Source organism: Giraffa tippelskirchi, chromosome 2 (assembly GCF_054371585.1).
Source record: "Giraffa tippelskirchi isolate mGirTip1 chromosome 2, T2T-mGirTip1v1.2.pri, whole genome shotgun sequence".
NCBI lineage: Eukaryota > Metazoa > Chordata > Mammalia > Artiodactyla > Giraffidae > Giraffa > Giraffa tippelskirchi.
In genome coordinates this window covers 232,432,011-232,576,189 of record NC_137276.1, presented here as the reverse complement: position 1 = coordinate 232,576,189, position 144,179 = coordinate 232,432,011, and the positions used below count along the sequence as shown (strand labels likewise).

The following is a 144,179-nucleotide window of genomic DNA, read 5'->3' as shown; positions in this document are numbered from 1 at the left end:
ATACACAATGTCTGGCATCAAATCAAAACAACCTGTGTACAAGGAGACCAAACAATGGTACTAAAAAAAAAAAACAAAAAACCGGCAAGAAAGAAAATTGAGAAGTAAAGGAAACATACCTACGGGAACTCCAAAATAGTGGGCCTGAAAAAAGCTATGCTTGATATCTTCAAGGAAATGAATACGAAATGAGAATTTTGGTGGAGAAATAGAAACTATAAGGGAGAATCGAAAGAAAATCTTGCAAACGGATAATCCAAATTTTCTTTCTTTCTTTTTTAAACTTTTTGGCCGCACCAGGAGGCATGCGTAATCTCAGTTCCCCAACCAGTGACCAAACCCTGCAGCGGAAGCGCGGAGCCTGACCACTAGACCACCAGGGAAGTTTCAAGATCCTAAGTTTTCATTCACAGGTTTGATACAGTGGAGGAGATAATTAATGAACTGGAACAAGAGAAAAACAGGTAGAAGGAAGCACAAAGGGAAGAAAGCAGAAAAGAGTCACAGACATAAGGATGCAGAACAAGGTCAAACATGCATGGATCTGAAGTCCCAGCAGGAGAGAAGGGAGAAAATGAGGCAAAAGTACATCTGAAGAGATAACGGCAGAAAAAAGTTCCAAAATAGCTATCAGATCACATGTTGCAGAAGGACTCTGAGCCCTAAGCAAGACAAAGATGAAGAAAACCACATCTAAGGGCATCATAGTAAACGTGTTGGCCACCAAAGACAAAGGGAAACCCCAGAAGAATCAAACCCACGTTTCCTACAATGGCCAACAAATGTTCTATGACCTGGTCCATCTGTTCAGTTTCGGCTCTTAACATCTGCACCTTGTTTACACCACAGAAGAGAAGCTTTCAGACTGCGGGGCTGGAGAAGGCTCCTGAGAGTCCCTTGGACCACAAGGAGGTCAAACCAGTCAGTCCTAAGCGAAACCAACCCTGAATATTCACTGAAAGGACTGATGCTGATGCTGAAGCTCCAGTCCTTTGGCCACCTGATGCGAAGAGCTGACTCACTGGAAAAGACCCTGATGCTGGGAAAGATTGAGGGCAGGAGAAGGGGGCGGCAGAGGATGAAAAGGTTGGATGGCATCACTGACTCAATGGACGTGAGTTTGACCAAGTTCTGGGAGATGGTGAAGGACAGGGAAGCCTGGCGTGCTGCAGGCCATGGGATCGCAAAGAGTCGGACACAACTCACTGACTAAACAACAACAAGCCTTTTTTGGTGTGTGTTTCACATTTGATTATCATGACACCAGTTTATAACAATAAAAATAGGTAAATCAAGGTAAGTTACTTCTTCATGTGCATCTGACTATACATGTTGCAACTCACTGGTTCCTTCATTTTTTTTTTTTAATTGAAGGAAAATTGCTTTATAGTGTTGCACGGAAGCAAAGGAGACACAGATGTAGAGAACAGACTTGTGGACACAGTGGGGGAAGGAGAAATGGGATAAATGGAGAGAGTGGCATTGACATGTATACACTATTAGGTGTAAAACAGACGGCTGGTGGGAAGCTGCTGTATAATGTAGGGAGCCCAGCCTGGCACTCTGTGCGGATCTGTGAGCGGTGGGAGGGGAGGGTGGCTCAAGAGGGAGGGGAAATATGTATAATTATGGCCAATTTGTTTTGTTGTACAGCAGAAACCAACAGTCTAGCCTTTTGTCCCCCAGTTTCATTGAGTTATAGTTGACGTGCAGCATTGTATTAGTCCAAGGCATACAGCATAATAATGTGATGGATGTATATATTGCTAAATAATCACCACAATAAGATCAGTTAGCATTCACCACCTCGTATGGTTACAGATTTCTTCCTCTTGTGATGATAACTTTTAAGTGTTACTCTCTTAGAAACTTTCAAATATGTAATATAGTGTTGGTAACTACAGCCACCGTGCTGTACGTTACATCCCACAACTTATTTATCTTATAACTGGAAATGTGTACCTTTTGACCCTCTTCACCCATTTCACCCACCCTGTACCTCTGGCCACCAGAGACCTGTGTGCTGTATCTATGAGATTTTTTTTTTTTTAAGATTCTGCATATAAGTGAATTCATACGGTAGTTGTCTCTCTGATTTATTTCATTTAGCATAACGTCCTCAAGGCCCACCCATCCGTGATGCTACAAAGGGCAAGATTTCCTTCTTTTTTATGGCTGAATAATATTCTAGGGGGTGGGTGTGTGTGTGTATCTCACATATTCTTTTTTTAAAAAACTCTGTATTTAGTTTGGGGATATAGCTGATTAACAATGAATGTTGTGGTAGTTTCAGGTGAAGAGCAAAGGGACTCGGTCACACACATACATGTGCCCGCTCTCCCCAAACTCCCCTCCCAACCAGCTACCACATAACATTGAGCAGAATTCCATGTATTCATTCATCCACCAAGGGATGCTCAGGTTGTTTCCATCTCTTGGCTAGTATAAACGATGCTGCTCTGAACACAGGATGCTAATATCTTTTTGAGACAGTGATTTGGTTTCCTCCAGATAAATTCCCAGAAGTGGGATAGCCCGATCATATGATTATTGTATTTTTAATTTTTTGAGAAACTGCCGGGTTGTTTTCCACTGTGGTCACACCAATTCGTAGTCCTGCCAACAGCCACAAGGGTCCCCTCTTCTCCACATCCTCACCAGGACCTGTCTTCCCTTGCCTCATTGATGACTGCCATCCTAGCAGGCGTGAGGTCACTCCAGCCTTCTGGACTGGCTGGTCCTGAAGACAACAAGCTTGTTTCCAAGTCAGGACTTCTGTTCCCTCTGCCTAGCAAGTTCTTGGATATTTGTTTTGGCTTCTTCCCCCTCATCACTCAGGTCTTGGGTCAAACATCACCCCCTAAAAATCCCTTGGCTCCTGGCCCATAGTTCTCTGTCTACTCCTGTAGCGTTATTTTTCTTCACTATCTGAGGCATTATGATGTGTATATTTATGTATTATTTGGTCCCTGTCACTAGAATGACAACCCATGGAAGCAGGGCCTTGCCTTGTTCTCTCCTGTATTGAATATACTTAGCATTTAGTATAGTTCCTGGCCCAGAATCAGCCCCAATATATATTGCTAGATGCAAGGGAAAAGAATGAATGAGGGAAGACTTGGAGGATGCTGGATGCAAGAATGAATGAAAAAATGAAGACCTGGCGGATGCTGTAGGCATGTGGAAGAATTCTAAGTCTTCTGGGAAACGAGCGTTTCGTCCTGATGAATCCTTCAGAGGATGCTTCTTGCAGGGTTGGATGACCTCTTCATCAGGTGTGTGCTAAGTCCCTTCAGTCGTGTCCAAATCTTTGTGACCCTACAGAATGTAGTTCGCCAGGCTCCTCTGTCCGTGGGATTCTCCAGACGAGAATACTGGAGTCGGTTGTCATGCCCTTCTCCAGGAGATCTTCCCTGACCCAGGGATGGAACTGGGGTCTCTCACCTCTCCTGCACAGGCAGGCAGACTCTTTACCACTAGTGCCACCTGGGAAGCCCCTCTTCATCAGGTGCGGACAGTCTTAAATTTACCAAGGAAAAGAGCTCTTTACAGGCAGTAGAAGGCTCTTGCTCTCCCCTCTGTGAAATGAAACAATGTAACACAAATTCTCAGAGGCTTCTGCCGACCTCAGGCTCGTTTTCAGAAAGGCTTCATTTGCTCTGGCTGGGATTAGTGTTTTGTGATTTTTGAGTGTCACTTAGAAACTTTATGACAACCAATTAATGTTTTGTAAAAGACCTGGTTAATGCAACTGAGACTTTTTTTTCCCCTGAGATAATTGAGATGAAGCCTGAAAGAGATTGAAAGGATTTAAGAGAGATTTAAAAGAAAAATTTTAAAGCAGGCTTTTTCTTCATTGAACAGCTAAAGGCAAAACCATCTGTTGCCATAGTGAGTGTCTTTGGAGGGGGTAGAGAAGCCAACAGTGAGTAAAAATGGCCTTAAATGCCCACCGAGATCCTGCATCATGTTCCTTGGCACTCTCTGTCTTCTGGGGCTGCCTTTAGACGACCGAGGAGTAAATGACTCCAAGTGTTTGCTGGTGTTGCTGAGTGAGTTCAGAGCTTGCGTCTCTCTCAGGGTTCACTGCACGAATATCTGATTTGTTTGATGTCAGTTTCCTGGAGACAGGGATGGGAGGCCTCGGGTGCGGGGGCCGAATTTCCTCTCGGGATGACTTTTGACCTGTCCTTTTCCTCGGGGTCCCTGACACACAATATCTCCCTGTGTCATGCCGGGTCAGCTCACACCAGGAATAATTAAGCAGGGCTTTGCTGCCGGAAAACCCAAGGCCAATTTGGGGCTGTGATGGGCCATGACGGCCTCTAGTCAATGACTCCGGTGCTCCCACGCACGGGGATTTTCCTGATTTCTGAGACCTACCTTGGGAACAGCCATGTGGCCATATGATTGTGCAGCTCTAGAATGTGACTTTCGAGAATCTGCACACCCAACGGTGGGTTATAAGTTAGAACCCACGCTCCGCTCTGTGCCACCCTCCTGGTCCCCGTCCCCACGAGGCTCTCTCTTCATAAGTATGATTGAGTGAAACCCCAGTCTGCCATCCGTGTCTTTCAAATTCCCTGGCAGGTTTCAGACAGAGCCCGGTTTTTCAGACAGAGCCCGGTTTTGTACCAAGGATCGTGTTCACTCTTCAAATCGATGTGCGGGAGATTCAACGGCAGCTTAATGTCAGAGACAAATTCCCCAGCCCTGGCTTAGGTGTGTGGAGAAAGTCTCCAGATGGTTCTCTATGAGGCTTTTCAACCCCAGTTACGTGGGGGGTGGGGGGCGTCCCCTGAGCGGTCAGCCACGGACACTGCCATCACAGGCAGAGATGGCTGGGTGTCACTGACAGCCCTGCCCCCAGGCGTAATGACCGGCGGGCCCCAGTGCGAGAGAGCTGGCACTTCTGCTACTGATGGAAACCAGATGCGAAGGGGGCCCGTGTAATTACAGGAAAGCTGGTTAATGGTGGTGGGGGGAGGGGAGGCCCTGCGCGGAGCACAGGCTGGGGGCAGGGCGGGCTCTGTCTTCGTCCTGTCTTTGAATGAAGTCTCTTTCATCAGCACTTTGAAATGCTGACACTGGCCTGCAGCCGCTTGTTCAAGGAATCACTCCAGCGATTTTTGCATGTTTGACACTCTCTTCCTCGGAGGAAGGGGACAGGTTGGCAGAATCAGAGGATGCTTTTGCTTTTGGAATGAGGGTTTCGGGATTTGTGACACAGGTCCTGTGTTGACCTGGATGCCATCGGGGACATATCTTTGCAGACCAGAGGGTGTCCAGCCCCCAGGCAGGCAGGCCCAGGCCCCTTGGGCAAGAAGGGAAAACTGCACACTCATGTTTCTGGCTTCAGTTGGAGCCTGGTAAGTCTTGTTCGTGTCCCCGCAAAGTTCACTTCCACTTCTGGCCCGACTGTTTTTCTCACTTCCCCAATATCTTGTTAAAACCGCAGGGAAAAGAACACATTGCTTCTTGCCTAAGGTCATCTTTGGAAGAAGCACATTTGACTTTTAGGGGAATCAGACTTCCTGGCCTGGATGGAGAAATACACTTACTGGGTGAACTTTTGAGCTGAATGATCCAGGCAGAAGGACAGGTACACAGGGGCCTAAAGAGGCAGGAAGGCCATGAGGAGGGAGCGGGGGGTGAGGCTAATCGCCCTGATGTTTGCCGAGACGGAGGCAGGTTAGGGAGCCAGGTCCCCCCTCGTCTTACTGCTGCAGACACGGGACCGACTGACCCACGATGGCGGGTCTTCTTTCTTTGGGGGGCAGGGTCGTGTCAGGGGCCAAGTTTTGACCTGACTTTTAAGAACCTCCCTTTCACAGCCCAAGGCCTCTACAGGCAGCGTGGGAGCAGCCCCATGGTGCCTAAGCGTGTTCCAAAATTCAGCGGGACCCCACTGTTCGTCTTAGGCAGCCCCTGTGATCCGCCTCAGTGTTTGGGCCTCCGCCGTGTCAGCACCCCCCCCTCATGCTCCACCTGTCGGGGCGCCTGGTGGGTTCTGGACACCTCTGGTCTCTACAGCCGGCTTTCACCGTGTCTGGACGCCCTCGTGACCCTCCACACCCAGCAGTGCCATCCACCCACATCCGAACAGTCCAAAGGGCAGTTCTGTGACTCCCTTCATCCCTAGCCGCCAGAGTGAGCATGGTCCACCCTTCTCCGAGAGAGCACTTTCAAGCCAGCCTTGATCTGGTGTCCAGGTGCTACCCAGTCGTCCAGAGACCAGCTCGGTTTTCATCTCAGTTTAACCATTGGTACTCGGTCCAAGCAAGTACAAACAACAGGTGTTTAATACATGTCATCTGGAGGAACACACGGCTTGTGTGTGGGATCATCTTCCAGATTTTCTAGGAACCAAGAGAGAGTTCACCATCAAAAAAGAGCATGTGGAGGCTGTGCCCCAAAGAAATATCCAGGAAGTCTGGCTATCGTATCAGAAATAGCAAGTGACCCATGGCCTTCAGAAGAGATGATGATTTGAGAATTCTGAGTCGAAAGAAGCCTAAGAGTAAAGCTTTCTGCCCATCCATCCATCCATCCAACCATCCATTCATCCATCCATCCATCCATTTACCCATTCATCCATTTATCTACCCATCCAACCATCCACCCATCCTTTTATTCATGTATTTATCTTCTTTAATTTCCCCCAGTACTGATGAGAATATGAAAACAGGGAGCAGTCTCTCAGAGCTATCTGAGATGCTGTCTCCTGCCCCAAATAAAACTTAGCCTTGCAAGTCTTGAAAAAAAAAAAAGAATATGAAAACAAATCAGGCAAGCCTCTAGGCTTGAGAAGCATCTAGATTTTTTTCCTCAGAGATCTTTATACCTATGTGAGTATTATTAGGAGAATATTCAAAATAACGCTTGAAAGTAGGGGAATGGATACATGTCTACTAGATACATCCCTTGATGAAATGTTATGCAGCCTTGAAAATGATGCCTGCTGAGGGCTGGCAATAATATGGAATATGGTGTGATAGAAGGTTAGGTGAAAAAGTGTATACAGCATTTGAAATAGATATATTCAATGGAGAAGAGTCTGGAAGGACACGGATGCATGTGAACAGCAACTCGAGTGGTGGGGGAGGGGGGATTCGACCCCTTCACTCCACCTCTGTGCATTTCCTGTCTTGCCTAATGAGCTCATTCTCCTTGAGCAGAATGGTGTTCCAGAAATTTCCACCACGTTCTCCTTTCTTCCTTTGGTTCACTTGAATCATTTCAGTAGAGCTTGCTCCCTATAGCAGGAAAAGAGGTACTGTCTTTAAAATGTATGTATTTATTATCTATTTGGATGCATCGGATCTTCGCTGCGTCACGTGGGATCCTTTGTTGCGATGAACAGACTCTAGTTGTGGCTTGTGTGGCATGTAGGATCTTAGCTCCCCAACCAGGGATCGAACCCGTGTCTCCTAAATGGCAAGGTGGATTCTTAACCATTGGACCACCACGGAAGTCCCCTTTCTTTCTTTTTTTTTTAAAAGAAAGAATTTGAGCCAAATTTGAGGGTTATAACACCAGAAGAGCATCTTGGAAAGCTCTGAAAACTGTTCTGATGTACTGTCTTTCTGTGATTAAAAGAAGAATGTGTGCGTATATAAAATAAATACATAAAATGAAACATAATACACAGACATGTACATATAAACACATATGTGTGTGTATGCGTGCTCAGTCACTTCAGTTGTGTCCCACTCTTTGCGACCCCATGGACTGTAGCCCGCCAGGCTCCTCTGTCCGTGGGATTCTCCAGGCAAGAGTACTGGAGTGGGTTGCCATGCCCTCCGCCAGGATTGTCCTGACCCAGGGATCAAACCCATAGCTCCTGGGTCCATGGGGTCGGTAAGAGTTGGAGACGCCTAAGGGACTGAGCTGAACTGAACTGATACACATATTCTTTTAATTTTTTTCGCCCATGCTTCTATTTCCAACCAAATTAAACGTGGGTGGGCTTTGCTGCTGGGCCCCTCTGGACCCCCTGCTGGGAGCCTGGCGAGGAGCCCAGAGACTTCAAGTCAGTGACTTGAAGGAGCATCCTCTCACCTGTGGCTGCGCTGAAGAACCCGCTCTCGAGGTTCTTCCTCTGGGAGACGTTACCAAGAGGCCCATTGGCAAGCATTAGTGTGAGCACGCCTGTTTCCACCACGCAAACCACACTTTTCTTGGCTGATGTTAGCCCATGGTGCTTATCCGAGCTTCGAATTCTTTGCAATCTAATATCCGATGTCATAGTATCCCCACGGGTGCTTTTCACTGCATGTCTCTGAACCTCTCATTTTTCTGCTGCCGTTCCCTCACTGGTGGTCCTGTGCATAAAATTAGCCTCCCTCCCACCCCCCATTCCCCCGCTTCACTTCTGAAATTCATACTGTAATGCGACGGGAAGCGTTTTTGTTGGCAGCCTCTGCGCAGAGAGGTTCTGAAGGATCAAGAAACACATTCCCTCCGAGGGCGTTTGTATGTGGCTTCACTTCTTGGAAAAGGCAGCAACTTTTCTGGCACCGGCTCAAAACCCAGGACTGTACCCTCCGACATGCGAATGAGAGCTCTGGGGGTGGCTCTGCCAGGACAGCAGGACCCCCCCACCCCCCAGCCCCAGCCCCAGCCCCTGCAATCGCAGTCTTGCCCTGGTGATGCTCTGGGGTCTCTCGTGCTGACCAGGCCTAAGGAGGACCCTGCCCCTTGACGGGGCTCCCCTGCAGCCTTTCCTGGGCTGGTGGGCTTCCCAGGTGGCGCAAATGGTAAAGAACCCGCCTGCCAGTGCAGGAGACATAAGAGACCCAGGTTCGATCACTGGGTTGGGAAGATTCCTCTGGAGGAGGGCGTGGCAACCCACTCCAGTATTCTTGCCTAGAGAAGCCCATGGACAGAGGAGCCTGGTGGCTACAGAGTCGAACATGACTCAGTGACTTAGCACAGCACATGCTTAATCTTACTACACAGTGCTGGGCACACCTCAGTGTTACTGAGTCCTGACTCAGGCTGGGAAGAGTTACCTCCCTTCCTCAGAGAAAACAGAGGAATTGCCCACGGTCACACAGGAAGGTGAGAGCCGGCCCCGCCGTGTCTGTCTGTTGTCTCCCGAATCTTCACACTCCACCTCTGCGCTTGTGCGTTCCTGGACCTCACTCGGCCACAGAGCACAAGGGGCTCCTGAGTCCTGAGCTCCTATCTACCAGCTTTGCCTGACTTTCTTAGGTGGGCTTTCCAGGTGGCGCTGTGTTAAAGCATCAGCCTGCCATTGCCGGAGATGCAAGAGATGGGGGTTCGATCCCTGGGTCGGGAAGATCCCCTGGAGGAGGGCATGGCACCCCACTCCAGTATTCTTGCCTGGAGAATCCCATGGACAGAGGAGCCTGGCAGGCTACAGTCCACGGGGTCGCAAAGCCTCAGACACAACTGAGCACGTAGCACAAACACCAAGAGAGCAAGTAGAAGAAAATCGTCCGTCGAAGCAGCTCTGGGGCTCACATGGAAGCTCCAAGTCCCTGGACGTGGGCAGCAGGCAGGGGTCAACATGAAACAGCTTCTTCCTGGGAAGGGGCAGGGGGGTTTGGGAAAGTGTTCGAAGGGGACTGATTTTTAAAAATGCAGTTATTGATATTTTAAGCTCATGTGGGGGATTCCCTGGAGGCTCAAATGGTAAAGAGTCTGCCTGCAATGCAGGAGGAGACCCAGGTTTGATCCCTGAGTCGGGAAGATCCCTTGGAGAAGGAAATGGCAACCCACTCCAGTATCCTTGCCTGTAAAATCCCATGGACGGAGGAGCCTGGTAGGTTACAGTCCACGGGGTCGCAAAGAGTTGGACCCGAGTGAGCGACTAACACTTTTTTAAGCTTATGAGGACTTGGTGAAGGAGGTTTAGAATGTGGCCTCATTCTTCAAAAAGAAGGTCACTGATGCCCACGAGGACTCTGTCAGGCTCAATGTAAAGTGATGCTGGAGTTTATGGATCTCATCTGCTGAACCTCCCTGTGACATTATGTTCCATCTGCCCTCACCCTGGGCCTGTGCGCCCAGCCCTTTCAGCTCTTGTGTTTCTCTGTCCTGGGCTAGGGAAGAAATCCATGGTGCCTTTCACATTGGATGATGTGGAATTTTGGGGTGAAATGTTTCAGCTGCTCTGTTTTTTTTAATATTTATTTATCTGGCTGTGTTGAGTCTTAGTTGCGGCATGTGGGGTCTTTCCTTGTGGCCTGGGGCCGTCTCTCTAGCTGTGGTGCTAGGGCTTAGTTGCCCAGGGCATGTGTGATGTTAGTTCCTTGACCAGGGATCAAACCCAAGTCCCCTGCTTCGGCAGGTGGATTGCTAACCACTGGACCACCAGGGAAGGCCCGCTGTTCATTTTGCAATTGTGCAGAGATGTTAGAAACGAATAGATCAGGATCCTTCCTCTTCGTGCGCACAATTCATTTGTCGCAGCAAAGCTTTCAGAGCATTCAAGGTCTCAAAGGGGCAGAGAAATCTCGGAGGCTGATGGCTGAGCTGAGCTCTCTCAGAGTCTGCTGTTCGGTACAACTTTGCCATAGCGAATCTGGCGGCGGGCGGGGGCAGGACTTGGCGGGCAGACAGGCCCTGGGACCCCCATCCCGCCACCGAAGCCACGCATCACCAGGTGCAGATATTCCGGCAGAGACCCACTCACAGTCCGAGGGCCCTTTGGGAAGCAGGAAAACAAAAGAAAACAGTGACAAACCGCAAGTTTTGAAACCTCACAGCGGATGCGTTTTGTCGGACAATGCAGCCACCCTCTTATTCTCCACTGTTCATTTAGTCAGACTAGAGCTGACGTACTTTGAATACCAGGAAAAGGGGAACTCATGTTCCCTGGTACCCCCAAAGAGGAAGTGAAACAAACAAGCAAAAGAATTCCATTCAAGAATAAAAAAACCCAAACTGCTTATAGAAATATGACCTGAGCCTTCAGCTAACCGGGCGTCTAAAATAAGAATGGTGCTCAGCACAGATTCTGGGAAGGCTTTTTAAGAATGGGAGGAGGAAATGAGTCTTCAGCCGGGGCTCCGTGGGTGCAGGGCTCGCCTTGGCCGTGGTGTCTGAAGATGACCTCCTGCCAAACCAAGAGCCAGGGTCCACAGTTGGAAACCTGCCCACGGGCCACTGGTGTTAAAAAGAAGCTGAGGAAAGTCTACTTCAGCACCCTGGGCCTTGTGTGTGCCTTTGAATGATGTGTGACTTTTCTTATTCAATTTAATTGAACACTCCCAACCTGCCATTTCTTTTCCTTCTTTTTCTTTCTTGCACGCACAAGCTTAGCTCTCCGACTAGGGGTTGAACACACACCCTCTGCAGTGGAAGCCCAGAGTCTTAACCACCGGACTGTCAAGGAAGTCCCGGCAACCTGCCACTTCTGTTGTTCTCAGCTCCTTCCAGAATGGGTCGCCCTTTCCCTGGGGCTCCTCACCTGGACAGGCCCTGCCTCACCTGGGGAGACAGGTGTTCCTAAGGGTACATAGGCTGGTTTCTGCACACGGGCTCCGATGTATGGGGAGTAAGAAGGGAACAAGGAGACGTGTCTCTAAGGTGCTTTCCCCCTCCCTTGACAACTCCCGGGTCTTTGCTTGGGGTTACTACTCAGGTGGGCACTTCATCCGTTGTCACAGCCACAGGTCAGTTGGGTAGAAGCTGTACCTGTTAGCCATCCCATCTTGCTGACGGCTGGAGTTGGTTGTGTGGGCACAGACCGTGGAAAACTTTGTGAAAGATGTTACCCGCCCAGGGCCACTGCTTGGTCATCGCCAGGGTCTCACGGTTGCAGGCAGGGCCTAGCGGAGGCCCATGGGTGTGGGAGAGTCTGGCCAGGCTGGTAGAGGAGACTCAGGCATTAAGGGTGGACGCTGGGGAGGCAGAAGAGGGGCCACAGAGTCCACAGGGGCCCCTTGCCCTCCTTCCAGTTGAACTCTTCCCTTTTTTTTTTTTTTAATTAATTTTTATTGGAGTAGAGTTGCTTTACAAGGTTCTGTTAGTTTCTGCTGTAAAGCAAAGCTGATCAACTCTACAAATACATACATCCCCTCTTTTTGGATTTCCTCCCCATTTAGGTCACCGCAGAGTGTTGAGTGGAGTTCCCTGGGCTACACAGCCGATTCTCATTAGTTGCCTGCTTTATACATAGTAGTGTGTATATGTCAATCCCAATCTCGCTATCCATCCTGCTCTCCCCTTCGGTATCCACACATTTGTTCTCTATGTCTGTGCCTCTATTTCTGCTTGGCAAATAAGTGCCCCTGTACCATTTTTTCTAGATTCCACGTATCATCCTTGATATATGATACTTGTTTTTCTCTTTCTCATCTGCTTCACTCTGTATGATGGTCTCCAGGCCTGTCCACATCTCTGTAAATGGCACTATTTCATTTTTTATGGCTGAGTAATATTCCATTGTATGTATGTACCACACCTTCTTTATCCATCCATCTGTTGATGGACATTTAGGTTGCTTCCTCGTCCTGGCTGTTGTAAATAGTGCTTCAGTGAACACTGGGGTGCGTGGATCTTTTTGAATTATGGCTTTCTCCAAGTATATGTCCTTTCTAACCACAGATCCAGTCCAGTTGTCCCCACGGGAACCTCAGGGGACTTCCTGTGGCCATACAGTTACTACAGAGATGGAGAAATTGGATTCACTCTTCATTCCTTCAAAATGTACGGGGGGCATGTTAGACTTGAGTTGAAGGGACACATCTGGTTTTCTACCAGAGATGTAAGAACGGTTTTGACCAGATTGTGTGTTTCAGAATCACTGGCTTCTGCTGTAACCATTTGTGATTTATTTTACATGTTTGAGAACCTCTGACAGCTCCCCCCTCCCTGCCCCATGGCTGCCATGGTGGGAGCCTTGGATACAGAGGGCTTCTCCTCCCTCTGGCCTCAGCACCCAATGCTCCGCACTTCTCCTGGGAACCCATGCTGCTTCAGCTGAAACTTCAACTGATGCTTCACAGGGAATCGACATCAAGTTGGGGGGTGTGGTGCCTTCCAGGCCATGATGGCGGGGCCCCTCCAGCGGGAAGGGTCAGAGGCTCAGGCACCCGGGGGGCAGATGGAAGTCCAATCTTGGACCATGGTTTTTCTCTGGTGTCCTCTCAAAGGCTGCACGTGGAACTCAGACCCCTCCGATTGGCTGGCCCTGTGACTGCTGTTGGGTTTCTAAACCCCCTCCTCCATGGAGAGGTCCCTAGAGGACCAAGGTGGTCAGTGAGATGAATGGAAGCTTTTTTTTCCCCCTTTAACTTTGTTTAAAAAGAGCTATGTTGGTATGAAAGTATCAGTGTTTGCTTACTGTAGAAAATAGATCGCATAAAAGGAAAAACATCCACACTGCTTTCTGCCACCGCGATAGGCTGTCAAGGATGTAGGGTCGATCTTTCCATCCCAGCACGCAGCCTGGTATCCACACTGCTTGTCACCCACTTTTCCTCTTGCTTAGTGATGTATTGTGAATATCTTCCCACGGTAAAATGTTTTGCTATGTTACAATTCCTTCCATACGACTTACTTCGTCAATGTATGAAATTAATTGTTATCCTCAGTGTATTTGTTCAACTTCCTGGTGTTAGCACACTGATTTTTTTTTTTACTATTATAAGTGATGCCCATCTTGTGTCCATGAATCAGTATTTGTTTAGCTCAAGAGAAGCTTTGTTTTTCTGGGGTCACAATCTACAAAGGAGGCTTTTCTTTCTTTCTGGCAAAACTATGAGACATAGAAATTAAAATCAAAATTGAACCCTTCAAGTAACCAGCTGGAGTTAGCTGGTTGCTCATTCATGAACAATTTCAGCCGAAACCCCACGGACTCTCTGGTGGCCCAGGAACCAGCCAGGGGAGCTGTCCTCTGCTGGCCCCACCGCTCCCCAAGTCGTCCCCCACCTGTCCCCCAACTCCATGCAGGGTAGAAGTGGAGATGGGGGTACAGCAGGGTGGGAGGTGGTCAGCACCCAGGGGCTGGGTCTGTGAGGGAGGAAAGGAAGGAAGAGTGTGTTGTCCAGGCCATGAATTGACTCCCTAAAAAGGTGGGACACAGTGTGTGGTGTGCTGAGTACAGAAAGTTCTAGAACCCAGAGGACAGAGGCCTGGCTTTGTCTCCAATTGGCACCAGACTTTGAGCTTAACACTACCATTTGTGGCCTTTAGCTGAGCACCTACTTTTTATTTATTTTTCTTGTGTCTGGCCTATTTTAAGGATCAAAACGGATACTTTTGGTTAGGGTGCTTAAGAACAGCTTATTTCATTAAAAGAGCCAAAATCTAGTCTCTGTTGTAGGTGAATGTACCTTTTGTAAAAAAAAAAAATCGTTTTGAGCAATAAAGTAATTTGTTTATTGTATCCGTTGTGCATGGGATTTTAGTTCCCTGACTAGGCATTGAACCCATGTCCCCTGCATGGGAAGCTTGGAGTCTTAACCACTGGACTGCCAGGGCAGTCCCAGTAAATTAATTTTAGGTTAATGTATAACGTACCTTTTCTTAATAAACACAAAACATCACCCTCCCAGTTGCCACAGGAAGAAGCCCCTTTTGGGGGTGTCCTTGACCCCGAACACCTGCTGAGGAGCCGAGTCACCTCCATTCTGACCTCAGGGTACCCCCTCTTTCACTCACCCTTAGCCTGGGACCAAAGACCCCAGAGACAAAGCCAGGAGTTGGGGGTCCCAGGTGACCAGCCTGAGCAAATCCGTTCATTCCCGCAGCTCAGGAGCCAGCCAGAGCCTGGAGGCCTTCAGGCCTCACGGAAGTCCTTCTGGGCCCTGGTCTCCTCCACCCTGCAAGAACCAGTGCCAGGCTCTGGGGTCTGGGCGTGAGTGTGAGTTTGGGGCCATTAGGGGGTGCCTGTGTCTCCCAACTGTTGGAATCCTAACCCCAGTTCCTCAAAAGTGACTTGATGTGGAGACAGAGTTTTTACAAAGGTGTTCCAGTTAAATGAGGTCTTTAAGGTGGCCCCAGTCCAATAGGAGGGCTTCTTTGGTGGCTCAGTGGTAAAGAATCCACCTGCAATGCAGGAGATGAGGGTTTGATCCCTGGGTCGGGAAGATCCCCTGGAGGAGGGGATGGCAACCCGCTCCAGTATTCTTGCCTGGAGAATCCCATGGACAGAGGGGCCTGGTGGGGTCACAAAGAGTCGGACACAATGGAGCAACAGAACAAGGACACATCCAGCAGGACCGTGTCCTTATTCAGAGGAAATCTGGACACAGACAAGCACAGGGAGGAGAGGAAGCCACGTGGAGAGGAAGGCAGAGATCAGGGTGATGCTGCCCAAGCCAAGACGGTCAGCAAAACATCAGAAATGGGGCAGAGGCCTGGAACACATTCCCCTTCACAGCCCTCAGGGGCTCCTCTGTCCATGGGATTCTCCAGGCAAGAACACTGGAGTGGGTAGCCATCTCCTTCTCCAGGGGATCTTCCCAACCCAGGGATCAAACCCCCGTCTTTCATGTTTCCTGCATTGGTAGGCAGACTTATTACCACTGCCTCGGGCTCTGGGACTTTCAGCCTCCAGAGCCCGAGGCAGTGATCTTCCATTAACCCCTTAGCCGGTGGGACTTTGGCAGCCGAGCATCTGGCTGCCTTGACCTCCTGGGAAATCGGATTGGCTTTGCTCTCTTGGCCTTTCTGATTTGCTTTCAGGCTCTGCTTCTCTGGAGCATCTCAAAGACCAAAGGAAAAAACCCACAGCAACCACCCGACCAAACAACAGCAAAAAGGGAAGAAGTGACAACTGGACACCTTCTGGGGTCAGCTTCCACCAGGGGAGGTGGCTGGGGGGAGGCTTTTCTTCCAGGTGCAAAGGCTGCTCAACTCAGCAAAAACTGGGGAATTCAGCAAAGAAAGGCTGGGAACTGGCTCTGTGACTGTTGTGCTGACTGAAGGCCTGATTCCTGCTGTCCACCACATGGACACAGCCAAGCTTTGCTGTCAAAGCTTTGCTTCAAGCTTTGCTTTCCAAAACTCCAGCCTTGAGTTTTTGGCAGCTGCTCCTGACCCTGGCTGGAAATTAGCATCACCCCTGGGCCTTTAAAAGATGTGTCTCTAACAGAGCCCGACACAGACCACAATGTCTTCAGAATCTCCAGGGAGGGTCGGACAGCAGGGGTTTACAAAGCGGATTCTGGCACGCAGCACGCCTTGAGGGCCACCGGTCCAAGGGGTGTGGGTGGAGTGTTCTGGATCAGCCAATGACCTGGCCGCCCTCCCACCCCGCCCAGTCTCTCCAGGCTTCACCTTCAGTTCTGACCCACCAGCCAAACTCTGCTGCACCTAACAGTCACCACAGAGTCCTGTCCTGGGGCTAATGCGAGTAACAAAAGCACCATAGACTGGTAGTAAAAAAGAAGAAATGTGTCTTCTCACAGTTCAGGAGGCCAAAATCAAGGTGCTGGCAGGGCCAGTTCCTTCTGGTTCCCTGAGGCTCCCCCAGCTCCTGGTGTTCCCCACAGTCCTAGCATCCCTTGGCTTGTGGACGCATCACTCGGATCTCCGCCTCCGTCTTCATATAAACTTGGTCCCGTGTCTCTGGGTGTCTTCCTTTCTGTCTCTCATAAGGACGCTTTGTGTGCTCAGATGCTCAGTTGTGTCTGACTCTTTGTGACCCCATGGACTATAGCCTGCCAAGCTCCTCTGTCCATGGGATTTCCCAGGCAAGAGTGGGTTCAGTTCAGTTCAGTTCAGTCACTCAGTCATGCCCGACTCTTTGCAACCCCATGGACTGCAGCACGCCAGGCCTCCCTGTCCATCATTGACTCCTGGAGTTTACTCAAACTCATGTCCATCGAGTCGGTGATGGAGTGGGTAGCTACTTCCTTCTCCAGGGGATCTTTCCGACCCAGGGATCAAACCCACAGCTCTTATGTTTCCTGCATTGGCAGGCAGATTCTTTACCACTAGTGCCACCTGGGAAGCCCCAAAAGGACACTAGTCATTGGGTTTAACGTCCACCCTAATCCAGGATCACTGCATCTAGAGAGCTTTACCTTAAAGACATCTGCAAAGGCCCTTATTCTTAATCAGGTCATGCTCTGAGGTTCCAGGGGATGAATGTTCCAGGGAGCAACACCGCTCAGCCCACGACCCCTGGAGGTTTTATATGTCCTGCTGTCCAGGCTCACCACAAGTCAGTTACACCAGACCTGGGGCCTGGGCACAGACCTGGGAGTCTTCAAAGCTCTTGGTGATTCCAACCTGCAGCCTTGGTTGCAAAACCCAAGGGAGATGTGTGTTCTCAGTTGCCTTTTATATTGAAAAATCTGAACTGAGACCAGCTCAGTGGGGATGCATCTGATTGAGGGGGTCCATGCAATGTCTAGTCTTCCCAAGTCCGTAGTTGTGGGCTGTGTCTGTGTGTGTATCTTTTTTCAGTAAATGAAACATCATAAAGGGCGTGTGGGCGCCGGAGCTCCGGCATCAGCGGTCATGTGTTATTTCTGGCTTTCTGCACCTGGGCAGCCTTGGCTTTGCGAGGCAATGTTTGTTGTCACTGGGCAGCACTGGCCACTTTGTAATCCGAATCTCTGGTGGTCACACGAAGGCTTGAACAAAGGTTTGCTTCACTCCTCGACGATGTCTTAACGGTTTTCTCGTAAGAGACCATGAAGCCGGTTTTCTTGGGTCTGTCAGCTGGATCTCCAGCCAAGGGCTTTTGATCCACAAAAGGGCCATTCAGGGCTTGCCTCGGCCTTAATTAATCGCAGGCCCTTGGCCGGCAGGCCCTGCGGGCCTGAGAGCCCCATCTGGTTTCCATCCCACCCTGGGGCTGCACCCGCTCCACCAGACCCCCGGGGGCTCTGCGCCCATGGCCTCAGCTCGGACCCCAGCTGGCTCCTCGTGTGACAGGATCAGAGCAAATAGGAGCCGTGGATGCCAGCTCGGGGACCAGCTTCCACACGGGGCAGCCATAGGCTTTCGATCCTGGACCTCGCTCCCTTCTAGGGAAAGGGGATGAGCACCTGGGGAAGGCCCCGTGTGCAGAGGGCTGGCTCGTGGGATCCACGTCTCTTCCGGCCTGGGGTACAGCCCTTGGGACCCCTGTGGGTTCACAGCCTGCTTCACTGTGCCACACTGCGGGACCTGGAGCAACTTCTTAACCTCTCTGTGCTTCCTGGATGCCCTGGAACGTGGTTATGACCGCAGGTGATTGAGTGTGGCCCTTGGCTCCCGTTGCGTGATAAATGCTCGTGGTCATCGCTGGGGCCTTATTGGAGCCGTGACTCTGCCTGAGGCTCATCGTGCTGGAGGGCACAGCTTGGTCATCAAAGATCACGTAAGGAAATACCATTCTTTATCTGTGGCCTGCAAAGACATGAAAGGGCTCCAGTCAATCATGGCCAGCAGCCCAGCTCACTTCCCCTTCTTCTGGGCACTGCAACTTTCTTCCTCGGATGCCTTTCCACTCCTGAGGCTCTCCTTTGGAATTCCTTCCCAATTTCTTTTCTTTTTTATTTATTTATATTTATTTGGCCACACTGCATCTTTGTTGTGGCTTGCAAGATCCAGTTCCCTGACCGGGGATCAAACCTGGGCCCCCTACGTTGGGAGCATGGAGTCTTAGCCACTGAACCACCAGGAAAGTCCGGTTCCCAGTTTCTTGATTCTCAAACTCAAATGCCTCCCAAAGCAGAACACCCACCTGGGCAGGTGTAGGAAGGGGTGGGGACACTGGGTCTATGAAGCCAGATTCTTCCAGAGAGAAGCAGCTCTTGCCAGGTTAATTGTGCTCAGTCGCTCAGTCATGTCCAACTCTTTGTGAGCCCATGGAGGGTAGCCCAGGAGGCTCCTCTGTCCATGGGGATTCTCCAGGCAAGAGTACTGGAGTGGGTTGCCATGCCCTCCTCCAGGGGATCTTCCCAACCCAGGGATCGAACCCAGGGCTCCTGCATTGCAGGTGCATTCTTTACTGTCTGAGCTGCCAGAGAAGCCCAAGAATCCTGGAGAGGGTAGCTTATCCCTTCTCCAGGGAAACTTTCCGACCCACGTTGATAGTTATGCTAATATTATTAATAAGAAATAAGACTGGAACTTGAAGCCAGGTCTGTTGATGCCCCAGCCCTTGCCATTTCATCAACAGAAGCAGGTGCAGAGGGCTTGGGTGAAGTCCCTTGGGGCCAGGTGGACCATGAGGCAGAGTTTTAAGGGGTTGGTGCTGCCTTCCTGTCTTTGTAAAGGACCCAAAGCTCACCCCCAGCCCTCAGGACAAATGCCCAGTTGATCTGACTCACTCCGAAGGCTGTGCCTATAAATCCAGTAATTGTTCGTGAAGCAAGAGTGACATAAGATTTCTTGCTTCTTGTGACAAGGCTTTTACTGTCATCAACAGATCTTTGCTGAGCACCCTCACGATGACTTTCTTGGGTGCTGAGCAGTTCAAGGGAAGCTGCTCTCCAAGACCAGTATTTTCAGTTGTAAAATCAACAGAAATTCAAGAGCCCCAGAAGTGCCAAATGCTGAGGGCAACCTGTCTCCATGAGTGGAGAGTGGGAAGGTCAGTGAGGGCTGGAAAGGGCCAGAGAAGATTGGTTCCTGGGTGAGAGGAGCTTGAGCTTCAAAGGGTGAGAGGTGGGTGAGCGCGGGGTTGGAAGGGTGGCGGCAGAGGCTGGAAGGCTCAGCATGTCGCGTGATCCCCAGGAGATGAGCAGAATTGCAGCAGGAATGTGAAGTCCAAGTCAACTCGGGGGACTTCGAAGGGCTCCCTATTTCATCCAGAGCTGTCACTAGCACCAGCCCTGTAGGTGCATTTGTGAGTCTGGGGGTATTTGATCTGTGCTTTAAGCTAGTAGAGAAAGCACACTCCACACTGGGCTTTGCAGTCCTGGGACTCTGAATTGAAACGCCTAAGGATCTGGTCAGGTTTGGGGGACTATTTTGGCACAAGATAGACCAAGCCAGAACCTTGGAGAGGTTGGCACAGCGGCGGGCAGGTGGCTCTCTCTGCTCCCAGCAGCCTTCCCTGCGGACACCAAGATAGACCAAGCCAGAACCTTGGAGAGGTTGGCACAGCGGTGGGCAGGTGGCTCTCTCTGCTCCCAGCAGCCTTCCCTGTGGACACCTGTCCTGGGAGCCGTGCTCTGTCCCTGGTGAGCAGGGAGGCGTAGACCGCTTCCTCTGGAGACCTGGACATGTCCATGCCCCTGGGAAGCTCAGTCTCCTATGAGATTTGCCCACTTCAGCTGCATCAGAATCACCTGAGGACAAGACTCCACTCCTGGTGTTTCTGATTCCGCAGGTCTGGGCGGGGCCTGAGAATCTGCATGAATCTGACAAACTCCCAGGTGGTGCTGATGCTGCTTGTCTGGGGACCACATTCCACATTTTGAGAACCATTCATCTAAGGGGTTCCCTTCTGGTTCAGATGGTAAAGAGCCTGCCCTCAACATGGGAGGCGTGAGTTCGATCCCTGGGTCTGGAAGATCCCCTGGAGAAGGAAATGGCAACTCACTCCAGTATTCTTGCCTGGAGAATCCTATGGACAGAGGAGCCTGGCGGTTACACACAGTTGATGGGATCACAAAGAGTCAGACACAACTGAGCAACTACACTTTTTCATCTAAGATAGGGGTCGCAAATTTTAGATGCCTGAGAATCATCTGGGTCTAATTTCCGGAAATTTTTAAAATTTTTTTTATTTATTTCTTATTTTTGGCTGTGCTGGGTCTTTGTTGCTATGCATGGGCTTTCTCTAGTTGGGGTGAGCAGGGGCTACACTCTAGTCGTGGTGTGGGGGCTTCTCATTGTGGTGGCCTCTTTTGTTGCAGAGCACGGGCTCTAGGGTGAGTGGGCTTCAGTAGTTGCAGCTCATGGGCTTAGTTGTCCCACAGTGTGTGGAATCTTCCTGAACCAGGAATCGAACCTGTGTCCCCTGCAGCGGCAGGGGACTCCCAACCACTGAACCATCAGGGAAGTCCCTATGGAGATATTGATAAGTCTGCCATATATGAGGTGAAAGTGAAAGTTGCTCAGTTGTGTCCGACTCTTTGCGACCCCATGGACAATACAGCCCATGGAATTCTGCAGGCCAGAACACTGGGGTGAGTAGCCTTTCCCTCCTCCAGGGGATCTTCCCAACCTAGAGGTCAAACTCAGGTCTCCCGCATTGCAGGTGGATTCTTTACCAGCTGAGCCACAAGGGAAGCTCAAGAATCCTGGAGTGGGTAGCCTATCTCTTCTCCAGCAGATCTTCCTGATCCAGGAATCGAACCGGGGTCTCCTGCATTGCAGGTGGATTCTTTACCAACTGAGCTTTGAGGGAAGCCCGAGTTACCAGGGAAGCCCTGTACTGGGCAGATGCATGCATTTTGATGATGTCGCTGGGGACTCTGGGATTTGTGAATTTCTGGTGTACAGAGGTGGGTGCTTGTTGTTGCAGCTCCCCAGGTTCCTCCCCCTAGAGAGCTGGATTCCCGAGCTCTGGGGCAGGGTTCCCAACCTGCATCTTTCACAAGCGGCCCTCTGACTCTTACAATGGGCCAGACGATACTGGTGGGGGAGAGAGAGCGGGAGTCGGGGCTCCTGCTTCACAAGGGGGGAAGCATCTGTTGTCCTTTGTCAAGCCCTGGGTGTCTCCCACCTCCCTCCGCCAGCTTCCCCCTTCCACGGCAGCAGTGCAGCCACTGGCATGGGTTCTTCAGGAAGTGCCCATTGTCCACTATGTTTTGCTTGCCCACACCCTTCGGTATTCTCAACAGTGGAAATGCCCAGCAGTGTGAGGAAAATTTTGACCTTTGTCAAGTTCACCAGGGCTGGGTCCTGCACCTCCCAGTGTTCCCTGCCACCCCTCCCCCCACTTCCCCCACTCTAGCCTCAGCTGCTGTCGACTGTTTCGTAGGAATGACTGCTTGCAGCACTTTTAGTCCTTACCTCCAACCGCAAGAAAGCAGAGATGCTATCCAATATGGCGAATGATATGCCGATGGTCATGCAAACACGTGCTCTGGGATTCTTGCTCATCTTTCCTGTGCAAGGCTTAGATGCAACCTCCCCAACACCCTCCCCCACCCCAGCACTTAGGAGGTTGGAGGCTGCTGAATATGAGCACTTGCAAAGCTGTGCCATTTAAACAGGATCTGGTTTCCTAAGCAAAATGTTCCAACTCCACCCCATGCAATTCTGTGACCACTACTTTGGGGAGATTCCTTCAAGGAAGTCCTGGAGACTGAAGGGAATTCTCAGAGGTCAGAGGGTAAGGGAGAAGAGGGCAAAGGGCAGTTTTCTTTACTGCTGTGAGGCTCTGTTTTGGAGCAGTCATGACTGTAGAACATAGAGGAAGGGAAATCCAGACTTGGCGGCTTAGATGGTAAAAAACCCGCCTGCAGTGCTGGAGACCTGGGTTCAGTCCCTGGGTTGGGAAGAACCCCTGGAGGAGGGAATGGCAACCCACTCCAGTATTCTTGCCTGGGAAATCCTACGGACAGAGGAGCCTGGCAGGCTACCGTCCATGGGGTCACAAAGAGTCAGACACGACTGAGCGAGTAACACTTTCACTTTCAACCCAGACCCACCCAGAAAGTGGAAGCCTTTGCTCTCTCCCCCTACTAGGCAGAAGCAAGCAGTGTGACTGAGATGAGAGCTCAGGATAGGGAGCGAGCCCCAACCTGGCTTCCCCCACCCCCACACGAGTGGAATCCCTCAGTTTCTGCATCTGTGAGATGGGAGGGAAGTGTCTCTCCGACTCTCCGTAGAGGGAGATCTGGGAGGATGCAATGTTTGAAGCTGGTTTCCCAGGAGGTTTGCCATCACCAGGCTGCCAGCAGGGCCCTCCCTGGTAGCAGTAGCTGGGAGGAGGCACCCTCTCCCACCCCCAACCCCCTTGGGTGTCAGATATTAGTGGGGAATCCTTCTGGAGAGGCCCGAGGACTCTAAGGGCAGCCGTGCGTCAAGAAATGAAAATGCTTTCTGACCTTTCATGCGTATTTTTAAGACTATCCTGGAGGAAGCGGGTGGTGGGCGGGGCTCCTCCCTGTTTGTTATTTTCACTGATGCTGTTCCTCCTTTCCTGGCTGACCTGGCATCCTCAAGGTCACCCGAAGAGAAGATGGGGAGATAGCGCCATACTTTGAGAAACCAAGGGGACCCCCCCGGCCAATAAACAGGCGCGCATTTGTCCTAATGACCCTTGTCACGTGGTGTCCCACCCCTCCTAAGTTCAGACAGAGGGGGACACAGAGACAGGTGAGCTCGGAGGCGGCCGCACAGAGCATGTGCACAGCGCAGGCTGGTGGGAAGGAGGCTCGGGCAGAGGGCAGAGGTCGCCAGGGTCGGTCTTCGGTCTGCAGGACGCGTGGGCTGAGCAATGCTGGGCAGGAACACATGTATTTCTTTGTTTTGGTTTCTTTATTTTAAAAATAGCAAGATTTCCAATGTGTTAGCCTTGCAGTTACAGGGTTCTGGGGCTGTGGCTCACACAGCATCTGTAAAACTGTTAGGTGAGAATGAAACATTTATATAACCAGCTCTCTCTGCCCTGCAGAAAATCTCCCAGTCGGTTTAGTCCCTGTAAAGTGTGAAGGTGGCGAAATGCTGATGGAAGCCCAAGGAGCATCCCTGGAGTCTAAGCTGCTCATTTGCTCACGGGTTGTGGGGGCAGCCTCCGTCCCAGGCCCCTGGGTGTGTCCCCGGCCCTGTGAGCCTGACTCTTGACTAGGGCAAGGGTTCTGCCTTCTCCTTGTGCTGTGACACCTTTGAGGAAGCCTGTTGGCTCCTTATTCAGTTCAGTTCAGTCGCTCAGTCGTATCTGACTCTTTGCAACCCCATGAATCGCAGCATGCCAGGCCTCCCTGTCCATCACCAACTCCCGGAGTTTACCCAAACCCATGTCCATCGAGTCGGTGATGCCATCCAGCCATCTCATCCTCTGTCATCCCGTTCTCCTCCTGCCCCCAATCCTTTCCAGCATTAGGGTCTTTTCCAATGAGTCAACTCTTCGGCTCCTTATTAGGATAATGTTTTTAAATGTATAAAATAAAACACTCTGGATTGCAAAGGAAATCAATTAGTTTATCTTCTCTGGTGGCTCAGATGGTAAAGAATCTGCCTTCAATGCAGGAGATCCGGGTTCGATCCCTGGGTTGGGAAGATCCCCTGGAGAAGGGAAAGGCTACCCACTCCAGTATTCTGGCCTGGAGGATCCCATGGACAGGAGAACCTGGCAGGCTATGGTCCATGGAGTCGTGAAGGGTCAGACGCGACTAACAAGGAGGAAGGATACAGTCATCAAGTTAAAAAATGTGCTCTTATTTAAATGTGTTTTGTAATAAGACCTACCAGCGGTTCTGATAACCACTCTAATTTAAGAGTGGTGGGCGACTATTCTGAGATTTGCACACCAGATGTAATGTTAGATCAAAGTATCTGCTGTTTCTAATCCATGACCAGGTCCCAGGATCTGTCCGTGCTGCGTATTGCATCCATTCATGATGGAAGGAAATGCTAATTTTCAGTCGGAGATTAGTGAAAATATAAATGTCATTATTTTCCTATGCAGTTTCAAAGACTCCCTAAATTCCGTCCACAGACGCTCCTGACTAGGACCCCCCTGAATTAGAGCTCATTTACCAGGAATGTCTACCTGGCTTCCTGCAACCATGCTATGCATTTCTTTACCTCCCTCCACCCCTCCCTCTCTCCCTTCCATCTCCACTATTTTCCCAGCCTGATACAAGAAAGCCCTTAAAAAATATTTCTGGGAGGAGTGAATTCCTTCTGCATGCGTGAGGGGAGGTTGTGTTATGAGCCCAGGGCTGTGTAAGGTGATGCTTTAAAGAAAGGGCTCCACCAAGGTCCTTGCTGTCCATGTGGAGCTCCGCAGTTGGGGTGTGGTCTCAGCTGGCCAGGATTGGAGGCAGCCGTGTGGGAAACCTGCAGCAGAGCTCGGGGTATGAATCCAAGTTCCAGGCTCACCACCTGTGTGACCTAGACACTTAAAAAAAATTTTTTTTTTAATTTTTTTAAGTGAAGTAAGTCAGAGAGTAACAAATATCATATATTGATGCATGTATAGGGGATCTAGAAAAAATGGTACTGATGAACCTATTTCCAGGGCAGGCATGAAGACAGAGAGATAGATAATGGACTTATGAGCACAGCGGGGGAAGGAAAAATGGGACCAATTGAGAGAGTAACATTGACACATATACACTGTCATGTGAAAATAGACGGCTAGTGGGAAGTCGCTGTGTAACACAGGGAGCTCAGCTTGGTGCTCTGTGACAACCTAGACGGGTGGGATGGGGAAGGTGGGAGGGAAGCTCAAAAGGGAGGGGATATATGTATACATATAGCTGATTCAAGATGTTGTATGGCAGAAACTAAGGCAACATTGTACAGCAAATATCCTTCAATTAAAAAATAAAAAAATTGAGATATGTCAATCATTGACATATTGTGCAAGCTTAAGGTGTACAACATATAGCTTTGATACATTTATGGTACATTGTGATTGCCACTGTAGCATTAGCTAAAAGTTCTAGCACATCCCATAATTATCATGTCTTCTAGTCCCTCCTGACCTGTCAATTCCATACCTGTTGAGAGGTGAGGAGAGCAGGAGCTGCCCCATGGGTGGTCCAGGTCAAATGAACTGATACATTGGGCGTTCTTAGAACAGTTGGCACATGGTCAGGGTGATCAGTTGTCTCATTTTCCTGGCACTTCCTGAAGGCACTGAGGTTCACTGAATACTGGTGGCTTTCAGTATTAAACACCTCAATAGACCCAGGCAAATGGGAATGAGTTGGTCACCCAGTGGGTGCTCAGCAAACAGTTACCATCACCCTCTTGGGTGGCGTTGCCATGGTGCAGGAAGAAAGGAAAGGGAAGTGATGTGAAAGGTGGGGTATGCTAGCCGGACCCTTAAGGAGAGGCAGCCCTGTAGGATTTTGATCTTCTTTGCAATTAACTTAAAAGGATGCCCACTCTTTGTGACCCGATTTAAAATTGAACGCCTCCAAAAACAGAAGGCATAAAGTCCAAGCCTCAGAAGCCCAGCATGACGAACAGACAGCTTGAGAGGGAGACCCAGGCACCACTCACAAGGACCCCAATTCACCAGGGACCTCCGAAGGTGGCAGCATCTGCCTGGGGTTCTGGAGCTTCGATATTTTGCTGGAACAACAGGCTGACTGGTGATTGAGACTGCTTTTTTTTTTTTTTACAAACCCACAGTTTGGGGGTCTCCTTGAGGATGTAAGTGTTGTAACAGCAGGATTCTATTCTGCAGGGTGATATTTCAGTGGATTTGTTGCAGTTTCTACCCCCACCTGCCAGGTGCTGTTAGCTGGTGCTGAAAGCTAGAAAAGTCAACATTCTAATCTTTGCTTCCTGAGCGTATGAACACTGAGCTCATGGAAATGCAGATCTCTTGGCTTATACCTTGTGTGTAAGGAACTGGGAAAGACGCAAGCAACACTGGCTGGTAACTGTTAGAGGCCTTTTCCGTATTTTTCAGTTGATGGTGGAATTTCATCGTGACCTTTAGAATTAATTTCGTGCACCTGTCTCTTTGAGACATAAATGAATATCTCACTCTCGCTGTACATAAAGTATTTTTTAAAAAAACAGTGTAAGCTTTATCTCTTTTTCAGTATTTATATTTAGCTATTTGTTTGGCTGTGCCAGGTCTTAGCTGTGGCATGCAGGCTCTAGTTCCCTGACCGGGGGTCGAACCTGGGCCCCCCGCATTAAGAGTGCGGAATCTTAGCGCCTGGACCCCTGGGGAAGTCTCCAGGAAACACTTGTGGACTGGCTCTACCGTCTGCTTCTGCCGCCCTGTTCACCTCCCCAGACAGCACAAGGTGGGTCATGAAATTGAACCACAGGTGTGTTTCCTCATTGGCTCCAAGAAGTCCTGAAGGATGCTTTAGCCAGAGGCTTCCAGTTCTTCCTGACTGTAACCAAGAAAAGTTTAGCAAGATATATGCACACATATACGTGTATGTGTGTGTGTGTGTGTGTGTGTGTGTGTATAATTAGAGAGGTTTCTGTGAACAGTTGGGGAGGCTTCCTTGGTAGCTCAGATAGTAAAGAATCTGCCTGCAATGCAGGAGACCCGGGTTCGATCCCTGGGTCAGGAAGATCCCCTGGAGGAGGAAATGGTTACCCACTCCAGCATTCTCGTTTGGAGGATTCCACGGACAGAGGAGCCTTGTGGGCTACCGTCCATGGGGTCACAAAGAGTCGGACACGCCTGAGCCACTCACACTTTCACTTTCCTGTGAGCAATGCTTACCCTGAACATACACTCCCATGCCAACACTTTCAGTTCTAGGCTATGCGAGTATGCCCGTACCCATATGTTTTTACAGCATACACATGTACGCACATGTACGTGTGGCTGAAACAGTGTAACATGACACACTCACCCTACATAGGCTATGCCTTCTAATCTAGTGTATTCCATTCCATTCTCATTTTGTTTTTATCGGTTGCTGGCTGTGACGTCTCAGTTGATTTCAGCACTTACTGGTGGTTGAGATCCTGGACAGATTGCTGCTGGAGAACAGATCCTACAGGTGTGGGTAGGGTGCCCTGAGGCCTATGAACCAGCCAAGGAATTCCTGGGGTAGGGTGGGGTGGGCCGCTTCTAGTGGCTTCTGCATTTGGGCACCTCCCCTTTTCTCCTGGCCTTGACCTCTGCCTCCCTTTGTTTGCATCAGACTCATTTTTTCCTTTAAACCTCAGTGTATGCATGCTCAGTCGTATCCAAATCTTTGCAGCCCCGTGGACTGTAGCCCTTCAGGCTCCTCTGTGCATGGGATTCTCCAGGCAAGAGTACTGGAGTGGGTCGCCATGCCCGCCTCCAGGGGGTCTTCCTGACGCAGGGATTGAAACTGTGTCTCCTACATCTCCTGCGTTGGCAAGAGGACTCTTCACCACTGAGCCACCTAAGATGCATGAGAGAGAGTAAGAAAATATAATCTAAATTCGGAGAAATTACTCTCAAAACTAGTATTGGCAAAAGCAAAATTTTTCAAGAAAACACGAACAAACAAAACATACAAGCACGAACATCCACTTGGAAGATCAGACAGGACATCTACGTCTCAAAGACACAGAGAAAGGCAAGCTTCCCCCAGAAGGCCTTTATTTAAAGTCCGAAAAGATATTTTTACTAGGTCAGCTTATAACGTTAGTTAATGTAACTTAACTGCATACGCAATGAAAGAGTTAGCTCGATTTTTAGGGTGAGATTTTCTTTAATCAAAGCTCAGGCTATCATCTTAACCCTTCACCCCCAAGGCTGCTTGGTCTCTGTGGGGTGCCCTCCACCCAGGTCTGCACTAGCTGGTTGTGAGAGACCAGTGGGCAAGACCTCATTGGCCATCAGCGCTTAGCTTCGGGGTCAAGGTCACGGCAGACAGGGTGGCTCATCGAGGCATCTCTGTGAAGCTGCTCGATCATCACCCAGGTTTTCAGAGCAGGAGACCCCGCCCCCTCCAGCTGTCTGACTCGCCTCATCTCCAGGTCCTGCTGCAAGTGGGGTAAAGGGTTTCTCTCCAGCCCAGACCTGCCCGGCTCCCAGGCCTGCTGTTTTCATCTCTGTTCCCTCCAGACTCTTCCTTGCCTTTTTTGGAAACCGCGGTTTAAGGGAAGAGCTCTGACAATGTCCTTGGAGTGAGGATGCCCTCTGCTTCATGGGAATCGACTCCTTAGAACTCGACTGTCAACTCTGCCTGAGTTCAGGAGCTTTCCGGTAAGTCATAGAATGTGGAAGTGATTTTGCCTTGAAACACACCATTAGTGATAAAGGCTGTCATCAGTCGGTGATCCTTTGTTCGCCGGCTTTCGCCGGCTGTTTCCTGGGTTCCTTGCCTGTTCTCTTTGTATCTGTGTGTGGTGGGGGTGCCTGTTGGTATTTGACTGGTGTGAGGATGCTTTTGAACTGTGGTGCTGGAGAAGACTCTTGAGAGTCCCTTGGACTGCAAGGAGATCCAACCAGGCCATCCTAAAGGAGATCAGTCCTGGGTGTTCATTGGAAGGACTGATGCTGAAGCTGAAGCTCCAATACTTTGGCCACCTGATCCGAAGAACTGATTCATTTGAAAAGACTCTGATGCTGGGAAAGATTGAAGGCGGGAGGAGAAGGGGATGACAGAGGATGAGATGGTTGGATGGCATCAATGACTCAATGGACATGAGTTTAAGCAAACTCTGGGAGATGGTGAAGGACAGGGAGGCCTGGCGTGCTGCAGTCCATGGGGCTGCAAGGAGTCGGACATGACTGAGCGACTGAATAACAACAACGAGGCAGGTGTGGAGTCATACTGGGGAGGTTTAGGTATTTCTGAGGAGGCAAAGCACTTTCCAGCCACAGGGAGGATGTCCTGTGTGGGTCGTGAGCTCCCCACTACCAGAAGTGTCCAGATTTCCCAGAAGACCTCCTGGAACGCGTGATTTGGAATACCCAAGAGGTAGCGTGGTGCCTGTATACATTAAGTGCTCAATAAATGCTTGTTGGATGAGTGAGTTTCTGAACTTGGGTGCCCCCTTTCTGCCCTGATGAATCTCACAACGGGGTGAATGTTAGAAAAGACACTGAGGGATTTGTCAGTGAATTCGTCAGCCCTTCATCTTCAAAACCAGCCCAGCCAGAGGGTGGCCACCTTTCCTCAAATGCAACTCAGCTGCTCCTGTTGGGGACTTCAGATGCTTCATAATCAGGAAGTTCTTAAGGCACTGTCTCGAGTCCCTTCTCTTTTTTTGACTGCACCATGGAGCATGCAGGATCTTAGTTCCCCCACCAGGGATAGAACCCACGGCCCCTGCAGAGTCTCAGCCCCTGGACCACCAGGGAAGTTCCTCAAGTCCCTCCTGCCATGAGTGAAGTCCACCTCCCTTGGCATCCTCACCAGCACTGAAGATGTGATTGTGCCCATGCCCATATATGTGTGGAAAGTATGTTCCGACCTGTCCTGTCCTGTCCTGGCAGGAGGAGGTCCATCCTCCACGGAATAGAGCACTTGAATGAGGCTACATCCTTCTGCGTTCGTCCTAGAGCCGAGGTTGGCACACTCTAGTCTGAGGGCCACATCTGGCCTGCTGCCTGGGGCTTGTTTTTTGTGAATGAAATTTTATTACAGTGCTGTAAATGTCATACATATTGTCTGTGGTTGCTTCATGCTGCAAAGGCAGAGCTGACCACAAGGCCCATGAAAACTAAACTATTTACTTACCTGGCCCTTAGAGAAAAGGTTTGCTGGCCTTTGATCTACAGCAAAAATATTCATCATAAAGGTTGAAAATATGAGCAGATATTGCATAGAATACCCTGAAATGTACGGTCTCACTAAGATGGGCTGTGTGATCAAAATGGTGAGGATGCAGAATGATTCCAGCCCTAGGTATGAGCCCTAGAGCATTGAAGTCAAGGACCCAACAAGTACTTGTACGTGAACGATCATGGCAGCTTTATTCACAATAGCCAAAACCTGGGGGTTCCCCAATGCCCACTAGCGGACAAAACGTGACATTGCCACACAATACACTACTATTCAGCGATGGCAAAAGGTGAAGTCCTGACACATGCTTCGATGTGGATGACCCTCAAAAACATCATGCTAATTCAAAGAAGTCAGGTGCGAAAGGTCATATATTGGAATTTCATACAATTCCATTTGTATGAACTGTCCAGAATAGGTAAATCCAAAGAGACAGAAACAATTAGTGTTTTCCAGGAGCGGTGGGGGGGGGGGCACGGGAAGAGGGGGTAACTGCCTAATAGTTGCAGGGTTTCATTTTGGGCTGATGAAAAAGTCCTGGAATTAGAGAGAAGTGATGGTTGTATAACACTGTGAATACGTGCCTCCGAATTATTCACTTTCAAATGGTTAATTTTCTATTGTGTGAGTTTCAACTCAATTGGAAAAACTGATAGGGATGCTAAGCAGTACAATACATCCCAGAGCAGCAATTGCAGCCTCAGAGTCCTGAGTGTGAGAGCCTCCCTTTGTCTGCGATGCGTTTGTGCTCGTGCATCTGTGACGTTCCTGAGTCCCTTTCAAAGCAACACCATGACCATGGTTTTCTCAGGGCAGAGTCCTTTAAGGTAGGCAACAAGAATCTCATTATCCCTCTTCAGAATTTTTCCGTCATGTACATCCCATCAATTGCTAATTAAATTCCCTATTCCAACCTTCATGGTCCTTAAAGTTTCCTACACAAGCAACAGTTGTTTAGATAGAAGCCACAATGCATCCATGTTACATGTACACACACTTCTGAGAGTTGTAGGCAGGGAGAGAAGGCAGAGAATGGGGTAGAAATGCATTAACACGAAGGGTCTTGTTGCAAGGTTCTGTAAGGGACAGGATGGGGATAGCCCTGGGAATAGGAGAGGCTGAGAACTGTGGTCAGAGAGCAGGTCCCTGTGAACAGTTAGCTTGAAGACAAGGGAGGGGTAATTTGTGAAGAGATGCTTGCTGTGTTATGCAGTTTCACAGGCACCATAACCTGATGGCTATATGTTGCATAGTGCACAACCTGAGCAACTGTACATGGTGGTCTTGGGTGAAAATCAGTTCACCAGACTGAATAACTTTAACTTTGATGTTCAAGTTGTAGACTTATCTGAGATCATTATCTCATCTAACACTCAAATATTGCATGGGACATACTTATACTGAATAATTACTGTTTATATTATAAATAAATATATTATATATCTATGTGAAATTCAAGTTTAACTGGGTATCCTGCAGTTTTATTTATAAAATTGACAGTTCCGTATCTAATGCATCCTTCAGATACTGGAACTATACGTGTGAGATGCCAAGTCACTGATGTGGGTCTGAAACCCAAGCTGGGCTGACGTGTCTGAGTAATGGAAAATAAACCAGTTACAGGAGCTGTTGGAATTCTGGTCTGTGTTAGTTTCCTAGGGCCTTTGTAACTTTGTTTACAAAACAAAGTCTCCCTGGTGGCTCAGACTATAAAGAATCTGCTTGCAACAGGGAGACCTGGGTTCATTCTCTGGGTCAGGAAGATCCCCTGGAGAACGAAATGGCAACCCACTCCAGCATTCTTGCCTGAAAAATCCCATGGACAGGGGAGCCTGGTGAGCTACAGTCCATGGGGTCCCAAAGAGTCGGACACAACTGAGCGACTAACACTTCCACTTCTTTGTAACAAAGGGCCATAACCTTGGTGGCTTAGAACAACAGACATTTCTTCTTTCACGGTTCTGGAGGGTTGAAGTCTGAGCTGCAGCTGTCGGTGGGGCAGTGCTTGCTCTGAAGGTGCTGGGGAAGGATCTACCCAGGTTTCTCCTTCAGTTTCTGGGGCCCCAGATGGTCCTTGGCTTGTCACAGCATAGCATCAGCCTTCACATGGCGTTCTCCTCCATCTCTTCACAGCTTTCCCTCTGTGTGTGTCCAAATTTCCTGATGCCGGTCACACTGGATCAGGGCCCACCCTCATGAGCTAATTTTAACGTGGTTACCCTAGTGAAGACCTGATCTCCTCATAAGGTCACCTTCTGAGGTCCTGGGATGTCTCAGTCTGATCTGTTGCTGTTGTTTAGTTGCTGAGGCGTGTCTGACTCTTTGCAACCTCGTGGGCTCTAGCCCCACCAGGTTCCTCTGTCTGTGGGACTTTCCGGGCAAGAATACTGGAGTGGGTTGCCATTTCCTTCTCCAGAGGATCTTCACGGCCCAGGGATCAAACCTGGGTCTCCTGCATTGACAGTCAAATTCTTTACCACTGAGCCACCAGGGAAGCCCCCTTAGTATCACTGGGGGGCTATAATGGAGTCCTATAAACTAGGTGGCTTGTAAACAACACAGGTTGTTGTTTCTCACTGTCTGAAGGCTGAGAAGTTAAAAATCAAGGTGCCCGATGAGGGTTTGGTTCCTGGTTCACAGACAGTGCCTTCTTGCTATGTCCTCAGGTGGTAGAAGAGGTGACAGAGCTCTCTGGGGTCCCTTTATAAGGGCACTAATCCGATCCATGAGGGCTCCACCCCCATGACGTCATCACCTCCCAAAGGCCCCACCTGCTAATACCATTCCACTGGAGGTGAGTGTTTCAACATGAATTTTGGATGGACACAAGCGCTCAGTCTAGAGCTCCAGTGTTAGGATTTCAGCACATCTCTTTTAGGGAACACTATTCAATTCATAACACGGCCCTAGGTCTGTCCAGGGCCTTTCTTTTCTGAAGCTGAGTTGGATGGCTTCCATGTGGAGAGCTGAATAGCCCATATGTATCTGGCCTGTGAACAATTGGTCTTAACTAATGACAGTTCAAAGTGTGGCTGAGAGTCATGGCCTGTTCAGAGGGGTCAGGTCTCGGAAAGGCAGATAATCAGAGGATGGCACAGAGGCGGCCAGCCCAACCATGACAGAGGGGTGTGTGTCTGCTTTGGTTGTGGGGATGTGTGGAAGTTTTCAAGGGAAAGGGCAAACATGCACGCTCACTTCTGCAAAGTAAACATTTCTGGAAACCCTTGCTTCATGGAAAGGGCCCACGAGTTTTGCACAAAATGTTACACAACCTTTGGAAGTCGTGGGTGGAAACTGTTTGGAAAATCCTTCGAGCCTCATAACAAATGTTTGCTTCAATCTTAAAGCCTGAAACAAACAACCCTTCTGTTTAGAAAATGTGGCCTATATATAAATAGGTAAGCAACAAGGATATTCTGTATCACAGAGAAAATTATACCCGTCATCTTATAATAACCTGTCATGAAGTATAATCTGCAAAAATACTGAATCAGTGTGCTGTACACATGAAACTGATGCCATGTTGTAAATCAACTGTCAGTCAGTTCAGTTCAGTTCAGTCGCTCAGTCGTGTCTGACTCTTTGTGACCTCATGGACTGCAGCACGCCAGGCCTCCTTGTCCATCACCAGCTCCCAGAGTTTACTCAAACTCATGTCCATCGAGTCAGTGACGCCATCCCACCATCTCATCCTCTGTCATCCCCTTCTCCTTCTGCCCTCAATCTTTCCTAGCATCAGGGTCTTTTCCAATGAGTCAGCTCTTTGCATCAGGCGGCCAAAGGATTGGAGTTTCAGCTTCAGCATCAGTCCTTCCAATGAATATTCAGGACTGATCTCTTTTAGGATGGGCTGGTTGGATCTCCTTGCAGTCCAAGGGACTCTCAAGTCTTCTCCAACACCACAGTTCCAAAGCATCAATTCTTCAGTGCTCAGCTTTCTTTATAGTCCAACTCTCACATCCATACATGACCACTGGAAAAACCATAGCCTTGACTAGATGGACCTTTTTTGGCAAAGTAATGTCTTTGCTTTTTAATATGCTGTCTAGGTTGGTCATGACTTTTTTTCCAAAGAGTAAGTGTCTTTTAATTTCATGGCTGCAGTCACCATATGCAGTGATTTTGGAGCCCCCCAAAATAAAGTCAGCCACTGTTTCCCTGTCTATTTGCCATGAAGTGATGGGACCAGATGCCATGATCTTAGCTTTCTGAATGTTGAGCTTTAAGCCAACTTTTTCACTCTCTTCTTTCACTTTCATCAAGAGGCTCTTTAGTTCTTCTTCAAATCAACTATACTTCAATTAAAAAAAAAATCAGCTAATGAGACATTTTGTTCTTTTTCAACTGTACTAGAAACTTCGTATTCTATTGCAAATTAACCACTAAAGGGATATTGTCCATAAGCTTAAATTATACATCATGGCCCGTCTCTGGGAACCCTGCCTCCCAGGTGATGAGCATTATTCTAAAATACCTTTGGTTACCTTATAGGAAACATCCTGACCAGACCCACCTCTGAATGGCTGCAGGGAGGAAAACATTAGCATACCCCTCTGGAGTCTGGTTGAAAATGGGGAATGTTGGGCTTTACTCACTCCCCTTTTAGTATGAATGAGTTTGAGTAAACTCCGGGAGTTGGTGATGGACAGGGAGGCCAGGCGTGCTGCAGTCCGTGGGGCCGCAAAGAGTTGGAGACGATTGAGCGACTGAACTGAACTGAGTCTAAACTCTAACTCAGGCAAGATGGTTCTTTTGGGCATGAACCCACTGTCTTCTTGGTTGTCTGCCTTTCTGTCAATGTTTCTCACTCCAGAGACTCATCTCTTGATTTTTCGGCCTGTGTGTGACAAGCAATACGAGGTTGGACTTGGTAACAAAGCCGAAGGTATCATTAGGAAAAAAGTACTGAATGGATCATGTTGCTCAAGTAAAGAATCAGCTGAGGACTCCAGTCATACTTGTTGCTTTGATCAGAAATGAGGCTGATATCAGGTTAGATAAGTATTTTGTTGGACAGGCTTAAAGGTCAATTTAAAGGACAAGCCTCTGATACCTGGAACTAGGTATGTTCAGTCAAGGGTCAGCAAGATCATCTTCAAAGGAAGACCTGGCTAGGCTGAGGGAAAACTTGTGGCAGATAAATATGTGGTCCTTTTAGCCCCTTCCTTCCACTTTCTAGAGAGAAGAGATGGGATGACAAGACTATTTCAACAAGCTGATAAGTTGTATGAATTTTCAAAAAAAGAGACAATCAGATATGAAATGGTCTTTAAGAATACTTCCAAGAATCATAGCTTTGGATTTCAGGGAGTCCTTTAGATCAGGGCTGTCCAAGAGAAACATAATCTAAGCCTTTTTTAGTTGGATCTAAAATTTTCTAGTGGCCACATTCAAAAAAAGAAGAAAGAAAGAGCAGTCCGTTTTAATCATATAGCTTATTTATATCCAAATATGTCCAAAATATTACCATTGCATCATGTGTGTGTTAGTCGCTCAGTCGTGTCCAACTCTTTGTGACCCCATGGACTGTAACCCACCAGGCTCCTCTGTCCACAGAATTCTCCAGGCAAGAATACTGGAGTGGGTTGCCATTTTCTTCTCCAGGGGATCTTCCAAACCCAGGATCGAACCCAAGTCTCCTCCTGCATTGCATGAGGTTCTTTACCATTGGATCTACCAGGGAAGCTGGCCTGACTTCTTGGCCCAAATCGCTTAGCTTCTTGGCATCTCTATTTTCCCATCGATGACATGGAATTTACGTTCCTGGAGGGTCTCTCCTGAGATTGGAGGAGGCATTTTGGAGCCACTAGGGGAGAGAAGGGATGAAGTGCATGCTCTGTGAGGGACACGCTTCCAGATGCGACACGGAGATGCTGGAGTGATAATCTCCAAGCCGGGAATTCCAAGAAACCCCCACATTCAGATTTCACCAGAAGGTCAAACCATCCTCAGGCAGTACTGAGAAAAAAAGAGGAAAACAAAATTAGACAAAACCACAAAGAAATCCAAGAGGTGATGGAGAAAAAAATCCAGCCAGACTCTCTCAGGGTATAAATGACCCGTAAGAGTGGACAAGCCTGCTTATGGCTGTAGACATGTTTCCAGCCTGTCTGGAACTTTTGAGGCTGGTGGGTAACATGAGCCTCGATCAGATCTCTGTCAGTAATCCTTTCATATGATTTTCTTTCGTTAAAACTTTATTTAAAAATGCTTTACAGTATTGTATTGGTTTCTGCCATACATCAACACGAATCGGCCGTAGGTATACATATGTCCCCTCCTGAACCTCCTTCCCACCTCCCACCCCATCCCATCTCTTTAGATTGTCTCAGGGTACCACAGTAGTCCTTTCATAAGATTTTAAAGAAAGATTTCTAAGAAGTCATTGGCCTACAAACTTGTTTTATGCAAACACTCCATGGAAAATGAGTTCCCTGCTGAGGGACAGCAGAAATATCATCAGCAGGTTCCACCTGTGGTTCAGGGACCAAAAGCCTGATTTCTTGTGGAGAAAGGCATGCGAAGAACATGTCGAACTCTCTGCATCAAACCTTTCTTCAAAGCTAAAAAGGTGAAATGCCCAAGTCATCTCTGGCCAGAAGTTTCTAGAACAGTGATTGCGCTGAGTGTGCTTACTCGCTCAGTCCTGTCTGACTCTCTGAGCCCCACAGACTGCAGCCCGCCAAGCTCCTCTGTCCATGGGATGTCCAGGCAAGAATACTGGAGGGGGTGCAGTTTCCACCTCCAGGGCATCTCCTCAATCCAGGGATGGAACCTGCGTCTCCCGTGTCTCCTGCACCGGCAGGGCGATTCTCTACCAGTGCGTCACTGGAGAATGGTGATCACCTCATAATAATGAACCAGACTCTGTTCCTTTGGGGACATCCAGGTGGCCGCAACTGTGAAATGGCTGTGAAATGACGTTGATAATGAAGACTTCTGAAAGCACAAATAAATCTTTCATTCCATCACATGCTTGCTGCCTTATTTTAAAAACCAAGTGAATATATTCACCGTTTCATGCCAGGTGTAAATTTTAAGTGCTAAGATGCATTATGGGATGGGATTAGCCCTTCTGGAGAGAATGTTTCCCAGACACGTGGAGGAAGAGTCAAGAGCATTACTTAAAATGGCTCATCACTCTCTACTCTTAAAAATTAAAATATAAATGTTTCCCCTAATTATCCGTTTTACATGCCCATGGTGAAATTTTCAGCCGTGTCCGACTCTTTGCGACCCCAGGGAATGTAGCATACAAGGTTCCTCCATCCATGGAATTTTCCAGGCAAGAGGACTGGAGTGGGTTGCCATTTCCTTCTCCAGGGGATCTTCCTGACCCAGGGATTGAACCTGAGTCTCCTGCATTGCAAACAGGTGCTTTTACCGTCTGAGCCACCAGGGAAGCCTATGGTAGAAAGCCAGAAATTAGTGTAGACTAAGGAATGAAATTTACTGTAATAATCCCACCAGCCAAGATAATACCTACGGGGAACGTTTTGGTCTAGAATATGTTGATTTGAATAGCTTAGCTGTTATTGTGTTTACTTTTTTCCTTTTCCAGTTAGTATAGTGAAAGTGTTAGTTGCTCAATTGAGTAGATAATCGTATTTTCCCATGTCACTGAAAATTATTTGTAAGCAAGATTTCAAAACCGTTCATTATAAATATTTTAAAATGTACCAAATTCAATAGCAGTTTATCATCAACTGGAAACACTGACAATTATCAGGATGTGGCCAGTCTTGTTTCTTTTAATCCCACAAATCATATCACCCACAGAATTTACTGGAAGCAGTTTCAAGGAATCATATAATTTTATCTCTAAATATTTCAGTATGTAACTGAAAGACGATGAAAAGACGGAGAACTTATATCATACCAATGAAACCACAATATCATTATCTCGTTTAAAAACAAGGACAAATTTTTGGTTAAATTAAAGTAAAAATTTTTATCATCCAATCAATGTTTACATTTCCCTGAATGTCTTGAGAGTTTTATTTTGGTTTTGACATTTTATTTGAATTGGGATCCAAAACCTTTGGTTTGTTTGGATTGGTCCATACATCTCTCTTATTATTCAATTATTCTTGTAACTTATGTATTAAAGGAACTAGCACCTTTGCTCCGTCGTTTCCTGGAGTCCCATGTTGGTGACTGCATCCCTGCGATTTTGTCAGTTTTGTCCTATTCCTTCTTTTTCTTACCTGTTCGTAGTTACTGGTGTCTTCCAGTGAGTCTGCAGGCTGTAACATGCTCTGAGGCAGATGCAGTGTCCTGAGAGGAGGCGTCAGTCGGCCGAAGCTGACCGCCTGTCAACAGGAAATTCCATCCTGCCCCTGACTCCTCCCCTGAGGAAACAGGCAACCCTGAGCCCTGTGGTTCCGTCAGGAGGGACTGAAAACGTGGGTGCACAAAGGGAAGACCAGAGGCTTCTGGTTCTAGAAAATTTACCAGGTCAGGGTGAGGGGCGTGTGTGTGTGTGTGTGTGTGTGTGTGTGCGCGCGCGCGCGCGCAGAGTACGCTATGTGTGTGTACTCTGCCCTACCTCTAGACTGGATTTTGTTGGTCGAGATATAATCAGATCAGTGCTCAAACTTGGAATATTTTCTATTATTGATAGGATGTACCTTGGTGTTGTTGAGTCACTAAGTTGTGTCCAACTCTTTGCGACACATGAACTGCAGCAAGTCAGGCTTCCCTATATATATATATATATATATATATATATATATATATATACACACACACATATATACATATATACTATATACGTATATATATTGCATGGTATCATTCTGTTTGCTTACTTGCATTCCATTTTCGCATAACTGTAACTCATTTTTTTATTGTGGTAAAATATACCTAACATAAAAGTTATCATTTCTGCCATTTTTCAGTGTACACCTCAGTGGCATTAAGTATATTCACTTTATTGTACAACCATCACCACCAACCATGTCCACAACCTTCACATGTTCCCCAATTAAAGCACATTAAATGCTAATTCCTCTCTGTCCCCCTCCCCCAGGCCGTAACAACCATCAGTCTACTTTCTCTGTGGATTTTACACTATAAGAACTTCATGTAAATGGAATCACCATATTTTTTTAATTGTGTGATGGCTTACTTCACTTAATGTAATGTTTTCAAGGTAGCATTGAAATCCTAACATTATTAAGTCTTTTAATCCACAAGCCCAGGATGTCTTTCCATGTATTGGTGTCATCTTTAATTTCCTTCAGCAATATTTTGTTCTTTTTGATTTTATTTTAAATGAAGTTGCTAATTTCCTTTCTGGATTGTTCATTGTTAGTGTATAGAAATGCATCTGATCTTTGTGTAATGATTTTATATCTGACAACTTTGCTGAATTCATTAATTAGTTGTCGCAGTTTTTCTTTGATGGAATTTTTAGGGTTTACTATGTATGAAATTGTGTCATTTACAAGCAGAGACAATGTCACTTCTTTCTGATTTAGTTGAATTTATTTACCACATTAAATCTCTATTAATTCCATTCCTATAATGGAAGGATAAAGTAGGTCAGAGAAGGAGAAAGCAGAAGCTGGGCTAAAGACTGTGCATTTGGTTAGTTTCTTCCTCACCTATAAAAGAGTCTCTTGGCTCAGACAATTTTGACCGAGGGGTCCGGTTTAAATTAAGACCAGAGCAGCTCAAAGTCTCCATTTGGGACTGAAACGCTTTGCTGAGTGTTCACTGAAGGTTCCAAAAACAAGACCATCTGGTCAATAAAGAAAGCACCAGGGAAGGCTCTGCTGCATTCTCAAACAAAGTTCATGGACCTCGAATTCTCAGTTAAGTTCAGTTGAGTTCAGTCGCTCATTTGTGTCCGACTCTCTGCATCCCCATGAACTTCAGCATGCCAGGCCTCCCTGTCCAACACCAACTCCCGGAGCCCATCCAAACTCATGTCCATTGAGTCAGTGATGCCATCCAACCATCTCATCTTCTATCGTCCCCTTCTCCTCCTGCCCTCAATTTTACCCAGCATCAGGGTCTTTTCAAATGAGTCAGCTCGCATCAGGTGGCCAAAGTATTGGAGTTTCAGCTTCAACATCAGTCCTTCCAATGAACACCCCAGACTGATCTCCTTTAGGATGGACTGGTTGGATCTCCTTGCAGTCCAAGGGACTCTCAAGAGTCTTCTCCAACACCACAGTTCAAAAGCATCAATTCTTCGGCGCTCAGATTTCTTTATAGTCCAACTCTCACATCCATACATGACCACTGGAAAAGCCATAGCCTTGATTAGACGGACCTTTGTTGGCAAAGTAATGCCTCTGCTTTTTAATACGCTGTCTAGGTTGGTCATAACTTTCCTTCCAAGGAGTAAGCGTCTTTTAATTTCATGACTGCAGTCACCACTTGCAGTGATTTTGGAGTCCAGAAAAATAAAGTCTGCCACTGTTTCCACTGTTTCCCCATCTATTTGCCATGAAGTGATGGGACCGGATGTCATGATCTTAGTTTTCTGAATGTTCAGTTTTAAGACAACTTTTTCACTCTCCTCTTTCACTTTCATCAAGAGGCTCTAGTTATACCATAAGGGTGGTGTCATCTGCATATCTGAGGTTACTGATATTTTTCCCGGCAATCTTGATTCCAACTTATGCTTCATCCAGCCCAGCATTTCTCATGATGTACTCTGCGTATAAGTTAAATAAGCACAGTGACAATATACAGCCTTGACGTACTCCTTTCCCTATTTGGAACCAGACTGTTTTCCATGCCCAGTTCTGTTGCTTCCTGACCTGCCTACGGATTTCTCAGGAGGCAGGTAAGGTGGTCTGGTATTCTCATCTGTTTAAGAATTTTCCACAGTTTGTGATGATCCACATAGTCAAAGGCTTTGGTATAGTCAATAAAACAGAAGTAGATGCTTTTCTGGAACTCTCTTGCTTTTTCGATGATCCAACGGATATTGGCAACTTGGTCTCTGGTTCCTCTGCCTTTTCTAAATCCAGCTTGAACATCTGGAAGTTCACGGTTTATGTACTGTTGAAGCCTCACTTGGAGAATTTTGAGCATGACTTTACTAGTGTGTGAAATGAGTGCAATTGTGCGGTAATTTGAGCATTCTTTGGCATTGCCTTTCTTTGGGATTGGAATGAAAACTGACCTTTTCCATTCCTGTGGCCACTGTTGAGTTTTCCAAATTTGCTGGCATACTGAGTGCAGCACTTTCACAGCATCATCTCTTAGGATTTGAAATAGCTCAACTGGAATTCTATCACTTCCACTAGCTTTGTTCATATTGATGTTTTCTAAGGCCCACTTGACTTCACATTCCACGATGTCTGGCTCTAAGTGAGTGATTATACCATCGTGATTATCTGGGTCATGAAGATCTTTTTTGTATAGTTCTTCTGTGTATTCTTGCCACCTCTTCTTAATATCTTCTGCTTCTGTTAGGTCCATACCATTTCTGTCCTTTATTGAGCCCATCTTTGCTTGAAATGTTCCCTTGGTATCTCTAATCCTCTTGAAGAGATCTCTAGCCTCTCCCATTCTATTGTTTTCCTTTATTTCTTTGCACTGATCACTGAGGAAGTCTTTCTTATCTCTCCTTGCTATTCTTTGGAACTCTGCATTCAAATGGGTATATCTTTCCTTTTCTCCTTTGCCTTTTGCTTTTCTTGTTTTCACAGCTATTTGTAAGGCCTCTTCAGACAACTATTTTGTCTTTTTGCACTTCTTTTTCTTGGAGATGGTCTTGATCCCTGCCTCCTGTACAATGTCACAAACCTCCATCCATAGTTTTTCAGGCACTCTATCAGATCTAATCCCTTGAATCTATTTGTCACTTGCACTGTATAATCATAAGGGATTTGATTTAGGTCATACCTGAATAGTCTAGTGGTTTTCCCTACTTTCTTCAATTGAGGTCTGAATTTGGCAATAAGGAATTTATGATCTGAGCCACTGTCAGTTCCCAGTCTTGTTTTTATTGGCTGTATAGAGCTTCTCCACCTTTGGCTGCAAAGAATATAATCAATCTGATTTCAGTGTCGACCATCTGGTGATGTCCACGTGTAGAGTCTTCTCTTGTGTTGTTGGAAGAGGGTGTTTGCTATGACCAGTGCGTTCTCTTGGCAAAACTCTATTAGCCTTTGCCCTGCTTCATTCTGTACTCCAAGGCCAAATTTGCCTGTTACTCCAGGTATTTCTTGACTTCTTAACTTTTGCATTCCATTCCCCTATAATGAAAAGGACATCTCTTTTGGGTATTAGTTCTAGAAGGTCTTATAGGTCTTCAGAGAACCATTCAGCTTCAGCTTCTTCAGCATTACTGGTTGGAGCATAGACTTGGATTACCATGATATTAAATGGTTTGCCTTGGAAACGAACAGAGATCATTCTGTCATTTTTGAGATTGCATCCAAGTACTGCATTCTGGACTCTTTCGTTGACTATGATGGCTACTCCATTTCTTCTAAGGGATTCCTACCCACAGTAGTAGATATAATGGTCATCTGAGTTAAATTCACCCATTCCAGTCCATTTTAGTTCACTGATTCCTAGAATGTCGACGTTCACTCTTGCCATCTCCTGTTTGACCACTTCCAGTTTGCCTTGATTCATGGACCTAACATTCCAGGTTCCTATGCAATGTTGCTCTTTATAGCATCAGACTTCACTTCCATCACCAGTCACATCCACAACTGGGTGTTGTTTTTGCTTTGGCTCCGTCTCTTCATTCTTTCTGGAATTATTTCTCCACTGATCTCCAGTAGCATACTGGGCACCTATGGACCTTGGGGGTTCATCTTTCAGTGTCATATCTTTTTGCCTTTTCATAGTGTTCATGGTACTTAGTATTTATTTGTATTATAACTGGGAGTTTATACCTTTTGATTACCTTCATCTAATGCCCCCTTCCTTTTCCCACTATGCAGATTCTTTACCAGCTGAGTCACCAGGGAAGCCCATTTAATCCCCCGTCCCTGTTCCCACTTCTGGTAACTACAAATCTGATCTCTTTTTCTATGAGTTTGTTTGTTTTTACAATGTCAAGAACTATGAAGAGTCCTAGATTTTAACCCTACTTGTAAGCTAACAGGTCAGCTTGCCTATTTCATAGCAAAAGACATGAAACTCCCAGGCCAGAGACGTTATTTATCCTGTTCACAGCTGTCTAATCAGTGCCAAGAGCACGTTGCATGGCACATAGACATCTCAAGTAATATTTAGGAAGGAACGAACAAGTTAATATTCATTTATTATGGATTTGTTAGTATTCAAAATAAATGATGTGTACACACTAGTATATTCAAAATAAATAACCAACAATAACCTATAGCACCTGGAACTTGGCTAAATATTCTCTAATAACCTAAATGGAAGGAAAATTTGATAAAGAATGGATACTTGCATGGATATAACTAAATCTCTTTGTTGTACACCTGACGCTAACACAGCATTGTTAGGCAGCTCTACTCCAATATAAAACAAAAAATTAAACAAAATCAAAAAATAGGTACATCAATGAATAATTGCATAACAAATGAATGAGGAAATATTATGAGCCACCTCTCATCTAGCCCCCTTCTTACACTTTGTCTGCCGTCTCAGTAAAGGGCGCTCTCAGTTGCCAAAATAAAAAACTGAGGGCCACTCTCAGCTCTCCCTGTTGTTGTTGTTCAGTCGCTGTCATGTCTGACTCTTTGTGACCCTATGGATTGCAGTTTCTTCAAATTCATGTCCATTGAGTCGGTGATGCCATCCAACCATCTAATCCTCTGTCGTCCCCTTCTCCTCCTGCCCTCAGTCTTTCCCAGGATCAGGGTTTTTTCAAATGAGTCATCTCTTCTCATCAGGTGGCCAAAGTATTGGAGTTTCAGCTTCAGCATCAGTCCTTCCAATGAATATTCAGGATTGATCTCCTTTAGGATGGACTGATCTGATCTCCTTGCAGTCCAAGGGACTCTCAAGAGTCTTCTCCAGCGCCGCAACCCTCCCTACTGGAACAGTAACAGTCACATGCATGAAACTCCCCAGCAGCCAAATATGGTCCCTCCACGTGTCAGCTGCTGCTGACTTGATCTTGCTGCTGGCTTTGAAGATGGAGGGAGGGCTGGTGGAATGCAGGCAGCTGCCAGAAAGCTGGAGAGACCAGGAAACAGACTGTCCCCAAAGTTTCCAGGAGGAACCAGAACCGCTGAGACCTCGGCTTTGGTGCCCATGTCAGATGTCTGACCCCAGAATTGTAAGATGACACTTCTCTGTTGTTTTAAGCCAGTGTGCTTGTGATCATTTATTACAGCAGGAAATCAACACACAGGAGAGAAGGGGCTCCCCGGGACCCCATCCCTCCCACTGGGAACTGGCCAAGGACTCTGATGACGTCTTGAGAAGGTTTGTTTGTAGGATGAGCCTAGAGGGGGAAGGGGTGTTTTGTGGGTGATCAGGAGCAGGAACTGGAGAGCTTCTGAAGGAAATCTCCAGGCAAGGCTGGAAGGAACCAGAAGGGAGCGTTTCAGCTCCTCCTTCCAAGTTCTTGAGACTCTTCAGTGCTCAGAAGGGCATGGGGACAGGTGGGGAAGGGAGAGGTTAAAATTAGTACGCGGGTTAAAAAACAAAATAAAATTAGCAAACAGGTGCACAGCCATGCAAGAAAGCCAGACCTGCTGTTCTGGGAATAGGACATTTTTTTTTCTTTCTTTTGCAGGGAACCTTCCCAAATCATCTCACCTCCCTGTGAGCCAGATCTTGGCAGCTCTGTGAGGTCCATCTTCCTGGCTCTGTTCTGCCTGCTGAGGTAGTAGCTTTTCTTCCCCTCCCCCTTTCTTTTAAATATTCTTTTCTTCTCCTGATGGCTTCTCCCTCATGGTTTTCCAGTACAACTTGGGATGTAATACAGGGGAAAAACAAATGACAGATGAGACTTAAGAGTGGAATGTTCTGAATTTCTCAAAGGAGACGATGAAAGAAGGAGAAATGTTCAAGTAGCATCTAAAAGGGAGGAGAGAGGACAGATGAAAGCAAAAATTGGTAGTGGAGTTTGCAATAGGTGTGGGTGGGCGCCAATCGAGGGGCCTTGAATGAGCGTATACCCCACCAGTGACTCTGGTCTCCCGGAGAGGATGGCTGGATGGAGACACGGCAGAGGAGGGGCCAGCGTTTCCCCAAACATCAGAAAGGCCGAAGGAAGGCACACGTCATGAACCTGATGGCTGGATTTTCGTTGTTTCCTTTTAAAATACTTATTTCTTTTTAATTTTTTAATTGGAGTATGATTGCTTTATATTGTTTTGTTGGTTTCTGCTGTACAGTGAAGCGAATCAGCCATCGTTGCTTGTTGTTATTTAGTTGCTCGGTCGTGTCTGACTCTTTTCAAACCCACGGAGCGTAGCCCGCCAGGCTCCTCTGTCCATGGGATTTCCCAGGCAAGAATACTGGAGTGGGTTGCAATTTGCTTCTGCCATCCAGACCCTGGGGTCAAACTCTCAGCTCCTACTGTGTCTCCTGCTTGGCAGGCGAATTCTTTACCACTGAGCCACCTGGGAAGCCTGAATCAGCCATATGCATACACATATATCCCCTCCTTCTTGAGCCTCCCACCCACCCCATCCCAGCCCTGTAGGTCATCACAGAGCACTGAGCTGAGCTCCCTGAGCTTTACAGCAGCTTTCCATTGGCTGTCTGTTTTACCCACAGTAAGGTAGTGTGTATATGACAATGCTACTCTTCCAATTGTCCCACAGATGGTTTGATTTTCCTATTCTGATTCTTGGCCTTCTCTTAGATGTTTTTTCTCAAAGCTCCATCAGAAGAAACGGGCCTTGGAATTCTGTACTTCCTTTCTTGAACTTCCTGAATGGCAACCCCAGTCATGTAGACTGCAGGGTCTTGGAGCACCAACCACATTTTCTTCCACAGCTTGGCCTTGTGGTATTTTGTGCCCTGTCCATTTGTCACCTGATTCCAAATATGTATATGGTCCTTATGGTTGAAAGGAACAGTGTTTCAGGTCTTGTGAAAGTGAAGTGAAAGTGAAAGTTGCTCAGTCGTGTCTGACTCTTTGTGACGGTCCCATGGAATTCTCTAGGCTGGAATACTGGAGTGGGTAGCCATTCCCTTTTCCAGGGGATCTTCCCAACCCAGGGATCGAACTCAGGTCTCCCGCATTGCAGGTGAGTTCTTTACCAACTATCAAGGAAGCCCTTCAGGTCTTATGCATGTACGCATTTGTGAAAAATGTCAGACTGCTTTGTCTTCATACCCAACGTTAAGGAACTTGTGTGGACTTGTCGAGTGACTTTGTGGGTTATTCTTCAGGAGTCATCCTCTAAACTTGCTTAGAAGTTATGAAATGTGTCTTGATATCAGTCTTGGTCTTTGAGTTGGCAAATGGTCTCAATACAAAATAGTTCCAAACACTGGCATGCAGTCGGATTCCTAGATGCCTTCTGACACTCATTAGAGCTTTCGTTTGCAGTTGTTCTTCGATCACTTATCCGTTGTGTTAATTATGCTTTGTTAATTTCTTAATGTCTCGTATTTGCTGCCATGTGTGATCATAGCATTGTAATAAAAGCCATTAATTTGTAGGTGATGGCAGGTGGTAGGCAGCCAAATGTGAGCTAGAAGGAGAAGTGAATTTATAGACCACATCACAATATTTTTCTCTTCAAAGTTCCTATAATGTTCTCTTGCAAAGCCTTGTGTATGTGTGTGTGTGTGTTTGTCTTGAGGACACAAGCCTTTGAAATAATTTTTCTCCAGGAAGTCTCTCTGGTGCCAATTCTCCATGACAACTGTCGAAAATACCCTGAAATGTTTTATAAAAAAGAAACCCCAAACCCAATAATAGTAATAAAATTTCTGGAAGCAAGGGTAGAGATCAGCCAAGGGAATTAAAAAGTTTCTGAGTAGCAGAGTAGTCATTTCTGCAGTTGCAATTCTAATCATGTTGAAAATTGTCATTGTCTTGAATCCCTTTAATGAGAAATCTCTCTGGGTTGCTTGTAACGCCTCTGGTATGAGTGTCTTGGAAAAACAAGTCTAATTTCTGGCTTCCCTTAGGGAAGAGGAAGATGGAATATTTTTTCCCTTTTCTTGAGCAGCATGTAATTTTGTCAGATTCCCGCTGAGAAGCTCCACGTGGCATCAGTGTGATAAATGGCTATGTGGCTCTGCAAATAATTTGAAATTCTGGGGAAATCCTCCTGGGTTGCCAGGAAGGGGGGGATCTGTGCCACATTTTGGGGAAAGTAGATATTTGAGATGAATGGCGTCACCACTGGAGTGCACACGTATTTCATGTCAGTTGCCCACCTAGACAGGGCAGACCAAGAGGACATTGACCATCTCACAGTAAGGGTACTGATCAATCTCAGTCCTTGGAGGTGGCTGAACTCACCTTGGAAGACCTGCCTGCAGAGAAGGCAGCTTTATCCCATACCTGGGACTTCAGAAAGTTGACAGAGGGCTTCAGTTATGTTGGGAAAGCGTGCAGATGAAGGTTTCCCCGGGAACTCCTGTTCTGACTTGAAATTGCTGGGGCCAGTTACTAACCTGGGAGTCCGGGCACCCTCTGATGGGGGGTGGGGCAGGGAAGGCATCTGAATGGCTCTTTGTCTGGACCCTAGCAACGGTCACAGTGGATTTGCGGTTTCTTATGGGAGGCCAGCCTCCTCGGGGGCCCTCTGGCGACCCAGACAGGGCCGATTTTAGGGCCTGGAGCCCCCACTCCAGAGCCCGGAGCATGTGATGATGTGAAGGGAGGAAGGGGTGTGTCTTTGTCCCTTGGCCCTCTGCGGGCTGGTGTTTCCTCGAAGAGGGAATAGCTGACGTCCCCTTCCCAGGGCCTGAAGCATCACAGAACAGACGTTAGTTCTAGTTCCCTCGTCAGATCCCCAAGAAGCTCAACTTCCTTGAAAGAAACCCCGTGATCCTGTGGAATCTCTTCCCTGGAAGTTCACTGAGGGCAACCAGTCAATAACGACCAGGCCAGCAGTTAAATCAGATTCTGCACAGATTTTAAGCACTTCGGGGAGGCCCTCCACCCCGAGACTGCCTCTGTGGCCTTGCCCCCTTCATGGGCGGCCTCCTCCTAGCAAAGGGCAGGGTTGGGGAGATCTACATGGGCCATCCTTGAAGCCCCACAACTATTTTTTTTTGTATACCGTAAAAGTCATCCTTTTAAAGGGCACAATCCAGTGGTTATTTTTTAAAAATTTATTGGAATATAGTTGATTTACAGTGTTGTGTTAGTTGCAGGTATACAGCAAAATGATTCGTTTATCTCAGTCTCAGTTCAGTCGCTCAGTCGTGTCCAACTCTTTGCGACCCCATGAACCACAGCACGCCAGGCCTCCCTGTCCATCACCAACTCCCGGAGTTTACCCAAACTCATGTCCATTGAGTCGGTGATGCCATCCAACCATCTCATCCTCTGTCGTCCCCTTCTCCTCCCGGCTTCAATCTTTCCCAGCATCAGGGTCGTTTCCAATGAGTCAGCTCTTCGCATCAGGTGGCCAAAGTACTGGAGTTTCAGCTTCAACATCAGTCCTTCCAGTGAACACCCAGGACTGATCTCCTTTAGGATGGACTGGTTGGACCTCCTTACAGTCCATATACATGTATTCATTCTTCCCAGATTCTTTTCCCATTTAGGTTATTACAGAATTTTGAGTAGAGCTCTCTGTCTTATATAATAGGTCCTTAGACCAATAGGTCCTGTTGGTTATCTATTTTATATATGGTAGTATATGTTAATGCCGAGCTCTTAACTTATTCCTTCCCCGAACCCCCTTCCCCCTTTGGTAACTGTAAGCTTGTTTCCTGTTGTTAGTAATATGTCTGTGAAACCCTTTCTGTTTTGGAAATAAGTTCATTTGTATCCTTAAGATTCCACATATAAGAAATGAACGTGAAAGTGAAAGTTGCTCAGTCGAGTCCGACTCTTTGCCACCCCATGGACTATACAGTCCATGGAATTCTCCAGGCCAGAATACTGGAGTGGGTAACCTTTCCCTTCTCCAGGGAATCTTCTCAACTCAGGAATCAAACTGGGGTCTCCTGCACTGCAGGTGGATTCTTTACCAACTGAGCTACCAGGGAAGCATATAAGAGATATCATGTGATATTTGTCTTTCTCTGTCTGACTTCATTTAGTGCGATAATCTCCAGGTCCATCATGTTGCTGCAAATGGCATTATTTCATTCTTTTTTTATGGCTGAGTAATATTCCATTGTGTATATGTGCCGCATCTTCTTTATCCATTTATCTGTAGATGGACATATAGGTTGCTTCCATGACTTGGTTATTGTAAATAGTGCTGCAGTGAACAATGGAAACCTCACAATGATTTCTAGTCCCTGAGTTGTAAGGAATTCTGGAGTTGAAGAACATACCTGCTTTCCTGCTGGGGCAGGAGGAAAAGTACCTTCTTGCTAGAAAGCTACAGCTTTCCTGTAAGGGGCCAAATAGGTTTTTAAAGCTTTGCTGGTCATTTAGACAATAGCTTAACACTGCCATTATCACATGAGAGCAGCTATGCGTCATACTTAATGAGCAGTCGCGGCTATGTTCCAATAAAGCATTACTTGCAGTAACAGGCAGTGGGACTTCCCTGGTGGCGCAGTGGATCGGAATCTGCTGCCAATGCAGGGGACATGGCTTTGATCCCTGGTCCAGGAAGATTCCACACGCAGCGGAGCAACTAAGCCCGTGTGCCACAGCTCCTGAAGCCTGTGCACCCCAGGCCCTGTGAACCCCAACTCCTGAGTCCCTGTGCCCAGTTCTGAGTCCTCTGCAGGTTTGGTCCAGGGCTCGGGTTCGTGACTCCCTAGCGTCCCCCCCATGTTCAGTCACTTGTGTCTGTGTGACCTCGAGGGGGACAGCAGATTCCTTACCTGGTATGTGTGTCTCAGCATCTTCATCTGGGAAGTGATGCCAGCCTCCCTCCCGTAGTGACAGAAAAGCATTTCATGGTTCAGTGGTTGATTTCATGTGTCAACTTGGCCAGCTATGGTGTCCAATGATTTCATTAAATGCTAATCTAGGCACTGCTGTGGAGATATTTTGTAGGTAGGATGTTGATTTAACCTCAATGATCAGCAGACTTTAAGTCAAGGAGGTTATATTATCCTCAGTACTGCGGATGGGCCTCGTGCAGTCAGTTAAGAGGCTCTTAGAGCACATCAGAGACTTTCCCGAGGAGGAAGAGATTCTACTTTCAGTTCCTGCCTGAGACTTTATAGCCCACCCTATAGCCAGACGCCAAAACTGCAGGTGCCAATTCCTTGAAATCAGGTCATCTGTCTGCCTGTTTGTCCACACACGCGCACGTGCGCGCGCGCGCACACACACACACACACACACACACACACACACACACACAGCTGGTTCTGTTGCTCTAGTAGAACCCTCACTGATACACATGGTAAGAGCAAAACAGAGATGCAATTGTGATGACGCATTTAGTTAACAAAGTGAGAGTTTAATGATGTGTTTTCCACTGGGAAGGTAGAAAAAAAAAAAAAGCCTGTCTTAAATGGAAAAGGTGGATCTATTTTTGGTTCTTCTGCTTTCATCCCAGGGGTCATTAAGAGACAGACGTCTGTTAATGCAGAAGTGTTGATGACTCTCCCCCCAACCCCTCACTCCCACCCAGTTTGGCTCAATGGGCCTTGGAGTTGTTCACTTAATGATTCTCAGGTATGAATCAAGACAGGCTAGGCATCGTAGCTGCTTGCCTAACTCCAGCTCTGCAGGTGAGATTACGCCCTGTCAGGCACACCCCAGCAAGGCTTTAGGGGGAAATCCAGTGGTGTGTTCAGGCATTATTCACTCTTGCTAATGAATAAGTCATCTTGGGTAGACAGCAGAGGTCTGGGTAAGTGACTCCGGGGCCTTAGAATCCGGGGCCTTAGAAGAAAGTTATGAGCCATGTTGAGTCTGAACCTTAAAGTAAATTACCCGTTTGGCGTCCAGGCTAAATGCCAGGCACAGGCCACTGGGCTGAGTCTTCTTGCAGTGAGCAGCTGTGTCGAGTTACCCTGATGCCAGCTCGTAGGAATGCAGCCCAGCACATGTTTCAGTTCTCCCAAGCAAAAACCTCTGCGCCATGTGGCTGGTGGCCCCTGGACCTGAAGATCTCTGAGAACCGAGGTGGCAGAGAGCAGGGAGGGCAACGGTCTACCTGCAGGGCCCAGAGGGTCCAAAGGGCACCTGTTTCAACTCTGGGACGTCAACAACGGTGCCATTGACAACACAAGCTACCAGGGGCCGGCCTGCGGTCTGTCCTTGGCAGCCCTTGAGCTGGAGGAAAATGTGAATTCACGCTGGGAGGAAAGAAAAGGATGAGCAGCTCCTCCAGAAAAAATCAGCCAGAAACTGCCAGGGGTTAGGGAGCCCCCCCCCCACTTTCAGCGGCTAAATCTCTGACTAGGCCTGCCAGAGGCAACAAATAAAAATACAAGATGCCAGAAAACAATGGTGCTGGGACAGCTGAATATCCACATGAAAAGTGTGAAGTCAGAGTCTTTCTTTCTATCGTATACCAAATGTGCTCGTGGACTTAAATGTAAGAACTAAAACTGTAAAATGGGCTTCCCTGGTAGATCAGCTGGTAAAGAATCTGCCTGCAGTGCGGGAGACCTGGGTTCCATCCCTGGGTTGGGAAGATCCCCTGGAGAAGGGAAAGGCTACCCACTCCAGTATTCTGGCCTGGAGAATTCCATGGACTGTATAGTCCATGGGTGGCAAAGAGTCGGACACGACTGAATGACTTTCACTTTTCAAAACTATAAAGCTATAGAAGAAAATAAAGAGTAAATTGTTGTGACTTTGGGTTTAGGCAAAGCCTCCTTAGGTATGACACCAAGAGCATACGCAACAAAAGAAAAAAACAGATTAATCAGACTTCAACAAAATGGAAAAGATTTGTCTTTCAAAGTGGCTCAATGGTAAAGAATTCTTCTGCCATTGCAGGAGATGTGGGTTCAGTCCCTGGGTGGGGAAGATTCCCCTGGAGAAGGAAATGGCTCACCCATTCCAGTATTCTTGCCTGGGAAGTCCCAAGGACAGAGGAGCTTGGCAGTCTATAGTCCATGGAGTTGCAAAGAGTCAGACAGGACTGAGTGGATAAAGAACAGAAACATTTCCAAGAACACAATCAAGAAAGTGGACAGACAATTCACAGAATGGGAGGAAGTATTTTCAGGCAATTTAACTAATATGAGTATAGTATTCAGAATTTATGAAGAACTCTTACACTCAATACTAAAAAGATGAGCAATTCAATTGAAAAATAGGCATAGAATCTGAATAGGGGACTTTGTCGGTGGCCCCGTGGTTCAGACTTTGCCTTCCAATGCGGGAGATGTGGGTCAGATCCCTGGTCGGGGGGCTAGGATCACTCATGTCTCATAGGGTCAAAAAAAAAAAACAGAACAGAAACAATATTGTAACAAATTAAATAAAGACTTTAAAAATGATCCACCTGAAAAAAAAATCTGAATAGATGTGACTTCAAAGAAGATGCACAAACAGCCAGAAAGCACATGAAAAGATGCTTGCTGGTCACTAGAGAAATGAAAATCAAAACCATAGTGAGTTAGCACTTCATACCCACCAAAGTGGTATAATAAAAAAGCCCAGAGACTCTTTTAGTAATTGTAGCAAAGATGTGGAAAAATTGAAACCCTGTATATTGCTGGTGGAAATAAAATAGTTTAGCTGCTGTGGAAAATGGCTTGGTAATTTCTCTAAAGGTCAGAGTTATTGTGTGACCCAGTAACGCCACTCCTAGGCACACACCCGAGAGAAAGGAAAACACACATCCACACAAAAACTTGTGAATGGATGTTCACTGCAGCATTGTTCACAGTGGCTTGAAAGTAGGAATAGCTCAGTGTCCATCAACTGATGTTTGGATGAAGAAAGTGTGTTACATCCATCCAACGGAATATTATTTGGCTGTAGTAAAGAACAAGATTTAGCTCAGACAGTAAAGAATCTGCCTGCAATGTAGGAGACCTGGGTTCAGTCCCTGGGTCGGGAAGATCCCCTGGAGAAGGAAATGGCAACTCACTCCAGTCTTCTTGCCTGGAGAATCCTATGGACAAGGAGCCTGGTGGGCTCCAGTCCACAGGGTTGCAAAGAGTCGGACACGACCGAGCTACTAAGTACACAAAGAACAAGATACTGACCTGTGTTACATGGATGAACCTTGAAAAATCACGCCAAGTGGAGTAAGTCAGTTATAAAAGACCACATATTGCAAAATGTCCAGAATAGACAAATCTATAGAGGCAGAAAGTAGATTAGTGGATGTCAGGGGCCAGGGAGCTGAACTGGGTGCAAGTGATGGATGTGACCACAAATGCACATAGGGTTTCTTGGGGGGTGATGAAAATGTTCTAAAAAAATTGACTTTGGCAATGGTTATACAACTCTGTGAATGTACCAAAAACCCACTGAATTATATTTAAATCGGTGAATTGTATGGTATATAAATTATACCTCAGGTCAGTTCAGTTCACTCGCTCAGTTGTGTCTGACTCTTTGTGACCTCATGAACTGCAGCACGCCAGGCATCTCTGTCCATCACCAACTCTGGGAGTTCACCCAAACTCATGTCCATTGAGTAGGTGATGCCATCCAAACATCTCATCTTTTGTCATCCCCTTCTCCTCCTGCCCTCAATCTTTCCCAGCATCAGGGTCTTTTCCAATGAGTCGGTTCTTTGCATCAGGTGGCCAAAGTAGTGGAGTTTCAGCTTCAACATCAGTCCTTCCAATGAATATTCAGGACTGATCTCCCTTAGGATGGACTGGTTGGATCTCCTTGTAGTCCAAGGGACTCTCAAGAGTCTTCTCCAACACCACAGTTCAAAAGCATCAATTCTTCAGCGCTCAGCTTTCTTTATAGTCCAAATCTCACATCCATACATGACTGCTAGAAAAACCATAGCCTTGACTAGATGGACCTTTGTTGGCAAAGTAATATCTCTGCTGTTTAATATGCTGTCTAGGTTGGTCATAACTTTCCTTCCAAGGAGTAAGCATCTTTTAATTTCAAGGCTGCAGTCACCATCTGCAGTGATTTTGGAGCCCCAAAAATAAAGTCAGCCACTGTTTCCACTGTTTCTTCATCTATTTGCCATGAAGTGATAGGACCGGATGCCATGATCTTAGTTTTTTGAATGTTGAGCTTTAAGACAACTTTTTCACTCTCTTCTTTCACTTTCATCAAGGGGCTCTTTAAAATACTGAATGCCCAGTTAAATATGAATTTCAGGCAAATGAGGACTAATTTTTAGTATAATATTTCTTGCAATGTTTGGGATATGCTTATATGAAAAAATTTACCATCTTTATCTGAAATTCGAGCTGCCTCAAGGTGGCCTGTATTTTATCTGGCAGCCTCATGACCTGAGTGCACGGCCATCACGTGAGAATAACTTTGAGAAGGATTAGAACTGAGGGGTCACTAAATTTTTTCAAGCTTTTTGTGTTGTATTGGGGTAAAACCAAGTAACAATGTTGTGCTAGATTCAGGTGAACAGCTAAGGAACTCAGTGATACTTATACATGTGTCCATTCTCCCCCAAACCTCCCTCTCCTCCAGGCTGCCACAGAACATTGAGTCCAGTTCCCTGTGCTGCACAGCAAGACCTTGTTGGTTGTCCGTTTAGAATACTGCAGTGTGTACAGTGGTCACTATTTTTTAACCCCTGCTAGGCTCCTGGAATCAGAGACAAAATCAGCCTGGAGGCTCCGGATCTCACAGGCCAGAGGTGGTTCCCATTTCTTTTTTTTTTTTTTTAATAAATTTATTTATTTTAGTTGGGGGCTAATTACTTTACAATATTGTAGTAGTTTTTGCCATACATTGACATGAATCAGCCATGGGTTTGCATGTGTTCCCCATCCTGAACCCCCCTCCCACCTCCCTCCCCATCCCATCCTTCTGGGTCATCCCATTGCCCCAGCCCTGAGCATTTGTCTCATGCATCGAACATGGAATGGTGTTCTGTTTCACATATGATAATATACATGTTTCCATGCTATTGTCCCAGAACGTCCCACCCTCACCTTCTCCCTCAGAGTCCATAAGACTGTTCTATGCATCTGTGTCTCTTATTCTGTCTCGCATATAGGGTTATCGTTACCATCTTTCAAATTCCATATATATGCATTAGTATACCGTATTGTTGTTTTTCTTTCTGGCTTACTTCACTCTGTATAATGGGCTCCAGTTTCATCCATCTCAATAGAACCGATTCAAATGTATTTTTTTTAATGGCTGAGTAATATTCCATTGTGTACATGTACCACAGCTTCCTTATCCATTCGTCTGCTGATGGACATCTAGGTTGCTTCCATGACCTGGCTATTGTAAACAGTGCTGCGATGAACACTGGGGTACATGCGTCTCTTTCAATTCTGGTTTCCTCAGTGTGTATGCCCAGCAGTGGGATTGCTGGGTCATATGGCAGTCACAGGCCAGAGGTGGTTCCCATTTCTGAAGGTCGTGCTTTAAGAGGCTTCTCGAGTTACTTCTAAGCAGTTGTCATCTGTTTTGCCAGCCAGGGAGGGTCTCGATCAAAATGCTCAGGGATCTCACTGTGAAAGAGGCAGGGCCTACAGGTTATCTCTTTTCTGCATCTCATCCTATAATAGAAGCGCGTCTTTCCTCTCACCTTGTTTGGAATCAGGGTCGGCATCCTGGATCTTCTTCTTTTTAACCAGAGATTTTTGTTTATTTTTGGCTACACTAGGCCTTTGTTTGTCACCCTGCTTATTTAACTTATACACAGAGTACATCATGAGAAACACTGGGCTGGAAGAAGCACAAGCTGGAATCAAGATTGTCGGGAGAAATATCAATAACCTCAGATATGCAGATGACACCACCCTTATGGCAGAAAGTGAAGAAGAACTAAAGAGCCTCTTGATGAAAGTGAAAGAGGAGAGTGAAAAAGTTGGCTTAAAGCTCAAAGTTCAGAAAACTAAGGTCATGGCATCTGGTCCCATCACTTCATGGAAAATAGATGGGGAAACAGCGGAAACAGTGGCAGACTTTATTGTTTTTGGCTCCCAAATCATTGCAGATGGTGACTGCAGCCATGAAATTAAAAGATGCTTGCTCCTTAGAAGAAAAGTTATGATGAACCTAGTAAAGTCGCTCAGTCGTGTCCGACTTTTTATGACCCCAGGGACTGTAGCCTACCAGGCTCCTCCCATGGGATTTTCCAGGCAACAGTACTGGAGTGGGTTGCCATTTCCTTCTCCAGAGGATCTTCCCCACCCAGGGATTGAACCCGGGTCTCCTGCATTGTAGGCAGACACTTTACCGTCTGAGTCACCAGGGAACCTAGAGAGCATATTAAAAAGCAGAGACATTACTTTGCCAACAAAGGTCCGTCTAGTCAAGGCTATGGTTTTTCCAGTGGTCATGTATGGATGTGAGAGTTGGACTGTGAAGAAAGCTGAGTGCTGAAGAATTGATGCTTTTGAACTGTGGTGTTGGAGAAGACTCTTGAGAGTCCCTTGGATTGCAAGGAGATCCAAGCAGTCCATCCTAAAGGAGATCAATCCTGGGTGTTCATGGAAGGACTGATGCTGAAGCTGAAACTCCAGTACTTTGGCCACCTGATGAGAAGAGCTGACTCATTGGAAAAGCCCCCGATGCTGGGAAGGATTGGGGGCAGGAGGAGAAGGGGACGGCAGAGGATGAGATGGTTGGATGGCATCACCGACTCAATGGACATGAATTTGAGTAAGCTGTGGGAGTTGGTGATGGACAGGGAGGCCTGGCATGCTACAGTCCATAGGGTCACAAAGAGTCGGACACGACTGAGTGGCTTAACTGAACTGAACTGAACTGAGGTCTTGGTTGCTACCTGCGGGCTTTCTCTAGTTGTGATGAGCAGGGCCACTGTCTCTAGCTGTGGTACCCAGGCGTCTCGCTGCAGTGGCCTCTCTTGTTGCGGCACACGGGCTTAGGGGCCCTAGGCATGTGGAATCTTCCTAGACCAGGGATGGAAACTGTGTCCCTGCACTGGGAAACTCTGAACCACGGCACCACCCGCGAAGCCTCATGTCTCTTCTGGCTGCTCTCAGATCAGTGAAAATCCTCTGGGCCCCTTGTTCCCCGCAAAGTCTCGGGTTAGTAATCAGCACGTGTCCAGCCCCATGGACTCGTGAAAACTCCTTCCTTTCCTCCTCCCCCAGCCTGGGGGAGAGGGAAATAGGGGAGGGGGCTGGTTCTTTCTTTGCTCTATCAGTTCCTTCTAAGTCCCCCTCCCCCACTATGGCACTGACCTCTCCGTGGAGTGGGGCACCCAGGACAGGTTGTGTTAATATATTTCTGGTACCAGTGTGGAGCTGGTCTCAGAGGGTGTTTCAAGTAGACTTTCTCGTGTTCTGTACAAACGCATGAGAATTTTTAAAATCTGCCTATGTAGTTGTTTGCTTTATTCTTAAAATATGTACACTGGTCACCAACTAAATATTGGACTTTTTTAATCCCCTCCTCCGTGTTTCTGTCCCTGCCCTCAGATCTTCTGGTCAAACCTCTGCTCCAAGGATGTGTGGCAAACCATCCTGGCTCACACCTGGGGGTGGATGGGAATCACCCAGTTGGAGGAGTGCTGAGCTCCGGGTTAGGACCCACAGCCACCAGAGAGTCATCCCTGAGGTCACCAGGCTTGTGTGGAGGCCTCCTGCTTGGAGGTCTTACTTTGGAAACTCAGTTATTTTCTTAACCCAGTGCTCTTGGGTCCTGGTCTGTGTTAGTCACACATACACATACACACAAATAATTTATGGGACACGATGCAATTATCTGAGGTTTGCCTTGCATCGAACCTGATAATAGCCACCAAGAAAAACCACCTACTAAGGCAGGTCCCCAGATATTTCTGGCAAGAAAGACAAATGACTTCTCTGGGCCATTCGGGGGGCGGGTTGACAGTGTGTCATTTGCATTTGCATAGCAAGGGGGGGACTCTGGGCCCCCACCACGTGCTTTCCGAGAATTGTTCTGGAACTTTCCTGGAACAGTCACCTCCCCAGATGAATACAGAGGGAAGGTATGACATTAGCATTGCTTTCACTGAGGCCTGGGAGGAAGGAGTCTGGGCGTTAGTGTCATCAGAGAGCCCGGTAGAGGGAAAATCTCCAGGGCTGGGAGCAGGTAGAAGGCCCAGTGAGTGGTGGCAGAGATGGGGCCAGCACTGTGTGCCCACCCCTGCTCCTCAGCATCACTCAGCGGCCAGGAGGTGGAATCAACGTGAGCGGCCATCGACGCATGAGTGCATAAGCAAAATGTGGTCCATCCATAGAATTGTTCAGCCTCATTCCTTATTACTAATATTATTCAGCCTTCAAAAGGGTGAAATTCTAACACACGTTCCAACAGGGGTGAACCTTGAGGACGTGATGATAAGTGAAATAAGCCAGTCACAGCAAGACAAATTCTGTAAAGATTCTACTTGATACGAGGTTCCTGGAGTAGTCAGACTCATACAGACACAAGTGTAATAGTAGGTGCAGGGGGAGGGGGGCGGAGGATGGGGGCTTATTGCTTAATGGGGACTGGGTTTGAGTTTGGGATGATGACTGGAGGGTGGGTGATGGTTGTTCAACCATGTGAATGTGCTTAATGACACTGACCTCTAACTGAAGAATGATCAAGATGGTAAATTTTGTGTTATGTATATTCTACTACAATGGAGAAAAAAGGTGAAAAAAGACACTATGAGGAAGAGCACCCCCCACCCTCAACGGGAGGAACTTGAGATGGTTCTTCCAAAGTGCTGGACACGCCATGATGAAAGTCTTCTCTTCAAGAACCTTCTCAGCTGGACTCTGCAGCCTCCTTTCTGAGCCCGGAAGTTAGAGCAAGTCTTCTCTCTGTCCCAAGGTCAAGATGCTGAATTTGCAGTTATGCAAATTTGCAGCATCAACAGATGCTGAATCTGTTCTCAACAGTACATTCTCTTCCACCTGCAAATACTTGTTCCAGTGGAAAACCAAGTGCCAGGCTGATCCAAGCACTTTCCATCTCTTTTCCAAGGCTCACGCTAGCCCCACGCTAGTCATGTAAGTGACTTGTCTAAGATCCTGCAGCTAAGAAGTGCCGGAAGCTAAAACTGAACCCGTCTGTCTACTCCAAGTCCTATGGTCTTAACTGCCATCCATTATGGCCATTCGTTTTTCGACCCTCAGCTCTGATTCCCGTTCTCTCTGAGAGCATCTCTGGCCTGGCAGCGATCAATATCACGTCTGCTTCCTGTCCCTCTGAATCATTATAATAATCTGGCTCACCTCTCTGAATCCCTGGAGCCTTAGCTATGAGCATGATGCCGCCTGCAATCCCTCTGAGTGTGATGCACAGAGAAAAATGACTTCTGCCCTGCTAGGGAATAAAAATATTAAAGGAAGATGATGTCTTTCACGGCTGGGAGCAGCCCTGATTTTTCTATGGTTCCTGTCTTTCATTGACTCGTGCTTCAGTATTCTTTTGGGAATGTCTTACTTCTACAGTGTTCTGAGTGAGGAACAGATTTAGTCAGCATGGCTGGCATCATGCAGTTAGATAAACTCCTGCTGATTACTGAACTGGGGAAAGTCGTCTGAGCCCAGTGGAGCAAAATTCCAAGTTCTCCTTTGTCCTTCCAAATGTGTCTGTCTGCGCCAATAGTATTCTACCCATCACATTAACATGAAGAATTTCTGAGAGAAAAACAAAGATCGCTTATAAACGTGTACATGTGGAGTCTAAATAGGAAAAGGAGTACATCAAGGCTGTATACTGTCACCCTGCTTATTTAACTTATATGCAGAGTACATCATGAGAAACGCTGGGCTGGAAGAAACACAAGCTGGAACCAAGACTGCCGGGAGAAATATCAATAACCTCAGATACGCAGATGACACCACTCTTATGGCAGAAAGCGAAGAAGAACTAAAGAGCCTCTTGATGAAAGTGAAAGAGGAGAGTGAAAAAGTTGGCTTAAAGCTCAACGTTCAGAAAACTAAGGTCATGGCATCTGGTCCCATCACTTCATGGAAAATAGATGGGGAAACAGTGGAAACCGTGTCAGAGTTCATTTTTGGGGGCTCCAAAATCACTGCTGATGGTGATTGCAGCCATGAAATTAAAAGATGCTTACTCCTTGGAAGGAAAGTTATGACCAACCTAGATAGCATATTGAAAAGCAGAGACATTACTCTGCCAACAAAGGTCCATCTAGTCAAGGCTATGGTTTTTCCAGTAGTCATGTATGAATGTGAGAGTTGGACGGTGAAGAAAGCTGAGTGCCGAAGAATTGATGCTTTTGAACTGTGGTGTTGGAGAAGACTCTTGAGAGTCCCTTGGACTGCAAGAAGATCCAATCAGTCCATCCTAAAGGAGATCAGTCTTGGGTGTTCATTGGAAGGACTGATGTTGAAGCTGAAACTCCAATACTTTGGCCACCTGATGCGAAGAGCTGACTCATTAGAAAAGACCCTGATGCTGGGAAAGATTGAGGGCAGGAGGAGAAGGGGACGACAGAGGATGAGATGGCTGGATGGCATCACCGACTCAAAGGACATGGGTTTGGGTAGACTCCAGGAGTTGGTGATGGATAGGGAGGCCTGGCGTGCTGCGGTTCATGGGGTCGCAAAGAGTCGGACACGACTGAGTGAACTGAACTGAACTGAACATGTGGAGTCTAAAAATATGGTACAGATGAACTTATTTGCAAAGCAGAAATAGAGACACAGATGTAGAGAACAAATGTATGGATGCCAAGTGGGCAAGGAGGGGGTGGGAGGAACTGATATTGGTGTTGACACATATATGCTGTTGTATATGTACATGTATATGCTGTTGACAGTATGTATAAAACAGATAACTAATGAGAATATACTCTATAGCCCAGGGAACTCTACTTAATGCACTGTGATGACCTGAATGGAAATGAAGTCCAAAATGGAGGGGGTTGATGTATATGTATGGCTGGTTCACTTTGCTGTACACTAGAAGCTAACACAACATTGTAAAGCAACTATACTCCAATAAAAATTAATTTTTTTAAAAAAGAAGAATTTCTGTTCAATAAAGAAGACTTTCCCATCAGTAAAGAAGATAAGGCAGACACGCAAGTATTTTCACACTAAGAGAAAATATTTGTAATATTAAAACTGACAGACGATAAAATTAGAAAATTATTGACTCGGTCTTGCTAACTTGTATTCTCACTTCCTGACTTAATGGTAGAAATAAAGTTTGATGGCAGAAAATAATCAAGTCAGGAAAGAATTGAGTCTTAATGTGGATGTTGTGACTAAAAATATTTAAAATTTTGATGTGATTTTCTCTAATAGATATATTGATACAGAAAGGAAGCACAGTGTAGTAGAAAGACCATATTATGGTCTAAATGTGTGTGTGTGTGTGCGCGCGCGCATGCCTGTGTGTGTGTGTATGCGCACACCATGTACTCAGTTGTGTCCGACTCTTTGTGGCCCCATGGACTGTAGCCCACCAGGCTCCTCTGTCCATGCAATTTTTCAGGCAAAAATACTGGAATGGGTAGCCATTTTCTTCTCCAGGGGATCTTCCCGACCCTGGGATCAAACCTGCGTCTCTTGCATCTCCTGCATTGGCAGGCAGGTTCTTTACCGGTGAGCCACTGGGGAAGACGTATGGTCTGAAGGTGTCTCCTCAAATTCCCGTGTTGAAGCCCTGACCACTGGTGTGGCTGTATTGGAATTGGGAGCTCTGAGGAATTAATTAAGTTTAAACAAGACCATAAAGGTGGGGCCCTGCTCCCAGAGGATTAGTGTCCTTGTAAGAAGAGACAAGAAGACAAGAGCTTCCCTGGTGGCTCAGCTGGTAAAGAATCCGCATGCAATGCAGGAGACCTGGGTTCAATCCCTGGGTTGGGAAGATCCCCTGGAGAAGGGAAAGGCTACCCACTCCAGTATTCTGGCCTGGAGAATTCCATGGACTATATTGTCCACAGGGTCACAAGGAGTTGGACATGACTGAGCGACTTTCACAAGAAGAGACAAGAATGGACTTGCTGCCTGCAAGTCAGGAAGAGCGCTCTCATCAGAAAATTACCATGTGACACCTTGACCATGGACTTCTTCTCAGCCTCAAAAATTGAGAGAAAATATGTTTCTATTGTTCAAGCTTCCTGGTTTGTGATATTTTTGTTATGGCAGCCTGAGAAGTCTAATACAGACAAATAGTGTGGGATCAAACACAATTAAGTTGGAATTCTGATTCTTCCACTTTGCTGATTGACCTTGGACAAGTTATTTCATTTTTCTGAACTTGATAAATAATGCAGGATCAGTGTATCTTATTGGTAGGTTTGTTGTTAGAGATAACATTTGACATGATCAAATTGCCATCATCCCTTGGATCATAGAAAAAGCAAGGGGATTTCATAAAAACATCTACTTCTGCTTCATTGACTATGATAAAGCCTTTGACTGTGTGGATCACAACAAACTGGAAAATTCTTCAAGAGATGGGAATACCAGAGCACCTTACCCACCTCCTGAGAAACCTGTATGCAGGTCAAGAAGCAACGGTTAGAACTGGACATGAAACAACAGACTGATTCCAAATAGGGAAAGGAGTACGTCAAGGCTGTATATTGTCACCCTGCTTATTTAACTTATATGCAGAGTACATCATGAGAAACCCTGGGCCAGATGAAGCACAAGCTGGAATCAAGATTGCTGGGAAAAATATCAATAACCTCAGATATGCAGATGACACCACCCTTATGGCAGAAAGTGAAGAAGAACTAAAGAGCTTCTTGATGAAGGTGAAAGAGGAGAGTGAAAAAGCTGGTTTAAATCTCAGCATTCAAAAAACTAAGATCATGGCATCTGGTCCCATCACTTCATGGCAAATAGATGAGGAAACAATGGAAATGGTGAGAGACTTTATTTTCTTGGGCTTCAAAATCACTGCAGACAGTGACTACAGCCATGAAATTAAAAGGCCCTTGCTCCTTGGAAGAAAAGCTTATTAAGAAGAACAGCGTATTAAAAAGCAGAGACATCACTTTGCTGAAAAAGGTCCATAGAGTTTTTCCAGTAGTCATATATGGTTGTGAGAATTGGACCATAAAGAAGGTTGAACACTGAAGGGTTTATGCTTCTGAACTGTGGTGTTGGAGAAGACTCTTGAGAGTCCTTTTGACTGCAAGGAGATCAAACCAGTCCGTCCTAGAGGAAATCAGTCCTGAATATTCATTGGAAGGACTGATGCTGAAGTGGAAGCTCCAATACTTTGGCCACACGATGTGAAGAGCCGATTCATTGGAAAAGACCCTGATGCTGGGAAAGATTGAAGGTAGGAGGAGAAGGGGACGACAGAGGATGAGATGGTTGGGTGGCATCCCCGACTCAATGGACAGGGGTTTGAGCAAACTCTGGGAGATAGTGAAGGACAGGGAAACCTGGTGTGCTGCAGCCCAAGGGATTGCAAAGAGTCAGACGTGACTGAGTGACTGGACTGAACTGAACTGAGACACTCAGTGGGGCTTCCCTCATAGCTCAGTGGTAAAGAACCCACCTTCCAATGCAGGAGAAAAAGAGGCAAAGTTTGATCCCTAGGTTGAGAAGATCCTGAAGTTTGAACTGGCAAACCACTTGAATATTCTTGCCTGACAAATTCCATGGACTGAGGAGCCTGGCAGGCTACAGTCCATGGGGTCACAAAAGAGTCAGACACAACTGAGTGACTAAACACACAGACAGACAGATACTCAATAGGGTCTAATTCAGTTGTAGTATATACTTTAAGCCAGTTTTCTTTCCTAAAAGCCAATCCTTGCCTAGTCATTATGAGACACTGAATATTTGGTAACTTGGAGGATATGTGTTGTAATTGACAGGGCAAAGGGAATGCTTTCCCAAATGCAATATGTATTTCTGTATTTATTCTTTCTGTTTTAAGATATTGGCATAGAATCCTCTTGGGAAGAAAGCAGTTCATGCCACTATTAGTAACCACACAGGTGGTCATTCCTGGTCTAAACTCCCCAGTGAGGCTCTGAGGAGCTGGAAGCTTACAAATAGAATCCAGCCTCCTCCCTTAGACCTGGCCAAGAGAAATGCATCTTCACTCCAAGGGAAAAGCTCTTAAAAGAGCCTGAGTGTTTACTTAAAATGTGGTGAGCACCTTCAATTCCAGCCACACTTCACCAATATTTAACTAGACACTAACTGCTAATTCTAAGGTGAATCTTTGTGGAAGTGTCAAAAATACTGAGAATCAGACACTTAAACGCTGCTCCAATATCTGGTTCTTGCAATTTTTGTGTGGATTGTGGGAGGTAGTGTGTGGAGAGGTCTTTGCCAAAGTTGACATTTTAGAGGTAGTCTCAAAATTGCTTCTGCAAATGTGGGAAAACTGTCACTTGACATTGCACAAATCCTCAGGTTTAGCACTTCTGTTGAGCCTGAATTTTTGTGGCCTTGATATAGTCACTGCTTTCCAAGCAAGGTACATATTCTGATGCCCCCATTATCAATTTATCAGATGAACATGTGGGAAGAGGCCAGAAATTCCTTTGTGATTTTGTTAGTTTGGATTCCAGTGGGGCAAAATGTGAAACTGGAGAATTTATGTCACCCTTTTCAACTATAGAATAAATAATACTGACCATGAAACAGTTGGGACAACCCATGATGAATCTAGCTTAAAATTGAAGGTAAGCTTCATTTCTTCTTCCTCAGAAGGACAACCTTTGCCCCTTGATTATGCTTCTCCTCATTAGTCATGGAGACTTTTGTTCAGTGCTTAAATTATAGGCTCATCTACATTCCTGAAAGTCTGTATCAACTGTACATGTCTTGAGCTATTGGCTATCGGGAATTCCAGATTTTGTGTGTCATTGCCATGGCTGATGAACTTCATGGGCAATTAAACTAGGGGTGGGGAAAGTGGTTGGTTGAAAAATATCCCAAGGGACTAAAAACATTTATCAGGCACCTCTGTGAACTGCCTATCTGTTCATTGAGAATGTGGCAAGTGCATTGTGGTTTTCTTTTAGAATTGCTTGGGCAGAGTCCAAACAACTTGGTCTGATACTGCACCTGGGATCCTGGCATTGGTTCTGATCCTGAAAAGACATGAAGGGTGAAATACCTAAGAGGCACCAGCATTCCACGTCAGGTGACAGAGCATCATTCAAGAATCCACAGGGGAAGGCTCACCCAGGAGAGGACTTTCCTGAGATTGTACATGTCTTCCTACCACCTGAAGAGATTTACAAGAACTGATCATCTGAACAACTGGTAGCAGAATTCTTCTCAAGGAGGAAAAATCACTGTGTTGTTTGGAAAACACCTTGGACCCTTAGGGTAGGAAAAGACCCCCTGCATTGTCAGAGATGAGAAGAGGAGGATGAGAAAAGGGGAAGGAGAGACAGGTCAGGGGATGGAGGTGATGGTGCTGTGGGTCTGCAACTGGAGGCAGTTTTCATACGAACTTCAGTTTGAACCCTTGTCCATCTCTCTCTGGGCTTTCCTGGTGGCTCAGGGGTAAAGAATCCCCCTGCCAACGCAGGAGACTCAGGAGATGTAGGTTCGATCCCTGAGTCGGGAAGATCCCCTGAAGGAGGAAATGGCAAGCCACTCCAGTACTCTTGCCTAGGAAATCCCTTGGACAGGGGAGCCTGGCAGAATGCAGTCCGTGGCGTCCCAGAGTCAGACATGACTGAGTAACTGAGCACAAACAGCATCTCTCTCTGGCCACCAATCTGCAGTAAAGCCAGTGACCGCAGCGCGAGTTCTGTGAGAGAGCGTGCATGCCTGTTTATGTACACACGCTCTCATATGTGTAGACTTCTCCATGTGTGTCCATGCCTGTACACATGAATATCCACGCACACTGCTGCCCACGTGTGCACACGTTTGCTGTGTTCGGCTCTTCACCTGCGCCTGTATGTTCCTGTGCTGAAGACCTGCCCCAGGGCCGGAGCCTGGAAGCCACAACCTCGAGACCATAGGATGAGTGGAGAGGAACTCATGTTGCCACAGCTGACATAGAACTGGGGGTCAAACTCAGGTCGCTGAGGTCTGCGGGTAGAGAGAACCTACCTCTTGTTGTTGTTCAGTCACTAAGCTGTGTCTGACTCTTTGCCACCCCATGGACTGCAGCACACCAGGCTTCATTGTCCTTCATTATCTCCCTGAGTTTGCTCAAACTCTTGTCCGTTGAGTCAATGATGCCATCCAACCATCTCATCCTCTGTCATCCCCTTCTCCTCCTGCCTTCAATCTTTTCCTGCATCAGAGTCTTTTCCAATGAGTTGGCTCTTCACATCAGATGGCCAAAGTATTGGAGCTTCAGCATCAGTCCTTCAAGGAATGATGCTGAACATTCAAGGTTGAATTGAATATTCAAGGTTCAATGAGTATTCAAGGTTGATTTCCTTTAGGATTGACTGCTTTGATTTCCTTGCAGTCCAAGGGATTCTCAAGAGTCTACTCCAGCACCACAATTTGCAAACATCAATTCTTTGGTACTCAGTCTTCTTTATGGTCCAACTCACATCTGTACATGACTCCTGGAAAAACGATAGCTTTGACTCTATGAACCTTTATTGGCAAAGTGATGTGTCTGCTTTTTAATACACTGTCTAGGTTTGTCATAGCTTTACTTTCAAGGAGCAAGTGTCTTTTAATTTCATGGCTGCAGTCACTGTCTGAAATGATTTTGGAGCCCAAGAAAATAAAATCTGCCACTGTTTCCACTTTTACCCCATCTATTTCCTATGAAGTGATGGTACCGGATGCCGTGATCTTAGTGTTTTCAATGTTGAGTTTTAAGTCAGCTTTTTCACTTTCCTCTTTCACTTTTCTCAAGAGGCCCTTTAGTTCCTCTTCACTTTCTGCCATTAGAGTGGTATTATCTGCATATCTGAGGTTGTTGATATTTCTCCCAGCAATCTTGATTCCAGCTTGTGATTCAAACAGCCTAGCACTTCACATGATGTATTCTGCATATAAGTTAAATAAGCATATACATTAAGTAAACAACTTTAATTTTTTCAGTTTTATTGAGGTATGGTTGACAAAATTGTAAGGTATTTAAAGGCTACATTACGGTGATTGAATATCCGTGTACACCGTGAAAGTTTCCCACCATCCTGTTATTTACCACACAGCCATCACCTCACTTCTTTACTTTCTTTTCTATTTTTTGAGAACATTAAGTTCCACTCTTTCAGCAACTTTCGGTTATTCAACACAGTATTCTAATGACAGTCACCAAGTTACACATCCAATCCTTAGACCTTCCTGATAGCCAGGTCTGTCCTCTTTTACCAGCCTCTCCTGCTCCCCCCACCCCAGACCCTGGCAGTCACCGTGCTACTCTCTGGTCCTATGACTTTGGCTTTTTAATTTTTTAGATTCCACATTGCGTTATGACTTTAGCTGCAAGCATTTCTAGCCATAGTTCTGCTTTTGCCCCAGCTGGATTTCAAGCAGTCACACTGTTACAAGGACCCTCAAGCAAAGGGCTGGGCTCAGAAGGTGTACAAGCCATGAATGGCTTCCTGTAGCAGATGCAGGAAGACTGGCCAATGACATTGGTTTCTTGGGGTGTGCTGTGCATCACTCCATATTCTACACCCGATGAGTTCTCACCAGCTGCATCTGAACACATGGAGGGTCTCCATCAAGGCTTCGATGAGATCTTATACCCAAGCAAGATCCTGGGATGAAGGATGCTAGGTGCTGGACAGTTCCTGGCAGACAGCAGGTACTGGTTACCGGAATATGAAGGTATTTCAAGTGCTACTGTTGATGCTTATTCCTACCACACTGGAATCCCAAATTGGAATTTCTTGAAAACTATGAACTAAGATGACTCCAACATACTGGGGCTCAGTGGGGTTTGTCCTGGGGAGGAAGGCAGAGGTGCTCTTCTCCAGGGCTCAGGATGGAGCCACTCAATTTCCAGGAGCCTCCCCAATGCCTTCAGCCCCTGGAATTAGAATATACCTGCCAAGCTGTCCCCAGAGGTGCAGACTCAAGACAGGGACCCTCTGGCCAATGCAAGGAAATGCCTGTCTTTACATTTTCCTACAGTTTCTTCAGTTGAATATATGGTTTTACCTTTCACTTTTTAGATCTTTAGTCCAGCAGGAGTCAAAGCTGATAGTCAAGTTATCTTTACTTTGCAAAACAAGCCATGCAGTGCGAGCTAAATTGCTTCAGTCGTGTCCGACTCCTTGCAACCCTGTGGACCGCAGCCTGCCAGGCTCCTCTGTCCATGGGATTCTCCAGGCAAGGCAATCCACTCCAGTATTCTTGTTTGGAGAATCCTGGACAGAAGAGCCTGGTAGGCTATGATCCATAGGATCACAAAGAGTCGGATATGACTAAAGCAACTTAGCATGCACACAAGCACTGCATGGCTTGTTTTGCAAAGTAAAGATAATTTCATTATCAGCTTTGACTTCTGCTGGACTAAAGATCTGAAAAGTGAAAGATAAAACCATAAATTCAGTTGAGGAAGATGTCTATGGCCTTACAGAGAGAAAAGGATTAGTAAGCCAAAATTTAAAAGGTCACATTACAGGCAAAAAAAAAAAAAAATCAATAAAACCTTATTGCCCCTTAGGACCCCACAGACAAGGTTAGAGAAAGATGACAGATTGGTGGAGTCAGGCTGCAGAGAGATGTGTCCACAAGTGAAACCAATAAAGAATATGCAAGAAACAGCTACAAACCAGTAAGATAGAGAAGGTATTCTATGAAATAATGCCATTTGCAGCAACATGGGTGGACCTAGAGATTTTCGTACTAATGGAAGTAAGTCAGAAAGAGAAAGACAAACATCATATGATATCACTTAAACGTGAATCTGAAATCTGATACAAATGAATTTATTTATGAAACAGACTTACAGACATAGAAAACAAACTATGGTCAAAAAGGGGAAAAGGGAGTGGGGAATAAATTAGGAGTTAGAAATTAACATAATCATACTACTATATATAAAATGACAGACAATAGTGTCTTACTGTAGAGCACAGGGGAGTGTATTCAATATCTTGTAATAAATCATAATGTAAAAGAATGAAAAAATATATATGCATATAAATGAACTCACACACACACATGTAACTGAATCACTTTGTTATACACCAGAAACTAACACAACATTGTAAGTCAACAATACTTCAATTAAAAAAAAACAAGAAATTCTAATGGAAAAAAAGGAAAAACAGGTGATTTACAGGAAAGGTCGACCCCCAGATGTGCTTAAGCATGGGAGGAGACTTTCATTAAGCGCAGGGGTGGGAAAAATGCAAAGCAGAAGACACCACCTTAAATCTATTAGGCAGGATTAGGAAGGCTTCTGGCGCTAAATGTTGGTGGGGGAGTGGATGGAGGAGCCCGCGGGGCTTGCACACGCGGCATTCATGATGCTGGACTCTGCCGGGCAACACGGCAGCGCTTGAGCTAAGTGGACCCCCGGCCAGGTTCCATGATGGGCTCCCAACACAGTACCGCTGGCGGTGGGGATCCCAGGCCTGAATTCAGGGGCAGTCTCCCCACAGCCACAGGGGCGTGTGGGTGAGGGTGGCGAGGCAGGGCTGAGGGTGGTCTCGGAAAGCTGGACACCCTTGGCTGCCCAGCCCTGGACTGGGGGGTGTGGCACGTGCGTGGGAGCCCCTGGAGGAGCGGCAGCGGTGGTGAGAGGGGAGGGACCGTTGTGCCGGACACACCTGGTTGGGACGCATCTGTTTATGCTTCCCTCTTTCCCTCCCTTTCAGCGTGGATCTCCGAGTCTCTGTCCATCTGTTTATTCTCTTCACAATTAGCCATTCACCCCAAACAACTCGCCATTTCCTCTTGGAGGGTTTCTCTGCATTTGTACTGAACTGTAGTGAAGTGTTAGTCGCTCAGTAATGTCTGACCCTTTGCGACCCCATGGACTGTGGCCCGCTAGGCTCTTCTGTCCATGGGATTCTCCAGGCAAGAATGCTGGACTGAGTTGCCATTCCTACATTTGCATTGGTTGCACTATTTAGTGATAATTAATGAAAACGTCCTCAGGTGGGTCCCGCCTGCCCCCCCCCGCCCCCCCCCAAACACGGGCCTCCGTCACATGCAAGCGTTGTGTGGCCCTGGGGACATAAGCTTGACCAAGTCCGCAAGTGGGCTGGCCCCCTAGAACTTAAGGTGGAGGAACTGAGAACCAACATCTCTTTGTTGGATGGGCCAGGATTCTCAAACTCTTTGGTTTTGGAATCCCTTCACACTCTTAAAAGTTGCTAAAGACTTCCAAGAGCTTTTGTTTTTGTGTACTGTGCTAACCAGAGCATTTTTACTGTATTAGAAAGTAAAAGGAGTGAGAAATTTAAGAGACATTTAATTGACTAAAAATAATAAACCCACTACAGGTTTGTATAAATAATATATACATTTTTTTAAAAAAAAACTACATGTTCCAAAGCAAAGTAGTCTAATGGGGAAATTAACATTATTTTGTAGTTTTTTTCCAAGTCTCTTTCATGGTTGGCTTACTGGAAGACAGCCGGGTTCTCATTCCTGCCTCTGTATTCAATCTGGTGCAGTATCAAACGTCACAAAACTTCTGGAACACTCCATGGTGTATTGAGAGAAGAAGAGTGAGAAAGATGGGTCTCAGTGTTACTATGAAACTCTCTGTGCCTTCATGGAGGCCCCAGAAGGGTCTAAGACTCCCAGAGGTCTCTGGCTAGACCCCACTGACAACCACAGTGTTGGTCCCGGTTACTGCCTTTATCCCAGAACCCAGACATCCAGTGCTGTGCTGTGATCCAGGGCTGAAGTCTGACTTAGATCTTCAGACACTAACCTAGAATTGGGGGCAGGGGAAAGCTCCGGTGGGCTGCACGCACTAAACTTTCCTTTCGGTGTTTATTCGTCTCTTCCGAGCGTCTGCTGCCGTTGCTGCTCAGTCGCGTCAGTCGTGTCTGACTCTTTGCGACCTCAAGTGCTCTAGCCCCCCAGGCTCCTCTGTCCATGGGATTTCCAGGCAAGAATACTGGAGTGGGTTGACATGCCCTCCTCCAGGGGATCTCCCCAACCCAGGGATTAAACCTGGGTTTCCTGCATCTCCTGCATTGCAGACAGTTTTTTATTTTTTTATTATTATTTTTTTTACCCCGAGCCATCTGGGAAGCCCAGAGTGTTTAACTGGTTCTTATATTATTACCACAGGAAGTGGGTTGCAGGCGGCTCACTGATTTTTACCTGTTCTTTACTGAGGACTTGCTATAGGGTAGTCTTCTGCTGAGTGCTTTCTCTTGCTAAAATTAGTTCACCTTTGCACGTCTCTTAACATACAAAGGTTCTGAATCAAAAGCATCCTGTGTGAGCAGAAATGCAAAGGTGCTTGGGGGCCCTTTGATTGTGTGCTGTCTTTGGTCTTGTTTGAATCTGTAATACCCAAAGGTTATTTGTGTACTGACAGCAAGAGGGTTTCACATCCTTAGACTGCAGGCGAATTCTCAGGAAAATTCCTGGAAGAATTTAGGAGGAGAGGGGAAAACCTTCAGCTCCCAACTTCTGTGTGGGTAAAAATGTGTGCTGGCTGTTGGAAATGCACTTATTTACAACCGAGATGCCTTGTCTTGGGGCTTGGTGTGAATGGTGGTGATCTTTTCATCACATGATGGCCTCCTCAGCCTCTAATCAACAAATCACATCGAAAAATAGATTTGGGTAATTTTGTAATAGCAAAAGGTTGGCAACAATATATCTGTTCCCTAAAACAGCAGTCCCCAACATTTTTGGCACCAGGGACTGGTTTCACGGAAGACTGTTTTTCCGTAGACTTGGAGTAGGGGATGGTTTCGGCATGATTCTAGCACATTACATGTATTTTATTACATTTATTGTCTTCCGGCTTAAAACTCAACATTCAGAAAACTAAGATCATGGCATCTGGTCCCATCACTTAATGGAAAACAGATGGGGAAACAATGGAAACAGTGACAGACTTTATTTTTCTGGGCTCCAAAATCACTGCAGCTGGTGACTGCAGCCATGAAATTAAAAGACGTTTGCTTCTTGGAAGAAAAGTTATGACCAACCTAGACAGCATATTAAAAAGTAGAGACGTTACTTTGCCAACAAAGGTCCATCTAGTCAAGGCTATGGTTTTTCCAGTAGTCATGTATGGATGTGAGAGTTGGACAGTGAAGAAAGCTGAGCGCCGAAGAATTGATGCTTTTGAACTGTGGTGTTGGAGAAGACTCGAGAGTCCCTCAGACTGCAAGAAGATCCTGTTGTAGCCACGCGTTTTGGGAAACAAACTCACTCAGAAGGACAATGCAGGTAGTGGAGTGCAGTTTATTACACCGGCGGGCCCAAGGCAGAGTCTTCTCTTAGCCAAGGACCCCGAGCAGCATTTGTGAAAATCTTTTATACCCTATGTGTACGTGTCCGAACTCACCACCCCAAATTCCTTGAGACTTACATAAACAAAGGAAGGGTAAATACAATCACAATAATCTCATCATTTATGTGTTATATGTTCAAATAGTTAAACAATTGGCCAATAATCAATAAGCCTGAGGTTACATTCCGATAGGTACAGAAAAATTTATGGCCTGTCCAGAGACAGGGGTGATTAGTGTATGTTTTCTCTTAGGCAATGAGTAACCTGGATATGATCTTCAAGGTTCCCCTGTCCGGCGGGGGTCTTATCCTTTTATTGTCTTTTCCATAGGCACTAAGCACAGAGTTTAGAGTCCATTAGAGAGTTGGCCAAGCATGATCAGCATAAACAGGCCTAAGATGGAGTCCAGGTCCTATGAATTCCCTCTTCAATCCAGCCAGTCCATCCTAAAGGAAATCAGTCCTGGGTATTCATTGGAAGGACTGATCCTGAAGCTGAAACTCCTATACTTTGGCCACCTGATGCAAAGAACTGACTCATTTGAAAACACCCTGATGCTGGGAAAGATTGAGAGCAGGAGGAGAAGGGGATGACAGAGGATGAGGTGGCTGAATGGCATCACTGACTCAATGGACATGAGTTTGAGTAAACTCTGGGAGTTGGTGATAGACAGGGAGGCCTTGGCATGCTGCAGTCCATGGGGTTGCAAAGAGTCAGACACAACTGAGTGACTGAACTGAACTGAACTGATTGTCTTCCTGGTGGCTTAGTGGGAAAGAATCCACCTGTAGTGCAGGAGACCAAGGTTTGATCTCTGGGTGGGGAAGATCCCTTGAAGAAAGAAATGGTAACCCACTCCAGTATTCTTGCCTGGAGAATTCCAAGCAGAGAGGAGGCTGGCGGGCTCCAGTACATAGGGTTGCAGGATTCAGACAAGACTTAGTGACTAAGCCACCAGCAACTTGCTTATTGTGCACTCAATTCTAGTATTATTATATCAGCTCCACCTCAGATCATCAGAATTTGGGAGCCCTGCCCTAAAAGAGGACTGATTAAGTATATTATGGGACATCCATACATACAGTGGAATGCAACAAGGGGTGTGCCTTTTACATCCTGACAGAGATTGGTCCAAGACAGAATGTTAAATTACAAAGGAAATTACAGTAAGTCCACTGCATACGAACCTTCAAGCTGCAGACTTTCACAGATGTGAACGCGTGTTCGTTTGTCCAATCACGTAAGTTAGTTCACAAGTCTGGCGTACCTTGTCACGTGCGTGCATCCTCTACAAGTGGTTGTGCTTTTGTGTACTTTACTGTACAAGTACTGTACAGAGGATGAGATGGTTGGATGGCATCACCGACTCAATGGACATGAGTTTGAGCAAGCTCCGGGAGGCGGTGAAGGACAGAAAAGCCTGGCGTGCTGCAGTCCATGGGGTTGCAAAGAGTCGGACACGACTGAGCGACTGAACAGCACCAACGGTGTAGATGACAGTAGTATAGTACCTTTGTTTCAAGCCCAGAGCCTGTGCCATCAACATCAGATAAGAGTGACGCTGCAGCTCGCCCTCCGTCTCCTACAGCTGACCATCCTTCAGCTCTGCCCTCTCCCGCCTCCACTCCCTCCTCTGATCAGTAACTCTTCTCGCCTCTTCACTCCATGCCAGCCCCTGTGTGCCAGCTGTTGTACTGGACTACCGTCCTTTTCAAGGTATTATACTATAAAATTAAAAATGTTCTTTTTATTTGTTTGTGCCTGTTTTTATGTATTACTTGCGTGAAAAGTATTATCAGCCTATTACGGCATGGTACTATATAACTGATTCTGTTAGTTGGGTACCTGGGCTAACTTTGTTGGACTTATAACAAGCTCCCTGAACAGAACTCGCTTATACGTAGGGGACTTACTGTACAGAGTAGGGTTCAGAGTATGGTTCCCTTTGTGTAAAAGGGTGTATCTATTTGCCTATATTTGCATAATAATCTTTGAATATTATTAGATAGAAAGCAATACATAAAACCCCTCCTAACTGTATAACTTCTTACATTTTTTGATACAGTGTGAAAATATTACCTAGTCAAGCATTCAGTTATTTGCAGTCGCTCAGTCGTGTCCGACTCTTTGTGACCTCATGGATTGCAGCACACCAGGCTTCACCAACTCCCGGAGTTTACTCAAACTCATGTCCATCGAGTCAGTGATGCCATTCAGCCACCTCATCCTCTGTCGTCCCCTTCTCCTCCCACCTTCATTCTTCACTTGCATCAGGGTCTTTTCAAATGAGTCAGTTCTTTGCATCAGGTGACCAAAGTATTGGAGTTTCAGCTTCAGCTTCAGTCCTTCCAATGAACACCCAGGACTGATTTCCTTTAGGATGGACTGGTTGGATATCCTTGCAGTCCAAGGGACTCTCAAGAGTCTTCTCCAACACCACAGTTCAAAAGCATCAATTCTTCAGCACTCAGCTTTCTTCACCGTCCAACTCTCACATCCATACATGACTACTGGAAAAACCATAGCCTGACTAGACGGACCTTTGTTGGCAAAGTTACGTCCCTGCTATTTAATATGCTATCTAGGTTGGTCATCAACTTGACCAACCTAGACAGCACATTAAGTCAAACTATGTTTAAAAATAATTAAAAACCCAAAATAAAATGCAGATAGAAAGTAACCCAAACGCTTTTCTCTAAAGCCCCTTGCTTTTTCTGGAGGAGTCCCTCTGTAAACCAAGGCTGTCTCACAGCTGACATGAATGACCTTTTAATTTTAATGGATGCCAGACTTTCTGACTGCACAACTGTGATAAATGCAAAAAGGCATGCGCTGAAATTGGCTGAGCAATTGGTTCAGCAGAGCCAGCCTTTATGGGTCTGTGTGGCGTCTTACTGGCCTGGGTTTCAGGAAGGGAATACACAGACCCACTGTTCAGAAACGCTGGATGGAGGGTGGAACTTTTACCGTTTTCTTTGGACGGGTGTCAGGGGCTGTGAGCATTCTTGGGGAGAGAGCCTGAGTGTGCAAAGCTGTCAGGTTGGCCCCCAAACACCCCATCATTTAGCCCCTCCACAGGAAAGAGGCGGTGTGGAGCTGGGTGGGTACTTAGCTGACTGGGAACAGGGCTGTAGCGTCTTTGGGGAGGCTCTCTACGATCAGAAGCTGAAGAAGGTCAGAGGCATTTTCAGTGCCGATGTGGTTGGGATGGGTTCTGGGGGCATCTCAGATCTTAGCAAGAAAGAAAAGGATTGGGTCCTGACAAAAATGATCCGTGTCACAAGGGAAATTATTTACCAAACAGAAACAGACTCACAGACTTAGGAAACAAAGTAATGGTTACCAAAGGGGAAAAGTGCAACAAGGGATAAATTAGGAGGTTGGGGTTAACATACACACTACTCCATGTAAAACAGGTAATAAGGGACTACTGGATAGTACAGGCAATTCTACTCAGTATTCTGTGATAACTAACATGGGAAATGAATCTGAAAGGGATGGATATATGTGCACATGTAACGGAATCATTTTGCTGTACCCCCCGAAACCAGCACAACAGTTTAAATCAATTAAACTGCCATACAGAATACAATTTTTTTAAATGATCATTTTCAAAATGTTTCAAAAGCCCCATGATTCTCATACTGTTACATAGTGAGCACATGTCAGAGTTTTTGTTTAATTAACGAAGAGACAGAGGCTTTAAACATTTACCCATGTACGTCCCTTTTGTCAAATAGTCTTTCAGTGATCACAAATGATGACGTCAACTATTAGGATAAATTCAAGCCACGTCACTGTGTCCCAGCTTCCTTGATGTCAAATTGTGTCCCAGGTATGTCCACTCAGAAGGGACCTTCTCTTGGTTTACTCTCTGTTGTAATCTCTTAACTTTCTAAAATGGAGGTCCTCATCTTTTCATTTTGCAGTGGGCCCCAAAATTATACAGCCATCATGGACTTAACTCACTGTACCTAGAACCAGAATTCCACTATTGCTTTAAAAATAAATGTATCGGGTTGCACATGCTTTAAAACAGAGGTCTGCTTTTCTTGAACTGTATTTCATTTTAAATGCACTCTATAGATTGGTTTTCTGTAAAACACCATCTGTCTACTGAGGAGTCGTTTGTTTGTCAATGACCGTTTATCAATGATCCCTGATAATTAGCTCATCATCTTTCCCGGAATGAGATGTTTGTTCTTAGGATAGGAGGGGCCAGGGAGCCAGAGAAACAGAGCCCCATCTGAGGTAAATGAAACTTGGCACCATCTAGCTACTCTATTATAGGCACTGAGTGTTTAAACAGCTTTCACATCATCACTGGGTGTGTGTTTAGGTTTGATCTGAAGTAGAGCTTTTAATGTGATCAATAGAGACACCAGGGAAAAATCCTTCAATTTTTTTCTTGGAATGTGTGAAATTTCCATTTCGAAGAGTATATTGGGCAACCATTCATTCACTCTTTCAGCTGAGAAGGGTTTGTTTGTATGTCGTGATAAAAACGCGATGCCATGTCCTACTGCAGATGCAGGCTTAACCATCAGCTGAACCGTGGATATGTTAAAAGCAGAGAGTTTCTATTTAAGTGGCTTCCCTGATGACTCAGACGGTAAAGAATCCACTAGCAATGTGGGAGACTTGGGTTCAATCCCTGGGTTGGGCAGATCCCCTGGAGAAGGAAACGGCAACCCACTCCAGTATTCTGGCCTGGAGAATCCTATGGACAGAGGAGCCTGGCAGGCTACAGTCCATGGGGTCACACAGAGTCGGACACGGCCGAGCGACTTTTGCTGTCACTATTCTAAAGGAACAGCAGGACCCTGGCAGGGGAGCAGTGCTGTGTTTTAGACTTCCTACTTCATCAGGATGTGTCGGGAATAATGGTGTAGGCAGTTATGGTTTTGACTCAATCATTTAAGAAAGACTTAAATATTCATTAAATAGTCAAATGAATTTTTCCTCAAAAAATTTAAAATTGATGTTATTTTGTTTTATTCTATCATCTTCCCTTAGCCTCCCTCTGTGTGTTGGAAGATGAATAACCTCCAACTTCAGTCCGAACGTTCCAAGTGTTCCTGCTCAGTGTACAGCCTTGCAAATGGTGGGATCCCAATTTGGTGGATGATGTTGACATCATTAGCCTATTCATTATAACATATACAACAATACAGTGAACTAAAATGGACTGGAATGGGTGAATTTAACTCAGATGACCATTATATCTACTACTGTGGCTACTACTCCCTTAGAAGAAATGGAGTAGCCATCATGGTCAACAAAAGAGTCCGAAATGCAGTACTTGGATGCAATCTCAAAAACGACAGGATGATCTCTGATCATCTCCAAGGCAAACCATTCAGTATCACAGTAATCCAAGTCTATGCCCCGACCACGAATGCTGAAGAAGCTGAGGTTGAACAGTTCTTTGAAGACCTACAAGACCTTCTAGAACTAATACACAAAAAATATGTCCTTTTCATTATAGGGGACTGGAATGCAAAAGTAGGAACTCAAGAAACACCTAGAGTAACAGGCAAATTTGGCCTTGGAGTACAGAATTAAGCAGGGCAAAGGCTAATAGTTTTGCCAGGAGAATGCACTGGTCATAGCAAACACCCTCTTCCAACAACACAAGAGAAGACTCTACACATGGACATCACCAGATGGTCGACACTGAAATCAGATTGATTATATTTTTTGCAGCCAAAGGTGGAGAAGCTCTATACAGTCAACAAAAACAAGACTGGGAACTGACGGTGGCTCAGATCATAAATTCCTTATTGCCAAATCCAGACTTCAATTGAAGAAAGTAGGGAAAATCACTAGACCATTCAGGTATGACCTAAATCAAATCCCTTACGATTACACAGTGGAAGTGAGAAATAGATTTAAGGGACTAGATCTGATAGACAGAGTGCCTAATGAACTATGGATGGAGGTTCGTGACATGGTACAGGAGACAGGGATCAAGACCATCCCCATGAAAAAGAAATGCAAAAAAGCAAAATGGCTGTCTGAGGAGGCCTTACAAATAGCTTTGAAGAGAAGAGAAGAGAAAAGCAAAGGAGAAAAGGAAAGATATACCCATTTGAATGCAGAGTTCCAAAGAATAGCAAGGAGAGATAAGAAAGCCTTCCTCAGTGATCAGTGTGAAGAAATAGAGGAAAACAATAGAATGGGAGAGACTAGAGATCTCTTCAAGAAAATTAGAGATACCAAGGGAACATTTCATGAAAAGATGGTCTTGATAAAGGACAGAAATGTTATGGACCTAACAGAAGCAGAAGATATTAAGAAGAGGTGGTAAGAATACACAGAAGAACGATCCAAAAAGATCTTCATGACCCAGATGATAACAATGATGTGATCACTCACCTAGAGTCAGACATCATGGAATGTGAAGTCAAGTGGGCCTTAGGAAGCATCATTACGAACAAAGCTAGTGGAGGTGATGGCACTCCAGTTGAGCTATTTCAAATCCTCAAAGATGATGCTGTGAAAGTGCTGCACTCAATATGCCAGCAAATTTGGAAAATGCAGCAGTGGCAATAGGACTGGAAAAGATCAGTTTACATTCCAATCCCAAAGAAAGACAATGCCGAAGAATGCTCAGACTACCCTACAATTGCACTCATCTCACATGCTAGTAAAGTAATGCTCAAAATTCTCCAAGCCAGGCTTCAATAATACATGAACTGTGAAATTCTAGATGTTCAATCTGGTTTTAGAAAAGGCAGAGGAACCAGAGATCAAATTGCCAACATCTGCTGGATCATCAAAAAAGCAAGAGAGTTCCAGAAAAACATCTGTTTCTGCCTTATTGACTATGCCAAAGCCTTTGACTGTGTGGATCACCACAAACTGTGGAAAATTCTGAAAGAGAAGGGCATACCAGACCACCTGACCTGCCTCTTGAGAAACCTGTATGCAGGTCAGGAAGCAATAGTTAGAACTGGACATGGAACAACAGACTGGTTCCAAATAGGAAAAGGAATATGTCAAGGCTGTATATTGTCACCCTGCTTATTTAACTTCTATGCAGATTACATCATGAGAAATGTTGGAGTGGATGAAGCACAAGCTGGAATCAAGATTGCCGGGAGAAATATCAGTAACCTCAGATATACAGATGACACCACCCTTATGGCAGAAAGTGAAGAAGAACTAAAGAGCCTCTTGATGAAAGTTGGCTTAAAGCTCAACATTCAGAAAACTAAGATCATGGCATCCAGTCCCATCACTTCATGGGAAATAGATGGGAAACAGTGGAAACAGTGGCAGAGTTTATTTTTCTGGGCTCCAAAATCACTGCAGATGGTGGTTGCACCCATGAAATTAAAAGATGCTTACTCCTTGGAAGAAAACTCATGACCAACCTAGACAGCATATTAAAAAGTAGAGACATTACTTTGCCAACAAAGGTCCGTCTAGTCAAGGCTATGGTTTTTCCAGTGGTCATGTATGGATGTGAGAATTGGACTATAAAGAAAGCTGAGCACCGAAGAATTGATGCTTTTGAACTGTGGTGTTGGAGAAGACTCTGGAGAGTCCCTTGGACTGCAAGGAGATCCAACCAGTCCATCCTAAAGGAAATCAGTCCTAAGTATTCATTGGAAGGACGGATGCTGAAGATGAAACTCCAATATTTTGGTCACCTGATGCAAAGAACTGACTCATTTGAAAAGACCCTGATGCTGGGAAAGATTGAGGGCAGAGGAGAAGGGGAAGACATAGGATGAGATGGTTGGATGGCATCTCCAACTTGATGGAAATGAGTTTGAGTAACCTCTGGGAGTTGGTGATAGACGGAGAGGCCTGACATGCTGCAGTCCATGGGTTCGTAAATAGTCTGACAGGACTGAGCGACTGACTGAACTGAACAATATCATATGAGTTCTATATATTTTTAAGGGTGGCTTTTATATTATATTATCAATTATAAATATAAATATAATAAAATAGTTCCAGTGCTGTGTAGGTCCTCTGTGCTCCACCTATTCTTTATATGTGTATATATATAGTATATATTAGACGATTTTTCTTTTTCATTTGGCAATTTTATGTTTACAGAAAAACTGAGTGGAAAGTACAGAGAATTCCTATGCACGATCTCCCTCCTCCTAACCCCGTCTCCCTATTCTGAACAACTTATATTAAGGGTGGGACATCTGCTTCAAATGTTGAGCCAATATCGATCATTATGTTTTGATGCATTTTTTATTGAAGTATGTCTGTTTGTGCTTACTCAGTCATGTTCAACTCTCTGTGACCCCATGTGCTGTAGCCCTCTGGGCTCCGCTGTGCATGGAATTTCCCAGGCAAATACTGGTGTGGGTTGCCATTTCCTCCTCCAGGGAATCTTCGTAACCTAGGTATCGAATGCGTCTCCTGCATCGGCAGCACATTCTTCACCACTAGCACCACCTGGGAAGCCCTACTGAAGCATAGTTGATTTCAGTGCTATGGTAGCTTCTGGTGTACAGCAAAGTGATTCAGTTATATAATACGTGGATGATATATATTCTTTTCCATTGTGATTTATCACAGCATAGTGAATATAGTTCCCTGTGCTATACAATAGGACCTGGTTGTTTATCCGTTCCTGTATAAAAGTTTGCACCTGTGAATCCAAGGCTTCCAGTCCATCCTCCCCCAGCCCTCTTCCCCCCAGCAACCACAGTATTGATCATTATTATTAGCTCAAGTCCCCAGCTTACATTTGGGCTCACCCTTCGTGTGGTACATTCCTTGAGTTTTGACGTATGTAGAACAACCTGCGACATCACGACGGTGTCCCACAGGGTAATTTCACTGCCCTAAAGTCATCTGCACCCCACCTGTTCATCCCTCCTCTTACCCACCCTGAATCCCTGACCACGGCTGATCTTGATACTGTCTCTACTGTTCTGCCTTCTCCAGAATGTCCTACCATTGGACTAGTATAACATGTAGCTTTTTCAGATTGGCTTCTTTCATTCAGTATAATACACTTAAGGTTCTTGTGTTTTTTTTTATGGCTTGGTAACTCTTTAAAAAATATGGTTAAATAATATTCCTTTGCATGCATTGCCATAGTTTGTTTATCCATTCACCTGGTTGCCAGACATCCTGGTTGCCTCCAAGGTTTGGCAAGAGTGAACAAAGCAAATATAAACATCTGCCTTTGTGTGGACATAGATTTTCAACTCATTTGAATATGTATGTGTATGTAGATATCAGTTGTGTCCAACTCTGAGACCCCATGGACTGTAGTCCACCAGACTCCCCTGTCCATGGAATTCTCCAGGCAAGAATACTGGAGTGGGTGGCTATTGCATTCTCCAGGGGATCTTCCCAGCCCAGGGATTGAACCCAGGTCTCCTGCATTGCAGATAGGCTCTTTACCGTCTGAGTCACCAGGGAAGCCCATATTCATATATATAAATAAACATATGTTTTATGAAAAATGCCATGTATTGTTTCAGAATGCAGTTCCTGGGCTGCACGTGAACTATGCTCTGTGACACCAATACAGTATACTAATGCATATATATGGAATTTGAAAGATGGTAACGATAACCCTATATGCGAGACAGAATAAGAGACACAGATGCATAGAACAATTTTATGGACTCTGAGGGAGAAGGTGAGGGTGGGACGTTCTGGGAGAATAGCATTGAAACATGTATATTATCATATGTGAAACAGAACACCATTCCATGTTCGATGCATGAGACAAGGGCTCAGGGCCGGGGCAATGGGATGACCCAGAGGGATGGGATGGGGAGGGAGGTGGGTGGGGGGTCCAGGAAGGGGAACACATGTAAACCCATGGCTGATTCATGTCAATGTATGGCAAAAGCTATTACAATATTGTAAAGTAATTAGCCCCCAACTAAAATAAATAAATTTATAAAAAAAAAAAAAGTGAACTTAGTGCCTGTAGAATACCCTGCTCTAGGCGTCTAGAACAGGCAGAGGTGATTCCATAGACTCCTAGTAAAGACTTTGCTTGGATCTCACCCTGTCCTGCTAGTCACCAGGGGCATGGTCTGGATTACACATGAGGCCTCTGTATTGACCTCTGTATTCCATTCTCCAGGGACTCAATGCATTGCTGGCTTTTATGGTTGCCTGGTGAATAGGACCAGGGCTACCCACCAGCCCCTTGTTCCAGAGTTTCCTCAAACTTGTAAGAGATGGAATTTCCAAGGAGGCAAGCCAAGAATTAATCAGATGCTTTGCTTCAATTAGGATCTGGCTTCCTGCCAACGTCTGGTCTGTTGACAGCCCCCATCGCCACAGGATCTGGCCTCCGAGCCAGGCTTTCGATCTGCGTTTGGAAGCATTGCCCATCTTCTCCCAGGCTGGGTGGCCTGTCATATATTCCAAAAACAACCTCGCTTCTGTCATCTTTGATGTTGTCCTTGGCTGAATATTCTAAAGACCTCATACATTTCTGTCCATGACCCCCAACTACTGTGTTCAAGCTTTCTTCTCCTCTCTTGATTTCTTGGAACACAGTACATACTCTTTCTTTGCTACTCTGATCATCAGTTGTTTCCATCTAGTTTTAGAAATGAGTAATATTTGCCATGGCTTCTCTGGTAGCTCAGGTGGTAAAGAATCTGCCCGCAATGCGGGAGACCCAGGTTCGATCCCTGTGTTGGGAAGATGCCCCTGAGAAGGGCATGGTAACCCACTCCATGGAAAATTCCATGGACAGAGGAGACTGATGGGCTACAATCCAGGGGGCCCAAAGAGTTAGACACGACTGAAGTGACTTAGCATGCATGCAATAGTTATACCTCTTTTTCTTAAAACTTTAATGTTACCATGCTTACAAATGTATGTCCTCTGGGTTGGAATATAGTCATCATGGACTAATATTTTAAAAGGTTGCCTGGGGACTTCCTGTGGTCCAGTGGTTAAGAATGTGCCTTCTGGTAAAAGGAATGCTGGTTCGATCCCTAGTTGGGGAACTAAGATCCACGTGCTGAGGGGCAACTAAAGAGAGTCTGCGTCCTGCAATGAAGACCCAGTGCAGCCAAAAGAAGTAAAATAAGGTTACCTGGCTTATTTTTTGGTCTCAGTAATTTTTGTGGATGCAGAGGGATCAATTTCTTCCATCAAAGTGCAAATGGAACTGAGAACCAAAGTCACTGCTCAGCTTCCACTGTAAATATTGAAAGATTTTTAAGTCCGTAGTGGATATGATGATCTCAGAGGCTAGGCTTTTGGAAAACTGAAAATAAAGTGATAAATAAACGAGGGGAAAGGAAGGGGTTCTTACAGGACGATGCTGAGTGGATAAATAAATTGGAAGTGTCAACTTTGTGAAAATCTTCATGTTGTATGCATCATGGTAAACATTGGCTGAAGCAGATACATTGATGCTGAATCACACGTGTGTGTGCGCGCGCATGTGAATCTGCTGAGAAGCAAGAGGTTTACATGGTCTCCACGTGGACTGTGTAGATGACATTATTTTCTAAGGGGAAATAGAGACAATATGGCACACATGCCAGGCAGCACCTTTAACTGGGGATTAACATCCCAGATGAGGGCAGATGACACCGGCTGCTTCTGGATGGGAGACCCTGTACAGCATTCCACAGGACGTATCCAGCTGGGAAGCACGGCCTGAATCTAACCAAGAGGAAACATCAGGACTTCCCTGGTCCAGTGGTTAAGAACCCACCTGCCAATGTCAGAGACGCGAATTCACTCCCTGGTCCGGGTAGATTCTACGTGCTGCAGGGCACCCACGCCCATGTGCCTACAGCCCGTGCTCTGCAGCAAGAGAAGCCACTGCAGTGAGCAACCCGTGAGCCACAGCTGGAGAGCAGCCCCCACTGCCTGCAAGTAGAGAAAACCCACACGCAGCAGCGAAGACCCGGTGCAGCCAAAGACGAACAGGAAGCACCAAGCTAAACCCAGCAGAGGCACATTCCGTACAATAACTGGCCTGTGTTCTACAAATGTCATGAAAAACAAGAAAAGTTGAGCTGCTGAAGGAGATTAAAGAAGACTAAAGAGACATGACAACTGAACTCTGGACCAGATCCTTTATTCAAGGGGATTAAATGCTGCAAAGTACACTATCGGAATAGTTGATGGAATGGGATATGGAACATAGATTGGAGAAAAGCATTGTGTCAAAGCTAAGTTTTCTGAATTCAGTAGCTTTTCTGTGGATCTGTAAGGGAATATTGCAGGAAATTACTACTCTAGCATTAGGGTGTAAAGGGCCATGATCTCTATAACCTCCTTTCCAGTGGTTCAGACAAAATAAACAATATGTGTCTAACATGTATGAATGACAACATGTGTATAACAGGTTTTAGTGTGCATGTACCTATATAGGCACTTGTTTTATTGTGCTTCAAAGATACTGGGGTTTTTACAAATTGAAGGTTTGTGGCAAAACTGCAAGGCTATCAGTGCCATTTTTCTTTTTCTTTTTGGTTTTTTAGCTTTTGGGTTCCATTCTTTTATTTTTTAGTTTTCTTTGGGCTATAGTCGCTTTACAGTGCTGTGTTAGTTTCTGCTGTACAGAAAAGTGAATCAGCTATCCATATATCCCCTCGTTCTTGAGCTTTCTTTCCTTTTAAATCACAGAGAGCTGAGTAGCGTCACCCAAGCTACACAGCAGGTTCTCATCAGTTATCTGTTTTAGACCCAGTATCAGTCATCTCTGTTGTCTGCCCCAGTCTCCCAGGTCACCCCACCCACCCTACTCCCTTGGGTGGTCATGAGTTTCTCCTCTACCTCTGTGTCTCTATTTCTGTTTTGCAAATAACATCATCTTATCAGTGCCATTTTTCCTAACCGCCTTTGCCAACTTTGTGATTCCAGGTCACGTTTTGGTAATTCTCACCATATTTAAAATTTTTCATTATTATTTCATTTGTTATGATGATCTGTGATCTTGGATGTTACTGCTATGACTTGCTGAAGGCTCAGATGATGGTGAGCATTTTTTAGCAATAAAGTATGTTTTAGTAATAATGATTTTTAAATTACAATAAGTGCGCTACTCTTTTAGACATAATGCTATTGCACACTTGATAGACTACAGCATAGTGCAACTCTTATATGCACTAGCTCACATACAAAACATTTGTGTGGCTTGCTTTATGGCAATACTCAGCTTATTTCTGGTCTGGAACTGAACTCACAATGTCCTCGAGGTACACCTGTATGTATGGATGTACACAGTTTTTAGAAAGAAGAAAAAGCAGAGCGGGTGGGAAGGAGAGGGGCCATTGGGGGTGGGAAGGGATGGGCAGGTCACAGTAGTCAACAAAGTGGTGGGTCAGCATCCCGGGGTGCTATCACGAAGCGAGTGGCTTATAACGGCGGAGGTTTGCACCCTCCCAGTTCTGGAGGCGAGAAGCCCGAAGCCCAGGTGCCCGCAGGGCTGCTGCCCCCTCTGAAGTTTCCAGGGAAGTGTCCTTCCTGGCCTCTCGCAGCACCTGGCGGCCCCAGGCACCCCTTGGCTTGCGGCCACATCCCTCCTGCCTCTGCCTCTGTCTTCCTGGCTTTCTTCTCCTGTGTGTCTCCTTGTGCCGCAGATCTCTCTTTCCTCTTCTTACACAGATGCCAGTCACGGGCTGTAAGACCCGCCCCACATCTGGGACGATTCGATCTTGAGATTCTCAACTAGTCACATCTGCAGCATCCCAGTTTCCAAACCTGGGCTTCTCAGGTGACTCAGTGGTAAAGAATCCGCCTGCCAAACAGGAGATGCAGGTTCAGTCTCTGGGTGGGGAAGATCCCCTGGAGAAGGGAATGGGTACCCACCCCAGTCTTCTGGCCTGGAGAATCCCATGGATGGAGGAGCCCATGAGGAGGGCTCAGCTAGAGCCGAGTTCCTGAGCACGTGGGTGGCCAGGGCAAGGGCAGCGGCTGGGCGAGGGCTGCAGAGAGACAGACAGGGTCTCAGGGGCCGTTACGGGGCCTCTGCCTCTAACTCTGCTGGAGCCAGTGGTGGAAGAGTGTCAAAACGTATCCACAGGTGGGGAGGGCAGGAACAGGACTGTCAGGAGGCTGGCGTGAGGGCCAGGGGTGAGCAGAGGGTGGCCGGGCCCACAGCGGAAGGGCCAAGGCTCTGAGAGGTGGTTGGATCCTGGATGTCGCTTGAAGGAAGGGCTGGCAGGATTAGAGGTTGGGGTGGCAGGAGGTGGAGAGAGTGAGGGAAGCAAGAATTGGGAATGGCTCCAAGGCCCTTGGGGTAAGCAACCAGTAGGCTGGGGTTGAAGTCTAGGGAGATGAGGAGTTGTGGGGCAGAAAGCTTGGGTATAAAGAGCCCAGTTTTGGGTGCATTGACTGAGAGATGGAGGGCTTGAGGTGTTACACTGGCTATTGAATAAGTGAGCTTGGGATTTGGCAGGGAGTGCTGGGCTGGAGACATAAATCGGTGGGTGATGGCTTTTGTGGTTCGCTATTGGCTTTTCCCAGATGTTAGTATTTTGGATGGAAAAGAGGGCGTGGGGAGAACAGAGGAAGGGAGGAGAGAAAAGAGATGACACGAAAGGTAACTGGAGTTGGACAATCTCACATGGGGCCCACAACTTGGGTTTTACTGGCAGATGTGGTGGGAAGGTGAAAAGAAAGTGCTTTGGAATCAGACCGACCTGAGTCTCAGTTTCCAGGGCTGTGAAATGGGGATAACTGTCATGATCATTCAACCTTCAAGGATGCTGGCATGAGTGAGAACATAGGTAGAACACAGGTTCAGGCTCAGACAGTAAAGAATCTACCTGCAAGGCAGGAGACCCGGGTTCGATCTCAGGGTCGGGAAGACCCCCTGGAGAAGGGAATGGCAACTCACTCCAGTATTCTTGTGTGGAGAATTCATGGACAGAGGATCTTGGCAGGCTACAGTCCACAGGGTTGCAAAGAGTCGGACACAACTGAGCAACGGACACTTTCACTTTCCCTTTTTTCAAGACCATAACAGTAGCTAACATGTCACGGTTCTCACTATGGACCAAAGTCCGAGTACTTTGCCTGCATCAACTCATCTAACCCTCACAATAGCTATGAGGTGCATGCATACATGCTTAGTCGCTGGCCCGAAGTCACACAGCTGGTAAGAGGAGGTACTGGGTTCACTCAGGCCATCTGTTTCCAGCGCCCACAATCTTCACCTACACGGCTTCTCCGCATGTGTGCTCGGCATCTACTTTACTAAACGCTCAAAGAGTACTCACATGTCAAGTCAGGGGGCATAGTTGGGAGTATCAGGAATTATTGGAGCTTCAGCATCAGTCTTTCTGATGAATATTCAGGGTTGATTTCCTTTAGGATTGACTGGTTTGATCTACTTGCTCCAATACTTTGGCCACCTGCTGTGAAGAGCCGATTCACTGGAAAAGATGATGCTAGGAAAGGTTGAAGACAGAAAGATAAGTGGGCGGCAGAGGATGGGATGGTTGGGTGGCATCACTGACTCAATGGACATGGATCTGAGCAAACTCTAGGACCTAGTGAAGGACAGGGAAGCCTGGCGTGCTGCAGTCCATGGGGTCGCAAAGAGCTGGACACAACTGAGCGACTGAACAACACAATCAGGAATTATAAACAAAGGGGTCCAGGTGGAGGGAGCGGTTCCTGTAGTTTTTCTCACTTACCCCCATGTAAGTATGAAGCTGGGAGCAGACGGGGCATGTCAGGCTAAGAGATGAGAAAGAGGGATTGTTCTGTTCTGATGACTTAAAATGTTTCAGTAAATCTTCTTGGGGGCACTTCATATCCTGTTACGTTTGGACAATCACCTTCTTGATTTGTGTCTGTCTAAATTGCCCATCTCCCTTTGGGTTTTCATCTATTTTTGTGGAGAAGAGAATCATGTAACATTTATTCAGGACTCCAGGGTTCCACAAACCAGAAGTGCTTCCTACAAGCCTGGGAGGCAGGACGGACTGGGGGTCACGTTCCCTCTGGCTCTGCTGCGACCCTGCAGGTCCCAGGGTGTTTGCCCTTGAGGTCAGGGTTCGGGGTGGGCAGCCGTCCTGGGCTGTCGTGGCCCCGTGTCTGGGGAGAGCAGACAGGTGATGTCCAGGAGGTCTCACCCCCAGCAGACAGACAGCGGTGTGGCCTTGGTGTTCCTGAAGGTTTCCTGACAGAGGAGCCACTTTGAAGATCTATCTCACACTGATGGACACAAACTGTCCTGGTGAGTGATCTGTTTCAGAGACGAAGCTGATGGAAAACTCGCAGCAGACAAATGCGACCCACGTCGCCTCATGAATGTCACGGGAGTGCTGAGGGGTGTGCCTGACTCTGAAACACATAGTACTTGTTTGGCCTGTTTCCAAACCTAGGGGCCGGCCAAGGGTGACGCTAAAATAGATGCGAAAATATTAATAAACCTCCACCCCTCACATGCAGAAAAGAAGTACAAGGGATCCCATTCCTGGAGACTCCTGGGGTCATTTATGGACATGGGAGGTGCCCTCTGCCTCTTTTCTTAAAAACAACACTAACCAACTTGCCAAACCAAGGAGCATCAACCACAAACCCCAGTTTATTTTTCCGAGAAGATAATCATAAAATCATTGGAGAGCAGATGGAAAGTTCAGAGACGTATAAAGAAGAAAATAAAAACCACGTGCTGTTCTGCCACTGTTGACGTTTTGGCGTATTTCCTTCCCAAGGTTTTCCCTACATGTATGTGTTTTCATAGTGTTACAGAATTGGATACATCTTTGTTTCCCACATTTTCAACTTATTGTGATTTCATTCAACTTGGAAAACTGATTTTAATTAATATCATCTTTATGAAAATGGTTGTAATTGATCCTTTTTCACCATATTATATCCTATGCTATCATAATTGATATTACAAGTTTAGCACTTTGGGGCTGTTTCTAATTTTTTTGTAACTGATTATGCTGCGATGAACTTCCACACAAATAAATCCAGGTGCATATCTCAGACTCCTTGCTTTGGATGGTGGTTCTCCAACTTTCCTTCCTATTCCTAAAGTGACTCTTTGCGACCCCATGGACTGCAGTACACCAGGCCTCCCTGTCCATCACCAACTCCCGGAGTTTACCCAAACTCATGTCCATTGAGTCGGTGATGCCATCCAACCATCTCATCCTCTGTCGTCCTCTTCTCCTCCCGCCTTCAATCTTTCCCAGCATCCAGGTCTTTTCTAATGAGTCAGCTCTTCGCGTTAGGTGGCCAAAGGATTGGAGTTTCGGCTTCAGCATCGGTCCTCCCAGTGAATATTCAGGAATGATTTCCTTTAGGATGGATGGGTTGGATCTCCATGCTAACCCTTATATGTGGAATCTAGAAAAATGGTACGGAGGAGCCTGTTAGCAAGGCAGGAAGAGAGATGAAGATGAAGAATGGAGATGTGCACGCAGTGGGGGAGGGGAGGGCAGGACCCACTGGGAGCTTAGGGTTGGCGTATATACACCACCATGTGTAAAATAGGGAGCTAGTGGGAAGCTCCCGTATAAATCAGGGAGCTCAGCTCAGTGCTCTGTGATGACTGAGAGGGGTAGGGTGGGAGGACGGTGGGGAGGGGCCCAAGAGGGAGTGGGCATGTGTATATACACGTAATATATATATATATATACGTAATATATATATACACGTAATATATATATACACGTAATATATATATACACGTAATATATATATACACGTAATGTATCTATACACGTAATACATCTATACACTTGTAGCTGATTCACTTTGTTGTACAGCAGAAACTAACATAATAAAACTAACATAATGTTGTACAGCAGAAACTAACACTCCAACTTTTAAAAAATGCTAATGAGCAGGCCTGGCCAGGGCTGAATTCTCCATCCAGCCCTCTCCTGCCCTCCTGCCATGAATGTAAGGAGTTTATCTTTGTCCCCTGCCCGAGCCTGGTGACCTCCCGGCCATGTGCCTCAGCTCCCATTCTGCTGTGTGTATCTCTTTCTCCCCAATACCCAGGTAGAAACAAGTTCTCCTTCGCCTAAACCCCCGTCACCTGTATCTAAAACTCTCTATTTTACTGGCTAATATTGATGCTGGAAATAACTATTTTTTTTTTATAGTTTAGAAATAAATAGCATTATGTTGCTGGATCTACTCAGTGGATACCTCTCATGAATATGGTAGGTCCCAGGCCCTGTTCCTGGCACTTGGGCTGCTGCAGCCCCAGGGACAGACCTGGTTCCCTAAGTCACGACCTGCTGGTGGGGGCCACAGATGCAGGGATGGGAGGGGATATGGATGCTAAACAACCAGATACATGAAAGAGTAAGTGTGTGGTTTCAGTATGTGTGACACCAGGAGAAGACAGAGAGACAAACACGAGATGAATGGGCCATGAACGGGGGCTTGGAGGTATTTAGCTCAAGGTGTGAGAGAAGGTGGCATCGGAGACCAGACCTGCCTGGAAGGGGGTGGCAAGCTGTGGGAGAACCTGGGAGGTTCCTCCAGCAAAGGGAGCGGCTGTGCCAAGGCCCTGAGGCAGGTCTAAGTCGGGGAGAGAGTTCAGCATGGGCACCGGCAAGTGGCAGCAGGTGTGGGCGGGCGTGTGGGCAGGCAGGTGGCCAGGGCGGAAGGCCCAGGGAGGGGTCAGGGGTCAGCAGGAAGCTTGCCAGTATACTCAGCGGAGGCAGGGAAGCCTCCGGATTGAGGACTCTAAGGAATGTCATGGCCTGACTCCTTAAAACAAATTGAGATAAAAGTCACATAAAACAAGATTCACCGTCCTATTTAAAGTATGTCATCCAGGGGCTTTTAGAATAGTCATGATGTGTAGCTTCCCCACTGTCTATCTCCAGAACAATCCATCACCCAGAAAAGAAACTCGTAACCCATCAGCAGTGCCTCCCCACCTTCCCCTCCCCCCAGCCCCCCAAACACCCCTCTACGCTCTGTGCTTTACCTGCTCGGCGACGGCCCCGCCGCCGGCAGCCCTCCACCTGGACCACATCCGCCTCCTGCGTTCCTTCTTTAGCGCGCGGATGGCCTGTGAGCGCGCATCTGGCTGGAGACGGGTGTTGAGGGTATTGATAGCGATTTTCCTCTGGGCGTGGGACGTGGGGGTGCGTGTACAATTAGCAAGACAGGACGACGGGCCCCGCAGAGAAACCTTTCAGAAGCCACCGCGACCCTCGCTGCCCACCTCTGCGGGGGGGGGGGGGGGTGCAGAATGAGAGTTCCAAACCATTTCTGAAACAAAGTGCCAGCTATTTTAAACCAGAGAGCAAGAAAAGCCTCCTTCAACAGACAGGATGGACTGGACTTGATCCCGGGCTTCCAGGAAGCCCCAGCTGTAGTGTGTCCCAGCTGCAGTGTGGGTCTGTCTTTTATCACCAAGGGCGTCATCATTTATAGTAAAAAAGGAAACATCACGAGTTCTGTGAGAGGCAGCGATGGCAGTCAGTCTGCAGTTCAGAGTCAGGTTTGCCAAAGGCCGCTCTCAAAATCCCCATCTTTTTTTGATTTAAAAAAATTTTTTTATTTCATATTTTAAAATAACTCTTAAATTTTTTTTTAATTGGAGGATAATTGTTTTACAGTGTCTTGTCTGTTTCTGCTGTACAAGGAAGGGCATCAGCTCCAAGTGTTCATACACCCCCTCCCTGTAGAGCCTCCCTTCCCCTTCCCGTCCCAGCCCCCAGGTCATCACAGAGCACCGAGCTGAGCTCCCTGTGCTGTTCGGCAGCTTCCCACAGTCTCTTTTACACGTGGTGGTGTAAATATGTCAATGCTACTCTCTCAATTCGTCCCACCCTCTCCTTCCCCCGCCGTGTCCACAAGTCCTTTCTCTATGCCCTTGTCTCCGTTCCCGCCCTGCAAATAGGTTCATCAGCATCATTTTTCTCGATGCCATATATGTGCATTCTTATACAGTATTTGTTTTTCTCTTCCTGACTTACTCAACTCTGTAAAACAGGCCCTAGGGTCATCCACCTTAGTTACGAGAATGTTTTACATAGTCCCAATGGACTACAAACGGATGCAAGGTTCACCAGTTACGAAGGAAAGCACAGGTTAGACGCTGTCCCCGCGCTGACACCAAGGGACAGGGCTGTCCTGGCACGTGTGCTCACACACTCGTTGGTACCTGACGCTTTTCTCAGCTGCTCTGGAAGCTGAGAGCTGGCTTCGCGGCATCTGCCCTTCTGCCGACTCTCAGCTCTGCGTGCCAAGTCACTCAGTCATGTCTGCCTCTCTGCGACCCCACGGACTGTAGCCCGCCAGGCTCCTCTGTCCACGGGATTCTCCAGGCAGAAGTACTGGAGCGGGTTGCCGTGCCCAGTATTCCAGGGGATCTTCCCAACCCAGGGACGGAACCCACAAATCCTGTGTTGCAGGCCGTCTCCCACACATTGCAGGTGGATTCTTTACCAACTGAGCCACCAGGTCTTGGCCTTAATTATGTCTTGCTGTCTAGAAGGAGTGCAGAGAAGAACGCGATACAAGCAACAGTCTTGTGTTGGTGTGGTGATGAGCAGGGTGTTGGCTAAACTGTTCCCAGGTCCTCTTCACCTGCTTTGAGCTGAGGGTGATGGAGGCTGATGAGCAGAAGATACAGCAAGACAGGGAGGGTGCTCCTGGGTGTTGGACCTCAGATCTGTATCTTTATATCGATACGGACATCTATATCTATTTCTATATCTATTTTTACATCTATAATTATATCCATATATTTCCCCAGAGACTCAGCTTTGTGAAGACCCATGGATGCTTCCGAGTCCCAACTAAATGCTCACCTCATCTTAACTGGAATTAGCAACTCACAGCTGCCCTGGTCATCACGTGCTTGGGTGGTGTGGTGAGGAGGTCCACCCATTCTAGGCTCCAGGCTGGTGAGTATTCTCCAGATCCCCTTCTCCCTGCTTTCCTATATCTTTTTCTGCCTTTCCCCTCCCTGCAGGATTTTTTCAGAAACTGATTGATTCATCAGATTGCCCCGGTGGAGAATCTGGATCTGAACCCCAGGCTCTCCACCTATGGCCAGAGCCCTGAAACCCCCACCAGGGTTCCTGGAAAGCCTGTGGATTCACAAAGAAACGAATGAATGATGCTGGGAAGGCAGAGGTGCTTGGAGGTGGTCTCCTGGGGGAGGTGCGGTCCTCCCCGATGGAAGCCTCCGCCTGGGAAAGGGGTCGCAGTTCTCGGGGACCCAGTGCGGGAGGCTCACCTTCTCTTCGTCTTCTGGTGGCAGGAGTCTGCTCGGTCACTCGGTGGAGTGTCTGCAGGGCTCTGAGATGGAGACCACGCTTCTCAGGGCAATCCCCTCACTCCAGCACTCCCAGAAGCAGAGGCGACCTTCATTCCACTGGGTCCAGCTGTACTGCACGCACCTGTCTGTTTTGAATTGAAGGATGTCCGTCCATCCATACCAGCAGGACAGGAAGGAAAGGCACAGGAAAGATGCCCTGGCTTTGGGGTCACTTCCTCAGGTCCAGTCCTGCCTCTGCCCCTTCCCGATAGTGTGACCTCAGCTAAGACACTTGGCCCCCTGAAGTTCCAGTTTCCGGTTTGTAGGGCAGGGCCGACCCTCTGGGAGTGGCCGTCAGGACCGAGGGAGGTTGTTTTATGCTCCTCTGTACGTACGGCGCCCGGGTCCTGTGACACACAGCACCTGGGTCTTAAGATACACTCGATGACAGGTGATGTTTACGCCACGTGTTTACCCTTCCTCATGTGGGTGGCTGTTTTCCTCCCCTTTGGCTCCTCCTCCAGTGTTCAGGGCTCTGCTTGTCTGCCACCCTCCCCAACAAACCACAGTGGTTTCTTGCCTTCTGTTGTCAGTTAGTCCGTTTCACTGCACCCCACAAGCTCCCTGTGAGCTTGGACTCTTGTCAGTTTCCTGCCCATGAATATTGTTTCGCCGAGAGCAGGAGGTGGTGGTTTAAGATGATGGTGCAGATGCAGACTAGAGGCGCATTTCCGGGTTCACGTAGTAAGTCAGTGGGGACAGTAACTCCTAGGGACAGGAGCCCTCCCCAGACTCCCCTCCCTTCTGGCCAGCGCTGCTCAAAGATTTAGCAAATAAAATAACAGGACCCCCAGTTAACTTGAACTGCAGATCAACAACAAATACTTCCTTAGTATAAGCGTGTCTCAGATACTGTGTGGGATACACTTAGGCTAAAAAAATTGTCCACTTACTATTTTTTAAATTTTTTTTCTTGGAATTACCAAGATTGTGTTAGTTTCTGCTGTACAGCAAAGTGAATCAGCCACTTGTGTACATATATCCCCTCTTTTGGGGATTTGCTCCCCATTTAGGTCACCACAGAGCACTGAGCTCCCTGTGCTGTACAGTAGGTTCTCTTTAATTCTCTATTTTACACACAGTAGTGTGTATTCGTGTGTATATGCCAATCCCAACCTTCCAATTCATCTCATCCCTCCTTCCCACCTTGGTGTCCACAGAGTTGCTCTCTATGTCTGTGTCTCTATTTCTGCTTTCTGTACCATTTTTTTAGATTCCACATATATGCATTAACGTATGATATTGGTTTTTCTCCTTCTGACTTACTTCACTCTGTGTGACAACCTCTAGGTCCATCCACCTCTCTGCAAATGGCAAAATTTTGTTCCTTTTTATGCCTGAGTAATATTCCATTGTCTATATGTGTCATGGACACTTACTAGTAATGTGACTTTTTTGTTATCTGAAAAATGGGTCCAAAATTCCTCCTAGAGTTGTTAAAGTGAATTAAATGAGACCTTATATATAGACGGACTTCCCTGGTGGCTCAGACGGTAAAGAGTCTGTCTACAATGCAGGAGACCTGGGTTCCATCCCTGGGTCTCAAAGATTCCCTGGAGAAGGAAATGGCAACCCCACTCCAATACTCTTGCCTAGAAAATCCCATGGACGGAGGAGCCTGGTGTCCATGGGGTCACAAAGAGTCGGACATGACTGAGTGACTTCACTTTCACTTTATAGACCTCTTAGAACTTTGCTTAACCTTGAACTTTGCTGCTTTGTTGTCGTTGTTCAGTAGCTAAGTCATGTCCAACTCTTTGCAGCTCCATGGACTGCAACATACCAGGGTTCCCTGTCCTTCACTATCTCCCAGAATTTGCTTAAATTCAGCTCCATTGAGTTGGTGATGCCATCCAACCATCTCATCCTCTGTCATCCCCTTCTCCTGCCTTCAATCTTTCCCAGCATGAGGGTCTTTTCCAGTGACTCAGCTCTTTGCATCAGGTGGCCAAAGTATTGGAGCTTCAGCATCAGCATCAGTCCTTCCAATGAATATTCAGGGTTGATTTCCTTTAGAATTGACTGTTTCATCTCCTTGCAGTCCAAGGGACTCTCAAGAGTCTTCTCCAGCACCACAGTTTGAAAGCATCAGTTCTTCAGTGCTCACCCTTCTTTATGCTCCAACTCTCACATCCATACATGACTACTGGAAAAACCATAGCTTTGACTAGACAGACCTTTGCTGGCACAGTAATGTCTCTGCTTTTTAATAAGCTGTCTAGGTTGGTCATAGCTTTTCTTCCAGAGAGCAAGCATCTTTTAATTTGGTGGCTGCAGTCACTGTCTGCAGTGATTTTGGAGCCCCCAAAATAAAGTCTGTCACGGTTTCCTTCGTTTCCCCATCTATTTGCCTTGAAGTGATGGGACTGGATGCCATGATCTTTGTTTTTTGAATGTTGAGTTTTAAGCCAGCTTTTTCACTCTCCTTTTTCACCCTCATCAAGAGGCCCTTTAGTTCCTCTTTGCTTTCTACCGTTAGAGTGGTATCATCTACATATATGAAGTTGTTGATATTTCTCCTGACAATCTTGATTTCAGCTTGTGAGTCATCCAGCTCAGCATTTCACACGATGTACTCTGCACATAAGTTAAATAAGCAGTGTGACAATATACAGCCTTGACATATTCCTTTCCCAATTTTGAACCAGTCCATTGTTCCATGTCTGGTTCTAATTGTTGGTGCTTAAGTGTTAGCTATTATTATGATTCCCACTTATAAAGTTTTTCTTCATATGTTAATTTCTTCTTTCTGAACCTCGGTTTTTTCATCTGCAGTAGTAATAAACCTGTCCTCCTTGGCTATGGGAGTTAGATGAGGTGTTGTGTGTGCAGGGTTGCTGTGGGGTACACACTCAGTCCTGGCCGCAATTGTTATCAACTCCCGGGGGCAGGAGCCCTCCCCAGACTCCCCTTCCTTCGAGAGTTCTGGCTGGCACTGGTCAAAGATTAAGCAAATAAAATAACAGGACTCCCAGTCAACTTGAATTACAGATCAACAACAAATACTTTCTTAGGATAAGCATGTCTCAGATACTGCATGGGATACACTTAGGGTAAAAAAATTGTCCATTTTTTTTTTGTGTGTGTGTGTCCAGTTTAGTTCAGAAAACTAAGATCATGGCATCTGGTCCCATCACTTCATGGCAAATAGATGGGGAAACAGTGGAAACAGTGACAGACTTTATTTTGGGGGGCTCTAAAATCACTGCAGATGCTGACTGCAGACATTGTTGTAGCCACGCGTTCTGGGAAACAAACTCAGTCAGAAGGACAATGCAGGTAGTGGAGTGCAGTTTATTGCACTGGTGGGCCCAAGGCAGAGTCTTCTCTTAGCCAAGGACCCCAACGAGCATTTGTGAAAATCTTTTATACCTCATGTGTACGTGTCTGAACCCACCACCCCAAATTCCTTGAGACTTACATAAACAAAGGAAGGGTAAATATAATCACAATAACCCCATCATTCATGTGTTATAAGACTAGATAAACAGTGGACATTTATCAATAGGCCTGTGGTCATATCCTGATAAACATAATGGAATTTATGACTTTGTTCTGTTACAGAGATAATTAGCATATTCTTTTAGGCAACGGAGGGTCCAAGTACAAGTCCTAAGGCTGTTTTATCCGGGGGGTCCGGTTTTCCATTGGTATGCCATCTCTATAGACACCGGGCACAAAGTTCAGAGTCCATTGGGAGGGTGACCGTGCGTGTAGCCCAATGTTCGCAGCCTGGCCTGAGATGGAACCCAGCTCTGTCTGTTTCCTCCTTCAGCATGAAATTAAAAGACGCTTACTCCTTGGAAGGAAAGTTATGACCAACCTAGACAGCATATTAAAAAGCAGAGACATTACTTTGCCAACAAAGGTCCATCTAGTCAAGGCTATGTTTTTCCAGCAATCATGTATGGATGTGAGAGTTGGACTATACAGAAAGCTGGGTGCTGAAGAATTGATGCTTTTGAACTGTGGTGTTGGAGAAGACTCTTGAGAGTCCCTTGGACTGCAAGGAGATCCAACCAGTCCCATCCTAAAGGAAATCAGTCCTGAATATTCATTGGAAGGACTGATGAAGCTGAAACTCCAGTACTTTGGCCACCTGTTGTGGAGAGCTGACTCATTTGAAAAGACCCTGATGCAGGGAAAGATTGAAGGCGGGAGGAGAAGGGGACGACAGAGGATGAGATGGTTGGATGGCATCACCGACTCAATGGACATGAGTTTGAGCAAGCTCCGGGAGTTGGTGATGGACAGGGAGGCCTGGTGTGCTGCGGTTCATGGGGTCGCAAAGAGTTGGACACGACTGAGTGACTGAACTGAACTGAACCATCCAGTTTTGACGTGCAATTCAAAGTGAATGGGAAATTCTGCATTTTATTCAGCAATCCTGAACTCATGTGGGGCTCAGAAGGCGGTTGCGGCCAGAGGCAGCAGGGGACAGCGCAGAGATGCCTGCGGGTCCCCTCTTGTTCTCAGCTCTGCACGGGCTCTCTCCCTGCTGCTGGCTCTGCTGACGGCTTCCTGGGCTCCCCCCTCGGCGGCCCCTCGCCCCCGGAAGCTGGACCAGTTGGTGCCCCCGCGTCAGGCTTCCAGCCCCTCCCACCTGGCACAAGGTGAATTCTCACCATGACCCACGGTGCCCCTGTCAGCCCCACCAGCTCCGCAGAAAACACACTGCCCTGACTCTGGCAGCCCAGTGGCCTCTGTGTGGTCCCTAAACCCCTCGTCTCTTCTCTGACCTTCAGGATCCCTTTCTCGTGGGGAGGAAGCAAACTCCATTGCAGGTTTAGCTTGGGAGATCTCCGATAACCCCCTCCCCTCCTCTCCGTGCGAAGAGCAGCCCCATCAGAGACCGCTTTCTGGGGATGCTTGCAACTCGACCTCCTTTCAACAGCATCTTGGCGATGGGTGCAAAACATGAGTGGAAGAGCACTTCCGGTTACTCGCGGTTCCGTACGTGGTGTGGGCTGGGGTGGTTCCGGAAGCAGGCTGGCTCCGGCCGGTTTTCCTGCAGGCGTGGGTGGAGTCACCCCCACAACCACGTCCCTCCCTAGGGCTTCGGCCACCAACGTGGTCACCCAGTGTGACGTCTCTCCCCCTCTTTCCCCATCGCCGGTCCGCTCCTTGCGGGGTCTTCCAGTCTCAGTAAGCGGCAATTCCATTATTCCGATTCCTCCAACCCAAACTTTGGAGTTCTTCTAGACTTCTCTTTCTCTGACGTCACGTTCACAGGCACCTCTCTTAACGACTGTTCAGAGACTGGTCCCTTCTCATCCCCACTGCCTCTTCCACCCTAGTCCCAGCGGCCACCATCACTGATGAGCCCCCAGCTCCCCTCCGCGCTGACCCTCTACCGTCCCCCGCACAGCAGCAGAGCAAGCCTTTCAAGACATGACTCCTCACTCAAAACCCTCTCGCGTCTTCCCTCCTCATGCAGAATAAAACCTCCAAGCCCAGAGCCCTGCTTTCAGGGCCCTAGGTGGTCAGGCCCACGGCGGCTCCCTGACCCCTTCCCCACCCCTGACTGTCCCGGGTTCAGATGCACGGGTCCCCTGGCTGCCCTTTGGATACACCCGTGTTCCATCTGGCTTTGCACTTGCTGGCTAGTCTTCCCATATGAAACCTTCCTCCATCCCCCACCAGGTGAAGGGGTGCTCGCCCCCTCACTTCACGACGGCTTCACCTGAATGTCCACTCACCTCGCGTAACTTTTCCCTCTTAGCCCCGGGTTCTGTGTGGACCACCTCCCGGTCCTCATCACACAGGGATGCTTCCAGGTTGTGACTTCTCAGCAGGTAGGTGTGGAGGGAATGCGTCGCTCAGTGGTGGCGGGGTTGGGGAGACGGAGGGGCTGGCCTACAGGGGCTCCAGCGGCTGCGCCAGTGAAACACGTGGTGAGGTCTCCCGAGGCCGGAAGAAATCACGTGGGGGTGAACCAGGTTTCTGAAAGTTTCTGCCACACCCCTCCTGTCTGCTGGTGGAGTTCATTTTACACCTGCTCATTCCTCCTCTTCCTTTGTTGCCAAGAGTATCTGTTGGTCACAAAGTGTTCTGGGGCCTTTAAAAAGAGAGCTTTGCCCTCTAATATAAGGAATGATGGAAGGTTTTGCTCGGTGGCCTTGGCTGTCAAGGGGGTTCTCTGTCCTTGGGTGATTCTGGCCAGTGTGAGCCACACAGCTGTTCCCGGAGGTCGAAGGGGTGCATATTCTGTCCATTCTACAATGAGTTAGAAACCCAAGGTGGTGGTCTGTCCCACTCTTGCGATCTCATGGACTGTAGCCACCAGGCTCCTTTCTCCATGGGATTTCCCAGGCAAGAATACTGGATGGGTTGCCATTACTTTCTCTAGAGAAACTCAAGGTATGCAGAGTTAAACGCTTTCCCCTAATCTCACAATCTGTTGGGTGGTAGAGATGATGCAAACCATTATTTCTTCCTTGTTTTCAATTTAAGAAATAAAGAGACATTTAAGATAAAATGCTAAGAGGGAAACTGGTCATAATTCCTCTCCTCCATCACAGCTCTCTTTGTTTCCACACCAGGACTTGCTCAGGTGACAGGCATCTCACACAATTGTACTAAGAAGTATGACTCACCATGGTTAGAACTATTTTGTCATATTCACATATAGTCTCTCAATAATAATTTTTAATGACTGCATAGCAGTCCAACAAACAAAATTCCAAATAACATGCCTTCAAGTTATTTCTATACATTTTTAGATAATCTTTTTAAAATTAATTTAATTGAAGGATAATTACTTTACACTACTGTGAGGCAATGCCAAAGAATGCTCAAACTACCACACAATTGCATTCATCTCACATGCTAGTAAAGTAATGCTCAAAATTCTCCAAGCCAGGCTTTAGCAATATGTGAAATGTGAACTTCCAGATGTTCAAGCTGGTTTTAGAAAAGGCAAGGGAACCAGAGATCAAATTGCCAGCATCCACTGTATCATTGAAAAAGCAAGAGAGTTCCAGAAAAACATCTATTTCTGCTTTATTGACTATGCCAAAGCCTTTGACTCTGTGGATTACAATAAACTGTGGAAAGAGATGGGAATACCAGACCACTTGACCTGCCTCTTGAGAAATCTGTATGCAGGTCAGGAGGCAACAGTTAGAACTGGACATGGAACCACAGACTGGTTCCAGATAGGAAAAGGAGTACATCAAGGCTGTATATTGTCACCCTGCTTATTTAACTTATACACAGAGTACATCATGAGAAATGCTGGGCTGGAGGAAGCACAAGTTGGAATCAAGATTGCCTGGAGAAATATCAATAACCTCAGATATGCAGATGATACCACCCTTATGGCAGAAAGTGAAGAAGAACTAAAGAGCCTCTTGATGAAAGTGAAAGAGGAGAGTGAAAAAGTTGGCTTGAAACTCAACATTCAGAAAACTAAGATCATGGCATCTGGTCCCATCACTTCATGGCAAATAGATGGGGAAACAGTGGAAACAGTGTCAGACTTCATTTTTCTGGGCTCCAAAATCACTGCAGATGGTGACTGCAGCCATGAAATTAAAAGATGCTTGCTCCTTGGAAGAAAAGCTATGACCAACCTAGACAGCGTAATAAAAAGCAGAGACATTACTTTGCCAACAAAGGTCAGTCTTGTCAAGGCTATTGTTTTTCCAGTGGTCATGTATGGATGTGAGAGTTGGACCATAAAGAAATCTGAGCGCCAAAGAATTGATGGTTTTGAACTGTGGTGTTGGAGAAGACTCTTGAGAGTCCCTTGGACTGCAAGGAGATCCAATCAGTCCATCCTAAAGGAAATCAGTCCTGAGTATTCATTGGAAGGACTGATGTTGAAGCTGAAACTCCAATACTTTGGCCACCTGATGAGAAGAGCTGACTCATTGGAAAAGACCCTGATGCTGGGAAAGATTGAGGGCAGGAGAAGAAGGGGACAACAGAGGATGAGATGGCTGGATGGCATCACTGACTCAATGGACATGAGTTTGAGTAAACTCTAGGAGTTGTGATGGACAGGGAGGCCTGGCGTGCTGTGGTCCATGGAGTCGCAAAGAGTCGGACATGACTGAGGGAACGAACTGAACAGAAGATGAATCAGGCATGGGTGCACCTGGGTCCCCCTATCCTGAACCCCCTTCCCACCTCTCTGTCCATAGATGACCTTTTAAATAGGGTCTTTACGTAGATGTCTTCAGGTGAAGCTGAGGTCCCTGGGGTGGGTGCTAATCTAATGACTAGGGTCTTGAGAAGAAGAGAAAGTACGACAGAGGCAGAGACTGGAGTGATGGGTCTACGAGCCACGGAGCACCGGCCACCTGCAGACGCCAGGAGAGGCCCAGAGTGGGCCCAGAGCCTTCAGAGAGAGCAGGAACCCGCCGACACCTCGATCCACGCCCCAGCCTCTGGACATTCAGAGACGAAGTTTTCTGTAGCTGTGAGCGCCTTCCGAGGGCCGCCCCAGGGAGTCCACAGGGGCTCTGAATCTGAGGTTCTGTCACGGGCTCCACGTGGCCCCTGCATCCCTGACTGTCCTGCTGGCCGGGGGTGACCGTCGGCGCCGGGAGGGCTGGGAAGAGGCAGGAGTAGTGGGTCAGCCTCCAGTGGGCTCCACGGGGCAGGGGCCCCGGCTTCCCCCCAGCCTGGCCTCTCTGAGGACTCTGCTCCTCAAGGCCCCCTGGGGTGACCGCAGGGCCAGCCTCACGCCTCTTGTCTGGGTTTGGCTGTGTGCCCTCAGCACGGGGGTCCGGAGCGGAGCCTGTGGGCTGAGACACAGGTGTGCGGCTTGGGTTTCCTCCTCCTCCCAGCCTCCTTGAAAATGGCTTTTTAGAGGCTTTTTTGTTTCACGCGCGATGGGTGGAGAGGTAGGGCGGAGCTCCGGGTTGGGTCTTGGCACAGCCTCCCATCCGCTTGGTGACCCGGCCTCAGTGTATCCCGGCCACTGGCCCAGCCCCCTCCGCAGGGTGGGAGGATGGGGAGGGGGCAGTTGGAGGTGGGTGAGTGTGTGAGCTTCCAGAACAACTCCTGAGAGCTTGCGGGTCCCGTCATCAACATTGTTTTTTCATCGGTTGTGTGGGTCTTCGTTGTGCGAGGGCTCTTTCTAGTTGCTGTGAGCACGGGCTGCTCGCCGCAGCGGCCTCGCTCCCTGTGGAGCATGCGCTCCGTGGTGGTGACGCTTCGGCTTGGTTTCTCCGCGGAAAGTGGGATCTTCTCGGATCAGGGCTCGAAGCCCACGTCCCCTGAATTGGCAGGCGGATTCTTAACCACTGGACCACCAGGGAAGTCCCCCCACGATCAACTCTTTGATTTTACAGTTGGAACAAATTTCCGAGTGAGTGTCTGGTCACTGCCGGAACCCACGAGGACGAGGAGGCAGAGAGGTGTGTCACACGAGTCTCCAGCGTTCCCGGGTGCCCTGTTTGGGACAGAAGAGCACCGGTGTGTGCGATTAAGGACAGTCACTGGGACTGTGACATCTCCTGTGGCCACTGAAGGAGCCGGTCCAGCGGGGGAGGCGCTGGACACTGCCTCTCCCCAGGGGTCCGTGCACGTGGCTGGAGACAGACCGAGAAGCACCCCCTGAGGCGGGCTGGGGGCTTCCCCTGTGCCATTGCTTCTAGAAGCCGGAGCTGACCCGGGGACCCCATGTGTAGGGTTGGAGAGAGGGTGCAGGTGGCCCCAGGGGGCGGGGAAGGCTCTTGTGGCCAGGTGCTGCAGATCGCAGCTTGGAGGGGAGGAGCCGCTGGGCGGTGAGCCAGGTGTGGGGGCTGGAGCACGTGGGGGAGGGGTTGAGTCCAGAGGCCCGGCCACCCCCCAGGGCAGGAAACTAGCCTCCAACCCTCATCTGCCCTCCAAATGTGAAGGCTCTTGCCAGCTGGGCTGAGGCCCTGTGGGTGCAAAGCTTGTGTTTGCTCTGCTTTGGAGCCTCCCACAAAGGACAGAGAGGAGCTGCTGATGGGTGACTTGGAAAGTAGACGGGAGATATGAGTGTTTCAGGGGCGGCTAATGATATTTCCCTGAGTGGGGAAGATCCCCTGGAGAAGGCAATGGCTTACCGCTCCAGTATTCTTGCCTGGAGAACTCCATGGACTGGTGGGCTACAGTCCGAGGGGTCACAAAGAATCGGACATGACTGAGGGACTAACACTTTATGGTTTTTCCAGTGGTCATGTATGGATGTGAGAGTTGAAGCTTAAAGAAGGCTGAGCACCGAAGAATTGATGCTTTTCAATTGTGGGGCTGGAGAAGACTCTTGAGAGTCCCTTGGACTGCAAGGAGATCCAACCAGTCCATCCTAAAGGAAATCAGTCCTGGGTGTCCATTGGAAGGACTGATGCTGAAGCTGAAGCTCCAATACTTTGGCCACCTGATGCGAAGAGCTGACTCATTTGAAAAAACCCTGATGCTGGGAAAGATTGAGGGCATGAGGAGAAGGGGACGACAGAGGATGAGATGGCTGGATGGCATCACCGACTCAATGGACATGAGTTTGAGCGAACTCCGGGAGTTGGTGATGGACAGGGAGGCCTGGCGTGCTGCAGTCCATGGGGTCGATAAGAGTTGGACATGCCTGAGCAACTGAACAACAGCGAGAACTGGAAGCCTGCTGGGCCCTGAGACTGTCTTCCTCCTGCTCTGTCCTTTCCCTTCCTGTCTCTTCTCTGGGCTCCATGCCTGCTTGTCCTCTGCGAGATGGGCAATCCCCTCCCTGCCCCCGTCTTCACTGCAGTTTGTGTTCGGGGCTTCCTTCTGGACTCAGAGCCCTGACCCCCGCCCCCGCCTCAAGGCCTGCTCAGCAGGATGAACCGGCTGCTCTGAGGGGGTGCTGGGCAAGCTGGTGTTCCCCACCCAGAGCCCGCTTCCAACAGCCCCTTCCAGCCCACCTTGCCTGCCTCCAGCCCCAGCCTCCCCTACAGGTCTTGGGAGAACTGTCCTCCTACCAAAAACTGCATTTAATGCCCAGCTTCATGAAGACGGGACTTCCGGGCGGCCTGCTCTGTGTCCCTGTTCCTTGAAAACAGTTAGAGTGCTGCAGACAGCGGGATACAGACCAGGCTCTGCTCAGAGCATCCTGTATCTACGAGGGCTCATCCACTTGCCTGGACCACCCTGCAGAGTCCCAAACTGCAGACAGGCCAAGCTGCAGCTCGGCCCCCAGCGGCACCGCGTCCCTAATACTGGAGCCAGAAATTCCACGGCGGCTGCAGAGAGGGTCAGCCCGGCTCATCGGCAGTGAACGGGCGGCCTGAACATCTGGGAGCAGAGCCAGAGGTAATCACGGGGTGTCAGCTCTCCTTCCGGGGTGCAGGAGGTGGATTTGTTGGTGGGGGTGATCCCTCCCACCCCGCCCCTCCCTGGAGGGTGTCAGCCTTACCCAGGACACCTGCCCTGTTGCAGTGTGGCTTAGGGCGAGGATGTTAAAGTCCCAGGGGTGACATTTACAAGATGCTGTGAACCTTGCACCCCGCAGCTGATGGGCAGGAGGGGGCAGCCGCTGCTGACAGCAGGAAGCGACACCTCCGGGTTGGCAGGGGAGGGTTTCGCCAAGCACTTGCTATGTCTTTGATGTCAGCTGTCCTTTCCTCCCTCCCCGACCACTGGACAGCTGGGGGGTGGGGGTGGGGGGGCTTAGGGAAGGCAGAGGCGAGCATCCGTTTCCAGGAAGGCAGCCTCCACGAAGGTCACCCCAGGCAGCCTGAACAGGGACATGGGGCTCCTCAGCTCCTCTCGCGGGGCCTTGCTCCCAGCCCTGAGATGTGGCTCCAAGCCTCATCTCCAGCCCTGGTGGCCACTTCCAGCCTCTCCAGGTGAATTCAAGCCACGTGGCAGCTTCAGCAAGAGGCCCACCCTGGGGTCATGCTTACAAATCCATGGCAGAGGGAAGGAACCGGGCGTCTACGTGACTGAGCAGAGAGGGTTGAAAAAGAAGAGCCTGAGATGCATTTACAGAGTTTAGGAGCCTGATTTAAAACAGAGAAGAACGTCTTTAAGCAACGTAATTTTTCCAAAGTTGAAAGGATCTTAAAAATAACATTGCTTTTTTTTTTTCCTTCTTATTTTAGGAGATTATTATAGAAAATCTAGATGTGACAGTGAAGTTTTGGGATAAAGCCAAAAAACACATTTTGAATTCTACCAGAAACTGATAACCAACCCTTAGTAAACTTATGGTCTAGTCTTGATCAACAGACGAACGTACAGACATGTAAACAGACATCCCTTCGCACACAAATGAGACCATCCTGCAAATACAGGATGCAGCCTCTTCTTTTCCTGTAAAGTTCCAGCACCTGCATTTTTGCCGGTGTCTTTGGAAACATACAGGCTGCACTGGGGGGTCTTTGCTGCGGTGTGTGGCCTTCTCTTACTGCGGGGCACAGGCTCCGGGTCACGCTGGCTTGGCAGTGGTGGCGTACAAGTGTCCTCGCCCCACGGCACATGGAATCTTAGTTCCCCCATCAGGGGTTGAACCTGTGTCCCCTGCACCGGAAGCACAGTTCGATTTTATGCTAATTCTATGTTTTGTTTGTCTCTGGCTGAGCTGGGTCTCTGTTGCTGTGCACCGGCTTTCTCTAGTTGTGGCGAGTGGCGGCTCCTCTTTGTTGTGGGGCGTGTATTTCTCACTTCAGTGACTTCTCTTGTCCTGGAGCACAGGCTCTAGGGTACACGGGCTTCCCTAAACGCTGTGCCGCCTGGGCCCAGTCTTTGCAGTTCCCATGCTCTAGAGTTCAGGCTTAGTCGTTGGGGTGTATGGGCTTAGCTGCCCTGTAGCCTGTGGGATCTTCCCAGACCAGGGATTGAACCCATGTCTCCTGCATTGGCAGGCAGATTCTTGACCCCTGAGCTACCAGGGAAGTCCCCCAAGTATCTTTGAAAAATGTGAATTTTTGATAGCTACCTGCCGCTCCACGGAAAGCCTAAGGCGTTTATTTGGAAATTTTAATTTAAATGAACTGAAATGTACAAGTATGTCTTACGAGACAGAATGAGAAAAGTGCCACTCAGCACCTCAGTTTTCCCCACCTATAAAGTGGGACAACATGGCCTTAGTTCAGGCGGCTGGTATGGCGTTTAATTAACATTTAGGAAGGGCCTGACAATCACGGGTAAAGGATTGCTACTTAAGATTTTGTGTCACTGTCCGTAATTGTTATAATTTTCTCATTAAGGGCAATTAGCATATCTCAGGACAACAGAGAGGAATTTATTTGGGAGCTGATCTGCATCTTGGTCTCACTTGAGCTGGCGATGGAGATTTAGAAGGCTCGTGATTTTCTTCCGGGCTGGAGAGACAAGGATCGGCCAGGAGGCATCAGCCCTAAATGGGTGGAGGTAACTGCTGACAGAGAGCGGGGGAGGAAAGTGCCCCTTCCCCTTCCACTTGTGTACACACACACACACACACGCACGCACGCACGCGCGCATGTGCGCACAGCAGGGGGGTGGGTGCAAAATGCCCCTCACCATTCCGCTTTGCTGTTTTGATTTTCATCTCCTAGAAGACATAGATAATTCACCAGGATTTTCATCCTAAGCCTTTAGAGGCCAAAGGTATATTGGTTCACTTAGACTTTGCACAAACTTTCCTAATGACTCGTGAGCTATGATATGGTGGTGACCTTGAGTGCTTCAAAATTTCTCAGACATGACAAGTGAGGCCTCTTACCACCCCCATGGAATGGGAAAAAAGGTAGAAGAAAGCATTTAGTGACCAGTGTATTGAGCATACATTTGCCAAAGTTTCTAGAAATGTTTAAAGTTCATCTCCTAAGAGATTATGACTGTATTTTCTCACCCTCAAATCCAGACACAGGGTCTGACCGAGGCTCATTTTCCTGGTCTGGGAGGACAATTATGTACAAGCCAAGGGGTTGGAACATTTACAGTGGACACTCACCTGGAAAGTCCAGGCCATGTGGTCACCTCGCACTTGTAAGCAATGTCTACAGTCCTCGGAATGTCTTAATACCCTAGTTGGATTTTCGGAGTGTTCAGGATCTTGTGGATTGCCTGATGTCAATTTCAGAAATACCAGGCTTCCCTGATGGCTCAAATGGTAAAGAATCTGCCTTCAATGCAGGAGACCTGGATTTGATCCCTGGGTTGGGAAGATTCCCCCATGGAGTCGCAAAGAGTCAGACATGACAGAGTGAGTGACTGACACTTTCAACAGACACCCTTAGAAACAGTGATGACGATTGGACCTGTTTCATCGCTAACATCATTCCTGACATTGTTTCCCCTTGGGTGTGGGGCATTGAGGAAGGGCTGTTTAGACCATTCTTGAGTCAGCGTCTAGTTCTGGGGGACAGATTTAAACCTGAGATGATAGAGGGATGCAGATTGTTGGCTGATCCAGATTTAAGTTGGGGCCCACGGGCTACAGAAGATCAACAAGGATTCATCCCATGTATGCTGTTTCTATGGACACCCAATAATGGCTCATTCCAAGACTAGGCTGACCCCTTAGAGTCACGGTCAGACTTTGAAAAAGAAGTTGGGGTGCTTTCAAGTACTTCAGAGAGCAAAGCAGAAGGTGGAAGGAGGGCAGCTATGTCCTTCTTCTCCAGCTGAGACAAAAAAATAGATCTATTGTCCCCGTAGCTCAAGATTAACTGGTTTTGAGCAAACCAAAGTCATTCTGCTGAACTGGGGCCAAGTGATTCTAGCACGGCCCTACTTGGATCGTGAAATACTGAGTTCCTTTTCATTTCTCTCTTCAAGACTTTGTGGTTATAATCTAACACGTCTTCATTTTACCAAACTGTCTCAGAATGTGATGTTGAACACACCATCAATCCTTGATCTCTCGAAACAGTAGGCTAATAGAAAACGTAGGTCTCATGAAAATGGTCTCATTTGCTAGATCAGCTATCTCCAAAATGGGTGCATGCACTTCCAAGACTCTGTCAGACAATCCGCTGAAGGAGTTCATAGAGAAAATTCCAGAATGTCAATTTATGCGTTCTTCAATTTCACCTTGTTGACTTTTTGAGTGTGTTTTATAACATAGACAATGTAGTGTGCATGAGTGCCAACAGAGGTGAACGTAATAGTTTTGTTGCTGACTAAAGTGTCTTAGACCAGGGATCAGCCATCTTTGGTCCACAGGCCAAAATCAGCCCGCCCTCTGTCATGGTATGGCCCACACACTAACAACTGTTTTTACATTTTTAAATGGTTTAAAGGTAAAAACAATAGTTTTTACATTTTTTAATGGGAAAAAAATTAAAAGAAAAACAATGTTTTGTGACACGTGGAAATTACATGAAATTTAAACTTTAGCATAATCCGTAAGTAAGGATTTATTGGAACATATTCATGCCCAGGGCCACTTTTGCAGATTCCAGTGGCAGAGCTCAGTGGATGTACAAAGACCAAATGGTCCAAAAAGCCAAAACTATTTACTAGCTGATCCTTAAAGAAAGTCTGCCAACCGTGCCCTTGGGCTGTCAGCTTCAGGTCCTGATACAGTATTTTTGTACCGACTCACCCTTGTGGAAAGAGTATTTAAAAAAAATGGTGTAGTAGGTAAAGAAGCCACCTGCCATGCAGGAGATGCAAGAGACTCGGCTTCGATCTCAGGATCAGGAAGATCCCGTGGAGCAGGACATGGCAACCCACTCCAGCATTCTTAACTGGAGAATTCCATGGACAGAGGAGCCAGGCTGGCTGCAGTCCATGGAGTCACGAAGAGCTGGACACGACGGAGCGGCTGAGTGCACACAGCGCACATAGTTGATCTACAGTGTTGTGTTAGTTTCATGTGCGCACGAAAGTGATTCAGTTATGCACACACAGACATATATATGTGTATATATTCTTTTTCAGATTTTTTCTCATTATAGGTTATTGCAAGATATTGAATATAGCTCTTCGTGCTATATACAATCCTTGTTTGGTGATCATAAGTTGGTTTTCTATGTCTGTAAGTCTATTTCTGTCTTGTAAATAAGTTCATTTGTATTATTTTTTAGATTTCACGTGTAAGTGATATCATATAATATTTGTCTTTGACTGACTTCACTTAGTATGATAATCTCTAGGTCCATCCATGTTGCTGCAAACAGCATTAGCTCATTCCTTTTTTATGGCTGAGTACTATCCCAGCGTGTATATTTTTGTTATTCTTGTACTACACACACACACACACATCATACACCATCTGGAAAGAGTATTTTTAAGCTGGATAAGCATAACTTCCTAAAGCAATTTGCAGCATGCGTGTTGGAGGACCTCTTCAGAGCCTTTTGCTGGTCAGGTGGGAGCTGGTGGAGGAGGAAGGGCAGGGAGAAGCTGAGAAGCTTTTCCAAGAGTGTCTTGGAGTGAGACCTGAAGAAATCAAGAAGCTGCACAGAGAGCTGCGATGCTATAGGAGCACGCCCAGGACAAGCGATCCCTGCCCTTCCAGCCTGTTATTATCTTTGTTTGGATGTTGGTGCAGAGTCACCCTGTAGTTACAGAGGCATCTCGCTGTTGTGTTAGCCATCACGCTGCCTGCACTATACTTACCCAGCTCCCGTCCCCTCGCAGCTGGAAGCCCTTTGGGTGTGTGTGTATTTCGCCCCACAACATCCCTGGGAGTGTATTTCCATTGGATAAGCTCCCTCGTGATCGCTCCCCTTTAGGCACGTGAAAGAAAAACAGTCAAACCCTCATCAACATGGGAGGACCTGCATTCTTTTTTATGGCTGAACACTATCCCACTGTATATTTTTGTTATTCTTGAACTACACACACACACACACACACACATGCACACACGCACACACACGCACACACGCACGCATGCACACACGCACACACACACACACGCACACACACGCACGCACACACGCACACACACACGCATGCACACACACACACACACCCCCCATCTGGAAAGAGTATTTTTAAGCTAGATAAACATAACTCCCTAAAGCAATCTGCAGCGCGTGTCTCGTGTGACACGGCAGTGTGCAGTGTGCAAAGAGCAAGTGGTTGATCACAGGTATCTTTTATCCTGTGTTTTTTAAGCTAAGAATGGAAGTGAATACTCAGGCCCAGCAGCTGCATCTCATTGGATCCAAAATGAAGCCTCGCCTGTCTGACTCCCATTTGATCACCCATCTGCTACCAAGTGTAGGGAGATGAAGGAAAAAGAACCCTGGATATCTCAAAGTTTCACTGAAGCACTACAGGCTCCTGCCATGGGGTAAAAAGTTCATCTTAGCAGGATTTTTTTTTTTCTCTTTTTTTGGTGGATGTCCAAAAAAGCAGCTCTGAAGAACCCAGGTAGGAGAGGACACGTGGGTTTAGATAACTAGTTAACCTCCAGAAAGGGGTCCAGTGCACCCTAGGGGGACCAGAGGCCCTGCGAAGGAGGCAGCTGGTCCCAGAGGCTTGTTGTTCTTGTTCAGTTGCTCAACTGTCTACAACTGTTTGTGACCCTGTGGACTGCAGCACACCAGGCTTCCCTGTCCTTCACTGTCTCCAGGAGTTTGCCCAAGTTCATGTCTATTGAGTCAGTGATGCCATCCTCTGATGAGAGGATGCCATCTCATCGCCTGTCATCCCCTCTCCTCCTGCCTCAATCTTTCCCAGCATCAGGGTCTTTTCCAAGGAGTTGGCTCTTTGCATCAGGTGGCCAAAGTACTGGAGCTTCAGCTTCAGCATCAGTCCTTCCAATGAATATTCAGGGCTGATCTCCTTCAGGATGTACTGGTTGGATCCCCCTGCAGTCCCAGGGGCTCTCAAGAGTCCTCTCCAGCATCATTCCAAGGGTTGGAAGGAAAGACAAGACTAGATTCTGAGTCTGTGTCAGTCAGTGAGGGACAGTCCAGTTGGACAGTGAGTGGAAAGCCTCTCAGTACGGAATGAGAAAGAAACAGTTCTGATAGGGCAGCCCTACCTCAGGGAAGATGGACAGTTTCCTTCCAGGAGGAATATGTGCTCCGTGACATTCACTGGAGTCCAGCAGCTCGGGAATCCCACGCTGCTCTGAATAAACGGTGCTTACTAATATGATGAGATGACTTAAGCATAAGGGTTATGGAGCAAGCTTTCCAAGAAAGCAGAAACCATCCCAGTAGGCAGAGTGCCCACTTCTCCTTTGCTTGCACGTCGGTGATGGCTCACGAGATTTCTGCAGAGGCTGGGGGTGCCCCTCCAGGGCCATCCAGGAAATGTGATTCTCTGGATGTTACTAATCGTGTTGGAAGTTTCCTTTTCGCGGAGAGCATGGTGTGGTGACCTAGAGGGGTGATGTGACAGCCAGGCCCCCCTGCCCCTGAAGCTGTATTGCTTGGTGACCACGCGTCAGCGGATGAGGGAAGGAATCCCAGGGCCCACTTGAAAGGTCAGAGAAATGAAATTGGACTGATATTTCCCCTTTTATTAAAAGTGTTTTAAAATTGTGAAACGATGGCCACATTAGAGAAATAAATGGAGAAACTCCAGATCCACCCCTCTAACATGATGACTATTTTCATTTAAAAATGCTAACTTCTCTGAGTTTAACACACTCTCAGGAATGAGGCACACACATCCCCCCACCCCCCAGGGAACCCTCGAAATGAGTGAAATCATGATTTTTTCAGCAACTTGTGGCACAAAAGCCCTTTCTTATTCCCTGATCTGCCTGCTGTGTGTCTCGGGGGGGGGGGGGGGGGGCAAGGCTGGGGCAGAGCGTTGGATTGGATTCTCATGTCTGTAGGCAGGGCCGGGAAGGTGGGAGCAGCGTTCAGGCGACTCTTTGCGACCCCATGGACTGTAGCCCACCAGGCTCCTCTGTCCATGGGATTCTTCAGGCAAGAATGCTGGATGGGTTGCCATTTCCTCCTCCAGGGGATCTTCCCGACCCAGGGATCAAACCCGCATATCCTGTGTCTCTTGCATTGCAGGCGAGTTCTTCACCGCTGAGCCAGAGGGGAAGCCCCAAGGCAACACACCTGGTCCTTCCATGTGATGGGTTAACGTCAGCCACGGAGCTGCCCAGCTCACCTGCTTCCAGAGGCCCGTCTGTCTCCCCATCCTCACCAGCTCCCCTGTGCAGGGCCCTCTTCTGTAGACACGTTCGAGGCTAAAGGGAATCAGTGAGAACTTGAAGTGCTGCTAGCAAAGATGGGGTGGGCACCTGTGAGGGTGTGTGGGCATCTGGGAGCGTGTCTGAGGGCGTGGACCTGAGTTTGGGTGAGTGTGCTGTGTGTGTGAGTGTGAGCATGAGTGAGCGGGTGTGTGTATGCTCAGCATGGCTGCAGCAGGCCTGGCTCACAAACGCAGCCCTGCAGGCTCCCAGGACAGTCGCTCCCAGAACGTTCTGGGGAGCATCCGTACAGGGCTTTGCTGGACGACCCTGCAATGGGCACCCAAGAATGCAGGTGTGAACCAGACTCTGTGGGTGGGTTTGTTCTGAGCCATGCGAAACCCTGCCTCCCTGGCACATCTTACAAAGGGGGTGGTCTGCTTTGCCTGAAGCCCAATCTGGGGAAGTGGGGTGTGGCGGCTCCCTGGAGAGGAGGATTTCCACATGGGCCACAGCCAGCACCTCCACACCTCTAGCCTGGGTGTTGGGGGGCAACCAGGGAGTCTATCCATAGAGCACTTCCAGGGAAAAGCTCCCGAAGAGTCATGAGGCCATCTCACATTCTCCCAGGAAAGCATCCTATGTTAGGGAGGTGGAGGATCCTGCCCCCAACCCCAAATGCAGGTGTTTCCGATATGGAAAGTCATCTAACTTGGGGAGCCATCTACTCATAGTAAACATGCTGTGCAAGGCAGACTCTGAGGAATGAGGGCCCCAGATGGTACAGAGATGCGTCTTTCCCAGCCTGTGTGGACCGAGGGAAACACCGCCCTGGTATCTCAAGTACTGCTGCTGTTGTTGTTAAGTCGCTCAGTCGTGTCCGACTCTTTGCGACCCCATGGACTGCAGCACGCCAGGCCTCCCTGTCCACCACCAACTCCCGGAGCTTTCTCAAACTCATGTCCACTAGGTCAGTGATGCCATCTGACCATCTCATCCTCTGTTGTCCCCTTCTCCTCCTGCCCTCAATCTTTCCCAGCATCAGAGTGACGCCCCCAAGTATGAATTGAGTCAACTTTGACAAGCCTTCAGCCCACCCTCCAAGCTATACCCCTGGAAACTTTGGAGTCCTGTGTCATGTCCAAATATGCGGGAAAAAATGTGTCAAGTTATCCATATCCACTAGCCCAAGGGTCCTTTCACTGTGGGAGGAGATGGTGTGTTACACCAGTGCAAGGTCTGGGCTGTTTCTATCTGTGGAAGAATTAAACGTGCACTAGAAAAGAGATGGCAGTATGTGGGGTGCTGGGGACCCAGCCCTGCTTCTCTGGCCTTCCTGGTGACGGAATGACTCGTCTCTGCCGGGCGCTGGAATGATGATCTGATGCTCCTCTCGGGGGTCTTCTCTAGCTGCTTGTCTTCAGGGGAGGTGCGGTGGAAGGGAAGGTGTGGGGTACTACGCTGGTGTGTCCACCCCGCCGAGCACCTCGCACTTGTGAGCAACGTCTGCCGTCCTTGGAAAGTCTTAGTACCCTAGCTGGCTTTGCAGAGTGTTCAGGATCTTGCAAATTGCCTGACGTCAATTTCAGAAGTACTAGGCTTCTCTGGTGGCTCAAATGGTAAAGAATCTGCCTGAAATGCAGGAGACCTGGGTTCGATCCCGGGGCTGGGAAGGACCCTGGAGTAGGGCATGGCAACTCCCTCTAGTATTCCTGCCTGGAGAATCCCCGTGGATGGAGGAGCCTGGTGGGCTACAGTCCATGGGATCATAAAGAGTCAGACACGACTGAGCGACTCACACTAGCTAGCTAGCTAAATCCAGGAACCTGTGTCCTTGTAAGAAGAGGAGGGGGACATAGGGACCTTACATGTGAGGATGGAGTCGGACAGCGGGGTGATGCGGCCAGAAGCCTGGGGACTCGGAGGGCTGCCGACAACCACCAGAGGCTGGAGGAGCTGGGGGAGGCAAGAAGGTTCCTCCCCTGAGCCTCCAGAGGGCCTGGGCCTCTCACACCTTGATGTGGAACTTCTGGCTCCAGAACCGTCTGAAGTCCCTTTGTTGTGCTGCGAGGACACAAATACAGCAGGGAAGCCTTTTTTTCCAGGGACTCTGGGTGTCTGAAAGGACTTCCCTGTAGCTCAAACGGTAAAGAATCTGCCTGCAATGCAGGAGACCAGGGTTCGATCCCTGGGTCGGGAAGATCCGCTGGAGGAGGGCATGGCTACCCACTCCAGTATTCTTGCCTGGAGAATCCCCATGGATGGAGGAGCCTGGCGGGCTACAGTCCATGGAGCTGCAAAGAGTCAGACGCGACTGAGCGACTCACACAACTGGGTGTCTGAATGCATAAGAGGAAGCACGTTCCTGTGATGCCTGGGCAGTGGCCCTGAGCTCCCTCACGCCCCTCCTGTGGGTTTCCTCCAGGCAAGGCCCCCGGGGGTGTGGGCAAAGGGTTGGACAGGAGGCCTGGCTGGGCTGAGTCCCAAGCTGCATGCGAGTCTCGTGGGTTGGGCTGGTTCTTTTTCTTTGTGTCCAGCAGCGGTAGCTGCTTGTGTTTAAGAGAGAAGAGAGAGAGAGGAAGTGAGCCAGGGTAGGGGTGAGACTTCTGTCTCCTTTCAAAGGCTCCGGATGCCACGGTTGCCTTGGTAACGGATACTGCTGTTTGGCGAGTTCCCAGCCAACAGCGGAGCTGCAGTTCTTGACCTGGGCGTGGCTGATCCCGTTCTCACCCCTCCAGGACCGTCTGCAATGAGGGTGAATCGGTACCCCCAAGCACGAGGCTGCTCCCAGGTCATCAAATGCACACACACACAACACACACACGCTGAATCACACCACTGTGCCCCGTGCTGCAGTGAGGAGTTACTGCTGTTCAGTCGTGTCTGAATCTTTATGACCCCCCTGGACTATAACCTGCCCGGCTCCTCTGTCCATGAAATTCTCCAGGCAAGAGGACTGGAATGGGTTGCCATGCCCTCCTCCAGGGGATCTTCTCGACCCAGGGATCGAACCCACATCTCCTGCATTGGCAGGCAGATTCTGCACCACTGAGCCACCAGGGAAGCCTTGCTGCAGTGACAAGGACAGGATGACAAATGCATGTGACCATCCCAGGAAGCCATGCCAACCTTTCCCCTTTGCTTCCAGAAAGGCTTCAAGTGTTTCTGAGACCTGTGGCTTTTAGGAAACAGTTCCTTCCTCTATAAGATACTATCTCCTGACGAGAAGCAGCTGAGCGATGGGGCAGAGCCATGAAATATTTTCACAGTAACCCCCCTTTTGAACGACCGAGAAACCAGAGTTGGGAAATTAGGATGGGAGCCACATGACCTTCCTGGGCTGGGATGCTTGGTTATCTCTTCCTTCGGGGATCACCTTTCTCAGAAGTCAGGTTCTTGCCAACTGCGTAGTCAGCTCCCTGAAGGATGATCACCTTCTTTCAGGTCGGTTTGCAAAGAAAGTAGATTGCTCAAGGTCACCAAGCTCCTCAGCACCAAAGCCAGACCACGAGAAGGTAACTCACAGAGCTTGTGTGTGCTGTGAGCTGGTCTGCACTCCGGGACCTCCCAGCACAAGCTTGGTGCCACAGACCCGATATTACAACCTCCAGGATACAGACTTCATCCCCATTTTACAGCTGGAGACACTGAGGTGGAGAGAGGAAAAAGCAATCAGGAGCCAGGCAGTGTGCTTTCGGGAGCCCTGGCTCTGAACACAATACCCTCCTTCCCCTAAACCTGAATTCAAGCTTCCTGGGGGGATCCCGCCTTGCCAGGAATTGGGAAGTGGGGTGCTCAGAGTGGGGCTGACACGCAGCCCTGAAACCCACCAGCTGCAGGACCCGGGGCTGAGTCCTCAACCTCTGACCCTCGGTGAATCACTGAATCTCCCCAGGACTCGGTATATTCTGTAAAGCGGGTGATCCTGGCAGATACCTCGTTGGCTGCGGTGACGATTAATTGCGTGATGTATGGAAAGCACCTATTAGATCTTATCCCCAAGAGCCCCTTATCTATTCTTCCTCCTTTAAGACTGAAAGTGCCGCCTCCGTCTGCCTGCTTGCCTGGCCCATGCTAACGCGTCAATCAGTTGAAGGCTGTTTCAGACATTTCGAGGATTCTGCAAGAAACGACCCACACGTCTTATCACCTTGGCTTAATCAGCACGAGAGCTTTTCTCTGTATTTATTGTTTTAGTGTTTCTTGATCCCTGACCCGAGGTCGATTTTCATCAGCTGTGGGATCATTAGCCTTGCCGCGTCACCCGGCATCCTGGCCCAGCTGGTTTGGGCTGGGCCATCAGATGCTGCGTCCAGGACCAGGCACTTCAACTCGCCAGGGAACCCCAGGTCCTGTCCATCAGGTGGGTATCAGGGCTTCCCAGCAGGTGTCTTCTCCCTGGAGACAGGTGTCACCCTCACCTCCCAGCCCCAGGCTCCTCTCCAGCCTCCTGGCATGAAGCACCTGCCTCTGTAACCCTCCAACCACTGGCTCAGCCTGGCGGGGGTCCGGTAGGACCCTGCCTCTGTCTCTGCCGCCCTGCGGCTACCCAGCCTCTGCTGCTGCTAACCGCCTGCTAGGGGACCCACGCGGGAGGCGCAGGCCGCCCCACGGCTCTCCCTGGTGGCAGCCTGGGTTTCAGGTCGTCATTACCTAATCAGATAATTACATGCCAGAGAGGCTGTCCTTGTGATGTGGGCCACGGCCTGCTCCCAGAAAGCCTCTTCCCTGCTGAGAAACGTTGGCAACCCCCGAGGACGTCAGATCCCACTCATTACATCCCGTTCCCATTTTTCTGGTTCTAGAAACGGATGTTAGCCCCGATCAGTGTATGCGTGCATGCTAAGTTGCTTCAGTCGTGTCTGCCTCTTTGCGACCCCATGAACTATAGCCTGCCAGGCTCCTCTGTCCATGGGATTCTCCAGGCAAGAACGCTGGAGTGGATTGCCATGCCCTCCTCCGGGGGATCTTCCCCACCCAGGGATCCAACGCACAGCTCTTATGTCTCCTGTATTAGCAGGCGGATTCTTTACACTAGTGCCACCTGGGAAGAGCCATATCGATGTATATTCGGTATCACTTAATTAATCATAGAAATGCATTTTTAAGGTTAACTTAATATACGTCTTACAAACAGATTGTACCTTCTTTTTTTGCTCCCCTGTGCTATACAGGAGGTTCTCATTAGTGATCCATTTTACACATGATAGGGAATGTATGTCAATCCCAATCTCCCAGTTTATCCTGCGTCTTCTTTACCCCTTGGTGTCTGGACTTAGTGTCCATGTCTGTGACTCTATTTCTGGTTTGCAAATAGGTTTATCTGTACTATTTTTCTAGACTCCACATACTGTTTGATTCCATTTGAAAAGACCCTGATGCTGAAACTCCGATACTTTGGCCACCTCATGCGAAGAGTTGACTCATTGGAAAAGACCCTGATGCTGGGAAGGATTGGGGGCAGGAGGAGAAGGGGACGACAGAGGATGAGATGGTTGGATGGCATCACCGACTCAATGGACATGAGTTTGAGTAAACTCCGGGAGTTAGCGATGGACAGGGACGCCTGGCATGCTGCGATTCATGAGGTTGCAAAGAGTCAGACACGACTGAGCAACTGAACTGAACTGAACTGATGCTGGGAAAGATTGAAGGCAGGAGGAGAAGGGGTCAACAGAGGATGAGATGGCTGGATGGCATCACCAACTCAATGAACACGAGTTTGGGTAAACTCCGGGAGTTGGTGATGGACAGGGAGGCCTGGCGTGCTGCAGTCCATGGGGTCTCAAAGAGTCGGACGCAACTGAGCAACTGAACTGAACTGAACTGATATGAGATACCTACAACAGTCAAATTCACAGAGTTGGAAAGCCACGGGCCCGGGGGGGAGAGGTTAGGGGGAAGGGGGACGGGAGATAGTGTGTGATGGGGACAGAGTTTCAGTTTAGGAAGGTGACAGATTCGGGGGTGGATGGTGGTGAGAGTTGCACAACAATGTGAATGTACTTAGTGCCGCCGAACCACACAGTTGCGTATGGCCTAAGATAGTGTGCTTTCTGTTAAGTGACTTATCACAGTGAGAAAACATAAAAGAAAAAATTGCTCATAGGTTGGGGTAATTCCAAAAGTACATATGAAATGGGCACCATGAGCTGGCCCTTTCTGGGTTCCACAAGGGACGCAAAGGCTCATCAGACATCATCCTGTCCTCGAGACCTATGACCTAGCAAGGATACGTGTGCACACACACACACACACAGAAACATATACACAATGTAATGTTGCAGTAGTTCTGCTATTGTAGTAACAATTTACCATGAATTTAGTGGATTCAAACCACAGAAGTTTCTTCTCTTACTATCTGGTAGTCACAGGTCTGACCCAGGTCTCACTGGTCCAATATCGAGATGTCAACACTGGGTGTATTTCTTCCTGGAAATTTTGTTTTCTTGCATTTTCCGGTTTCTAGTTGCTCCTTGGCTGGTGGTCCCTCCGTCCATCTTTGATTCCTCTCCCTCGTCTTCACGTCTCTGTGACCACAGCAGGGACCCGGCCTCTGCTTTTAAGGCCTCCTGGGGTTAGATTGGGCCCAACTGGGTCATCCAGAATGCCCCCCCTGTCCCCACCCAGGCACACCAGTCACAGTCCTTTGCCATGGGATGTCACAGTCAGTTTTCAGGGATTAGGATGTCGGCATAATTTGGAGGGAGGGGGAGTGTTGTTCTGCCCACCAGAAATATATATACACATAAGTAGTAACTACAATCTGATGTAAACCTGAGTTGATATACTTACAAACAGATATTTTAATAAACTATAGATTAGTTATTCCAAGTTGCTCAGAGTGGTTATCTGGTGGAGGTAGGTAGTCTGGATCTGGGTTGGGAGGTGGGGGCCATAAGACTGGGGTGGGGAAGATTAATTTGTGAAAGTATGCATTCAAATAGCAATACAAGATAGTGTATTTTTTTCAGTCACTAAGTAGTGTCCCACTCTTTGCAAGCCCATGGACTGCAGTATGCCAGGCTTCCCTGTCCCACTATCTCCTGAAGTTTGCTCAAATTCACGTTCACTGAGTTGGTGTTGCCATCCAACTATCTCATCCTCACCCACCCCCTTCTTTTCCAGCATCAGGGTCTTTTCCAATGATTTGGCTCTTTGCATCAGCTGGCCAAAGAATTAGAGCTTCAGCATCAGTCCTTCCAATGAATATTCAGGACTGCTTTCCTTTAGGATTGACTGGTTTGATCTCTTTGCAGTCCAAGAGACTCTCAAGAGCCTTCTCCAGCACCACAGTTCAAAAGCATCAGTTCCTTGGCACTTGGCCTTCTTTATGGTCCAACTCTCACATCCATACATGACTACTGGAAAAACCATAGCTTTGACTCTATGGACCTTTGTTGGCAAAGTGATGTCTCTGCTTTTTAATACACTGTCTAGGTTTGTCACAGCTTTTCTTCCAAGGAGCAAGCATCTTTTAATTTCGTGGTTGCAGTAACCGTCTGCAGTGATTTTGGAGCCCAAGAAAATAGAATCTGTCACTGCTTCCACTTTTTCTCCTTCTATTTGCCATGAAGTGATGGGACCAGATCTTAGTTTTTTGAGTGCTGAGTTTCAAGCTAGCTTTTTACTCTCCTCTTTCACTTTCATCAAGAGGCTCTTTAGTTCCTCTTCGCTTTCTGCCATTAGGGTGGTATCATCTGCATATCTGAGATTATTGATATTTCTCCTGGCAATCTTGATTCCAGCTTGTGCTTCTTCTAGCCCAGCATTTCTCATGACATACTCTGCATAGAAGTTAAATAAGCAGGGTGACAATATACAGCCTTGACGTACTCCTTTTCCTATTTGGAACCAGTCTGTTGTTCCATGTCCAGTTCTAACTGTTGCTTCTTGACCTGCATATGGATTTCTCAGGAGACAGGTAAGGTGGTCTGGTATTCCCATCTCTTTAAGAATTTTCCACAGTTTGTTGTGATCCACACAGTCAAATGCTTTAGGGTAGTCAATAAAGCAGAAGTTGATGTTTTTCTGGAATTCCCTGTTTTTTTTCTATGATCCATGGGTGTTGGCAGTTTGATATCTGGTTCCTCTACCTTTTCTAAATCTAACTTGAACATCTGGAAGTTCTTGGCTCACATAGTGTTGAAGCCTAGCTTGAAGGATTTAGAGCATTACCTTGCTCAAAGCCTGGTATCTATCACCTGTCTAATTTTATATGTTGCTCACAAGAAGTCACAGTTGGGGAATGGTTCCTGCTTTACAGGCATATAGGAGGAGAAGGTGATTTTAGTCTTGGGGGCTGCAAAGTCTTCTAGGGGGAGGTGTGCTTGGAGTACCCGAGGCTAGGCCTTGGAAGACAGGAGGTACCCGTGGAGATAGGAGATCCGATCGGGCAGAGACCAAAGGGAAGACATCACGGGCAGCTGAGGGGACCTGACTCTGTGCTGGGCTGTAGGCCCTGAGCAGCTTTCAGAGATTCGGAGCAGGGAAGCCCCCAGGAGCACCAGGGTGTGGCGTCAGCCATGGGGAAGGTCCGGACAGGAGAAGGAAGGATGAGAGTCTAGAGGGAGAGGAAGACAACAGAATAGTAGTTCTCAGCCTGAGGGGCATCAACATCCCCTGGAGGGCTTGGGTTCCTCAGGAAACCCTGATGTCTGGGCGGTACCCGGGGTTTCTGATTCAGGACGTGTGGCTGGGACCAGAGAGTTGCCCTGCCAGCAGCTGTAGGGGGCTGCTGACGCTGTGATGGATGAGGACAGCCCTCTCAGGAGAGAAGCACAGACAGCCCCGCTGGCCGTCCAGCTCTCTTTGCCACCCTGGCGTCACCGCACTGAGCAGTGAGTGTCTAAACGCATCCCAACATCATAGAGGAGTGTCTAACAAGCCCAAACCCATCCCAACGTCACAGGCTTCTCTCCCGGGGCCTCCAGCTCGCCTGGACAGAGGGGTGACTGTGCTCTCTGATACGTGGCCTCAGCCCCTCGTGGTGACCCTGTTGCTCCCCCACCGGGCGGCAGCGTTTGACAGGGAGCTCCAAAATTCATTTCATCGGATCAGCCCGTCACCCTGATCTCCCCCCAGGAGTGCATTCAGGTCACCTTCTCCAAGCCAGCCCCTGGGGACTCAGGGTGTTTCCAGACGGGACCCAGGGGCCCCCAGAAGACCTGCACCCCCGCTGCCCCCAGGACATGCCCTGATGCCTCCCACCAACCCCCCCAGGTGCCTGCCATCAGGGTGGGGGGGTCCTCCCAGCCAGCCAATGTGACTCGGGCTGCTAGACCCCATGTCCCAGGACTCTAGAAACAGACCCACAGACATAGAAACCAAACTTACAGTTCCCAAAGGGGGGAGGGGTGGGAGTTTGAGATTAACATACACACACTACTATATATAAAATAGACAGTAAAGCACAGGGAATTCTACTCAACACTCCATCATGACCTATAGGGGAAATGAATCTAAAGGAAAAGTAGGTATGTGTATATGTATACCTGTTTCACTTCGCTGTACCGCAAAAACTAACACTATGCTTATCAATCAACTATACTTCAATAAAAATTAATTTAAAAAAATTTTTTTTTTTTAAAAAGTTTCCCTGAAAGAGAAAAGTCTACTAAGAAAGAAAGGACATTTGAAAAAAGAGATCTCTCACCAAGTCAGCAGCAAACATCCAGAGATCTTATCGTGAGTTCAGTGGTAGTACAAACATGTCTTCTGAGAGGTGTATCTTCAAAGCTAGAGTAATATTTATTGTTCGAGAAGTGGGAGATATATATCTTTGCTAAAAGATTAACCTCTGCGGTGTAGGCCCCAAGGCCAGCTCATTCATTTACTTGTGTGCACAGCACACATGTGTGCAACACCCACCCTCTGCTGCGTGCAGAGCTGGGGTGGCCGAGGGCTCCAAGGCAACGAATACTCATTCACTTTGTGTGGATCCGAGGGTAGATAAGGCTTTTGATGTGTGTTCGTACTATGGAACTCACTTCTCGTTTCCTTTTTTGGGGGGGGGGGGCGCTACACCACGTGGCGTGTAGGATCTAATTCCCTGACCAGGGATCAAACCCAGCTCCCTGCGTGAGAAGCGTGGAGTCTTAAACACTGGACTGCCAGGGAAGTCCCTTCATTCCCCTTTTTCTGAACCGAGAGTCTCTTTGGCTTTGCTGAACATCCTGTCTCCACTGCACTCCCAAGCACTTCAGCTGCGGAGACCTGGGCTGTGCTTTGCTCAGTCAATGCAATTGTGTCCGACTCTTTGTGAGCCCGCCAGGCTCCTCTGTCCATGGGGATTCTCCAGGCAAGAATACTGGAGTGGATTGTCAAGCCCTCCTCCAGGGGATCTTCCCGACCCAGGGATCGAACCGTCGTCTCTGACGTCGCCTGCATTGGCAGCTGGGTTCTTTACCACTAGTGCCCCCTGGATCTGGATCTTCTCTAACCACGGCTTCTTGCCAGGTTCTTACTCTCTGCAGCTCTCACCATAGACCGCAGCTGCTCCTTGAAATTCTCTTGGCTTCTGGGACACCGGTCCCTCTTGATTTCTTTTTTAGTCCTCTGACTCTCAGGGAAGCCTGCCCTGACCTGCTGTTTTGGTAGCACAGCCCCCTGGAGTCGAGTAATTTGAGAATTTAAAAGGGGCACCACTTACCAATTTGGGGGCAGGGTAGTGAAGCCCCTCAGGACCAGCAGTAGTGGGGAGCCCCTGCTGACTCTTGGCCTGGAGGATAAAAGGGAGGGAGCAGTTTTATCATCGACAGGACCTGGAGAGGGAGCTCAAGGAAGCACATCTCGGAAGCAACCAGCAGGGAGGGGAGTTGGGGGGATGCAAATAAATACCTCAACACCCTCCTCCCTGTGATCTTACAGAAGCTGGGTGGTGGGGACCCTGATGCATTTCACGCCCCAGGGTCCTGGGGCAAAGTGCAGAGAGGACAAACATGGAGAGTGAATCCACAGGGGTGAGCAGAAGCATCCAGCCACCGCCCCGCCTGATAGGGGCTGAATTCTGCCCCCCCAAATCCACACAGTGAACTTCTAACCCTCAGCACCTCCGGATGTGACCTGAAGTGAAGATCAGGTCTTTAAAGAGATAATCAAGGTAAAATGAGGTCACTAAGGTGGGCCCTAAGCCCATCTGACTGGCGTCCTTATCAGAAGAGAGATTAGGACTCAGACACACACAGGGGGATGCCCATGTGAAGATACGAGGAGAAGATGACGGTCTGTGAGCCAAGAGGCCTCTGAAGACACCGGCCCTGCCTGCGCCTTGTTCTTGGATTTCCAGCCTCTGGAACTGAGACAATAAATTTCTGGTTTTGAATCAGCCTGGACTGTGAAACTTTGCTACGGCAGCCTGAGCTAAGACAATGCCTAAATTTACAAGTGCCCTCAATGCCTTTCCCCCTTTCCTTGCTTGATTTTCTGTCTAGCCTTCATTACTATCTGAGATACAGTATGTTTTTATTTATCTTGTCCTTTGTCCCAAAGCCACCTTCCTCCCTGTGTCAGCTCCATAAAGGTGTTATTTCTGTCTCTTTTGTCCAGTGCCGAAGCCCCAGGATGGCCTGATATAAATAAAGTGGCTGATTCATGTTGATACAATGCAGAAACCAACACTATACTTTAAAGCAAAGATCCTCCAATTAAAGATAAATAAATTTAAATTAAAAAAAGAGAAAGGGCTCTGTTGGGACAAATGTTTGTTGAATGAAAGTTTTTCCACGTCTCTCCTTTTTAGTCATCTTTGCTGGTTTCCTGTCTAATCACCTCTTAACCTCAAAGGCCCTGAACTGCACCCATCGGTCTTGGCCTTTGCAGACCAGCATCTCCTCCAGTCCCCCTTTGATGAGTGACATGGCCCCTGGCTCCAGACCCATGCCAACCACACCCTCTCCCACACCTCTCCTGGCCATCTGACCCACCCAGGCCTCTCATCACTGCCTCGTGCTCAGCCATGTGGGGGAGACTCTCCATGCCCTCTGGGAGCTGGAGTCTGGGCTAAGGTAGGTGGTGAGGGGAGGTGTTCTAAGTGTTAACACCCCGTCACTTCATAGTGTCAGCTGTGGCTGGACTGGTCCAAGGGAGGCACCAGGAGGTGGGAGGAGGCTGGTGTGTGTGTGAGAGAGAGAGACAGACAGAGACAGTGAGACAGTGAGAGACGCAGAGAGAGAGAGACAGAGACAGAGCACAGAGAGACAGGGAAGGACAGAGGGAACACGTGTGTAAAGGCTAACAGATTTCCTTCCTCTTCCTGTGGCATGATTTAATCTATCAATCGTCAGGATACCGGCATTTGGCCCTCGTGAGGAATAAGTCATCGGGGATTTCTTTTTTTTCTGGAAGAAGAAAGAATCCCCCGAGTCATCCAGAATGCAAGGTCTCTCTGTGCAAATACACATGTTTCCTCAGACACCTCTTGGGGATCTTTTGCTCACTGAGATACAGCCCTCCGGGTCTCAGGACGGGAGCTGCATGCATGTTGACTGTCTTCCACATGCCTACACTTCATCACAGGGAGAATTAGGACAGACCCAGGGTCAGGGAGCGGGGGCGACAAGCTGGAGCCCGTCTCTTCGGAGTGCATGGATGGCTGCCCTGCGCAGGGAGTGGGAAGGCTCTGGATTAGGGAGAAATACTGAGGGTTCAGATGTAGGTGTCGGGTCTCGTGGGGAGGTCCTCAGACCCTCCTCACACTCTCTCGGAGGTGAGGACCATGGACTACAAATGGGATCCGTGTGTGCAGGTGTGTACGTGTGTGCGTGTGTTACAGTGGGGCGTTCACGCGTGTGCATGCTCGTGCCTACTTGTGCACGTGCACGCGTGTGTGTGTGTGTTTGAGAGAGGCCGCTTGAATTAGCACAGTCAGTGATTAAAACAGAATGAAAGGCTTTTTGAAGAAGGCAGCAGGGCTGCCCCAGTCCAGGGCACTCTGTGGACTGCTGGATTGGTGGACTCTTTCCAGGCAGTTGGAGCCTGTAGCTGTCTGGACACGATCTGGGGACAAGCGGAGGCCAAGAACTGAAACTCGGAGAGAAAAGCACAGAAGAAGAATGTATGCAAAGGCAGGTTGCCAGGGGTTATTTGCTTTCAAGAATGTCTTGTCTTACTTCTTGGGAACTCAGAAAAGGAAATAAAGAGAAGAGAGTGTAGAACGATCTGCATTTCAGAACTTAGGGTGTCAACAAGACATTGTGCAACTATTGCTGCTTATCATGAGGGTTCCTTATGTGAATTTTGTTATGCAATTCCTGGCCCTTGAATTCATTCTTTCATTCCCTTAACCAGTGAACAAATATTCGTTGAGTGCCTTGATTGATTGATCCAGCAATTCAGTCAAGCAACAGGTAGTTCACCCTCTCACTAAATGCACCATCTGTTGTTCAGTCGCTAAGTCGTGTCGACTCTGCAACACCATGAACTGCAGCACACCAGGCTCCGCTGTCCTCCACTGTCTCCCGGATTTTGCTCAAACTTACATTCATTGAGTCGATGATGCCATCCAATGATCTCATCCTCTGTCATTCCCTTCTCCTTCTGCCCTCAATCTTTCCCAGCATTGGAGTTTTTCCAATGAGTCTGCTCTTTGCATCAGGTGGCCAAAGTGTTGGAGTTTCAGCTTCAGCATCAGTCCTTCCAATCAATACTCAGTGTTGATTTCCTATTGGATGACTTGTTTGATCTCCTTGCAGTCCAAGGGACTCTCAAGAGTCTTCTTCAACACCACAATTCAAAAGCATCAACTCTTTGGTGCTCAGCCTTCTTTATGGTCCAGCTCTTACATCCGTACATGACTACTAGAAAAACCACAGCTTTGACTATATGGATCTTTGTTGGCAAAGTAAAATCTCTGCTGTTTAATTTGCTGTCTAGGTTTGTCTCAGCTTTCCTTTCAAGGAGCAAGAGTCTTTAAATTTCATGGGAGCAGTCACCTTCCACAGTGATTTTAGAGCCCGAGAAAATAAAATCTGTCACTGTTTCCACTTTTCCCCCTTCTATTTGCTGTGAAGTGATAGATGCTGTGATCTTAGTTTTTTGAATGTTAAGCTTCAGGCCAGCTTTTTCACTCTTCTCTTTCACCCTCTTTAAGAGGCTCTTTAGTTCCTCTTCACTTTCTGCCATATACACACCATCATGCTCATTTTGCCAAAGTATTTAACTCTTTTGTGTAATGTGTGCGTGCTAAGTCACCTTGGTCATATCTAACTCTTTGCAACCCTATGAACTATAGTCCACCAGGCTCCTCTGTCCCTGGGATTCTCCAGGAAAGAATAGTAGAGTGGGTTGCTGTGCTCTCCTCCAGGGGATCTTCCTGACCCAGGGATTTAACCTGCGTCTTTGTGGAATAATTTTATTATAGATAAATTTCCCTTCCTCTCTTTAGCATCCCGGAAGAATTCTAAATAATCCTTAGCATGTTATTTCAATATTTTTACATCACTTGGTTAAAAAAATTCCTGAAGCCAACCATTGTGTTTTTAAGTTAAGATATCTGCAAAATGTGCTGCTATTGACGAAACTGTAGGAGAGATGACATCAGCACATGCAAAAATCTTTAGACTATGTCTCTGCCCCTGATCAGGGTCACAGATTGTGGAAAGTGGGAATAGACTTGAGTTCTTACAAACACTGGGGAAATGCAGGTTCAAGAGCAATTTGGAAACAATTGCTTCCTTCCTCTATTTTATAGCGGAATGTCCCAAACCTTATCCTGGCCTTTTCCTTCTTTTGCTTGGAAATGTTCTGGTCCCCTTGTTCCTGCTCCGCCTGACTCTGGAATGACTCACCCGCTATAACTGGCTGTTCTTTGCAGACAAGCACAATCTATCAATGTGATATTTTTCTTTCCAGAAAGCCAGCTAGATTGTTCATACTGGGAAACAGATTGTGCTATTACTTGTCACTTGGGCAGAAGCTCGTCTTCATCCCCACGGGCTGCAGGCCAGAGTCCTCCCAGAGCGGAGATCAGATTGGCCTCTTTTCATCAAGTGTCCCAGGCCCGTAGCACTTCTTTCAATCAGAGCCCAGAGCTGGTGTCTGACTGCTGACATGATCAGTGTTCCCATCCGAGCCTCTTATTTCAAGAAGGTGGAGAGAAGGGACTAGAAGGAGGCCCCAGAGAGGAGGGGACAGGGCTTTGCACCCTGGGTCAGGTGAGCTCCTGCCCTTCCTAGCCTGACCACAAGCACCGAGGGTCGGCGTCAGCCTGTGGCCCCTGCCTTGGGACCCCCACCTCTGCGAAGAGCCCCAAAGGGGAGCTTTGTTAGACTGTGTGCTGCTGCAGCCTCATCCAGTGATGATGGAGAACCTGGGAAAGTCGATCCTTTGTCTTCGTGGATGTTCTTCGGGGCAGAATGCCGTGGACTGGGGTCAGAAATCCCTCAGGGGCTGCTCCCCCATGTCCATTCCCTTCTCAGTAGATTCTCCCAGCCCCGACCTTGGCTGACAAAGGTGCTCCAAGTCTTGCCTTACTGACCTCTCCAGGCTCAGCCAGGCTGTGTCTCCAGTCTCCAGCTCCCAGAGCTTCACCCTGCCGCCAGCCTGAACATCTCCCAGGCACTGGCGCGACACTCACTCACCTCTGGGCCATCACACATGATGTTTCCTTTTGCTGATACACCCTTCCCTCTCCCAGCCTTGCCACATTCTAATCCTCCAGCAGGTTTTGGCTTCCATGGGGGAAGGGGGGGTGCCCCTGGGGGTCTCATCCTTGGCCTCCTAAACAGATCAGGGGCCTAATCCTGTGCTCCTGGAAGCCTCATGCCTTCCCTGATGTTGCAGGCTGGACCACATGGGTCGGCCTCCTCCTCCCCTGATATGTCAGCTCTGCAGGGACTGGCCTGTGTGTGTCACCCTGCTCTCTCCCCAGGGCCTGCATGTCACGATCAGTTGATAGCTGTGGGAGTAAAGAGCCCTGGGCACTCAATGCCAGGTGCTGAGTGAGGTGCTGAGATGCAGGGATTAAAAATAGGCTCAGAACTGGGGGACTCAGAAGGACCACATGGCACCAGGAATGGCCCATGATGTGGGACTCTGGGGTCTTTGAGAGGCTGGAAGATGGGGGTAGGATGCCCAATCCAGGGGAAGAGGCAGCAGTCAGGGAAGGCTGCCTGGAGGAGGTGACACCTTAGGTGAGGGCTCTCCTCACTGCCTTGTTCTGCCCACCAGACTCCTGGAACCATGGAGCTGTGTGCTTGAGCAGTGCTTGGGAACCAGGGGTTGGGGCAGGACCTCCAGGACCCCAAGAGGGCAGTTTGGGGCCAAGGCATCCAGCCCAGGTGGAGCCTGTGGCCTCGGACTCTCTCCTGGTGGCTGTATTAGTCAGCTGGGGCTGCCGTCATCACATACCTGGGATGAGTGATGTCACTAGAATCTGTTTCCTCATAACTCGGGAGGCTGAGTGTCCAAGGTCAAGGCGTTGACGGGGCTGGCATCTCCTGAGGCCTCTCGCCCTGACTTGTGGGCAGCCACCTTCTCCTGTGCCCTCACACGGTTTTCCATCTGTGTCCAAGCCTCCCCGGTGTGTCTCTGGGTGTCCAGATTTCCTCTTCTTACGAGGACACCAGTCAGACTGAGTTAGGACCCAGCCTAGGGGCCTCATTTTGCTTTAGGAGGTCACTGTCGTAGAGACCCAACCTCCAAACATGGTCACTTCTGAGGCTGCTGGGGTTTAAGGCCTCAGCATATGAATTCGCCACAGGGGACACAATGCAACACAACAGTAATTAAGGGACACGCTAGGGGCTTCCCAGGTGGCTCAGGGCAATAGAATCCACCTGCCAATGCAGGAGATGCGGGTTTGATCACCGGGTGGGCGACAGCACGCACACACAGGCACACACTCTTTGCATCATTCATGCGACGTTTGCACACCTCCGGAGAGTAGGTAAGCGTCACCTAAAAGCTCCTAACAGCCGTCACCCTTTCCATCACCTTTTCCCCTTGTTCCCCAACTTGTTTCAAAGCCAAGCTGCGTCCATGGCCACGCTCTGGGCCAGCGTCCAGGATACGTGAGGAGATGCTGCGAAGGCTGTCCCTTCTGGCTCCCGGGGCCCCTCCAACCACAGGTAGGCTGTGCTGCCTACTGGGTGCTGAAACTGAGGTTCACGTAAGATTCTGCTCATGGGTTTACTTTTAATTTCCCCGGGGGGATTTTCGAGGTCAGATGCTTTCCATCAGTGTGAAGTGTGTTCCCGTAAGAAGTGCCCTGACTGCAAGGGAAGGTGGGATTTCCCAGCTCACGAGTCCTCTTGAAAGGACTGTGGTTACTGAGACATCTTGAGTTTCGTCCTCATTAAAGCAGACGGGAGTGAGCAAGCCTGCTGCTGTTGATGGTGAACAACTTTATTTATTATTCTTTTTTACTGGCGGAAAGATTCTTTACCTTCTGTAGAGCTTTACAATTTTCAAACGTTTCACACATGTGATACCGTATAATCCCATAATAACCCTTTTTCCCCCAGGTGGCTCAGTAGGAAAGAATCCACCTGCCAATGCAGGAGACGCAGGAGATGGGGTTCAGTCCCTGGATGGAGAAGATCCCCTGAAGGAGGAAATGGCAACCCGCTCCAGTACTCTTGGCTGGGAAATCCCATGGACAGAGGAGCCTGGCGGGATACAGTCCATGGGGTCGCGCAGAGTCAGATGACAGAGAGTCTGAGCGTGCACGCACCCCTATTTCACCCCGTTTCCCTCTCCCCACTGGCAACCACTCATTTGTTCTCTATATCTGAGTCTGCTTCTTTTTTAGTATTGTTTATGTCTGTTGTATTTTTCAGAATCCACATATAAGTGGTATCATATAGTATTTGTCTTTAACTGACATTTTATTTAGCACAGTGCCCTCCAAGTCCACCCCTGTTGCCGCAAATGCCAAAATCCCTTCTTTGTTATGGCTGAGCAGTATATGGGCAATGGAGTTTTGTGTCCTCAGTCCCCTGGGGGTCCCTAAGTTCTCCAGAAGGGGCTCCGTCCGACCCATCTCCTGGGGGCTGCCACTAACTCCTCACTGGGGCTTTTGCTTCCCAGGCAGTGACTGTTTTAGAAGGACTTAGAAACCCCAATTCCACTTTCTCACCTAAAAGAAAGAGGTCTGGTGTACGTACCTACTCATCACGCCCTCCCCCGTGCTGGAATGGCATCAAGTAAACCCAGCAGACGTTAATTATAGTCGAGGACTCCATGCGGAGTTTTATATGCAAGCCTTCTGCGCTCTGTTTAATGTCCTCTGAGAAACCTCATAACAAATTAATGTTTATACGGGCCTATTAATCTTCAAAGCATTTCAGTGGCTTTAGTCAGCCCCACTGACCCTCTCGTTCAGGTAATAATCAGGCTTTCTGGTCTCAGATTCTTTCCCCTTCTATGTCTGCATTCTTGGTGGAAGACAAAACAAGAGGGAGACGTGAAATGCCCGGCGTGCCCCCTGCCTCGGGGCCGGGACTGGGTTTGGGTGGGCGACATTCCAGCCTTCCTGTTCTGGTCCCTCCAGGCCTCCCTGCGACGCAGGCTGGCTCCGCAGTGAGAGGTTCAAAGCCACATTTGATTCCTGAAGATTTTGACCAGCCCTTCAGGCCGCTTTTCATTAAATGCACACACGTGCGGGCACACACGCTTGTGCTGGCACGCATTCTCACACACTGGCAGAGCTTTCTGTGGGAGGAGGTGGGAATGGGGTGGGGTCCTCTGAAGACCCCTGCATCAGTCCGTCGGGGCATTGACTGGCTGCTGGGTGAAGAATACTGGTGGAAGGCATCAGAGGGGCCACCCCCTCCCGGGAAGACCGCTCTCACCCCTTCGAGGTCTGCTGCGCGTAGAGCTTGGATGGGCTTCTGCTTAGTCGCTCAGTCATGTCTGACTCTTCATCACCCTATGGACTGTAGCTCTCCAGGCTCCCCTATTCTTGAGATTTTCCAGGCAAGAACACAGGAGCGGGTGGCTCTGCCCTCCTCCAGGGGATCTTTGAACCTGCATCTCCTTCATCTCCTGCATTTCAGGTGGATTCTTGACTCTCTGAGCCATGGGGGTCAGAAAGATCCCTTGGAGAAGGAAATGGCGACCCATTCTGGTTTCTTGCCGGGGCATGACTGGGCAGCTGAGGATGGGCTTGCTGCTGCTGCTGCTAAGTCGCTTCAGTCGTGTCCGACTCTGTGCGACCCCATAGACGGCAGCCCACCAGGCTCCGCCGTCCCTGGGATTCTCCAGGCAAGAATACTGGAGTGGGTTGCCATTTCCTTCTCCAGTGCATGAAAGGGAAAAGTGAAAGTGAAGTCGCTCAGTCGTGTCCGACTCTTAGCGACCCCATGGACTGTAGCCTACCGGGCTCCTCCATCCATGGGATTCTCCAGGCAAGAGTACTGGAGTGGGGTGCCATTGCCTTCTCCGAGGATGGGCTTAGTGAGCCCTAAACTGCAGTTTCCACAGCGCTCTTCCCACCAGTATTTCGGCAAGTTCTTTGCAGACAGAGCCCCTCTATTTCCAGGGACCCCAGGAGATGTGTGGGCCACGCTCTTCCTCTGTGGCTGTTCCTGCCAACACCAGGGACCCAGCTCCTTATTTCCAGCTCCATGTCTCTCACTGGCAGAGCTCTCTCCAAAGGGTTCTTTCTCCAATGGTTCAGAAAAGGTCAATGGAACAGCAGTTTAAAGCAGTGGATTTGGAGGAAAGAAGTCAAGAATAATAATCGGCAGAAAATGTCCTCTGGGTACAGCCTGATGCAAAGATTTCTTAGAAAATGCAAAGAGAGCAGATGACCCAACGATGAGTCTCTGTGCATTTTTGCTCCATAGAAATCTTCCCAAGAAAGGGCCAGACTCCCACAGCCTGGATCAGGAAGTTCAGGAGGGGAACTTCCCTGGTGGTCCAGTGGTTAAGAATCCACCTTCCAATGCAGGGGACTCGAGTTCAATCCCTGGTCAGGGAACTAAGATCCCACGTGCTGAGGAGCAACTAAGCCGGCCCACTGCAACTCCTGAGCCCAGGGGCTCTAGAGCCCCAGGTGCTGCAACAAGAGAGACCCAAGGGCCACATCAAAGACCCGGTGCAGCTGAGAATAGTAAGTTATAATAAAACGTCCTAGGGTGCATGGACAGCCACCCGGGTCCTGCTAATGCCCCCTCCCTCTGAGCCTCGGTGTGGGAATTTGGGGGACCAGGACATGAACAGGCATGTAACCCTGATGTGAACAAACAAATCCTCTGCAGATGCTGGTCTTATGCTTATTATCTAGCCCTTTTGTTTTCCCATCATCACCAGCCTAGCGCCCAGAACACAGAGACCACCATGGGATTCTGTTAAAAGAGATAACTACTCAGTCATCCAACAGCCTTGTCTGTCCAGGCTCACGGGCAGAGATGATGACATGGATTTTCCAGTTGAGAAAGAAAAATCTTTCACTTATTACTTATCACCGTAATCACATTTTTGGTGGTTGTAGCTTTTGTTAGAGGGACCAGTAACCCCGAGAGGAAAGTGATGGCTAGAGAAGGTGTCAGGGGGTCACAGCAAGGAGCTCAGATAACAACCCTCCAGTTCTGCTGGGGGTGGAGACCCAGGCCTCTGCTTCCAGGCTCAGCCTAGCTCCAGACAACCGACCGGAGGACACTGTTTCCCAACTCCGAGGATATCTGTTTGACAGACAGCAAGGCAGGCTCACTCACCCAGTGGACTGATTTCCATGTGTATTGCTGCCTACCTGTCTCACAGGTACTGCCTCTAAGTGCTCACCCATCCCTCACACACCACCATCTCTTCCACCCAAATACAGATTTGGACCCCTAGACTGTACCTGTACCTGCATCCATGGTCTTTGGTATTGTTCAGTCGCTCAGTCGTGTCTGACTCTTTGTGACCTCATGGACTGTAGCCCACCAGGCTCCTCTGTCCATGGAATTCTCCAGACAAGAATACTGGACTGGGTAGCCATTCCCTTCTCCAGGGGATTTTCCTGAGCCATGGATCGAACCCACATCTCTTGCATTGGCAGGCAGATTCTTTACCACTGGGTACTCCATCTGGGAAGTCCATCCATGGTCTGGGCACCTACAGTTTTCTTTGTGCTTTGGGACATTCCTGCAAAAAATCGGAGGTGATGCAAAGCTTCCCTGTGACCAAAGGTAGGTAGGGGAGACTTGTTGGATTCCCAACTACCAGTGATGCTCCGGTGGGAACAAAAAGGTGCCTGCCAGTCCAGGGGTTGAGCCCTTTCCAGGATAGTGCGGTGGTTAGTTCTCTGAACAGAGAGAGATCGCTGTGGAGCAGTGGGTGGGTGTGGCCTGCAGAGGGACAGATGGGAAAATCAGGAATAGATGCAGTTGTTTTTTGTTGTTCAGTCGCTACATGATGTCCGACTCTTTGTGACCCCATGGACTGCAGCACACCAGGCTTCCCTGACCTTCACTGTCTCCCAGAGTTTGCTCAGATTCATGTCCATTGAGTCGGTTACCCTGAAAATTAGCAATCAGATTCTAGGTCAGCGGTCTTCGAAAATTGTATGCTTTCTCACGGCTAAAAAAGCCTGATTTTAAAGGGACGTTTCTATTCTCATTTTTAAAATGAGGCATCAATGGGGCAGAAATCTTGCAGTGGGGGGAGTAGTGATCCAAAGCAGACCTGTGGTCAGGAGTGGACTGCAGGCTCCCCTGATTGTCGCTTGATAGGGAACCCCGAATGTGTCCAGAGGAGCCATCAGCAGAGACAGTGAAGGTGGAGAGACTGGGGTGGCAGGGAGGGGCAAGGGGCAAGAAGGTAAGCTGCTTCACATCGGGTCGGCTCCTGATTCACACTGCTGCTGGGAACCCATCTCCAGCTGCTTTGACTGTTTGGGGCAGGAGAGGAGAAAGGCCCCCCCAAACCAAGAGCATCGTTCCAATCAGGTTTGGATGGGAAGAAAGGGCTTGAGGAGGAGGAGGAGGAGGATTGTCTTGGCGAGTCCTTGGAGAGTTGTCAGGACAATTTGGAAATGAAACTCAACTTTGGAAACCATCACGTGCGTTATTCTGAAACGATCTTATGTGAAACTGGAAAAGCCCACATGAGCTCCTTACTCTGGGGATTCCTTGCTACACAGTTTAAATTCCACGCGGTTCCCTTTGCCACTCCTCACATCTTGTAGCACCCCTGCCCCGAGGCTGCAGAGAAGTTGGAGAGAGGACGGGGACTGGATGGGAATGATCGCCTGACCCATATCAGTGACTGTCTTGCGGTGGGTGGTGGTGGCATAAATACAGGACGTCCAGTCACCTCGAAATTTCATTATTTTCATAGTATAAACATGCTCCAAATATAGGGCTTCCCAGGTGGCTCACTAGTAAAGAATCCACCTGCCAATGCAAAAGATGCGGCTTCAATCCCTGGGTCAAGAAGATCCCCTAGAGGAGGAAATGGCAACCCACTCCAGTGTCCTTGCCTGGGAAATTCCACAGACAGAGGGGCCTGGCGGGCTACAGTCCACGGGATCGCAAAGGGTCAGACACGACTGAGTATGCACACATGTTCTAAGAATTGCTTGGAATATACTTACACTAAAAAATAATTCATTGTTTATCTGAAATTCAAACCTAACAATTTTTTTTTTTTTTTTTTTTTGCCAAATTTGATGGCCCTTCTGCAGGGAGATTCAAACAGACTCAGTCAAGAATGATTCTTCTGCCAAAAGCCCTAGCATACATACATGGGTGTTTGGGAAAACACAGAAGGCCAGCCTTTGTCACAGGACAGTAAAGGATAAAAGACAGCCGTCTTCTAGCAGCAAGCAGCTGTGCCAATGACTTGTGGGCGGAATACCTTGGCAGCTCAGGGGTCTCCTGCATTTTCAACCTCAGAACAGAGCATCCTTTAGGAACAGCAGGAAGCAGGTCTCTGTAAACAGTTACTGAGGACCATCCACTCACGTGGCTGCTGTGGGTTGTATTTTCCCCGAAAAAAAGATATGTCGGAGTCCTAAGCCTTGGTACCTCATAATGTGTTTTGGTTTGGAAATGGGATCTTTGCAAATATAGTTAGTTAAGATGAGGTCACTCACAGTGGCTGAGGATGGGTCCTTGTCCAAGGTGACTGGAGTCCATGTAAGAGGAGAAGCAGTGACTCAGACACCCAGGGAGATGCCACATGATGATAGTGGCAGAGATGAAGTGATGGGTCTACAAGAACCCCGAGGACTACCAGCAACGCCAGAAGCTAAAGGAGAAGCAGGGAGGAAACTCTCCATCACAGCCCTTAGAAAGAACCAACCCCACTGACACCTTGATCTCGAATTCCTGGCCTCCAGAACTGACAGGTAATAAATTCCTGTTGTTTAAGCCATGTTTAAGCCACCCAGTCTGCGGTGCTTTGTCACAGCGGCCTCAGTAATCTAACAGAGTGGCCGTCATTTGATGGCAAGCAAGAAGACTGAGCTCTCTGCAACTGATTTCAAGTCCTGAATTCAAGAAAGAGGCTATTCCAACAACCAGTGCAGTCAGTTCAGTTCAGTTCAGTTGCTCAGTCGTGTCCGACTCTTTGCAACCCCATGGATGGCAGCACACCAGGCCTCCCTGTCCATCACCAACTCCCGGAATTTACTCAAACTCATGTCCATCGAGTCAGTGATGCCATCCAGCCATCTCATCCTCTGTCGTCCCCTTCTCCTCCTGCCTTCAATCTTTCCCAGCATCAGGGTCTTTTCAAATGAGTCAGTTCTTCTCATCAGGTGGCCAAAGGATTGGAGTTTCAGCTTCAACATCAGTCCTTCCAATGAATATTCAGGACTGATTTCCTTTAGGATTGACTGGTTTGATCTCCCTGCAGTCCAAGGGACTCTCACGAGTCTTCTCCAACACCACAGTTCAGAAGCATCAATTCTTTGACGCTCAGCTTTCTTCACCGTCCAACTCTCACATCCATACATGACTACTGGAAAAACCATAGCCTTGACTAGACAGACCTTTGTTGGCAAAGTAATGACTCTGCTTTTTAATATGCTGTCTAGTTGGTCATAGCTTTTCTTCCAAGGAGCAAACGCCTTTTAATTTCATGGCTGTAGTCACCATCTACAGTGATTTTGGAGCCCAAGAAAATAAAGTCTGTTACTGTTTCCATTGTTTCCCCATCTATTTGCCATGAAGTAGTGGGATCAAAACTAAGCCATGATCTTAGTTTTCTGAATGTTGAGCTTTAAGCCAACTTTTCCACTCGCCACTTTCACTTTCATCAAGAGGCATTTTAGTTCTTCTTCACTTTCTGCCATAAGGGTGGTGTCATCTGCATATCTGAGGTTATTGACATTTCTCCCGGCAATCTTGATTCCAGCTTGAGCTTCATCCAGCCCGGCATTTCGCATGATACACTCTGCATATAAGTTAAATAAGCAGGGTGACAATATACAACCTTGACACACTCCTTTCCCTATTTGGAACAATACTGTTATTCCATGTCCAGTTCTAACTGTTGCTTCTTGACCTGCATACAGATTTCTCAGGAGGCAGGTAAGGTGGTATGGTATTCCCATCTCTTGAAGAATTTTCCACAGTTTGCTGTGATCCACACAGTCAAATGCTTTAGCTTAGTCAATAAAGCAGAAATAGATGTTTTTCTGCAACTCTCCTGCTTTTTCGATGATCCAGCGAATGTTGGCAATTTGATCTCTGGTTCCTCTGCCTTTTCTAAATCCATCTTGAACATCTGGAAGTTCACAGTTCATGTACTGTTGAAGCCTGGCTTGGAGAATTTTGAGCATTACTTTACCAACATGTGAGATGAGTGCAATTGTGCAGTAGTTTGAACGTTCTTTGGCATTGCCTTTCTTTGGGATTGGAATGAAAAATGACCTTTTCCAGTCCTGGGGGCACTGCTGCATTTTCCAAATTTGCTGGTGTGTTGCGTGCAGCACTTTCACAGCATAATCTTTCAGGATTTGAAATAGCTCAACTGGAATTTGATCACCTCCACTAGCTTTGTTCGTTGTGATGCTTCCTAAGGTCCACTTGACTTCACTTGACTGGTGGAGTGGGATCTACAAAATAGAGACGGTACCAGGGTCTGCAGATCTAGACACAGACATAAGAGGAGGAGCTGGCAACTCCCGGGAAGGGGAGCTATTTCCCAAGCCTGCCAGAGGCTTGATGACAGCAGAAATGCATTTCAGATGTTCCTAACTTACCTGTGTGTCAGCGTGTGTAGATAAAGCTATGTTACATTATCTATTGGCTGCAGTCTGTATATAATGCCTTCCCTGGTAGAGGTCATACTCAAGTAATCTTGATTGTCATTTTGAAGTCTAAAATTAAAATAATTGCTTGATATGCTGTCAGCAAGGTGAGTAGATCAGGAGACCCGAGAGGCCCATGTCAGTCTAATATCTAGGTGAGAGGAGCCTCCACCCTCTTAAGAAATGTGTCTTTCCCGTACGCTTCTGCTCAAGGGTGACATATGTTCTGTTCCACCTCCAAACTCCATCAGCGGCTGTATATTCTGAAAATATAAAGTGATTTTAATGTGATCTAATACGCACTTAAATAAAAAGCCAGATATATTCTCCATCACTTGGGATAATGCAGTCTCCATCATTTAACTCTACTTCATTCAGCTCATCCACAAGCAAAAAATGGTGATGACTTTGAGGTCAAAGTTCTAAAATTAGACAGAAGTGTTTATTCATTTCCCACTAGGTGGAACTCTTAGGTGACACCAGGCTTAGACGTACCAGGTGTACAGGTATTTATGAATTTGGTGTCATAGGGACTCTGGATAACACTAATGGATGGCTCGGTTGTTTTGACGGGTTACAATTAAGGTTGTGGGGGAGATCTGTCAGACATTTGCTTACAGCCAGGGATGAACATGCCCTGCCCTCTCCACCCATCGTCTCTGAAGGATACACATCCTTGAGTCGAGTTCCCTGTGTTGAGGTTTCAACCATGGGATTCTGGGTTCTTCAATTCTGCTTCTACTCTTTTCTTGGCTTTAGTGCCCATTCTTTCCCACATATTTGTCCCCCAGCTGTGCACATCATCTCTTTTAAGAGCTCACCTCTTCCAGGAAGTCTTCCTGGAATCACTGCTATGCCTTCCATCCTCATCATTTTGTTTTTCTTTAACTTTTTATTTTATATTGGAATATAGTTGATTAACCATGTTGTGATAGTTTCAGGTGTACAGCAAAGTGATTTCATTGTATACATACACGTAACTATTCTTTCTTAAATTCTTTTCACAACTAGTTTGTTACATAATACTGAGCAGAGTTCCCTGTATTATACAATAGGTCCTTGTGGGTTATCTATTTTAAATATAGTCGTGTGTACCTATTGATCCCAAACTCCCTAACCATCTTTTCCCCCACCCTTCCTTTCTAGGAACTGTAGGTTTGCCCTCTAAGTCTGTTTCTGCTTTGTAAATAAGTTTGTTTGTATCATTTTTTAGCTCCCACATAAAAGTGATATCTTACAATATTTTTCTTTCTCTGTGTGACTTACTTCATTCAATATGATCATCTCTAGGTTCATCTATGTTGCTGTGAATGGCATTATTTCATCCTTTTTAATGGCTAAGTAGTATTCCATTATATAACTACGTACCACATCTTTATCCATTCCTCTGTCAATGGACATTTAGGTTACTTACATGTCTTGGCTATTGTAAACAGTGCTGCAACGAACATTTGGGTTCATGTATCCATTCTGATTCAGACTTAAATTGAAGAAAGTAGGGAAAACCACTAGACCATTCAGCTATGACCTAAATCAAATCCCTTATGATTATACAGTGGAAGTGAAAATTGATTTAAGGGACTAGATCTGATAGACAGAATGCCTGATGAACTATGGACGGAGGTTCGTGACATTGTACAAGAGACAGGGATCAAGACCATCCCCATGGAAAAGAAATGCAAAAAAGCAAAATGGCTGTCTGAGGAAGCCTTGCAAATAGCTGTGAAAAGAAGAGAAGTGAAAAGCAAAGGAGAAAAGGAAAGATATACCCATTTGAATGCAGAGTTCCAAAGAATAGCAAGGAGAGATAAGAAAGCCTTCCTCAGTGATCAATGCAAAGAAATAGAGGAAAACAACAGAATGGGAAAGACTAGAGATCTCTTCAAGAAAATTAGAGATACCAAGGGAACATTTCATGCAAAGATGGGCTCAATAAAGGAAAGAAATGTTATGGACCTAACAGAAGCAGAAGATAATAAGAAGAGGTGGCAAGAATACACAGAAGAACTGTACAAAAACAGATCTTCATGACCCAGATAATCACAATGGTGTGATCACTCACCTAGAGCCAGACATCCTGGAATGTGAAGTCAAGTGGGCCTTAGAAAGCATCACTACAGACAAAGCTAGTGGAGGTGATGGAATTCCAGTTGAGCTATTTCAAATCCTGAAAGATGATGCTGTGAAAGTGCTGCACTCAATATGCAAGCAAATTTGGAAAACTCAATAGTGGCCACAGGACTGGAAAAGGTCAGTTTTCATTCCAATCCCAAGGAAAGGCAATGCCAAAGAATGCTCGAACTACCGCACAATTGCCCTCATCTCACATGCTAGTAAAGTAATGCTCAAAATTCTCCAAGCCAGGCTTCAGCAATACATGAACTGTGAACTTCCAGATGTTCAAGTTGGATTTAGAAAAGGCAGAGGAACCAGAGATCAAATTGCCAACATCCGATGGACCATTGAAGAAGCAAGAGAGTACCAGAAAAACATCTATTTCTGCTTTATTGACTATGCCAAAGCCTTTGACTGTGTGCATCACAATAAACTGTGGAAAATTCTGAAAGAGATGGGAATAGCAGACCACCTGACCTCCCTCTTGAGAAACCTGTATGCAGGTCAGGAAGCAACAGTTAGAACTTGACATGGAACAGCAGACTGGTTCCAAATAGGAAAAGGAGTACGTCAAGGCTGTATATTGTCACCCTGCTTATTTAACTTCTATGCAGAGTACATCATGAGAAATGCTGGGCTGGAGGAAGCACAAGCTGGAATCAAGATTGCCGGGAGAAATATCAATAACCTCAGATATGCAGATGACACCACCCTCATGGCAGAAAGCAAAGAAGAGCAAAAGAGCCTCTTGATGAAAGTGAGAGGGGAGTGGAAAAGTTGGCTTAAAGCTCAACATTCATTAAACTAAGATCATGGCATCTGGTCCCATCACTTCATGGGAAATAGATGCAAAAATAGTGGAAACAGTGGCAGACTTTATTTTTCTGGGCTCCAAAATCACTGCAGGTGGTGACTGCAGCCATGAAATTAAAAGACGCTTATTCCTTGGAAGGAAAGTTATGACCAACCTAGATAGCATATTAAAAAGCAGAGACATTACTTTGCCAACAAAGGTCCGTCTAGTCAAGGCTATGGTTTTTCCAGTTGTCATGTATGGATGTGAGAGTTGGACTGTCAAGAAAGCTGAGTGCCGAAGAATTGATGCTTTTGAACTGTGGTGTTGGAGAAGACTCTTGAGAGTCCCTTGGACTGCAAGGAGATCCAACCAGTCCATCCTAAAGGAGATCAGTCCTGGGTGTTCATTGGAAGGACTGATGTTGAAGTTGAAACTCCAATACTTTGGCCACCTCATGTGAAGAGTTGAATCATTGGAAAAGACCCTAATGCTGGGAAGGATTGGGGGCAGGAGGAGAAGGGGACGACAGAGGATGAGATGGCTGGATGGCATCACCGACTTGATGGACATGGGTTTGGGTAGACTCCGGGAGTTGGTGATGGACAGGGAGGCCTGGCGTGCTGCAATTCATGGGGTTGCAAAGAGTCGGACACGACTGAGCGAATGAACTGAACTGAACTGAACTGATCAGTTCTGACTGTATTTTTCTCTCCGTATAAGCCTGGGAGTAGAATTGATGGATCACACGGTAGCTCTATATTTAGTTTTTAAAGTAACTTCCATACTGTTCTCCATAGTGGCAACATCACCCTACGTTCCCAGCAGCAGGAGGAGGGTTCCTCATCCTCATCATTTATATAATCCATCTAAATCTGCTATAATTGGGTTCACAGTGATAACTGCTTTGCTGTGTGTACCTGATTCCACCAAAGCCTTTTTTGGTCTCTTTTCTGAGCCCTCAAATTTCACTGCCTCCCGTGGGCCACCCCGCTCTCCTCTATCTCCACACGATGCTTTTTTGTCCACTCCCACGTGACATGCGTCCACAGTGCTCTTCTTAAATGCGCTTTATGACATTCACGTGAGTTAGGGAGACAATTTTCTTCCTATTAATTTCCAGGACAAATTGCCAAGCCACCCGGAGCACTCACTTTGCTTATCACTCAGGGTTTGATCCCATTTCCCCCGTAATTAGATCGCTTGTGACGCAGACAGCTAATTGCCCGCCCTGCCCCCAGGAACTCCCGCGCTATCTGTGGACACACACGCCTCCCCACCATAGTACAGATGTTGGGCGCGGTCTGCTTTCCACGCAAGCATCTGCTCTGTTGTTCCGAGTCCATCACGAGAGCCAGCCAGCTTGGACAAGTGAGGGGTGTGTTCCCGGGCGAGGCACCAAGCCCGGGCCCCGCCTCAAACTGTGTGAACCCTCATCTCTGACTGGCAGAGCCTCTGTGGCGCATCTGGAAATAAACCACCACCTCCCATACTGTGCCCACATGTAGTGGTGCCCTGGGGCTAAAATGAGTCTAAGGGACCAAATGACTCTCGACATTCACGTGAATGTGTTGGTGCCTGTTCAGTCGTGTTTGACTCTTTGTGACCCCATAGACTCCTCTGTCCCTAGGGTTTTTACACTAAGTAGTTTTTATCTGGGACAGTCACAGATTTTTTTTTCCCCTTTTCTCTAACAGATGAATGAATCATCAGCCTACCAGAATCTGGGAACCGAGAGACTCAAGCACATAGGGTGTGCCCAGCTGTGCCTCCAGATGTCTCCATGGGCTTCCTAGGAGCCTGGGGTCCTGACCCAGCCGCCTCCTGGCCCCGAAATTGCCCTGGGGGCCTGCAGGGGGTTCGCTCGGCCCAGCCAGAGACAGTGGGCACGGCCTTCAGTGGCAGTTGTGTTGTTTTTTCTAAAGCACATAATAATTTGCAGATGTTGGCAGTCACCAGCAAAGTCAAAGCAAAGTTCCAAATGCCAAACCACACAAATATATCATTTTTACCATCTGATTCCTGGAAATGAGGCCGTATCGCAATACAGCAGTTCATGGGGATGAGTAGGCCTGTTCCCTTTAGGCAGTGGACTGGGGCCGACCCGGGCTTCCCTGGTGGCTCAGATGGTAAAGAATCCTCCTATCATGCAGGAGGCTCAGGTTCAATCCCTGAGTCGGGAAGATCCCCTGGAGAAGGGCATGGCTAACCCACTCCAGTGTTCTTGCCTAGAGAATCCCATGGACGGAGGAGCCTGGTGGGCTACAGTCCACAGGGTTGCAAAGAGTTGGACATGACTGAGTGACAAACGCTGGTGCCAACCTGGTGGAGATTATTGGCTGCTTATCAACTGTGCTGGTTTACAAAGATGGGGAGATGTCTCTTTGCTTCTGGTTAGTGAACAAGAAGATAACCTGTCTTCTTCGCCTGATGGTGCATCTTAAAAAATTTCAGCTGCACAGAGCTCACTTCGAAAGAGACACGTCAGCACCTGTGTAGGTTTCTCGTGTCTAAATGTGGCGCGTTCTTAACCTCTTTGTGCTAAGGCTCCTGCGGTAGCTGGAGAAGCCTACGATGCCTTCTCAGAATAAAGACTTAAGTACATAGAATTACCTAGGAAACCATTATGCTGAAGCAGAGTTCACAAAATATAACAAAAAACCATATCTGTGAAATGGTAATCCAGGTACTTCTTTATTAATATATTAATAACAAGACTGAGTAGTCTATCCAATAGCTACCATAATTTTTGTTTTTAGTGATTTATTAAAAATGTTTTTAAACTGTAAAATATACTTCTAATTAAAATAATAATAAGGAGGTAGAATAGAAGCATGGTGTGGTGAAAATTCTACAATTATATATATATATATATATATTCCATGTGAACATAAATCACCAGTATAAGAATATATTAATTATAATTGCAACAATAATAGAAAGAGAATAATTCTACCTGAATTAGAGAATAATTCTACCCCAAAGATCACTCCTGATATGTAATTTCTTTTTTTTTTTTTTGGCCCTCCTTCACTTTATTTGTTAAAATATATTTTATTTTTAATTAAAGGATAATTACAATATTGTGAAGGGTTTGCCTTACTTCAACATGGATCGGCCACACGGATACACACGTCCCCTCCCTCTTGCACGGCCCTCCCACCTTCCTCCTCTCCGTGTCTGTTGGAGTGTGTTGCTTTACAATGCTGTG

At 47.6% G+C, this 144,179-nt stretch overlaps 3 long non-coding RNA genes across 3 annotated transcripts; 1 reads left to right on the top strand and 2 right to left on the bottom strand.

The window, feature by feature from the left end:
• Positions 1 to 35,659: 35,659 nt before the first annotated feature.
• Positions 35,660 to 38,499, bottom strand: LOC145539682 (uncharacterized). Its single transcript, XR_014077902.1, has 3 exons — positions 38,447 to 38,499; positions 36,876 to 37,149; positions 35,660 to 36,197 (listed from the first exon to the last, which is right to left on the bottom strand). It is a non-coding gene; the product is annotated as an uncharacterized LOC145539682 (long non-coding RNA).
• Positions 38,500 to 44,721: 6,222 nt separating this feature from the next.
• Positions 44,722 to 78,698, top strand: LOC145539330 (uncharacterized). Its single transcript, XR_014077719.1, has 3 exons — positions 44,722 to 44,797; positions 44,932 to 45,021; positions 77,665 to 78,698. It is a non-coding gene; the product is annotated as an uncharacterized LOC145539330 (long non-coding RNA).
• A 6,381-nt stretch (positions 78,699 to 85,079) lies between these two features.
• Positions 85,080 to 88,019, bottom strand: LOC145539329 (uncharacterized). The gene is made up of 2 exons (XR_014077718.1): positions 87,849 to 88,019; positions 85,080 to 86,365 (listed from the first exon to the last, which is right to left on the bottom strand). It is a non-coding gene; the product is annotated as an uncharacterized LOC145539329 (long non-coding RNA).
• Positions 88,020 to 144,179: the final 56,160 nt, after the last annotated feature.